The sequence below is a fragment of the Pantherophis guttatus genome, chromosome 1, assembly GCF_059756535.1.
Source record: "Pantherophis guttatus breed Tessera chromosome 1, ASM5975653v1, whole genome shotgun sequence".
Taxonomy (NCBI): Eukaryota; Metazoa; Chordata; class Lepidosauria; order Squamata; family Colubridae; genus Pantherophis; species Pantherophis guttatus.
In genome coordinates this window covers 168,452,249-168,596,427 of record NC_142063.1, presented here as the reverse complement: position 1 = coordinate 168,596,427, position 144,179 = coordinate 168,452,249, and the positions used below count along the sequence as shown (strand labels likewise).

Sequence of the window (144,179 nt, the reverse complement as noted above, 5' to 3'; positions counted from 1 at the left end):
AAGCGCACCCTGTTTATTTAATTCAGTGGTAGGTTGATGTGTGCTTGCGCAGCCGGCGCATGGACCAGAGTGGCTCATTCAAGAAGGAGAGCGAGCAACTCCGGTACCTTTCGGGTGCTTGCCTTCCCCGATAGTCAGCCGCGGGAGAAAGGTGGGCAGTAGGAGTCGGGGAATGCACCATTCCCCGACTCCTACTGCTCACCTGGGGTGGGTGGGTGAGTGGGCGGAGCCTCCAGCTTCCATTGCTACTGGTTCTCCGAACCACCGGCCATCATCGCTACCTATTCGCCCGAGCCGGTCCGAACCGGGAGTATTTCACCCCTGCTTCTATCCCATCATAACTATGTAACCTCACAGTGTGCCAAAAATGTAGATCACCTGAATTAGTTCTCCAGACTTGCCCATTTCCTGGCAGTCTTTGGGGAAAATTTGTTTTTCATCAAGATGCTTCACTTTATACAAGAATAATTTATCCACAGTCAGGAAAGGGGAAACATAATAGAACATTTCCCACAAGTAGCTCTTTTGTGTCCCTTATGGTTGCTATCTTCTATCTGTTCCTGCACAAGGGAAATCTCTGCAAATAATTTCTCTCATCTTTTTCTCTCTGTTGTAGGCTATCCAAAATAATACAATTCTTTCTTAAAAAGAATAACAAAGTTGTCCCAGAAGGACTGCTGAAGAAAAGGCCCTGCATTCTCCTCATCCTCCAGAAGAGCAACAGAATCCAACCTATGCAGACTCTTGGAAATTCCTCCAAGAAGTACCTTCTGGGTTTTGCCTGAAGGCTGGGATGCTTCTGACCTCAGTACAGAGAAAGTCCAAGAGGGGCAGGATCTCCTCCAAACTGAGACATCATCGCTATTAGAAATGGGACATCATTGCTGTGGTATCATCGCTATTGAAAATGGTGGTAAAAAGCCTAGAAGATGATAGAATGCAGGAGAGACCAAGGTTATAATGGGGAGGAGTTGTTAAAAAGGAGCAGAAATCTCTAATATATGATTCTAATCTTCAAGAGAAATGAATATTTTGTCACCTGAATAAGTATTTCAACCATCTAAGCAGGTCTCATTTTTCTGGATCCTGCAATGGGTGGACCATAAATTTCACCCTCTTTCTGCTTGATGTATTGTGAGGTGGGGGTTGTGATGCCCATAAGTTTACTGTCTTAATTTCAGATTCCCAGGCTTCCAATTCTGTTTTGAGGATGCAAGGGAAAATATGGCACTGCTTAAGATAAGCAACCATTCCCCCTTCCTTCTTACTTTTCCCAAAGAAAATCAAACTGTTGGCTCAGCCATCAAGCACTGAGATGCAAGAATGTACATCCCAGTTCACAAAACTTTGTAGAGAGGGGCTTAATTCCTCCCCACTTTTAGGGTCCCTTAATTTAAAAAAAAAATTTCTGAGAAGCAAAATTCTGATACATCCTGAGAGCACTAGTTTCTTTTCCTCTACCACATGAATAAAAAAAAAAAGGAGAAAAAAAGAGAGAAGTTTAAAAAAGTGTTTTCCCTGGACACAAAGTTGCCTACCCTTCCATGGGGCAAAATTGGCTATGTCTACAGGTGTCAAAGCAGGTTCTTTTCGAACTGAAATACTAATACACACCCATAAAACCATACCCTAAATAAGGGAAGGTGGCATAGAAACTATGAGGATAGCAGGATTTCCACTGTCATAGGGAAATTAATGATGGAATCTACTTTCTCTTCCATCAGATCATACAGTACTGGAGGATCTAAAAAATCTGGAGCTGTTGACCTCTGGAGAAGAAATGGCAAAGTGAAGATGGCTCCACTAAAAGTAGAGCTGATGACCATAGCAGAATGAAGAGCTGGCAAGTAGAGCAGCTTTGTCATTCCTCTCTGGACAAGGAAAAGACTTGAGATTGCCACAGTGCTTCATACAGTTGCTCCTTGCAAGAAGACCACAAGTCAGCAGTCTTCAGTGGGTTTAGAATTCTCAGTCACAAGGGAATAACTTATCTTTTTACTCAAATTGTAGTAGGTGCCTTCAAAAGGACACTGGGTTTACATATTTTCTTTTGTAATCAATTTTAGTATTTTGTAATCAATATTACTCTATTCTATATTATATTGAAGATTAAATATTTAAGAGCGTTTGAACAAAATCAGCATGTGTGAGTGTACTGAGATACAGCTAAGCCAATGCAGGCCTTCTCATACTTCTTATCTTTGTGAAATTCTTTCAAGAACTAACTAATCTCCAGTTTGAAAGGAATTTGGACAATAATATAGAATAGAGATGGACAAAGATGAAGATTTGTGGGTGACAAATCTAGTTTGGCTTTAAATACAAAGTCCCTAGCCTGCCAAGTAGAGTTATGTATTCAGGAATGTTTCAGGAATCACACACTGAAACTGTCTTTGAGCAGTTGCTGAGAATTGTTTGCTCTAAATCCAGGATCTCAGTCTCTTCACATAAACAGCCATTCCTCATTTTCCTCAAGATTTCCTTTTGCACAGACTCTGGTGCCTTTTATTTAGCTCTTCGCATCAAGATACCGACAACACATTGGAGACCCTGGAGGATAATACAGGACAACCTGTGTGAGCCAGATCTATTGAATCTTGGCTATTTGATCATTCAAGAAGTAATATATGTTTATGCATTTGGTCCATCCTTTTCTGACCTAAGGCATATAAGTTAGCACATCAAGAAAAACATGGGACAAGAAATTTTATATTCCCATGGTTGGAATGCTATTAATTGGAATTCTTTTGTGAGCACATTTTATAGCCATAGTAACATTTATGGCCATACTGGAGATATGCCAAGATTACAGTTCTCAAGTTATGATGGCAATTGGAATTGCCATTGATAAATGATGTAGTCATAAAGCATAACATTGTATGACTGCATTACTTAGTGACAGCAATTCCACCACTTGCTTGCTGTCACTAAGGGGAGGCATTCTGTGACTTCAGCTTCCAATTTCCTCTCATCTTTCCCATTGATGTTGCTTGTGGGAAAAGGGCAGGGAATTTCAAAAAACATAATGTGAGCACAAGGATGCTGTGATAGCCAGGATTCCAAGAACCAATCGTAAGTCCTCCTTGTTTGCAAGTCACTGAACAAGTGGTTGAATGATGCTGTCAGCGTTCCAAATTAGGCTCTCTTCCAGCGCTGACATAACAAGATGAAGCAGGAGCTTGATTTATTGCTGAGATGAACTTTTACCTAGTTTTGTGTGTGTACAGATAGGGTTTCCTGGGAGACGAGGAGGGGGGGCTACATTCCTGTGAAAAGAACGTGCCGGGATGTAGAGATGGATATGCATGTTGGCCAATGGGACATTGGGGTTGGAGAGCGGAAGAGGAGGGGGTTGGAAGGAGGGGCCAGTTTGGCTGCAATTAGATTCAGGAATGTCGGCTTATTTCTGTTCTTAATAAAAAATGATTCATTAGAGACTGCGCTTGAAAATGAAACTTATTTTAAGATAGAACCGAAACCTGACAGATGCATTGCTTAAATGGTTTAGGCAGAGAGGAAAGCTGCCAGGAAGATGAAAATCTCATGATTACACCAGCCTTATCTAGGGAAGAGAAGGAAGGCTGAGGTGACTGAATCTAGTTCCTTTTTCTTCTCAATACCTTCCTGAGACATTAGAACCTTTTCAGAAAGATTCTATGGGTTCCAGTGGATAATCAGAGCATGCTACCAAGAAACGGACACACTCCTGAGGAAAAGTACAGCTTTTCCAATCTTACTAGCAATTGCTGGAAGGTGCTGCTGCTAGTTGAATGTATAGCACTTTGCTAATCTACTGCTGAAAGCCTAGCAGAGAAGGAAAGAAATCCCACAAACAAAATGTCAGGGTTCCAAATAACACCCCCAACGACATCAAACTCTGAGACTTGAAGTTCCTCAAAGCTAACTTTTATTAGAGATGTCATATTGGCACATCTGGGAAAACCCAAATCTGAGAGCTTCCGGGTTTTCCTCACCCAAGAGAAAGTTCAAGTCCTTGCCCCTCACCCACTTGTCCATCACATGAACCAATCAGGTACCCTCCGGAACAGAAGATATCTCCTCATTCTTCTCAGCACAGCTGCAGGGCACAATGGCCTTGACTTCCTAAAAGAATTCTATTTTGACTACATATCTTATTCACTCTATACTATCCCCCCTCTCATTTTCCCACAGTAGAATTTGTGGCAGGCCTGAAGCCTGAAGGTACAAAAGTAGAAAGATGGCTTCCAGATCTGACACAAAAGCTGTTAAAAAATGGGGAGTCTAAGAAAATGTGGTAATGTCATGGACTGGCAGCTGAATTATCTGGACAACCCAAGTAGCCAGATGATGTGAATCTGCATCATCTGAGGTGAGAGTGAAGGGAAAGAAGACAAACCATTAGGAGGAAAAACAAGGAAAGGAAAGAAGATGAAGAAAGTGGACAGAAGAACAGAGTGCAAAGCAGTCTCAAAAAGGCACTGTGAGGAATTGCAACAGCCCTTCAAAGATCCAACCCAAGAGCCAGCTCTGGGAAGCGAGTCACCTGTCTGCTAACCAATGTGGGGATCCATAGTTTTCTCATTTCCTGATGCTGAATAACTTTTTCCCCAATTCATAATTCACATATCACATCCTGAATGGGGAAATTAAAAAAAAAAACACATTCAGGGTTTAAATCTATCTTGATACAACTGATTTCACATGAGGTATATGTGGTCTCATCTTACATGCTTTTCTTCGTTCTCCTGTCTTTGTTACTTAGAGTTTATAATTTATTCAGCATCATACAGTATGTCTATATGGAGGAAGTTGTCCAATATTGGCCACTGTTGTGCGTTAGTCTTTGCTTCCTTCAAGAACCAAACATGGGCAATTTTCAGCTGACCAGAAAAGTGTTCATGCTTATCTGTAAGTGACTTTGATTGCTTATAGAAATGAGCTATTTTATCTATCGCCATGACAGACATGGTTAGGTAAGGTTATGCAGGACACACCATAAGAAACAGTCACATGTAAATCTGGAATTACTGAAGGACTAAGTGATAGAAAATAACAAAAGAGTCAGAATGAAGAAGCAATCCAGAACTGGGGTACAAATTCAGAAACAGGATTAAAGAAGAATCAAGCACATCTGTGTTGAGGAAGGTGTAATATTCAAGCAATATGAAACAGGAATTCAAGACATTTTATTTATTATAACATAATCCAGGGTTAGTCTGCCTGTCCATGCACTGCCCATTTAAGGTGCACTGCATAGAATAAATGCATATGGATCTAGAATTTTTAACAATGTAAGAGTTTCGAATTACCTTCCATAGAGCATCAAAAATGGCAGTTCTCATTCAAAGCATACTGAAGGAAAATGCCTGTAAAATATCTCAAATCCAACATTATATGGACAATATGATGTGAAATCTATAATCAAATTGAAGTTAATTGAAGTTAAATATAACAACCCACCCATTAAGTTCTGCTGTGCAATTGATTTGATTTGCCCAATACTTGAAATTATAGCTTATGTATTTAAATAATGCAAATGTGAATCACATCAAGCAAGCAAGAAAAGTAGAAATAGAGCAGTTTTGGAACCGTGGGTTTAACAAAAGAACAAACTCATGGCCACTGGGGGAGATTTTACATTTTCAAAAGAAATACTGATACTATACTAGTAGTTTGCATAGGGTTTCACAGATGTCAAGTATCACTGAATTTCCCTTGAAAAATTAAAATATTGCAAGCATCCCTGTGAATTTGCTGTGGGATATTGGGGCATACAGATTGGGGGTTTGGGACTTATGGATCTATCTAAGCCATGAATGAGAGGTACATGCAGACTACTGTTACTGACATAAGCACCACTTTCCATAAAAATAGGTGGAGAAAATGAGAAATGTAACTTTGTAAAACATCACTAAGTCTTTGGCCATTGCTTAAGACATATCATGAAGGAGAAAGAGAAGAAGAATGCAAATTATATAAGTTTTATTTTTTTTTAGTTTTAATATTCTTATATCTTTAAAGATAAACTCAGGTCAAATTCATACATAATACATCTATTCAATGTAGTAGTCCTTAGCGCTACAGCAATGGGTGAGTCTTCTCAGGCTGCTGTCAATCACACCAGAGAATTCTATTGGGGGAGAGCAAAAGAGCTGGATTGCTGGCAGGTTCTCCTTCATTAACTCTTGTTAAGGGGCCAATTTACTCTTGGTTTCCTCTCCACTGCTCTTTAGAAGCATATGTTTCAAACTCCCAATTTAAAGTAGTGGAAATCATGCCATTAATTTTCAGCAATGATTTATACCAGAAAAAGTATGGAGCCATGAACATCTTTCGGCTTGCAAGTTGCCTATTCATAATTTATAAGATATTTGGTTGCAAAGGATCTCTTTTGTTATCAGGCAGAATGACAAAAATAAGCAGGAGTACACTTGAGGAACTGGGTGACTTCATTTTAATTTTATGCAACAGTGAAGATATAAATCAACTGTCTTCAATTAGTATGGTAATACATATATAGCTCCAGTTGTAATTTCATTTGAAACAATATCAGAGAAATGGCCTGCATTGTTCAGTTCAGCTCATCTATATACTAGTAGTTCCACATACTGGATTGTTCGAAGTGGAAAAAGTAACTGTGAACAACTTTTAGGCTAGTATTATAAAATGTGCCAGCAAGTAATCTGGTTTTATCCACCCTGCTATAGAATTACTTTCTTATGTAGTCCTTTCTCTTGCCTTTCTATTTCTTTCTTCTTCTTGCTGTCTTGGGAAGTAATTTCCTGCAGTGCTTCGGTGTAAGAGGAAAAAGTATCATATACCATTGTCCACAAAAGGCAGTTCTCAGAAGCATTTTTTTTGTTAGTTTTATGATTACAAGGAAGAACAGTTGTTTATTTGTACTATTCCAGTGAAGTAACTAAAGGAGTAATCCTTTAGGCTGCGATTCACAAAAGAATGTTTCACTTAAAGATGAACTGGAAATAAATGGAAAGGCTCTTTGGGATCGTATGTGAAACATACAAGGATGTTCAAGGGAAACAAATTACAACAAAAATAATTTGATATTTTATTGGCTGTTTACTTATCTAAATTTTTAAGTCCTAAGATTTATCATGTCTGTGAAAAAAAATGAAGGAACAGGTCAGGAAAAAAGGAATGAGAAACTATGGTAAGGATGAAGCTGGAATTCCTTTTTAAATGCATACTTGGTTTTATTGGAATTGGATAAACTAACCCTTAATATTTAAGAAAGTTTTTTAAAAATAAACTGTGAAATGGTGAGTTTGGAAAGAAGCACTGATAATCACTTCCATATGTTGATATATAAGAAAAATAGTATTTAAGTACAGCTTTCCTTTGAGGAAAAAAAAAGTCTCAACAGAGTTATACACTCCTTAATTGTTGCCTTTCAATTCTATCAGGTTTTTTTCCAGAGCTCTATTTACCTCCTAATTATCAAAGTAGATTGAACATATATCTCAATGTAAGAGCATTTCAAAGCAGTGTCTTTAAAAGAGGGAGAGAGCAAAAGAGCATATAGGTAGTCCTCGACATATGATTGTAATGCCCATTATGGTCGTATGTTTAAATGTCATAAAATGTCAGTTGTGTGACTGACCCAATTTTATAATACTTTTTGCAGTGGTCATTAAACAAACCAACAAACCAATGCTACAGGCATGGTTTTGTTAAAAATAAAAAATGCCAGTTTTCAGCAAAACGTGTAAAACACAGTAATATGATGGTGGGATGCTGTAAAAGGCCATATGTGTTGCCTGGTGCCCAAAGTTCAGTCATGTGACTGCAAAGGGGGGTCTGAGTGTCAGAACTTTGAATTTGGGTTATAAGCCACATTTTGGGGTTGGTGTAACTTTGTTGCTAAGCAACCAGTCATAAATCAAAGACTACCTGTACTGTGCTGCCATCTCTTTAAGGGATAAATATATACTGTATTAAGAACACTTCTACTTCTCCAGAGTAATCTAAGTGATTAGTCATTTCCACCGACATGCAGCAATTTAGATGGCTGAGCTTGGACACCAAAATTAATTTTCTTAAAACATTTTCATATTACAGCTCATTTTTTTTAAAAAAAAAATCTTAAAAGCAGCTTGCAATAAAATACTGGTCTGCTTTTGGTCATAGAAGCTCACTGTGATATCTGGGCTAATTTCTCTCTCTTAGCCCAATGTCTTTCAACATTGCTGCTACTGAGAAAAAAATAGAAGCAGAAACACTAGACTTTAACAAAAATTCTACCAGAAAAACTTACATAGAGTTTTAACAACGTTAAGGCAAGAGATCCTTCAATTGAAAGGTAGCTCATCTTGCAAACATGTTAAATGTTTGTTTAACCATACTCTGCATACAGCACAATGCCATAAAAGAACAATAAGCAACTTGCTATAAGCTTCATTTTGTTCTTCTCTGATATATATACATGTATAAATGCAGTGCATTTGTGCTCTGGTTTTCATGAATGTATGCTTTTGTAAAACTTTTTTTCAAATACATTTTTAAAAATATGTGATGAATTTCAGAGGATAACTATATTTGGTATACTCAAAACTGCCAAATCAGATAAATTCGTATTTAAATGTCAATTAAATAAAATTATCTTTCATCCCTATTCTATATCATAGGTTCATTGTAATTCTGAACAGATATAAGCTTCAACATGATTGACAATCATGTTCACTTGTATTTTGGGAATAAACTTGACAAATAACACATTCATTCACAGTATGAAAGAGGAAATGCTTGAAGATCTATGCCAATTAAATGTCATCTTGCAAAGCTGTTCATTTTAAAATGGCAAAATATGAATTGTGCCTTGATTTATCTCACAGACTTTTCTGTAGCTTTCTCAAAGCATTAAAATCCTTGCAAATCCTATTAGAAGGATGCTATTGACTTGGTGACATGGAGCCTTTAACAATGAGGATGTTATGTGACAAGACTCTAAAAAGCTGTTGTAATGATATATCTCTGTCTAACCTCAATCAGTGGCCAAGACAAGTAAATAGCAGAGAGAGAGTCAACTTAATGGCATGCAATGATTCTTGGGTTATGACACGTTGCAAAGTATCTTGGAATCAATTACATCTTCCAGATATGGTTTTACTGGAACTGAAGCAGTTTCAGTACAAACGCAAACAATGAGAGATGCATACATCCAAGTTATTGTAAATCCCTTCCCAATAACCTGGATTTTAAGATAGTTTATGGTATATGTGCTTAAAAGATGTGTAATATAGCTCTTTTACTTCAATATAGCAAAGAAGTAAAACGGACTAAAGATGGAAAAACTATTATATTGAGTGCTGGATGGAAAGCAAACAGGGAAATAAATTGCTGAAGCAGATGTCTGTTATGAATGAAGGAGGGGTTTTGAAAGAAGGAGGGGGTGGGATAATATTGGTAAAATATCACAATTTCTTGCTCAAATAATTTCTCAAGAGTCAGCACAATAGTTTATGAAATACCAAAACTGTCAGATGTAAATGCCTTATTCTCTAATGTGTAAATAATATATGAACGGGGTATCAGGGGTTAACTTATTCTTCACTTCTTAATGTATTCATAATTCACCACTCCCACTTATAGCTCCACCCATTGTATATATAAGGAGCCACCTACACCCTTTTCCTTGCTTCTATCTGTGAATATTCAGTGAATATAGAATGCCTATTGTAAATAAAAGGAAATATATTTAAACCTTTAACTCTTACTAATATTATTGAGTCTGATCCTGAAAATATTGCAACAAGCTGGTAGCAGAGGATGGTTAATTGACTCAATAAAAACTTAAAAATGTCTAAGAAAGATAGGCCCAACACCAGGGCCTACAGCAAAGAAATGGAAACAGAACAAGAAATAATCAACGAATCCACAAACGCAATTTCGAGAGAATCCGAAGAATACACCACTGAAGACGAAGAAATAATAGATGAAAATGATGACCAGGAGGAAATCGAAATAGAGAATAACGAACTCAGGTCAGAGATATTAAAACTATTAAAGAGCCAGAAGAATGATGAAAGCCTCATCGCGAAACTCCAAGATATGCTGAAGAACAGCGGAGCAGCGAGAGAGAAAAACATCACTAATGAAAAGTCTAAAGACCCAAAAATAGTGAGTGATATGACTGCAGAGAAAGTCATTACGAAGAAGAAAAACGGTGATCCCGCGCGAAATTTTGAATGGCAGCCATCTTGGTTTCAGCAGGCCTCCAGGGTGAGCGAAGCAGAGCCAATCAAAATGCTCAATTCAAAATTTCTGGCGCGAAAAACGTTATCAAACAACGAAAATGAAAAAGAAGATTCAAACTCCTCAGAAGAATCAGAATCAGAAAGTGAAGATGATTCAACAAACTCCCAAATAAAATCAGCAATGAAAACGCTTTTTGCTGCATTTGGGCCAAAACTAAAAATTAACAAACAGCTACCGAAGAAGCGAGCGAGCAAGCCGATGCCTCAAGACCTGCCCGCTCCCATCCTGACTACGAGAACGTCGACGCCCGAACCCAGAGAGCCCTGCCGGTACCGCCCTACGCCACAGACCGAAGCAAGCACCAATGCCCTCAGGGGAAGAGGAAGAGCAGCCGCCGTCGTCAGGACTCCCAAAATCGAACCAGAGACCGATTCATCTGAAGAGGAGCAGAACGAGCGAGCCGCAATGGGGAGAACCTTCCACGACGACTCCAAAGAAGAAATGGACAACGCGCATGCGCAAAACTACGCAGACGGTCCGGGAAGACATGAACTGGCGAGGAGACCATGCAGACTCGTTGCGAGCATCCCCATGCCGTTTTGCAATTTTCTACACTTGCGAGACCACGGACTACCTCAGGTTGTAAGTAATGGACACAATAATGTCGGAAATTTACCCAGTGACTTCCCAAAGCTAAGGGTTGATGGCGTTAATTTGCAAGAATGGTATCAACAGCTCCAGGTTGTCTTTATGAAGGAAAACTTACTATTTTTTATCACTAGTCCCCCAAAAAGACCTTGGACTCTAAAAATAGATTGTTTACACCATAGAGCATTTTTCTTAATAATATCTAGTGTGTCTCCTGCAATGTATCATAGCATTAAGCCAAATCTGACTGTTTCAGAAATCATTCAATGCATGTTTAATTTGTTTCACAGTAACAGTGTAGCTACCACCACAAGGATGTCTAAAGATTTCTTTTCATCTAGGGTAAAACCAGGGGTTTCCATAAGTGAGCATTTAATATCTTTAAACAAAATAAGAGCTGAGCTGCATTTGAGGGGGGAGGTGATTTCAGACCAAACAATGAAAAGTGTTATTATCAACTCACTTGATTCATCATGGGACAATTTTATGTCACATTTAGACACTATCAATCTAGGATATTTATCCATAGAAAGTCTATCCAATAAATTGATAGCAGAAGACAATTCAAGAAGGAATCGTTCTAGCAATCACACAGAACACAAACCATATAGGAAAGTAGCTTTCCAAGAAAAATATAATGAAACATTTAAATGCCACAATTGTGGATCCAGGGAACACAATAGAAGAGACTGTCCCAAAATTTCAAAAGAAAGGCATAGGTCAGAATATAGAAACAAATACAATTATAGACAGTCTTCCATAGATAGACATAGATATAGGAGCCCACCAAATTACAAAGAGAATAGAGGGGGCAGAGATAATTCAAAGGATAGAAAATCTGGCTCACTGAACGGGCTAAATAAACAAGACAACACTAACATACAGCAAAATGAGAACAATAATTGGCTTATTGATTCTGGAGCAACTAATCACACCACTAATAACAAAAATATATTGTCTTCATTTGCAGAAGATAAATTTGTAATAAAGGTAGCTAACCAAGAAAAGGTTCAAGTATTAGGTAGAGGGAATGTAACCTTGCCTGGTCTAGGAAAAATAGAGGGGGTATTGCTAATACCTGAAATACCTCATAACATACTAAGTGCTATAAAACTAAGTAGAGATTCTGACATTAACATTGTTTTTTCAAAAGGAAAAGCGACTTTGGAGAAGAATAAAATAAATATAGGCACAGTGATGATTAAAGGAGGCCTACCTTATCTGATAACAAAGGAAAAATGGTTGCATAACATTGACTCAAATATGGAAGATTGTATTGAAGTAGATGATGAAAATATTAGCAATAGTGACAATGATGAGTGTAAAACATCTCATGATCACAAAGATGCACACAATGAAAAAAAACCAAAAATAGGTAAGCCAATTCATGATGAGTGTGCTCACATCTTACATAGGAAGTTAGGACATGCCAGTTTTCCTGTAGTACAAAAAATGACTGAACACGCAGAAGGTGTTAAAATAAAAAATTGTGAAAACTATTTGGAATGCTCAGTATGTAAATCTACAAAACTAAAAACTAGCCCCAGGCCAAGAAAATCTACTAGATCAACTAACAAAATTTTTGATTTAGTACACATGGACTTAGTTGGTCCATTAACTCCATCAATCACTTATAGAAAACGTTACTTCCTGACAATAGTAGACGATTATAGCCGCTATGGGTTTGTTTATACATTAAAACACAAAGATGAAACATTTCAAAAATTTAAAGAATTTTACAAACGCATAGAAACACAACACAACATCAAAATAAAACAAATTATGACAGATAGGGGATGCGAATTCATGTCTAAAGAATTCTCCCAGTGGTTAAAAGACAAAGGAATGTTACATTACACATCTAGTCCATTTTCTGCGTTCCAGAACGGGATTGTAGAGAGGAAGAATTCCACATTACAAACCATGATTAGATGCACATTGGAAGATGTTGGCTTAAGCAAACAATTCTGGTCAGAAGCCTTACATTATTCAAATTACACACAAAATAGAACATGGTCCAGCATTGTAAATAAGACACCATATGAAGTGATGTATAATAGAAAACCAAAATTAGCACACATGCATATATTTGGAGTCACTGCAGACGTACACATACCTAAACAATTAAGAAGAAAGGGAGAAAACGTATCCAGAAGACTCAGATTTATGGGATATGAAACCGGTACTAAAGGGTACAGATTCATTGATAATAATAACAAATTTATAGTCTCCAGAACAGCTGTGTTCCATGAACAGGCCAACTGGTCTAAATTACATCTTAATGAAATATTTCCAAATAAATATAAAGGTACAAAATCTCATGAAGAAGGGATCATAGAAAAGCAAAATATCAACAAAAATAAGAACAAAACCAAAATTTGGACAAATAGCCAACACAAAATTAAGACAGACACATTAACAAAAAAGGAAGCAAGATATTTGCATGATAACGATAGTAAACCTGAAAAAACCATTAGAAACACCAGAAATCAAATGCCAAATAAATACAAGGATTATATAATGCATATGGATGGTGAGCCAACAACACCCAATACATATGAGGAAGTGTTAAAACTCCCTCGTGAAGAAAAAGAAAAATGGGAATTAGCGATGAAAAAAGAAATGGAAAGTTTACAAGGATTAAATGTATTTACACCTACAATTGCACCTAAGGATAAAACAATTATTGGTACCAGGTGGATATATAAAATTAAGAACTTAGAGGGAGGCAATACCCTATACAAAGCTAGACTAGTTGCACAAGGTTATGCACAGAAATATCCGGAGGACTATACTGACACGTATTCCCCCACAGTAAGAACAGAGAGTGTCAAAACAGCTCTAGTGGTAGCATCAGCACTCAACCTTGATGTATTTCAATATGACATACAGACTGCTTATCTACACGCTAAACTAGATAAGGAAATATACGTAAGAGCACCTCACAGTCAATACACAAACAAAAATGAAATTTGGTTGTTAAACAAGAGTTTATACGGGTTAAAACAATCTGGTAAACGATGGTATGATTGTTTAGTGAAAGTACTTAAAACCATGGACTTCAACGCTACTACTGCTGATAACTGCTTTTTTGTCAAAAAGGATGATGATTACATTGAATTTGTATTGATTTATGTGGATGACATTTTATACATAGGAAAACATAAAGAGAGAAGAGAAACTTTTGTAACTAAACTAAATGAACATTTCTCGTTAAAATCTCTAGGTAAAGTAAACAAATATCTTGGTGTCCAAATTAATAAGACTAGAAGGGGATTCAAACTTACTCAGAGAGATAAGATTGTAGAACTTTTAAATAAATGCAATTTAAACAATGCCAAACCTTGTGATACTCCTATGCAAACTGATTTTCTAAGAAATACTGATGAATCTTCCCCCGAATTCAAGGATAACACATTTTATAGGTCAATCATAGGTTCACTTCTTTATATATCTAATTGGACTAGACCAGATATCGCCTTACCACTCAATTTATTATCCAGACATGTCAGCAAACCAACAATGTATCACTAGGAAGCTGTTAAAAGAATTTTAAGATATCTGAAAAGTACACTAGACTTTTGCTTAATATTAGAACCTAAAGACAATAAAGAACCAAAGCTTACATGTTACGCAGATGCGGACTGGGCTGGAGACACCTCATGTAGAAAAAGTACATCTGGTTATATATTTCTCATAAATGACTGTCCAGTTTACTGGTACACTGGTAAACAAGAACTAGTGGCCACTTCAACGACAGAAGCGGAATATGTTTGTTTATCCAAAGCTGCAAATAATCTTGTATGGTTTAATGATTTAATTTCAGATGTTTGGAAAAAACCTGCTTTGCCTTTTGTTATGCATGAAGACAATAAAGCAGCCATTGAAATATCTAGATCTGATGCCATTGGACAAAGGTCCAGACATATAGATATAAAATTTAAACATGTGAGACAATTATCTCAGGATGGATTTATTAAAGCAGTGCATTGTGATACTTCAGAACAATTAGCTGACATATTGACAAAGCCTTTACCTTCTAAGCAACACAAATATTTAACTTCTAAGTTGTATGTATTGTATTGTCCTGAATCTGAGTGTAATTGGTGTTGTATAACGAATCGGCATTTAGAGGGGGATTTGTCAGATGTAAATGCCTTATTCTCTAATGTGTAAATAATATATGAACGGGGTATCAGGGGTTAACTTATTCTTCACTTCTTAATGTATTCATAATTCACCACTCCCACTTATAGCTCCACCCATTGTATATATAAGGAGCCACCTACACCCTTTTCCTTGCTTCTATCTGTGAATATTCAGTGAATATAGAATGCCTATTGTAAATAAAAGGAAATATATTTAAACCTTTAACTCTTACTAATATTATTGAGTCTGATCCTGAAAATATTGCAACAAAAACTACTGCAAATGCTCTTTAAAGCACAGCTAGACAACCATGTTAAAATATGTTTCTTCCAGTAACAGTCCCTGGGTCAGCTGAAGATTATGCTGGCCTAAACCAGGGGTCTGCAAACTTAAACACTCAAAGAGCCATTTGGACCCACAGAAAAGAAAACACCGGGAGCCACAAAATCCTTCCTGTGCCTGACTATTTCCTGAGTGGCTGCAAAACTAGCATATGTAATTGAATTAAACATTCTGTTTTCTTCTGAAACTTTTCTTTTCTTTGATTTATCCATGGTTGGCCTACCAGGGGTTGAAAAGCTCAATAAATTGTATGCCATCGGGTGTTACACATTGGTGGTTGTGACGCATATTTTGAGTGACAGGAAGCCGCAGCAGAGGGGTGAAAGAGCTACATGTGGCTCCAGAACCGCAGGTTGCTGACCCCTGGCTAACTCCATTGATAACTTTATTCAGTCTCAGTGATAAGGATGATGACTAATTGCAATCCTTATTGCTTTAGTGCAGGACAAATTAAGGAAAGTAATTGATGGATTCTGCCTTCATTTCCCCTCTGACCTGAGTATCAACTGTTTGTGAAAAAAACCAACCACTTCTTAAAATTTGGAGGAAAAGGATGAGTAATTGTGAAAGATCAGAATGGCTGGTTTAGCCACCTGTTAACATTTCTCAAGGTAGGATGATTTCAAAACATGGCTCTAGTGCTCTTTTGAAACAGTGCTAGGCCCATTAGCAATAGTAGTCCAACTGGCAGGACAGAGTCATGCAAGGACGGTTTGGGGAAAGCAATTGATAACAGCAACCAGAATTGGCCTGAGGAGAAACCACGCACTTATGTCCACATATCAAAAACAGTAAAAACATGAAAATCCTTGTTGGTAGATAGTAACAGAGCCAGCAATACACAGTTAGCATAACCTGGCTCATTCCTGATTTGAGTCAATTGTATCTGGAGCAGGGGTGAAATCCAGGAGGTTCTGACAGGTTCTGGAGAACCAGTAGCAGAAATTTTGAGTAGTTTGGAGAACCAGAAAATACCAGCTCTGGCTGGCCCCCGAGTGGGGTGGGAATGGAGATTTTGCAGTATCCTTCCCCTGCCATGCCCACCAAGCCACACTATGCCTGCCAAGCCATGCCCACAGAACCGGTAGTAAAAAATTTGGATTTCATCACTGATCTGCAGTATAACACTTAAGACCATATAGGATCTGACAAGTGCTTCAGAAAATTCCCTTCAGAATTAAAGTACATACAGTACTGTAATTGATTACACAAATATAACCAACAAAAATATATAAATGCTTTTATTTTCACACCCAAAGCCTAAATAAAGAGATACTACCTCCTGCCACTAGTGTTTCACTCTGGATTTCTCAGCCCTTCTCTTAATTGTCATGAAGTTGAAGGAACCAAATTCCATCCTACTGCACTACCCCATTTTAAAAATCCATTACTCAAAGGGCAACTGTTGAAATATATGAATGGCTGCATTCACACTAAATACTTTACTTGGTTACTGAATTAATACATTTTATGGGTTCATATACTGTATTGAATGATACCTACCAAATGGGTTGGATTTGCATAGCATTCAGTGTCAACAACAACAACAACAAATAGCCACAGGAATCTAGGATCTGTAGTGGAATCATGAAAAAAGCCAAGGAGTTAGTAGAGATCACCCCTTTCCCTAGGTGCATGTTTTTCCCCTGTGATCAATACTTATAGGCTCTAATGGATCAATGTGACTTTTATGACATGAAATCAGCATTCCATAGCTGTGTGTTTACTTTAGACCCTCCATTTAAATTTTCAGCATAACATGATCTCAGACCCTCAATCACAAGGTCAGCTGCTTTTGGAGATTGATTTGCGCAATCAGCATGATTGTTACCATGATATCTTTATCATGTATACCAGCCCCCCCCTTTTTTTTCAAAACAACAGAAAAGGAAGGGTTAGGGTTAGGAACCCTAACCTTAACTCTAAATCACTCCTAAGAAATGACCCTCAAGCCAAGAAAGGTGCTTTTTGCTTGCTGGAATAATCTGAGAAACATTCATAGTTGCTTTTATTTTTTATTTATTTTATTTATTTTTTATTAGATTTCTATACCGCCCTTCTCCCGAAGGACTCAGGGCGGTGAACAGCCAAAAGATAAAACACAGGAATACAAAATTTAAAATAGATTAAAACAGATTAAACAATTTGGCTCAATTTTAAAAATATCCCATAATTAAACAAATTAAAATTAGTGTTTAAAATTTAAATTTTAAAATTTTAAAAGGGAGAAGATTTAGGCCAGGCCAGCTTGATGAAATAAAAATGTTTTAAGCGCGCGGCGGAAGGTGCGCAGATCCGGGATCCTCCGTATCTCCAGAGGGTGCTCGTTCCAGATCGTAGGTGCCCCCACAGAGAAGGCTCTCCCCCTAGGGGCCGCCAGTCGACATTGTTTGGCCGACGGCACCCGGAGGAGCCCCTCTCTATGGGAGCGTACTGGCCGGTGGGAGGCTATTGGTGGTAGCAGGCGGTCCCGTAGATAACCAGGTCCTAAGCCATGGAGCGCTTTAAAGGTGGTAACCAGAACCTTGAAGCGCACTCGGAAGACCACCGGGAGCCAGTGCAGCTCGTTCAGGAGAGGTGTTACATGGGAGCTCCACGTTGCTCCCATAACCACCCGCGCGACCGCACTCTGCGCCAGTTGGAGCCTCCGAGTGCACCTCAAGGGGAGCCCCATGTAGAGAGCGTTACAATAGTCCAGACGAGAGGTGACGAGGGCATGAGTGACCGTGTGTAGGGAGTCCCGATCTAGAAAGGGACGCAACTGGCGAATCAGGCGAACCTGATGAAAAATCCTCCCGGTCACGGCCGTCAAGTGCTCTTCTAGAGACAGCCGTGAATCCAGGAGGACGCCCAAGTTGCGAGCCCTTTCCGTGGCGGCCAATGATTCGCCCCCAATAGTCAGCGATGGCGCCAGCTGACTATATCGGGACGTCAGAAACCACTCAGTCTTGGATGGGTTGAGCCTGAGCCTGTTCCTCCCCATCCAGATCCGTACGGCCTCCAGGCACCGGGACATCACTTCAAGGGCATCGTTGGGGTGGTCCGGGGTGGAGATGTACATTGGGTGTCGTCAGCGTACTGGTGGTACTTCACCCCGAAACCACGGATGATCTCGCCCAGCGGCTTTACATAAATGTTGAACAAAAGGGGCGAGAGGACTGACCCCTGCGGCACCCCACATATGAGGGGCCTCGGGGTCGATCTCTGCCCCCCGTCAACACAGACTGCGACCGGTCGGAGAGAAAGGAGGAGAACCACCGTAATACGGTGCCTCCCACCCCCAACTCTTCCATCTGGTGCAGCATGATACCATGGTCGATGGTATCAAAAGCCGCTGAGAGATCTAACAGGACCAAGACAGAGGAGCAACCCCTGTCCCGAGCCCTCCAGAGATCATCAACCAACGCGACCAATGCCATTTCCGTGCTGTACCCAGGCCTGAAACCCGACTGGAACGGATCTAGATACGACGTTTCATCCAGGTACTGGGGAAACTGTCGTGCAACCACACTCTCGACAACCTTCGCAACGAAGCGAAGGTTGGAGACTGGACGATAATTAGCCAATACTGCCGGGTCCAGGGAAGGCTTCTTGAGGAGAGGCCTCACCACCGCCTCCTTCAAGGCGGCGGGGAAGGCACCCTCACCCAATGAAGCATTTATAATCCTCTGGAGCCAGCCTCGCGTCACCTCCCGGGAAGCCAGTACTAACCAGGAGGGACACGGGTCCAACAAACATGTGGTTGCATTCAGTCTACCCAGAATCCTGTCCACGTCATCTGGGGTCACAGGATCAAACTCGTCCCAGATAACCTTCTCAAGACCTGCCCCCGTCACCCTCGCTGGACCTACCCAGTCGGAGTCCAGACCTTCCCGAATCTGAGTGATTTTGTCATGCAGATATTGTACAAAGTCCTCGGCCCTTCCCTCCAAGGGGTCCTCCCGCGCTTCCTGGTAGAGCAGGGAGCGGGTCACCCTAAACAGGGCGGCCGGGCGATTATCTGATGACGCAATAAGAGCAGCACAATGAGTACATTTTGCTGCTTTTATCGCCACTAGGTAATTCTTAATATGAGATCTTACCAGTGTCCGGTCCGATTCAGAAAGACTAGCCCTCCAACTACTCTCTAGGCGTCTTTTCCGGCGCTTCATCTCCCTTAGCTCCTCAGTAAACCAAGGAGCCAGGTGAGTATGGCACCGGGTCAGAGGCCGCAAAGGCACGACTCGATCCAGAGCTCCAGCGGCCGCTCTATCCCAAGCGGCCACTAGGTCTCCAGTCGAGGCGTGTGCAAGATCCTCAGGGATTGGCCCAAGCTCCCTTTGGAACCTATCAGGTTCCATCAGGCGCCTGGGGCGGTACCATCTTACCGGTTCCGCCTCCCTGCGGCGGGGTACCGCGGTTCGAAGGTCAAGGCGAAGGAGAGAGTGATCCGACCGTGACAAGGGCTCAGTGACTATGTCCCCTATCTCAAGATCACTCAACCACTGTCCAGAGACAAAAACCAGGTCCAGTGTGTTTCCCCCCCTGTGCGTAGGGCCAGAAATTAGCTGGGTCAGGTCCATGGCCGTCATGGAAGCCATGAACTCCCGAGCCACCTCAGATGCCTCACCCACGGACGGCAGGTTGAAATCCCCCATGACCATAAGTCTGGGGGTATCAACCGCCACCGCGGCGATAACATTGAGTAGCTCGGGCAGGCCCCTCCCCTGAGGCCTCAGCTGATGGAATGCGTGGAAGCCTGGTGGGCACATTTCTACCAGAGGGACCCCTCCCTCCGGGCCCAACCAGGTCTCCGTAATACCCGCCAGGTCCGCTCCCCCCTCCTGAATAAGATCACAAATGAGGGGGGCCTTATTTACTTTTTTTTTTTTTAAATATACTTTATTGAGTTTTTTAAAAAGGTTTTTTTTTAAAAAAAAGAAAATATCAAATCTCAGGTAACATCTGAGGTATCGTGCAATTACAAATATACAGTATATACACAGCAAGTATCTTCAAACCAATCATTGTTATTAATCGTTATTAGATATAAGTATATCCTTATAATCATATTCTATTATTCCACCATATGTACCACCTTTGCCATACTGCCTTGAATTTTGAATTTTCCTCATCTTTAAGCATACTGGTTAATTTCGCCATTTCTGCACATTCCAAAATTTTATTTATTATTATCACCTCTGGAGGAACTTGTTTATCCTTCCAATATTTTGCGAAGGTTAATCTGGCCGCTGTTATGATATGTATCATTAGTTGTGTCTTATCCTTAGAGAGCCCGTCTCCTGTCATTCCCAGTAGGAAAATTTCTGGAGAGAATTTTATATCTTCTTCCACTATTTCCTGCAGCCAAGTTCGTATTTTTGTCCAGAACTTCTTTGTCTCTGAGCAAGACCACCACATATGAAAGAAGGTGCCAATCTCCTTTCCACACTTCCAACAAATTCCTGAGGCATTAGGAAATATTTTTGCTAATCTAGCTGGGGCTAGATACCATCTGTGAAGTAGTTTGTAGTGGTTCTCCCTATAAGTAGCTGATTTAGTAAAATTATAATTTCTATTCCAAGCCTCCTCCCAATCATTAAAATTTAGTCTGTGGCCAATATTTTTTTCCCAAATGTTTAGTTGGTTTCTCGCTATCCCTTCTGCTCTGTCTTCGCCTAATAAGAGGTTATAGAATCTGGCTAACATTTTCTTTTCAATCCCCAGCATAATTTTATCTAAATTATTGTGCTTCGTCTCTATCCCAAATTGATCCCTATCTTTTTGATATCTAGAGCTTATCTGCATGTAACTCCACCAGTCCAAATTAAAGCCTTGATTGTTTAGTGTTTCTCGAGATCTAAGAGTACCATTTCCATCTAATATGTCTTTATACGTGCCACATTTTCCAATGTCTCTTTTATTAGCAGCAAGCAGCGCCTCCATAATTGAGAGCCAAATCGGAATTTTGGTATAAAATCTTTGTCTGATTTCTTCCCATGTTTGGATCAGAGTCTCCCTTAATTTGTGTCTGTGAAAATGAAGTTTCTTTTTGTTCTTTGGGCCCCATAGATAAGCATGCCAGCCTGCCTGTAGATCGTGGTCTTCTAATGTCAGAATTCTTTTATTTTGTAATGTGACCCAATCTTTAATCCATACTAATTTGGCCGCGTTCTGATATAATTGCCAATCCGGTAGTCCGAAACCGCCCATGTTTCTTTTCCCTTGCAGCGTTTTATATGCAATTCTTGCCTTCTTCCCTTCCCACAGAAAATCTCGCACCTTCCTTTCCAAATCTAAAAAATATTTTTTATCCAGGTTCACCGGAATGGTTTGAAACAGAAATATGATTTTGGGAAGAATATTCATTTTAATTGCTGAAATCTTACCTGTAAGGGATAGTTTTAGTTTCTTCCATTTATCTATATCCTGCTTTATTTTCTGTAGTAATGGACTGTAATTGTCCTCTTTTAAGGAGGAATACCTTACAGTGATCCAGATTCCTAAATATTTTATCTTCTTTGCTATTTGCAGTTCCAGGGACTTTTCTAACCGCTTCTTGTTCATCTCCTCCATATTTCTTACTAAGATTTTGGTTTTAGTTTTGTTAAGTTTAAAACCAGCTACTTCACCATATTGTTGTATTTCCTGGAGTACCTTGGGACCAGATTCTAAGGGATCTTCCATTATTAAGGCCACGTCGTCCGCGAAGGCTTGTATTTTAAAAATTTCTTTCTTAATTTGTAATCCTTTAATTTCTTTGTTGTCTCTAATCTTTCTTAATAGAATTTCCAGCGCCATTATAAAGAGTAAGGGGGACAGGGGGCATCCCTGTCTGACTCCCTTTTGTATCCGGAATGTCCGTGTCTTATCCCCGTTTATTAATATACTTGCTCTCTGTGTGTTATATATATTTTCAATCATCTTTCTAAAATTTGTGCCGAATCCCATCAAATCAATTTGGTTAATTATGAATTTCCAATTTAAATTGTCGAACGCCTTTTGGGCGTCCAAAAATGCTAGCGCCAGCTGTTTTTCCGGGTGCTGTTCATAGTATTCCATAACATCTATTATTGTCCTCACATTATCCCTCATTTGCCTCCCTGGGAGGAATCCTTTCTGATCACTATGAATCCAGCCATTTAAAATTTTTTTTAGTCTCTCCGCAATTATACTAGTAAATAATTTATAATCTGAATTTAACAGAGAAATCGGCCTGTAATTTGCTATCTGTTTTGGGTCAGCACCTTCTTTCAAAATGAGGGTAATATAGGTTTCCTTCCAGGAGTCTGGGATTCTTGTACCGACTAGTACCCCGTTGAATATGTCCAACAATTCTAATAGTAGTTCTTCCTCAAATTTTGTGTATATTTCCCCCGGGAGTCCGTCTGGACCTGGTGTTTTATTTTTCTTTATTTTAGCAAGCGCAGATTTAAGTTCTTCCATTGTGATTTTATTATTTAACATTTCTCTCTCTTCTTCTGCTATCTGTGGCAAGTTAGCTTCCATCAAATATTGTGCAATTTTGTCTGGGTCAATCACTTCCTCTTTATATAAGGCTTCATAGGATTTTCTCGCTCTTTCTAGCTTATCCATTTCTTTTGTCAGAATGTCCCCATTGATGTCTTCTAATATAAGAATCTGATTTTTTTCCTGTTCTTTTTTTAATCTATATGCTAGCCATCTTCCCGACTTATTGGCGTTTTCAAAGTGATAGTGTTTTATCCTCTTGATTTTTTGTGCCAACTCTTTCTGATCCAGAACATTCAGGTTATGTCTTGCCATCATCCATTTTTGTTTGGCCATCTCGTCTCCCGGGTTTTGTTGTAATTTGCTATCTGCTTCCTCTAAATTCTTATTATATTTGTCTCTAACTTTTCTTTCTTCCTTATTTTTAAATGCTGTATATGAAATCGCTACTCCTCTCAAATACGCCTTCATGGTATCCCATACAATTTCCTTCGCCGTATCTTGCCTGCCGTTCTCAATGAAAAAGCGCTTAATTTCTTCATTTAATTTTATTATGAAATCTTTTTCATTCAAGAGGTTAGATCTTAGACTCCATCTTTGTTGTCTCCTCTTGTTAACGTAATGCCAATGTATTTCCAGAAGTTTATGGTCTGTCCCAGAATTTATACTTATATCTGCTTTCTTAATTTCTAAACCTAATTTTCTAGTAGTCCATACCATGTCAATTCTAGACCAGGAATTCTGTGGGTTTGAGAAGAAGGTATATTGAGAGTCGTAAGGATGTAAAGTACGCCATATATCAATTAAATTGAGTTCATCAACAAGATCAAAGAAGCTTTTTGGCAGCGGTAATCTTTTATTCCTTTTTCTCTCACCACTTTTATAATCTTTCAATGGATTAACAATTCCGTTAAAATCGCCTAACATACATATTTCCAGATGGGCCCAGTTCCCTAATTGTTCGTGTAGTTTTTTATAAAATTGTCCCTGTTTCTCATTTGGAGCGTATACTCCCACTAACAGCATTTTTGCATTAGCTCTCCTAATTTCTACCATTAAGATTCTCCCTTTAGTATCTTTATGTTTTAATTCTGCCTCGATTCCCTTTTTCACATAAATCGCCACACCCCTTTTCCTTTTCTCCGCTAATGACACAAATAATTTACCAAATTTAGTAAATTCTAAGCAATTTGCCTCATCTTCTTTTATGTGGACCTCCTGTAGACAAATTATATCTGGATTCTGTTTTATCAATTTTGATAGAATTATCTTTCTTTTTTTATGGTCGTTTAAGCCGTTGACATTTAAGGATATAATTTTTAGGCCATCCATTTCTTATTTTGTGTCCGGGTTCTAGTTTTTATTTGTCTTTAGGGTTACCGCTCTTACTGGTCTGGTCTTTTTTCCTTGCCCTTCCGCTTCTTCTTTTTTCTTCTCCTCCTCTATATCTTCTTTTGTAGTTTGCTCTTGTGAGGTCTCTTCTTCCGTATTTGCTGTATCGAGCTCTTCTTTACTAATCTGTTCTTCTTCTCCTCCTCTTATTTGTTCTAGGAAGTCTTGTGCTTCAGATAGACTATCGATTTTAACTTTTCTTCCTTGCCATGACACAATCATTCCCTCTGGCAGAATCCATCGAAATGTGACATTCCTTCTATTTAAGTGGCTCGCCAGGAACCTATAGTTTTTCCTCACTTCCCTCACTCTTCTAGGTACCTGTTTTAGGATATTCACCTCCTTTCCTTGGAATTCAATCTTTTCTTCTCTCGCTATGCTAAGAAGAATATCCCTCACTTTCTTCCTGGCGAACTTCACATGGACCTCCCTGGGAAGTCTATTTCTTCTAACAAAGTTCGTTTGAACCCTGTAGACCTCATCAAGTTCTTTAATAATATCTTGTTTGTCCTGCTGAAGGACATCTGCTATCAACCCGGCTATTTTATCACTTAAGTCCTCCTCCTTCTCTTCGTAAATATTTTGGAGGCGAATGTAGTATGAGGCCTTATCCATTTCCAGCTGTAGCAGGGACTCTTCAATTCCTTTGTGTTGTATCGCATATGTTCGGTCCACCATGTCTAATTTTTTCTCACTTTGATCCATCCTCTGTTCTACATCTTGGATTCTCCTTTCGTTATTCACAATAGAGGCCTGAATCTCAGTCATTTTTGCGTCCAGAACATGAATATCTGTTTTAAGTTCGGAGTGACTATTTAGCAATTTCTCCTGCATTGCAAGCATGGTTTCTTGAATCATAAATAGAGAAGATTGTACTGTTTGAAGAGTTGGAGTTGGTGGTGGCTTATCTGACTTTTGCATACCTTCTAAGGGTTTCTGAATTACTGGGGACAGTGTTGTTAGCGTAGGGTTAGATGGAGCTTTTTTAACTGATTTCAAGATTGTCGAAGTCATTGTTGCCATTTCTTTCAACGTTACCTTTTGTTCTTTTATAATTTTCTCAATGTTTTTCCAGATAACCATTCAATGATTTGCCCTATTTACTTTATCGGTTCCTCTTCTTAAATCTATTAAGGAGTTTGCTATCTTAATTAGTTAGCATCGATTCCTCAGTTCAACAAGCTATCTTTCCTTAGATCAAGGCTTATAGATATTATAGTTGTTATGTAACTAAATTCAAATCTTTATATAGGGGTTAATATAAATCTTAAATATAAATATTCAAAGCTTAATATATGGAGTTAAGATGGATAGATTGATAAATATTGTAAATATTGTCTATAAAATAAGTACTCTATAATAAATAAATGTAGCTAAATATAACTAGATAGATGTTAATTTAAATAACTATGTATATAATATAAATATAATAAATGTGATTATATAATTAATTTGTTAATTTTAAATCCAAATCCTTATATATAAATATATGGACAAGTAAATATATTCAATAACAGCAAAATAAGATCAGTGTTTGAATTCTATACTCTATATTCCTTAGCTATTTATAATTAATTCTCATTCATACAATTATTCAGAAGATAATCAAAATTCCAATATTAGAGATCCAATTAATCAATTAATCAAAGGACGTAAAAAATGGAAATCAAAAAGTCACCAATTATGTATATCTTTAGTTGTACAAGAATGGTATCAGCCAAGTTATAAATCTTCTTCTCTCCTCTCTCCACCTGCTTCCAATACGTTCTGGCAGTTCTCTATGGTGGATCCTGTTGCTAGATCGTCCTCCTGTCAATCTTCTGCTAACTCCCTCCTCCGACTTCCTGTTTCTTTGCAATACTCACAGGGATAAAAATTCAGAGGATCAGAGTCTCAGTCTCTTGCTTGGTTTTCGCTCCGCTTCCAATCACAGCGCCAGCCACATCAGCACTCGCCCTCCTCTCCCTCTCGCCACGACCTCCAGAGCTCTTTATATAAATAAAAACTGCTCTCTGCGTATTCCTGGTCAGCTTGCCGGGTCTCCGCCAATATAATCTGCTCCCACTCTCCGTCGCCGCCTCACTCGATCGAGAACTCCTCACCCGACTCCACCAACCTCTCTCTCCACGCCAAACGCTTCAATGTATGGAAAGGTGGTAACCAATCTGGCACGGCACCTCAGATCTTCCTCTTAGCTCCCGTCTTTTTTGCTGGCTATTGCGGCTTCAGGCCAGCCATTAAAGGGCCGGCTCGCCGCGTTGGTTCGACAGAGCTGCCGGGTCCAGTGGGGGGTGGTTGCGCCCCACACTCTCGCTCGCCCGGCTCTCTCTCTTGTCCGCAGGTCTCTCCGGGACCTGCGCCCCTAAAGGGTCCCCAAAACGCGGTGTTAACGAGTGAAAGGGAGCGGCGATCGCCCACCTAACACCCTGTCGCCTCAAGTCGCCAACCGGAAGTCAGAAAAAGCCGGGGGGGCCTTATTTACTACAGACCTGGCGTTGCACAACATCAGTCGAAGGCCCGGGCCCTGAGGGTCTATGCAACCTGGAGAACGAGTGGAGCTGTGGGGGCCGGAGCGCCCTACCGCTTGAAGACAGCGGGTGCGTGCTCCCTTAACATGATATGGCCCGCTACTCCCACCATATCTACCCCTCCCACTCACAGTACCAATGATGGAAACACAGTCTGGACAAGCTTGACCCCCCCTGTTACCCCCGGATCCCCCCACCCCCCGCCACACATTCTGGCCCGGTCCAACCCTCCCCTAAGTGGGTTATCCCCCAAACCCACAACCCTAATCCCTGTCCAACCCCCCTCCCCCCTCCCCAAATCCCTTAAAAGTTTGGACAAAGACAGTTTTAAAAAATCCCGCAGCCCCCTCTTTGTGGCATGCCACCTCTCGGGGTTCCAAAGCCCGTCATCGAGGTAGGCCCTCGATAGAGTGGAGGGCCAAGTCTGCGAGAGGGGGGAGTCTCGCAGACCAAGAAGTTCCGCCGCTGAGTACATCTTAGCCAAACGGGTAGCACGACCATATCCTAAGGGTCTATGAAAGGACCGGGGGAGAAGACAAAGAAATGGGGGATCTAGGAACATATTTACAGGACCAAGTCCGCTGTCCCTTCACAACAGGGGACAAAGTCCAGAACCAAGACGACCACAATCCAAGGGGGGCAACAGATCCTACCACCCTCTCACGGTGGTTAGGTCAGCTGGTTGGCCCCTCTTGTGGTGAGATGGCAGCAATGGGCCAATGAAACAGGCAGCGTCTGGGGGTCAGGTCCAAAAACCGCCCTCTCACGGCGGTTGGTCCAGTGGTCAAGTCCCCTCCGCTGACAGAGTACATATATGTAAAATCATCCCGGTTCAGCCCCCAGGGGCCCCGACATCCAGGCCACCCTCTCACTGTGGTCAACTGATGTCCAGCCCCCTTAGCCGACGGGATGCAGTAATGTACCGTCCTTCCATTTCAGATGGAATAGCCCTCTCATAAACAGGGGGATTTAGATGGTATAAGCAAAGCCGGTGAGTCCTACGGGCTAACAGCTGATGTGATTGGGCCCAATCGTTAAAGGGGGCGCTGGAGACGAGGAGAGAGAAATGGGGCAAGAAGTGGGGCAGTTGTTTCAAGCCCCCAGCCCTCGCGCAATCACAGTTTAAGGGCCTCCTAGGCCTGGGAAAAGATCTCCCACCAGGTCCTGGCCCCAGCCCTGGTTGCAAGTCTCCCACTCTTGATGTTTCCAGTTCCAAAAGGGGGGGGGGTCGCCAGCATCCTCCTGTAGTTCATTGCCACCCCCGTCTCCAACTCCAGGGGGGGTTGCCAGCGCGATGAGGGTAAGGGGTAACTATCTACCCAAAGGATGCAAGATTCTGGCTTCTATTTGCACTCCTTTCCTGATTTTATTGCATTGCCTATGGGTATTTCCATTCTATATTACGTGTTGCAATTAACATTACTCTTTTGATATGCTTTGCTTATAAATCCCTTCAGCTTTTTATCTTGTCTGTTTTATTGCTTTTGAATCCAAAAAAACATTTACATTTTAATGAGGCAAAGCACCATGTTGAGTGAAGGCATCAATTAGCTCTCCGATAGACTTGCTCTTCCTCAAACAACTAGGGAGTTTTATTCTCTAATCCACATTTTCCACTCTGTCTGGCGTTGCTCAGGCAGGCTAGAAAGCTAGAGGACTTGCTGGCACAAGATAGTGCAAAAGAAACAGGAAGAAAAAGGTAAAGGCAAAGAGAAATGAGCAGGCTTGTATCAAACTGAATTGCAAAAATGGGCCCTGTCAAGAGAAGGGAAAGGCAAGAGATGGTGATGACTAATGAGATCATTCCTGGTCCTTCTCCTACAAAATGCCTGATTTAGTTAGCCATTCATCTACTTAGCTTTCATTAGCTGTGATTTTAGCCATATAAAAAGCTAGCTGTGTCACATGTCATCAGGTAAGAGTCTTTCCCTCTGGAGACAAGAAGGTCCTAGCATCCCATGAACTTTTCAGCAAAAGCTTTCAGGACATTACAGCTTCTTTCAGCTCAGCGGTGCCAGCAGCAAATGCAGAGGAATAGCTGGCAAATGAGAGACAAAATAGATGGAAGGGCGAAAAAATACAGTAACGCCCTAGGGGCAACAGAAATTCAAATGTTAATCCCGTTCACATTTTATCTTCTTCTGGAGTTGTGCTACAACCTAGGAATGACGGCTAGGTGGCAGCAAATACTCTTTTGAGTTGTACAGCTTTCTAGCCCCCTGCTCATTTCTTATCCTTTCAGGGGCCCCCATTCGAGCCCTCACCATTCCCATTCATATTCCTCAACTTTGCCCAACGCTATCCCTAGCTCAATTCCAATCAGGCCAGGGAAATAAAAACACACATAACTGCATGCTTTCAACAAAAAGCAAAGCAGGGAAGGTTGTGGGGAATGGCAGCTCAGAATACAATAACTGCAGCAAGTGGAAGGGAACCCAGCAGAATTTAAAAGTTGACTGAAAGGAGCACTGGCAAAAAACTCATGGCACAGGGAACCAGGAGCAGATATGAACCCACTTCCCTGGCCCATCTTTACCCAACATTCAGTAATACTCTTGAATGCATTCTTCCAGGCAAGGTGGATTTGCAATTACGCCTTGATGATTGGCACCATGACCTCAGTGATTCATGGGGCCAAAGTTCTACTGTACCACTCTTATTACACTTGCAGTATCATTTAGTATCACATTCCGGGCTTTCCATGGAGAAGATCACATCCAGAGTTAAATCGACCAATGCCAAAGAATACAGTTGTTCCACCTCTTGCTCAGTTTCTTAATCTTGGCCATTTTAAGATGTGTGGTCAGCAACTCCATACTGGAGGTGGCTGAGTAGCAGGGGTGGGTTCTACTTACCTTTACTACCGGTTTGCAGTGGGCTGCGCATGCGCCTTGCTTCGCTCTCATGTGCAGAAGCGTTTTGATGTCAGGGTCGGTGGGCGGAGCCTCCCGCCGGTTTTTCTATAGAACCGGTGCCAACCAGGGGCAATCCACCATTGCTGAGTAGCATATGCTGGCTGGGGAATTGAAGTCCACACATCTTAAAATGATTAAGGTTGGGAAACACTGCTCTTGCTCATTGAGATCATCTGGCATTTGTCCATAGCAGAAGATTCCTGTACTGTTCTTCTGCTTCCTCCCTCTCAAACCTGGATTCTCCAGTGGCAATCCATTGCCGAGCTCAAGGTGGCCATGGTTCAGTGGTGGGTTGCTCTGGGTTCTGTCCGGTTTTTTAGAATCGGTAGTAAAAGCAGGGGGAGGCTCCGCTCTCCTACGTGGATGTCATAATTGATGACCTGCGCATGCGCAGAAGCGCGTGCGCTCCCATTGTGAACTGGTAGTAAAGTTAAGGAGAATCCACCCGTCAATAGATAGGATAAGGATAAGTTGAGCCATTAAAGTAGGATCCCACTGCCAGCCATATATTCCTGAATAACATCTCTCATTCCAAAAAGATGGGATACCCTTTTGTTTATTACACAAGAATGATCTCTTTGAGCTGTTTCTTTACGACTTTCTTCTTGTCTATGCAATGTTGGCAGGTACAACAGATGCTTCTCTCATTATTTTTTTCTTCATCATTTTTTTTTATTTACCTCCTGCACTTGTTCACTGGTCAGGAGTTCTGACAGGATAGGCAGTATTTGTGCTTATTTGTCAATTTGATATGGCCGCCCATCTCACACAGAGAGACTCTGGATAGCATGTAGCAGAACTATCTGATTCTTTCCCAGTTTCTTTTATGTCATGGATAGTAAGGAGTCTTTGGTGGACACTGACTCTGAGGATTGGGTACCTACCCTGACCTGACATTGTGCATATTGGGACTGGAGGTCCTTTATAGCCAGTTGCTTTCTCCAAATAAGGCTAGTGTGTTTGTGTGCATTTGCATGTGTGTGTCTGTAGATCCTAGAGATAGGGGAGTTATATGCAAATGAATAATGCTGACTGATATTTTGATATTCCTACAACAAGAATTAGTCTAAAACTGAGTGGGTTTGAATTAGTATAATTTTTACCTCCTCCCTTCCAGGTTAGATCTCTGTGTCAATTAGCTCTCTTTTTTGTATACTCATGACACACTTGTATCTCTCCCCAATTAAGCATGCATGGGAAAATATCGGACATTTGCAACTAGGACGTACTATTGTTGGCAGAGCTTTGTGAGGCACAGACAAATTCTTGTATTTCTACAAGGAAAGAAACTAATTGTATAGATGCAAAGAGATGTGCAATTAGAACAGATAGACGCAGCTGTGAGATCTGATGTAACCCTGATATATTGACAGATCCTTTTAGAATATTGTTTCTGGATACCTGTCTACTGTATTCAGACAGATTCTTTGACAAGAGAATCTATGGTTAGCTATCAATCAGATTTTAGAAATAGCACCAGCTTCTGAGTATAACACAATCACCTATAATTTAATTCACACAATGTACTAAAGCTTAATGTGGCTTGTTTTTTTGCTCAGAGTGGCTGAGCAAAAGTATGGCTTATTTAACAAGTTAAAGTTAGATAAATCATGGATTAGGAAGATACTTAAATCTGGTCTATCTTCCAATTGCTTTTGCAGCAAATTAATAGGAAATGTGTAATATTAAGTGCTTTAACTGAAAAAAAAGCTATATACAAATAACCAAGATGGAAGCATTACTCTGCATTACTTCTCTCAAAAAACAGGTCCCCCCCTTCCTTTAAACAGATTGGGAAAGCATCCTATGAAGAAAATCAAATAATATTATATACATGAAAAAGAAATGGAAGATAGCAGTCTTATTTCTTTATGCCTCTTTACTCAATTAAAAAAACCCCACCTGAATATTCCTGCTGCAATGCTGAAACAGGAATGCTTGGAAACACTTACCAAAACCAATCATTTTAACTGCACCTGCCTATAGGCATGGAGATTCAGTGCCCAGATATCAGTGGAACTACATATACGACTGAAGATGTTCTTGAGAGCTGCAATCAGCTGTTGCAGTCAAGATGGGGCAAAGAATTGGTTTTCACTAGAAACGCAAACCTATCCTTTAGATGTGCATCAAGGTTTCATAACTGAATGCAAGGATGTTTTTATGTTCCTCTACAAAATTGCCCATGTATTTATTATATCTGTTGAAAAAGACAAAAATGCAGATGCTCAGCTGCAAACCACAAACCTCATGTCCATAACAAGGAAGCATCAAGGGAGGAACTGAAATTCTATCACAAAACAGAAGCAAGTAGCAAAAGGAAGTCAAGCCAACAAGATTTTAAAGAATGCTCCCCTTTTGCACCTCACTGAAAATTCACTGCAACATATAAATTTCCAGAATGGGGAGAAACAACTAATTTTGTCTTTATCATTTTACTTCCAGGAAAGATCGAACACTTTTGCATGAAGCTCCTGGAAAGATTTCTCTCTTAACCTATGGGTCAACTTAAAGAGAGTTTTAATTTTCTAATGTAATAAACACAGTTTCAGAGACTTCTCTTTCCTACATGGCATCCATGGTGCTGATGGCCGGATGCATCTGATACCATTTTAGAATTCCAAATGAATGGAAGGAATCTAATTCATCTTCTGTGATTGCACATCTGATGATCCACTACTTTTTCAATGGTTCATTGCTCAGTGCAAACTCTTACTATTGAAGTACCCCAAAGAGATCTTTGCCACACATATCATGCTATTAACCCTGCCTTTTCCCAAACCCTTAGAAAACTGCACATTCTTTCCACCTGCTTCCATCTTCCTTCTTTTATCCTGCTGGCTCCCTTTTCCATCTTTCTATGAATAACTGGAGGAATGGAGTTAAAGAACAGGAAAGCATTCCAAGAATGAGTTAACAAAATACAAATAATTCCTTGGCTGAAAATCACTTGTTTAGTGACCATTTGAAGTTACGGCATTGAAAAAAGGGCCATGACCATTTGTCACATGACCATTGCAGCATCCCCATGGTCATGATTCAGGCACTTGGCAACTGGAATGTATTTATGCCAGTTGCTCTGTCCCTGGGTCGTATGATTGCCATTTATAACCTTCCCAGCTGGCTTCTGATGAGCAAAGTCAATGGGGTGGTGGGGGATGGTGAGGTGGAAGCCAGATTCACTTAACAACTGCAGTGGTTCATTTAATAACGCTGCCATAGGTCATAAAATGGGACACAAGTCACTTAACTGCTGGGCTTAGCAATGAAACTTTTGGGTTCCATTGTCATAAGTTGAGGACTACCAGTAATCAATGGAACCTGAAGAAATATAGAGGTATGTTGGTTGTGGCTTTTGCTGCCGGGGCTCCAGGCTTTCCATTCTTTTTATTGCTTCCCCTTCCCACTGGCCTTAATCTTAATCTAGCCAAAATGTTCCCAGATTAGATTACAGACAGAAGTGGCAAGATAGCCTTTACCCTCAAGTTTACAATCTAGAAGTGACAATGGTGGAAATTGATGAGGGAAGCTCTTCTTCCAGTTGTCGTCTTCTAACAAATTAGTAGAGCAAATATTTCAGGTTAGCCTCATAAAGTGGCTGTTCTGTCAGAACAGACAATGATATTTATTAGCACACAAACTCATTTACACATTCATTTATTTGGCTGCATATGCCACTTCAATCCAGAGAATTTTGAGTACTGTATTTCACGTTTCTGTTTTTAGTAAGATTAAAAGAACTAGATGTCATTTCTAAAATACAATAGTGAAGAAAATTACAAATAAATTAAGGCTATAAAGGCCATAATAAAATATTATTATGAAACTAAATTTCTTCCTCCAACTCTCAACTAACATTCCTTGGTTATACTTTCATCTTCATTTCTTTAGCTTTAGATTGCAATCCTAAAATCACTTACCTGGGGAAAATTTCCATGGAACTCAGCGGGATTCACTTTTGAGCAGACAAGGACATGATAAGGACAAGTCTTTTCAGGCTTTTAACTGACTACAGTGGATTTTCCTTTTGTAGGGGAAAAATAAAATATTCTAATGGGGAACAAGTACACTATGAATCCAACAACTAAAAGCCCAAATCTGAATTGAAATGGGCAGTTCTGTCTTCACATTTTCCATTTATGCATGAGTTCTCTGCCTCATATATGTCAAACTCTAAAAAAACTACTGTGCTAGCTGAGTGTTTGCAGAATATTGCAGAACAAAAAGTCTCATGAAAGCTATTTGCCCTGGCAACAATTCATTTTTGCCAGCCTGAACCAATCCTGTGTGCCACTGTTGCAGTATCAGATTTTCTCAGATGTTAACAGTCTGAACAGTAGGGAGTAAATCTATGGAAATTCATCAGCTTGTGTTATTCCATTGAGACACAGCTTCAAAATCTATGCAAAAGTTGAAAACTCACACCTATGGATTTCTGAACTGTGCAATACTTTCTAATCTAGATCTTTTGCTAGTTTTGATTTTAATGCATTAAAAAGTTCAATTTGTAACTACATAATGATGAAGGATCTGACTTCAAGAACTGAGAGAAACACTAAGTACTGTATAACATTAAGTTGGGTGCAGTGAATGATCTTGCTCAGGGTTGAGCAACCAATTTTTAGCTTGGGGACATTTTTTCAAGGGAAGATTAACTAAGCAATTCACTAATCGTAAGAAAATCTATCAATTGTTAGAATCTCACTAACCCTTCCCACAAAATTTAAGTGAAATATATGATGGCAAACTAAAAAAATAGTTTTTGGAAAATATATATTAATTTGTAAAATTAGAGTAATAACAAAATTTTTACTTTAATTAATTCAAATGCTGTCTTATTATTGTATGATTGTATTAGACACGCTGCAGACAAAATATTTTAACAAACAATTGAGTAGTTAAACTTTTTTTCCATGCTCCAAGCATTATGCTGGATTCAACCAGAGAAATATTCCTGTCTATAAGAAGAAGTCATTATAGGTACTTACTGACATTACAGTGTATATATAGATATAACCCTTGACTAGAAGCAACAAAATGTTTTGGCTGTGATAAAATACTCCCACCTAATGTACACAGATGAGAAATGCAAGAAAAAGCTACTGAGTACTTCTCAGACATATGTGTTCATCTAATGTTATTTTTTCCCCATTCTGCCTGGGGAATAGCAATTTCTTCCCACGATCAACTCAGGTGTTCCTAGTATTTGTCAGCACAGAATGGAGTTCCCAAGATGATTTTAACTACTTTTACTTAAATGATCCTAGTCAATTTCTCCGAATAGTGTGTACAGGATTTCAGGAGAAATGAACTTTTTCTTCAAGTTGCAAGTAAATCCCATTACTATGGAGATTCATGCTAGCTCATTCTTTCAGGCTATTAATCAAAATTATACAACCACCAATCTGACAAGAAGTGTCTCTGGGAAGTTTACAACAAAGATCTAAAATAATAAAATATGTTAAAATAATCATTATTTTAAAAGTTTTAAAAGCATATGGCACACATGACGTTAGATTAGCAAGGGACCCACCTCAAGATCTCACTGGTCCTGAGCCCCCCAAGCTTGAATGACAAAGCTAGGTCTTGAGGGACTTCTGGAAAGTACGTAAGAATGGAGCTGATCTCACTTCGGGAGGGAGGGAGGGGAGGAGGAGAATATTCAATAAGTCAGGCACCATGACAGAAGGCCTCAAAACCCAAAGCTATTCAGTAATTTCCAGGGTTCAATTGAAATCTGTTGCTCCAATTCACACCCTTACAGCCTCCAGACATCAGGGGAAGATGTTCATAGCATTGCTTAAGTCATTAGGGAAAGATATATATAATTGATAAATATATATGATCAGCATGCTAAAGATACCTCATTCTATGGGAATGGATGAGCTTACCCAGCAGCTTCATATAGGTACTGAATACGAACGGAGAGCGCACCTAACCATGTGGCACTCAATATACAATAATAGGGGCTGTGGGTGGGATCTCCCTTCCCCAATCATCACCAACTGGAATTGACCTTGGAGAAACCAGTATGGTTTCTCCATGCTCAATCCTGCTCTTGATAGTGATCACCCAAAAGTGCAACCAATGTCATTTTCAATCCATACTCAGATTTGAATTCTGACTGAAAGGAATCCTGGTAATCCGCTTCAATAAGGTATTTGGAAGTTGTTGTGCAACCAACTTCTCAACCACTTTCATCAGAACATGGAAGTTATACTGGGTGAAAGTTGTCCAGTATTCTGGAGTCCAGCAATGGCTTCTTGAAGAGGGGATAAACCAAGCCCTCGTTTAGAATAGGACCCTCACACTCAAGGAAAAATTTTCCACAAGAATCCATTCATACGATGCCCCCCCCAAGCTTTTTCAACAAGCCAGGAGAGGCACTGATCTAAGGAGCAGGCGGTTGAGTTTACAATCCCAAGGATACTGTCCATTTCCTCAGACCCAAGAGGTTGAAACCATTTCCAGATAATCAGGCTAGTCTTCTCCCCAGGCCTCACCTCCAGACCTGCAACAAGGCTGGCATCCAACCCCAAGCAAATTCAAATGACTTTTGTCCAGATGCTGAAAAAAATTCCTTTGTATATCCTTGCAGGTGGTTCTCTGACCACCTGATACATAAGAAGGCACATGTCACCTGAAACAGGGCCAGCTAACCACAGATACAATAAGAGTGGTGGAGTAGATGCTGTAAGCTATGTTTGGTCAAGTTCACCTTTTGTGAGCACCAGCAATACTATAGATGTCTCTTCTTCAAATTCGTCAACTCTGTGAGTGGGAGAGATTACATGGATGTGATCCGGTCTAAAGCTCAGCTTCACCCCATTCTAGGCAGTGACCAAGGCTTCAGATGGACTGTGCAACAAGCCAACAGGAACAGCCCCCGATTCCCTCTGAAACTCATCCAGGTTCATCAGTCACTAGGGATGGATGAATCAAATGGGTCAAGCCTCCCTGCAATGGATAGTGGTGCTAGAGAAGCCCATGGTCATTAGGGGTTGATTTGATCATGACAAGGGAGACTCCAAGAACTCCCCCTATTTCAGAACACGTAACCACTGCTCAGATCCAGTATGAGAAGACCCTTATCCAATTCAGCTAATATTTTTCTTCCTGATATTTTCCGATCTACAACTTTAGACACTGGATCCTAACAACAAATAATTGTATACAATGTAAAGAATCAAAAGTATCACTGCATATGCTGAACTGTTTGAATTACCAATTAAATTAATTCAAATGGATTAATTAATAGTCAACAACCAACTGGTCAAGAAAAAAAACCCGAAGGCTGAGACTGACCACCACTTGTTAAAATTCATTTTAAAATTGACATTCTCTTGTATTTCTTTCATATGCCGAAACAACATAGCTACTGGAAAATGCATATTCAATCCAAGTTATCAATTTCAAGCCAGAATCAACCAGTCAATAAATCCCCAAATGCATAATTGTGGGCATGAGAGAATATAGTTGCTACTTGTCTCACATTCTTCATATGCATGAAGAATGCATCTTTCCACCCCTTCAACAGCTTTTCTGAGTTTGTACATATACCTGTACACAGAGATAAAATACTTTTTCTCAAGATTATACTCCAGGCATCTGATAAAGTGGGCTGTGATCCAGAAAAGGTTAGCAGTCATAGAAGTGTTAGCTTTTCAAGTGCCGCAAGTGTTATTTCTGTTGCATGAGATAAGTTATTCCATCAGAAACTGCATTATAAGTTTTCAAAAGTAATAGATGCATTAACATAATGCAGCAAACATAGGTGAACAAAGTCAGGGTCTTAAAGACAATTTCTGAGTCACTGCCACAAAATATAGGTGAAGTTCAATAATTGTTATACTAGAGTACTTCTCCAAGCTGTTCACCATTTGCTATTTTGACTCATAGCAGCTCTTCAGAGTTTCAGAGATCTTTCCCCTTATCCCTCCCCCCACTTTAGTTGAGAAGCCAGAGAATAAACTTGAGTTGTCTGCATGCAAATCAGGTATTCTATCCCTGAGTAAATTTAATAGCACCATTAAGGCTGTAAATGCAGACACCCTATAGCAGGGGTGTCAAACTCAAGAGCCATGGGGTGCTTAGATCTGGCCTGTGGGGCCGGCCAAACTAAAAAAACAAAAGAAGAAATCTTTTCCCTTTTGCATTTGAGCATGCAAGAAGGGACAGGAAAGGAGAAAGGGAAAGAGGAAAGACAAAGATAAAGAAGGAAAGGTGGGAAGAGAGCAAGGAAGGAAAGAGGGGAAGGAAGAAGAAAGGAGAATAAAGAGGGAAGGAAAAAGCAGAAAAGGAAGGAAGGAAGATTATAATGAGTGAGGGAGGGTCTCAGGGAAATCCTGCCTTAGCACTTGCCCAGCACAGGTGCCCCCAAAACAAGTCCCATGTCACACACCCCCAGCCATGGCCTCCCCACCCCTCCAAGGTCAAACACAATCCTGATGCGGCCCTCAATGAAATCGAGTATGACACGATTGAGTCGATCATGATTGATCGAGTATGGGCTATATTACTATATTTAGTAATATAGCCCAGATACCCTGCATCAGTATGCCTTCCAAAATAAATGGATTCAGACTGGCAGGCCTCTTATACTGTCACAACAGGAAAGTAAATGGTGGCATCCGCTTCAGATGATCATCTAGTGTGATCTGAATGATCAAGGGGATCAATAGTCTGACTCATAGAAAGGAGCTCCTAACATCCAGACACTGTGCCTGCTGTCTACTCATAACAAGTACAGTGATCCCTGTGGAAGTGGCTAACTGGATGGTCAGTTGGTTGTTCTGCTATTCTTTCATTAATGGAGACATTCCTAGATATATTTTCTCCAGTGTCCTGTTTTTCCAGTAAAATGCACAAACAGGAGAGTTTGAAGATTAAATTAAAATATCACAAAATCTTTTGCAATCTCAGAGAATCAATTCAAATCATCTTACGCTGTCAAGTTTCAATAAATCATTTTAAATGCATAAAAGGAGCAATACTCGAATTGGTGAATGTTTCTGAGAACATTCACCTTGGGATTTTAGCCACTTAGTAGATGTCAGTTTAGTCCTATATATTTTATATATATGAAGACCTACATTGAAGCTCTGGCAGTCACAAAGAAAATACAGAAAGCTGCCTCACATTGAAATTAAGTTCACCATACCATACCATACCATACCATACATCATACCATACCATACGACACACTACACCACACCACACACCATACTACACACCACATACCACACACACTACCGTATTTTGTTTCTCAGCTAAAAGTTGCACATGGCTATTATAGTTTTTACTTTCATTACCAAATATACAGAAAAAAGTACCAAAGTAAAAAAACAGTACAAAACTTAATTCTGTATAAATATGAAGTCTATTGAAACATCTTTACTTTCATTGTTGAATGATCCAGATAATATGTCCACTGAAAAGTAAATTATGCATTCTAGTGTACTTGATCCTAAAATCAAGACCTTGGCTGTTAAGTACTGTGTATCAATGGAGTCAGGTAAAGTCTGATATTTGGAAGATCACTTCTTTCTCTTTTTTTATTTTTTTGAGACCACCCATTTCACTTTCTGACGATGGTTGAAGAATAAAGATGCAATGTTCAATTATGAACTATGAATTATCTTCTTCCAGACCACATCAAGATGTTTATCATACCAACCTAACATGTTCCCCATTACACATTGGTCCAAACTGTGCTTTCAACTCTGATGGGAAAGACATTATTTATATTGTTCAGAGCATGATGGTATTCAGGCAGACACCACAAAATTAGTCCACTATGTATTGTGGCATACAAATCTTGAGATGTTTCTTGATATGCCAAAATATTACTAGTAAGTCTTTGTTCTAGGAACTTATTCCAATAGGTTTGGGTGTTCAATCCATGTAATCATCCAGTCTGGCTTCACACCCTGTGTGAATTCTCTTCGAAACCTTTAGGAAAAACAAAGTAAAATAATGAAGAGACAATTGCATAAGTCAAGCAACAAACCCTTTGTGAATGGCCTTAATATTACAAACACAAATGTAATATTAAAGTGGTGAACAAACATAATACTAAAAATAGATTTAAGACTTGGCTGCCAAATCTCTCAGATAAGAACTGAGGTAAATCAGATAAGTAATCTGATTTAAATTGACAAAGCAAGAAACATAGCAGAAGATTTCAAAAACATCTTAACAGTTGCATTCATGAACACTTTCATTAATAAATAAACATTAATGAAATCTGGAGGTTTATTCAAGTCATATCATTAGGTTGGAGGCAGAAGGCATGTTGAGCATACAAAGAAACTGGATGCCCATATGCTCTTCCAGTAATTAATGTTGGAATCTTTTATGATGTTGACATACAAAAAGGCTGTGCGAATGGAGCAACTGATTATCTAAAGTACTTGTTTTCACTGTCAACATTCATAACTGATACTTTTTATTTATTGCATCCCTTAAAATAATAATTAAAAAAAAGCAGAGATCACTAGATTAAATGCAAACATCCAGTTGGCGCCAGAGAAAAGCTATAGCTGTGATGGTGAACCTATGGCACACGTGCCACAGGTGGCATGCGTAGCCATATCAGTGGGCACGCCAGCTCAGCTCTGGTGCGCATGCGTGTGCCGGCCAGCTGATTTTCGGGCCTTCTGGGCCCACCAGAAGTAAGGAAACAGGCTGTTTCTTGCCTCCGGAGGGCCTGTGGTGGTGTAGGGAAGGCCCATTTTTCTTTCTCACCTGGTTCCAGATCCTCTCTGTGCATTTGGGGAGGGTGAAAACAGGCTTTCCCACTCCTACAGAGGCTCTGGAGGCTGGAGACAGCAAAAAACGTCACTTCCTGCCCACCAGGAGTTGGGAAATGGGCCGTTTCAGGCCTCCGGAGGGCCTCCGAGGAAGTGGGAAAGCCTGTTTTCGCCCTCCCCAGATGCACAGAGAGGATCTGGAGCCAGGTGAGAAAGAAAAACGGGCCTACTGGGCCATTGCGTGCCAGGAGCGGAGTGGTTGCGTGCGCATGCACAGGGTGGGGCACATAGAATTATGGGTGTGGGCATGCACACGAACCTCCCCTGCCCCCCCTCCTGGCACACGATGGCAAAAAGGTTAGCCATCACTGAGCTATAGGAATGAACCAAAATGTTCCTGTCATTCTGACATTTCTTTAGAATACATTTACTGTACATTGTTCTTCAAGAACTATTCTCTGCTGGAGTGTCTATTACTTATTAGAACCACCTGAGGGTTTATCTCATTGGCTTTGGTTATTATTCTATGCAAAGTCCCTCATATTTTCAAAAATGTCTCCAAAACCATAAGAAAACATAATAACCTGAAACCTTGATCTTAAAAGAAGGCAGATAAATCAATAAATCATTAATACAAAGAAAAATACCAATTGTGATCACTACAAAAAATTGCAAGAGAATATTTTTAAATGATACAAGATTCTGAAGTTTTCGTGTTTTAACTATACTCAATAGAAAATTGTTCGGGAAAAATGGAGAGATGAGAGACTCCTATTCATTTTCATTTTTCAGTTCTTAGAACTGGAAATATACACAATCTTCTGCTTAAGAACCATTCTCTCTAAACATCTGCTTCTCATTTACAGCTAAGGAGAAAGGTATTCTTAACTGCCTTGTTAAAAGCCATCCTCATATTTGGATTTATGTGTGTGAATGCTGCTCTGGCTTCCATCACTCTTGAATAGCCATCCCAACCACATGTTCTGCAGATGTGTTGGACATTAATTCTCATAAATTATACAAGAAAGAGAATGTAAGAGAATCCCACACAGTATAATAAAGCCAGTATAGAGCTACAGTCCTCCAATATACACATTCATTTTTTCTCTAATACATGAATGACAAAATGTGGAGAAAATGGTTTGCAGTTGGAAATCTTATGTGGAAAAACCAGATACAAAGTGATTCATTTTTTCTTGAAAAGCATCTCAAGGACAAATGTCTATATTTGATCCACCAAAATGGTTTTTAGCCACTCATTCACTCCCCAAATTTGCTCCAAAGAGTCTTTGCTCCAGACTTTTGCAAATAGCTTTAAGGAGGAAACAGAAATCCTGGCTGCACAACCTCTCTTCTGGTGGTGGATGAAAACAGTCACACAAAACTGATTCTTGCAAGACTAACTTCTATTACTTTTATAATAAAAGGGAAAAATATTTTTGGACATTATTTTAAAAGCAGTAAAAGTACTAGAAATGTGGCAATGTATTTATTAATTAAAATATTGTTATGCTGCTGGCCAATCAAATATTCTGGGTGAACTACAAACAATATAAAAGTGGTCTTCCATAATCATTCCAATCAAAATTCTTCATTATACATTATCTTGTTACAGTATTAACTCTTCATTGTTCATTTTATAAACCAATCCCATCTCTTTAGATACCTCTTTTAGGCTAAAATAAACTTATTAGACAGAAAAAATTGTCCTGTCCATTTTCTCCTTTATAAACTGATTATAAACCTTTGCTTTTTGAAAGATCAACTTAAGCTATTATTGACTTCCTAGGACATTTTGTTCATACTGTACTGCCTGTGATCTTTATTCTCTGCAACACTGGCCTTCCAATAAATTCATTTTTTCTCTTGATTAGTCAGGCATATTGCTCAAGATGCAGCATCACTTATATTCTACGGAGCTAACCTTGTTTAAAGTACACTGAAGTTTCGCCATACCCAAAGAACAAAACCACAATCAGGTAGAAAAATCAATGACTGACTTACTCATAGTTTGCTAATAAAAGATGTCTTCTTTTAGGTGTGTTTTCACCGCTAAGCGCAATCTGGAACACTTTGGCTCCATCTGGAGTCTTATCAGGGATGTCAGCACTGCTCAGATACCAGAACGACATCAGGATACTAACAAACTTCCTGCCTGTTTACAGCGCAAGATAGATTTGGAAACAGAGAAAGACATCTTATAATACATGAAGAAAACATCTCTCTTTTTTTCTCTCTCTCTCACACACACACACAGAGTGAAAAACTGAGCACAGCAATGCCCCCAAAGCCTCTTTCAGAGACAAAGCATGGATTGCCATATATTTGGTTCATGTATTAGGCTAATCCAAAATTTACTTGTCCAGAGTTTCCTAAATATGTAACAATTAACATACATAACAAACAGGCTGCAGACCAATAATATTATGGATTAACACAATGCACAAAACCAGCCAGAATTCTGGTGTAATTTTTTTTGGGGGGGGGGTATATGACTCTTCAACCATGACCCACTCATAGTTGCAGCCAACTTTCAGCTACCAGAGAACCTATTAACTGCTTCCACCTCTAACACAGGAGAGATGGTTCTCCTGTATTTTCCTTTCTCTTCCCAGCAAAAATCTAGGAAGTGGTATAGACACAAATCAATTGCTTTCTCCTACTAAGACTAACACAACATAATTCTATGTATGTTTGTAGATATCAAATGAGAAAATTCATGGCATGGGTATGAATTAGAGTTATTATTGTTTCTAATGTTTGCCATTCAAGTGATTAATTCAACTTAAAAATAAAATTATGAAAGTTGTTTTCCTGCTGGCCAACCTACAGGAGAAAATTAGCTCTGTGTACTTTTTTTTTTTTTTAAATACTGAGTCTGATTCATTGTACTACATCTCATACTGATTTTTTGGGAGTATAGTTGATGATCGAAGGTATAAAAGGCCTTTCTCACCAATCTCTGAGCATGTATTTAACTAGCAAACTGGATCTTCTTAAAGTGCCAAGCAAACTCATTGAGCTTCTCAATTGCATGTTGATATAAAGTTCATTCTATATATCAGGTTCCATTGTTTTAGAACAATATCTCAGGATCCCTTTACATTTTTAAAAATGATTGAGGACCCCAGGGAGTTTTGGTTTGTATGGGTTATGTCCATTATTAGTTACTAGTAGTAACTAAATAGTAGTAGAAATTAAAACTGAGAAATTAAAAAAGTTATTTGACTTCATGGGCCCTCTGAAAGGGTTTCAGGAATCTCCAGGGATTCCTAGATCACATTTTGAGAGCCATTAAAAAAATAATAACTATCCTTGATTTTACTTGGGTCCAAAAGATTGCTGGCAGAATGAAATAGACACAAAACCAGACACATGTCAAAGTAGCAAACAGGTGCTCAACATGAATACTGTAATTAAATGGATAGAAAAACAATTTTAAGCCCTATTTAAAAAGACTGAGGGATGCTTTTAAGGTGTGTGAAATAGAATGAAGGCATACCACTGTCATCATAGTAAATGCCCACATCTCCTGTTGCTGTGAACATAATTTCATCCATCTCCGCAGCCAAGGCTTTTCTGTGGTTTTCAGACAATGAAGAGAGCTTCTCTCTTAACACCTGAATCATCTGGATTGGAAATGGAATTGTTAATGTTAGTGTGTACTAATTCCCTTACACCAACTCACTTAATATATAAGATAGTTATTGAAAACTATGCTGCCATTTCTCTTTGCTGAATTCTATGCTGAATTTCTCTCTTCAAAAGTGAAGTACTTTTTTAAACATAAATTATTTAAACATGCTTTAAATAATTATTAGATGAATCTGGTTATGGTTGATCTCCTTTGTGTAGATTCTGAAGCTCCAATTTAATGTAGAAACTAGTAATTTGGGAAGGGAGCATACAAGGGAGAAAACCTCTTTCAATGAATGGCTGTTGTAGACATTATTTACTGATGAGGGGAATAGTCTTCTATACAAGTAATATTCCACTTACAACTATTTGTTTAGTGACCTTCTAAGTTACAATGGCACTGAAAAAAAATGAGTTATGACTGGTTTTCACACTTACACTGCAGCATCCCCATGAACATGTGATCAAAATTTGGACTCTTGGTAAGCAGCATGTATTTATGGCAGTTGCACTGCCCCCGGGATCATGCAATCACCTTTTAGCAAAGTCAATGGGGAAGCCACATTCACTTAACAACCATGCTACTAATTTAACAACTGCAGTGATTCATTTAACAACTGTGGCAAAAAAAGTGTGTAAAGTGGGACACAACTCACTTAAAAGCTGTCTTGCTTAGCAACAGAAACTCTAGGCACAACTGTAGTTGTAAATCAAGGATTACCTGTGTGCCCTTAAAGGCACCCTTATAAAACATTTAATAGTTCTATTAGACTTAGTCTTCCTTCTAAAAGCCGTTCAAAGCTGATGCGGTGGAAAACTGACTCCAGGTAAGCGTTCCACTACTGAAAGTCATGTCGACACCCTTTTGGAAGGTCTTGGATATTCATACCATCCCTTCTTTACTAAAAGTTATATTAAAACTATAGGCAGTTCTGTTTTGGGAAATGAAGTGGCATGAAAGTTGTAAAAGTAAATTAATTCAATCCTACTTCTAGAAATGACAGTGCAGCTGAAGTAGATAAACTATGAGAAAACCTAAATTAGAATAAAGAGAACAAGCAGTTATGGTGGTTAAATTACACTGAAGAGAAGACATAACTTGATTGTTGCCCTTTTAAGAAAATCAAACATAAATTGTCAGAGTTTCTAGGAATAAAAAGCTATCAGTTTAGATGCTATTTGCTTGTTCTTCTTTAGGAATAGAATATAAATTCAAATTGTTTCTTCCACTTTTAATTAACTTAAGGCAGTGGTCTCCCCTCTCACATGATCCAAAGACACAGAACTTTAATGCTTACAATTTTTAGCCAACATGGCCAAATTTATACTGCAAATATAGGAGCTGACACCTAACAAATCCACTATGTTGTGAAAAGCTTGCTGATGCTGTCCTCTGTAAAAAAAGAAATGTTCAGTTCAAGGAACAGTGAGGAGAATCTTGTTTTTCACATATGAGAAATATTAAATATTTTACCTCTTTTGATACAAGTTCTTCCAATACATCGTATTTACACTGAGAAATTAGCCTTGAAACAACAGTAAAGGCCTAGAAAACAGAGAAAAATGCTACTTTAATTAAGATTCCTACAATTAAGCAGAAGTTTGCAGCTCAACTATATTAACGGGCTTATAGTCAGGGTGGATTTGATTTAAATCAAGTCGATTTAAATTTAATAATGTAATATAAAAAGGCTTGATTTAAATCAACTCAATTTAAATAATTTTTAAAGAGCAACTGTCATCTCTGTCCTGCAGGGGCTCCTCCTCTGACCCACTGTTGAATCACCGACAGTCCCATTCACTTTAATGGGATGGCTGATGATGCGGCAGTGAGATAACAAGGTGAAGGATGTGGCAGACAGCAGGTAAGTGGATTCCCACTAACAGGCACTGCCATGATGGATCTGAAATGACAGGTGATCTTTAAATGTAAGGACTCATTCTTGCTGGTAGTTAGAATCTTTAATATTATTATTTGCAAACAAAATGAAGGTTTCCTATTATTTAGCTTGCAGAGCTTGGATTCACTGAATGAGTTTACCAAAAATGTAAATATTGCAGAATATTCAGCCTCATGCTACACAACTAAGCTCCATTTCATGCTGAATAAATTAAATTATTAATGTATCTTAAATAGAAAACTATCTTTAGATTTTTTTACTCCAAAGGCATTTTATTAAAATAAATTTGATAAAAATCAAAATAATCCAACTGAATTAAAAAAAATTCTGATTTAAATTTAAAAAATCCGATTTTTTTTAAAAAACCCGATTTTTATCCACCCTTATAGTGAAAACATTCCTTCTAGTCTTTCAACTGATGACATTCTCAATTTGAAATGCAGAATCCGATAAAGATGCAGGTTCTATAGACTAAGCATGCAATGCAGCGCTGTCTTAGTGCACATTTAAAAAGGTAAACAGTTTGGGTTCATTTAATGCAAAATACAGAAGGGCAGGACCTTGTGATTTTATTGAGCTTAAAAACTGATGCAGTAGAAAAAGACGACGACCCACAGGCAGAGCAGGAGGACAAGAGCCACCTCATTTAAGCAGCCATAAACGAACCCCAAAGCTTCCTCGGAGGGGTGTTAAAAAGAAAGGGTGTCCTTCTTTTTAAAATATAACACCCCGAAATGCGGCGGGGCGGCTCAACCAACGACTCACGTGCTTCGCCCCTTGCATGAACTCCTGGACGCTGAAGTCGCGGTCGAAGTAGGTGCGGATGAGGAAGAAGTAGAGGCGAGTGCGGAGCCATCTCAAGGGGTTGGGGAACCCCAAGAAAAACGTCCGCTCTTCCGACCTGGGGCCGCCGTGGCCGCTGCTATAAAAGCGCGCGGGGGGCAGCGGCAGAAACGGGCATCGGCCAGAGAGAGGCAGGAGGCGCCCGACCCCTCCGCGCTGGGCGGCTGAGCCTCTCGGGGAGGCGGGGAGCCCCCGCAGCTGCCAGCACCAGCAGCGCCTGCAGAGGACTCCGCGGGTCAGCCCCATAACTCCCCGCCTCGGCCCTCCCGTCATTCCGCGGCGACGGAAGAGAAGCCGGGGGATCGGCAGGCGGCGAACAGGTTTCCCTCGCGGCGAAGGAGCGGCCTTTGCGCAGCCTCTCGGGCCTGCAGGAGGGCGGCGCGGGGGAGGGCGCCTCGCTCCGCCCTTGAGTTGTATAGCAGGGGACAGACTCTCCTCGCGGGCCCACCTCCCACCGGTGGTGTGGGCGCCTTCAGGGCACGGGGAGTCTGGCGGGGGAGGTCTATTGGTTTTGCGAGGAGGCCTCGTTGCCCAGCGGAGGGAAATCACCGCCGGACCCAATGGAGGAAGTGACCGAGCTGGGCATGGAGAGGCAGCGAGTCCCGCAGTACACCGGGGTTACCCGGGAACGTTTTTTGCAGGACGTCTATCCTCTGGTTAGTGAAACCTGGAGGCTCAAACGCCTTTTTTCCGTTTCTAAGTAACGTGGCATGATAAAGAAAGGCATGATAAAGAGAGCCAGCGTGGTGTAGTGGTGGAGGTGCTGGCCTAAAAAAACGGAGGTTGTGAGTTCTAAGCCGGTCTCTCTTAGCGCAGTTACGGGGAAAATAGGCAGGAGTAATTGGTATAAGTAAAAATTAAAAGGTATGAAATTTATTAATAAAAACCGTTCTATATATATAGTACTCAGATGGGTCCTTTGTTTTTTGGACTTCAGGGAAAAGAATACATTTCTAATTAATCCTGCGTTTAATCTAGTACTTGCTATGCTCTGTGTGGTTAGTGTTTACATCCTAAACTAGTACCAGGTGCACATAAAGCAAGACATCTTTTCCTTCTCTAGATAAAATAGGAGATGGAGATAATTAATTAACCGTTTCTTTTTTAATTGGCATGTTTGGAATGTTGATTGTAGGCTAATTTTGGTAGCATGTTAAGTGCACTTTCAGAAAGTATCTGCCAAAGTGGATGTGTTCAGATGTGTTCACAACATGCCAATTTACCACAAATGAATAAATATTCCCCAGCAGTCTTTAGCCTCCTAGAATTCTCATTGTGTTTTTCTGAGGGGTTTTTTTTTCTGATCATATAAGCATACTCCCAACATTCAATTGCAGCCAACCACACTTTTATTTGTAAAAAAAAAAAAAAAAGCTGCTGTGTGTGGCACTCAAAACCATTGTTAGAAATTCTGATTATGTTTGATGTTGCTTTATTTTTCAACCTCGTACCTTCTAGAGATGTGCAGAATATTACAAATTTCAACCATGTTGAAGTGACCTGTTTTGAATTCAAAATATTCTGGTTCAAGCATGAAATAAGGTGGGTCAAGCATGAATGTGTTTTGAATGTGAAACACTTTCATACAATTTTCCAAAGTCTTGAAAAGCCCATTTTGCATTCAAAACAGCTTTTGACCCTCAAAGTGGGGTGTTTCAGATTTGAATCAGTTTGCATATCCCTAAAGTATTTCTATTTATTGTGTTTTTTAAAAAAAAATCCTTTTAAAAATCAAGGGGGCAGAGGGGGAGATATCCTTAGGCATATTGGCCCCAGTAATGCTTGTTGTATTCATTTCCTTAACGAATGCTTAGAAGATAATGTGTTGAATTTGAAAGATAGGCATGCAGCATTTTTTTGCAATTAGACCTACCATAGAAGGTGCTATTTAATTTTGGATTTAGCATACATTTCATTCCATCAACTTTGTCTCTTAATATACTAAAGTAATCTATATGCATTTTAAATAGTCAATTTGAGTTTTGCCTTTAATATTTAGATTTGCTGCTATGTTCTTCCGGTACAGTACTTTGTTTCCTGTCTCTTTCATAGATTTATTGAAAAACAATCTAATTAAAGTATTGACTTGAACCTGTAAGGTTCAGTGAACTTTGTCTAAATATATTATTTAGAAATCAGTTACAATTTGGGGGCCTTGCTTCAAAGTAGTTGTGCTAAGAATTAGGCTGCAAAACTCTGTAAAATGTAGATTAATCCAGTACTGTGTTGTAGGGTGTTCATTACTGCTTATCTTGCCATTAGAATAAAGATTAATATGATGTATTTCACTAAAGCATGCTCTGTTAGAAAAATCATAAATTAGAAATATAGATGTTCATTTTACTGATACACAATTTTCTAAGAAAATATATGCTTTTCTTAGGTTTGGGTAGTCGGGAGTAGAACATAAGTCATAGCCTTTTGTTCGTTTGTTTGTTTCTAATAGCAAAATGGTGGCATGAAATACAATAACTTTTTTTTTTCATTCTCAGAGAAAGCCTGCAGTACTGAAAGGAATAGATCTGGGCCCTTGTGTGACCAAATGGACAATAGATTACCTTTGTCAAGCATCAGGAAAAAAAGAAGTAAAGGTTCATGTTTCCACTGTGCCACAGATGAACTTCCTTAGTAAGAACTTTGTGTATAGGTATTCTGTTCCAAGCTTTACTCTGTTTCTGTAAGTGGGAACTGGTAGCAACTCAGATGTTGCTGTTCTAGTTAGATGTAGACTTGTCACATGCCATGGTTAGCTCAAAACAAACGAGATGTGCCATTTGGGAAGGAAAACAAGCAGCTATAGAATTATTTGCATTAGTAAATCTTATGGCTCACTTAGCTTTTCCCGACCTAGATAGTAGAGATTTTTGTACTGACTTTATGTTGTCAATCCAGCTACACATTTTCATGATGGCTACAGTTGGCAGGCTTTGTGTGTAAGTGTAAGACCAAATTTTCAGATTCTCCCACTTGTCTCTTATACAAACTTGTTCTCATTAAAAAATGAAAGCAATTCTGCATACTACCACAAATGTGAACGAAAATCATAAGGTGATATTGTATCAAGTAGTTCGATGGAGCTAATGTCTGTATGAGAACATCCTTGGAAATGAAGCCATTATTTTCAACATGAAATGTATTTTACTGAGGTTACTCTGATAGTTTTCTGTCATGTGGAAGAGGGGATCCAGCTGTCTCTTCATATTGTTAGGAATTCTTTATGCAGTTTCTTCCAGGAATTTCCAGATATTAAACTGGGGAAGGGAAATCCTTCCCTACGGTAGCTCCTGATGCCCTTAGCATCACCACCTGAATTTTTGGGAAGATCCACCAATCTTCTAGAAAGCATTTTGGGAGCAGAGTAGTAGACAGGACTAGGAATTGTTGAGGATTCTATTCCTAATTCTGCTAGTGGACATGCTTCACTAGATTAATTAATTGACTAGAAGAATTGAATCCATTTATATGACAACCAACATAAATTTACCAGTAACTGATCTGCAGAAAATTTCAAGCTGATCCTAAGTCTGTTTCAGGAAGTTCATTTCATTGATCTCAGTGGCATTTAAATTCTAGTAAGGATATTAGGTATTAATGTTAAACAGCTGTTCTTAATTGTATCATTTTTCTTTGATCAAAGAAGATGTTTTGAGATAGTTATTGTTAAAAGTCAGTTCCATCTGTTTAAAATATTTTGATAATTTTGTTTTGAATTTCAGAACATTGCCTTTTGATGTATTTGTAAAGAGAGCAGCTGAAATCAAACATTTGGATTATTTTCTTTCTGAGGTAATATATTATCTGTTTACTAATAGTTTAGTTCAGCTCATTTTTTTTTAGTGTAGGATTTTTAGAGTAGGTTCTTTTTCAGTTATCAAACTACATGGCACTTGATAAGTCAATTAAATATTAATGTGCCTGTTCATTGCAATTTATTTTCCATGTGTTTGTATTTTTAAGGATGAAAAGTATTATTTACGATCACTGGGAGATGATCCCCGAAAGGTGAGTACATTGTGTAAGATAAAAACTAATCCTAAAAATGTTAGTTTTCCTCTGAGCTATCCTAGATAATCCTTACATAAATTTTGTCCTTAGTTTGTGCTTTTTTTACTATGTTTAAATGGAGAGAATGGAGAATCATAAAGCTGATAGAGAAAAGGATTGACTAGTGTTATCACTGTTATTTCCTGGGACAGATGAGGAAATAGATATTTTTGCAAAAAGAGTTTTATCCTACTCTGCAACTCCCTGATTCATGATTTGGAAAAAAAATTGAAAAACAGTATTTCATTGGACTGTTCACCGAATTTCTGAACCAAATGTTATCTTGTTTACCCATGTTAACTTCAATAATTCAATATTAAAACTGCTCCTAACATATTCACATTTTTTCTATCCCTTTGTGAGATGTATGCCCCAATTTCTTCAGAATCTGGAAATGAATCTAGGATTTGAAGTGTTTCAAATCGAAGCCCAATTACCATGCTTATTGTGTATTATTTGAACTTGCTCAGTTGAAATACAGATAAACTTGATGAATGACCTGGAAACTTGGCTTGTTCTAAATGCCTTATTGGTAGCCCAAGCTAATCAAAATCTCTTGAATTGAAGAAATTTTGCAATTCATGGGGAAGGAAACTAGTAGACTTAACAGTTATTGACTAAGGTCCTTTTCTCTTTCTGTAACATCTTAATAATCATTTTCCTCTTCCAAGGGTTTCAGATGTAATTAGATTACTACATTGCACTAAGCCATAGGATGGTTTGCTTTTGGCTTCGTATGCTGTGTGAACCTTGCTATGATTTCTAAAAGCTGTTTTATAACTTAGCACAATATAGAACTCTAGTCAAGATAAATATTTTTATTTCAGGATATTGCAGATCTGAGAAAGCAGTTTCCTTTATTGGCAGATGACATTCAAATTCCAGAATACTTTGATAAGGAACAGTTTTTCTCTACTGTCTTCCGCATAAGTTCAGAAGGTCTACAACTTTGGACACACTATGATGTAAATAATATATTCCTAAACATTTATTAATGAAAAGTATGCTAAACTCATTTTGACCTGTATGTGAAGAGGATTTTGTGCTGTTTCCTTAAAAAATATTTAAAAGGAATGCTGTAGGTGTTAAACTAAGGACTTTCAGACTTCTTTTTCGAAATCAAGATTAAGGATTTATGCTCCATCAAACAATAATAAACTCTTAACACAATGAATCCAATTTGAATGTTAAAAAGACAGTGAAACATATTTTTAAAAAAGTTATAAAACATTCTTATCCTTACGAAGTTCTTCAGGAATCTCTCCAATAATATTTGTTCTTATCCGTGCTTGATACAACTTGTCCATTTAGATACAACTAGAAAAGCCTTAATTCTGGACTAAGCCATTTCTACTTTGTTCTTATAATTTCAGTTGGAGGAATGATTATTAATGGGATATAATGAATGAGCAATGACATATGTGAAAAAAGTTTGATGGCAGGGTTTGGGAGCCATGAGTTTGAGTATTGGATAACCGAGGAAGTATGAGGTAGTTTTTGATGAATGAAATAACTGTGACAAAGAATTTCTCTCATATCTGATTCAGGAATTTGGATTGATAGATAAAATGCCACTGTGTCTGCTCTTGAAACTCTACTAGTACTACAGTATCTACAAAACTACATACATTTAGGGCAACTTTCTAGTTTCTTAGCATCACCAAGGTTGTTGGTAGTATGTTTTGGATTGGATTATGAATATATTCTGACCTAGCTAACAGCTTTTTAAAAAAGATACTGTATAGTCCGTCAGCTGTTTTATGAGTATCCCTCAATGTATTAAGTCTATTCAGACATATTGTGCTCCTCCAAATGAGATACAGGTGGTCTTTGTTTCCTGACCATTCAGCAATAATTTGAAGTTATAATGGCCATGAAAGAGACTTACAATTGGTTTTTGAAGTTCTAGCTGTCCCAGCACTCCTGTTATTATGTGATTGCAATCAGATATTTGGCAATTGGCTCACACTTAGTGACAGTTGTAGCATTATGTGGTCTCATGATTATCATTTGCAACCTTCCCTGCTGGCTTCCCACAAGCAAACTCAATGGGGAAGCCAGCAGGAAAGGCCACAGATTTCTCCAGTGAGTCTCTTGCATCTTCCTCCACCTGGTAGCAGCCACCCCCAGCTGAATCTGTACTGTGCCTTGTAGATTACTTACCACCCTGTCCTCACCTGGCAACAGCTATCCCTGGCCTCATGGCAGATGTGTCATGCAACCTACCTTACCACCCTGGTGGCCTGATTGTGAGCTGCCTGGCACTTGCTTAATGACCTGAGGTTCTCACAGTGAACATTGCCAGGATTGCCATCCCTAAATCATTCAGTCAGTGACATTACACTTTACAACCACATCACTTAGTGATGGAAAGTCTGATCCCAATTTCAGTTGTTAACAGAGGACTATCCTTATCTCAGTGCTGCACATGGAATATATTAATTTGCTTCTGTTTTTTTTTTGTAAATATGTAAACATTGTTTCTCTCTTTTTTTAAAAAAAATAATTTTTATTGAGTATTTTGCATTTTTAAAACCAATACCAATAAAACCAAACACACAAACATGCAAAAGAAAACGAGGAAAAAAAAACAAAAACACATACATTTACATCAAACGTTAAAATACAATACTAACAAGAGATATATACAATTTTACAACTTTTTGCATCGACTTTTGTCTTTACTCTTAACTTTTATCTTCCCGCTCCTCTTTATTTTTAAATATTCATAATTAACCTTTTTGTAAGCAGGGTCATTATTTACATTTATATCCAGTATATTAATATCAAATTTTACTTTATATTATTTCTTAATTTGATTTCTGTTTTCTAACAGAAATCTAATTTGATTTCTGTTTTCTTTCTATAGAACCTGTTCCACACTTTGTAATAATCCGAGTCATCTCTTTCTTTGATCTCCATCATTAATTTGTCCATTTCGACGCATTTGAGGATTTTTTAAATTATTGTTTCTTCTGATGGTGTATTGGTAAACATTGTTCCTCATTTCTCTACTATGGATCCTGTTTCTCTGACTGGATCCTGTTTCTCAGCTGAAAGGAGCATGGTAATCTATTGGTTCTCCAGGGCAGATTTCTTTTAGTAATATATCCTCTTCAAAAGTCTTATTTTCACTCTACCTGTGCTATATAGTTAACAACTAGAAAAAGACTTTCTATATCTTTGGACATATGCCTAAAGATTTTGATTGAGTACCAGTATCTTTCAATCTATCTAAACAACAGCACGATCTGTACTTGGAGTATATTGGGACCAATGAGCAGGACATTAACTTTTTTTTTAATGTCCCCAGTGAAGCAAGGAGGACAGGAAATAATGCAATATTTTGCTGCTAATATTACAATCGTTGTGTATCTATATAATCTCTCTGTGTGTGTTTGTACCCAGAGATAACAATATAAAGAGAGACAACGAGAGATGGTTATTTTACTCTTATAATGTGAAAATTTGTCTTAATGCTAAGTGTTCTCTACATGTTTTTTCTTTTATTAACAGAGAATCTCCTATTTCTCCACATAAGAAAAGGGCAAGAGACCAAAGGTTCATGATCTGACATAGTTTTCAGAGTCACTGTAAATGATATAAATGATGTAAAGATGATAGCTCTAATTTAATATTGAAAGTCTTATCTGATCGCATACTCAGTTATGTTTACTGTTTTTATATTTGTAGATAATGGATAACTTCTTAATTCAGGTGACGGGAAAGAAACGAGTTGTACTGTTCAGTCCCCGTGATGCACCATATTTATATTTATCAGGTGTGTTTGTATGGGTTACCTAGTTTAAAAGGAGACACCATATAAGGGTTGAAGTACACTCCTGCTGCATCAGATCACATTTCCCTTATTTGTAATGTTCCAGTTTCCATTTTGGTTGCCCAGATATCTCTAGGGTCCCCTGGAATAAGTGTCTTGTGTTCTTTGATCCAGTGACAGGCAAACTATGTATTGCTTTTGAAACCTGGAACATATTTAGTAGCTGTCAGTAAACTACCTTTCAGATATCTGGCGTAATCCCTTTTTACAACTATTTAAGGTAGCTATCTTCTAGATCAGAGTTCCCCAATCTTTCCAGCTTTGTGGGCAGGTGGACGGGGAGCGAATGGTTCTGCCACTCACACAAATGGAGCGTGCACATGCTTGCCTGCTGATAGCGCACATTCTGAACTGGGTTCCACAGCCCGGTTCCGAATGGCTCAAGGCCTAGTAGTGGGTTGCGGCCCAGGTGGGACCCTGTTCTATACCATTTATCTTGCATTGTGTACAATGTTTTTTTTTAAATCTTTAACATAATTGTTAATAACATTGAATGATTCAAAATTCTGTTGAGTATTCTGTTGCTTTTATTTGTTGTGTATTTTTAATAATCTTTTATTGAGTCTCTTTCCCTGAATCTGTTGGCCTTTTTCTCATTTGTAAACTTTAAAGTGTTTCATAATTTTGGATATCCTTTTTTTTATCCTCCAGGATAACCTTGATTTTTGACCAGGATACACACACGATAACTTTGTAAACAGACATTAAATTACTGGAATTTTTACTATTACCAAGATCCAGGGTGGATTTGATTTAAATCAACTCGATTTAAATCATAAATTTTAAGGAGCAACTGTCATCTCAGTCCCGCAGCAGCTCCTCCTCTGACCTGCTGTTGACTCACCGACAGTCACAATATTGCAGAATATACAGCCTCATGCTACATAACAAAGCTCCATTTCATGCTGAATAAACTAAATTATTAATGTTTCTTAAATAGAAAAGTACCTTTAGGTAGATTTTTATTCCAAAAGCATTTTATTAAAATAAATTTGATAAAAATATAAAAAAATCTGATTTAAATTTTTTAAAAATCTGATTTTTAATTTTTTTTTAAAAAAATATAGATTTTTATCCACCCTGCCAAGATCTCTTCTACTCTGAGGCACCCCATGCTTCATTTAATGACCTGCACATTTGCATTGGGGAAAGCGGAGATGGAGGGTCAAAAAATTAGGTACTTCACTTAATGGCTGTCCTGACTTCCAACTGTAATGGGCAGGCTTCATTACAGTTGTAATTTAAGGCTTACTTGTATTTTTAAATAAAGCCATTCTATGATGTTGTCTATAAACTTTAAATAAACACAACAGGAAAAGGAAAAAAAGCATATAAAACAACACAGCCCCTTTCACTCACTAAAATAGCTAACTAGAGTAGGCAGTTGCTAATGAGATGCAAATAGCTAAAGATCAATTGACAGTTGCTTTGTACCATCTGCATTCTAGATGAGACTGAAGAAAAGATTTGATATTTGATATTTGCTTGAACCATATATATTTCCAAAGTTGGCATTCACTGAATATAGCTCCTCTGGAATGAAATAGTGTGATTAATATCTTTGATCAGTTAAACAGTACAGTAGTGTTCCTTCTGATTGCAGAGAAAGGATGTCCCATTTGGTCTAATAAAGACTTAGACTTAAACTGCGCCATACTGTAGTTAAAATTGGTTTAGTACCATTTGATAGCTTAAAAGAACTAGAGAAATGGAAAACCATCATTTTAGTAGCCCAGCAATCAACTTGAGGCACATAACATTCTATGTGTGTTTATAAACACACACACAAACAGTCTTTCTCTCCTGGATGTTTTATTCCCAAATGAGAGGTGTAAATATTATGCTGGTAGCATTAAGAATAATACAGTTTAATAGAAGCATTGTCATTGATTGTTCATTGAAATCTTCATTAGGCACAAAGTCTGAAGTACTAGATGTGGATAAACCAAATATGAAGAAATATCCTCTCTTTATCAAGGCTAGACGTTATGAATGTCAGCTGGAAGCAGGAGATGTCTTATTCATTCCTGGTAAGAAAACCAACAACAAATTCAGCTACTTTTTTTTTTAAAAGGACTGTAGAAGACTGTCTACTCTTTGGCCTTATTCAACTTAGAATTTAGTCAGTCAGTCCCAGACTGTTTTTTATGACTGTATGTTTATTTGCAGCAAATTGCATTTAAAACACAGTTAAAAGGCAATTCTATCTCAGCCATGAATTATAGTGATCTGACTCATATATCATGGTAAAACCATGGCTTTTGACATCGTTTTTGTCCTTACTATGTCTCCCTATTCACACATCATGCTAAGCCAGAGTCCAAAAAATAAGTAAACATACTTCCATTCTTATCTGTGAGAACCTATGAAACCAAATACTTAATACAAACTCTAATTAATAAAAACTCTAATTTTTAAATGGTATAAGTTGTATTTTTTTAATAAGTCACTGGTGAAATAAATGTGGCTTTTAAATTCTGAACAGCACAATATTTCATGGCCTTAATCTATATCAGATGTAAAATTCAATTATGGTATCTATAATAAGCAAGTTAATTCTTTTTCAATATACTTCAGGAGGGGGAAAGTGCAAGACAATAAGGAAAGAGGGGGGGAAAATAAGAAAACTATAGCTTCCAACTTTCCTTGATACAGTTACTAATATAAAAACATTAACCTTTTGATCTAAAATTTAATAATATACAGTGGAATTGTCTTAAACAATTATGTCAAATCATAAAATTAATATAACATTTTTTTTTCAGTTTCAAGCAAAAAGTCTGAGTGGTTTTCATATAGAAGCAAAGCTATAAAAATATTTTCTTTAATCAAAGTAGCTAATTTCCCCATCTCAACCATCTATTAATTTTACCATCCATTATTACATTGTGGTAATCTATACAGTAGTCCTCAACCAAAGAGCATAATTGAGGGCAAAATTTCCATTCCTAAGCAAGATAGGTGATTTTTGCCCCATTTTACATCCTTTTTTTTGCCATAGTTAAGTGAATTACTGCAGTTGTGTGGCTATCATTTCTTTTCTATGAAAACCTTGGGGTAGCAACCAAAAGTAGTTTTGGACATAAATCTTGAGTTATATTTATTATTCCAAACCTTCAATATGGCATACCTAACAAAGTGATTTTGAAAATTTCTATTAATCTTAAATTTGTCATTACATAGATATGCCACCCATATCTCAAATCATGATGTCCTTCTAACTCCAAGAACTCCCTCTTACAAGCAAGTTGATTCTAACATAAGAAAATGCAGTAGAAATTGGGGAAAAAACAAGCAATATTGAAATATTAGCAGATGCAAGATATGTAGGCCATGTATCTGATTACATTTACGAGACTGCATTAATATATTAAAAATGAATGCAGTAATATAGTCAAAGTTAATATACTCATTTATTTAGGAATAAGGTCCCCTGCTTTTAGCATTCTGTGCATAATGAGGGTGAGACTTGTGTCATAATCTAGTATAAGATTAAATGTCCAAGAGGCAACATTTCATCTTGTATACAACTGGAAGATCACTCAGATTGCAGGAAGTTTCCCTTTGGGCTTTCAATAGAGAATAATAGCAGTTTTTGTATGGATAGGTTGAACCATATGCTTCATCTTACAAGTTTTACTATTCTGCATACTGTAAGAGGAAAGATGTTTGATCTATAGTAGCCAAAATCATGAGGCAATAACTTATGCCTTTTAATAAATGTGTTAGTCTGAAGAAATGCTCCTCATTTTTACTCTGCATGTTTAAATTGATGTTGGACCCATTATATGATTGGGTTAGAGCCAAAAGAGAGAGCAACAATTTATTACGTCCATTTTATTTATTAAAATTTTGCGGATGTGAGAATTTGTGCTACTTCCAAGCCTATATGACTGTTCTTTCATCCGAAGCCTTTTTTAGCACACTGGCTTGGGTACCAGCTGGCTTGGTTGGTGGTCGTTTGGAGAGCAGATTTAACCTTTTTCTTATCAAATTTAGATTTAATCAGGGTGGAGTGATGATCATTATAATTTAGAGGAATGGCATAACCATCATTAACAGGTTGATTTTTAATTCTTTCAAAATTCAAGGAATCCGTATCTGAATAGTTTGAACACCAATGAGATTTGCACATCTAGTACAGCTAATAATGATTTTATAGTTACTAGATATGTATCCTTAGAAGAATAAATCTCTTTAGACCTCAAACTGGTAAGCATATACGAGGCAGGAAAGAAAAGGGAAGACAAAATCACAATGTTAGGAGTAGATTTTTGAAGCTGTACTCTGGATACCACTTAAATCTAAATTAGTTTGTTAGGTGAAATGGGAAGTGCCTTAGAGTCTTCAAAGATCCATTCTGAGGCTGTCATGATTGTGAATAGTAGTTAAATGACCGGTCATAAATCAAGGATTACAAGGGACTTTCCGAACAGTTTCGGATGTGTAGCTGAAGAATCAGCAAAAAATGGCTTCAACTTCATTCACTGGGATTTGTGGTTAGTAGTCTTCTCCCTGTACAGTTCACTACTACAAATTTCATTTCAGATTTAGTTGTCTAATTTAGCCTAAAGAATCTATAGTCCCGAATATATTTTCAGAACAATTTTCAAGTCTTCAGTTTATAGAAACATGGTGTTTAGAGTTAATATGTTTGCAAGATTGAAACATCTTCCTGTAAAGCTGTCATTGTAAAACAGTTACTGGTTGATAACTTGAAATTAAATATTTTTTCAATACATGTGTAAAATATATTTCACAATTCCCCCCCCTTTCCCCCAGCCTTGTGGTTCCATAATGTGACTTCTGAGGAATTTGGAGTTGGAGTCAATGTTTTCTGGAAGCAGCTTCCTTCTGAATACTATGATAAAACAGATACGTATGGAAACAAAGATCTCACTGCAGCCTCAAGAGCAATACAGATTTTGGATAGAGCACTAAAAACTCTGGAAGAACTTCCTGAGGAATACAGAGACTTCTATGGTAGGAGAATGGCATTACACATCCAAGAAAAAACTTACAGCAGTAATTATGAATAAAAACACCATTTTTGAATACTTGTTTTAGAAACATATATTAAACTCTCTCTTGTGAACCAGTTAATAGGATGGTCACTGGTGTAATTTGTGCAAAACATTTCATTTTTGTTAGTTGCCTTGTCCTTTGTGTCTGTGTAACAATTCCAGACTGATCCTGAATGATTCCAGATACTTGACCCTTCCTCCTGGCCAGGACAGCCTCTCTCTGACAGATATGTCCAGTAAAGTATCAGTACAATCTAAGCTACTGATTGGAAGCAAAATGTGTAACTGGAAAATTCATGCTTAGAAAACTAATTTAGTGTTTAAAAATAAATCTCTAAATTACATCTACTCAAAAGATTAGTACTGAACAATGTACTCTGCATTTTAGTAAACATCAAAACATTTTATTGAACTGAATGTATTTTTTAAAAAAGCTTATCTTTAATACGATACTACTTTCAATTTTCTTAACAAATGGTCTTCCAATTCTCTACATAAACAAAAGTATCTTAGCTCCATTCATGAAAATAAAAGTTCAATTTATGTCAGTATCTACTTTAAGAAAAACACAAAGCTTATTTATAAAATGAGCTTTCAAAGGTAAAGAAAGTATGTCACATTGAAAATATTTATTGGCACAGAAAATTCAATATATCTTTATACTGTGACGGAGTTAATGACCTGTAGTGAAGGCATGCAATTTACTATTTCCCTCTTACTGCAGCCCCAAATCTTTCCCAATCCTCAAGAGCAAATTTGGGAAACAGAACTCACTTGGCTGCTAGACATCATTTCAGTAAATAGATATAATATCCTAATTGTAGATGGAATTAATTTTCTCCAGAATACTGTAAGACTCACCTCTTCTGGCATCTTCTAACTTCTATTGTGAAGCAATATGTGAATAGTGTCTATTAAAAGCTGGATATTTTGGTTGTAGACTATTAATTTGGCTATGACTAAATTACCAGCATTTTATTATTTTTAAAACATGAACTAAGTAGTAAACTTTGCTTCAGAATATATTTCAAAGTGCAACAATAACAAAAAACTCTTTGGAAGGTATGAAAAGTAAAAATCCCTGCAGTTTGGCTGCACAAACAACATGAGATTTAACCTACTTAACATCCTGGCTTTCCCTCTTCCATGCGCATATCCCTTTGGAAATGCTGAAGTGAAGGGAATAAATAAAAAGGGATCAGTGTACAATATTTCAAGTGCCTACAGTGAATTATTGGATCAGGAGAAATAGCCATTTCACGTTTATACTGATGTGATAAACCTGCATCATCTTACATAGTATGAGATAGCATCAAAGTCTATGCTAAAGGTCTGCTGCTAACAAAACACAACTTTCTTATTCTCACAGTTCTCATGATATTCAAATCTGCAGAGGGTTTAGAGATCATTAAATTCCCATCATTATAACCAAGCAATAATTTTATAGCTTATTTGTGCTCAAAAGCTATGTGGCTTATACACTGGATAATAAGCAGGCAGAGCTTGCTTTCTTGCATATAAGCATCTCCATTTGTATCGATTCCTCTACCTTAACTTTCTATCCCATTTTATAAACTTACTCTTGAAAGGTGTTGTCCTTGCAAAACACAGAATGGAATAATATGGAGAAATGTAGTTAGTAGGATATTCTGTGAAAATTAGATAATCAAACCGTTTCTGCTATAACAAAAACAATTTAGACACAACCTTTGACTTTTAATGTAAGCTTTTTTAGCAATAATTTTAGATTATCTTTCAACAATATTTTGTTCATCAAAGTTTTAAGGCAGAGGTCCCCAACTTCTGGGCCACGGTCCATTATCGAGCCTTGAGAACTGGGTGTTCAGAACTAGGTGGCGGAAGTGATGGGCGAGTACGTGCACATCCCCACTTGCACAAGCAGTAGGCAAATGCGTGCGCATGCACCCCATCTGTGCAGAACCATCCCCTCTCCCTCCCCAGGTCCGCAAAGGTGGGAAGGTTGGGGAATTCTGTTTTAAGGGACCCTATTGTGTCACAAATCCTTTAAAATTCAGATGAATTCTATATTCTCCAAATTCCATTTTCAGATAGTGTTGTGGTTTTTCGTAATTAGCTTTCAAACAATGTATAAAAATATCAATTGCACTGATGGATTAATACTTTAATTTTTAACTAACAGAAACATCAAAATGTTTTACACTGTGGTGATCCTTCTCTCACATTGTTGCCATTTTATAGAGAATGCTGCTTGATGTTCCTGTGTTAAAATAATAACTCTATATGCTACTATCATTTTTCCAAAACTTACAGTATTAATATAATGTAATTACATGGCTTTATATTCAGCAAAGTAATAATTACAGTTGTTATAAAAGTTCTAACAGTCTCAAGTTACAAAAGCTCAAAATTGTATTGAGCATTAGTTAAGCTTCACCATTAATACGGAATGTTGAACTGTGTGAGAGTGAACATTTTTGGTCTCACACACACAAAGTTGTTCAATTCTCTTCCAATGCCCGCCCCCTGAAAGGAAAACAAAAAATACAACATCTGTAGATGCTTGCAATGGTTAGAAACTGCAGGGCATCTCTGGCACAACAGTACAGTAGTTATTCACCTTATTCCCAAGGTTAATATATACTTATTGCAATAAAGATAAATACTGTCAAAATAATCAATTTGCTGCATTGCTTGTGCTAAAGTACTAAATAATGTTTAGAGTAACTTTGATATTATTATCCCATCTAAATAACAAGATTTTATTCAAAAACAAAACTTCAATTTCATCAAATTAGAAGAATTTGAAGATGATCTTTTTATATCTAGGCTTGAAAGTTTTGCACATTATAATTCTAGACAATTACACAAACCTTTCCTATAACATTAATCTGAATTAAGGTTTTTTTTTCTTTTTGCTCTTAAATTGGTTTTCCTCATGGATAATATTGCCTTGTTCAGATCAAAAAGCTGTAACTTTCTCGTGACTTCAGTTACAAGCAGTAGACGAATTAACATTCATCTTAGAAAGCATATAATATTTCCTCTTCCAAGTGTTAAGAAAACACATTATTAAACTTGAAGTTTAAGATCTATTTTGCAGATAAAGGACACTGGCATTATTGACATATCAAAATACTTCATGCACTTTGAAGTGATTGTCCAAAGAAGGTGCTTCATCAGCAAAATGAAGTTGGCTATTTATATTTGCACCAAACTCCTCAAGAAGTTGTACAAATCTTTTGTGCTCTTTTCCAATCCATGTTCTCATTGTATCAAATACCTGATATGGTGTGACATGAGCATTAACTGAAATTCCAGTCTGTGAAAAGTCTTTCAGCACATGAGGGTACGTTACCCAAGTATTACTTCCTCCAGAATGACCGCCATCCAACCAGTACATAGCTTTTATATTTTGTATAAAAGCATCTATATCCTTGTCCTTTTTTGCTTCTTTCAGTTCATGAAGTAATTGATTCAAGACAACACAACCTTTACTGAATCCTATTAATGTGAATGAAGCTCTACCAATAGCAGAAGGCTCATTAAAGCTCATAGCAGAATTGCTAACATGTTCACAGTGTTTCTCTGCTGCTGGGCAACCATTACTAGTTGCAAAAGTAGGTAATTCACAAGAAACTGCCTTTGTATTGTCACTGAAATCGTACATGCTTTTTTCAGACACCAAAAAATTTTGAGCAAGTTTAAATGCATTAACTAAGAGGGCATGAAGGTGTCTGAAGGCTCCAAAGTCAGTACTATGTTCAGGTGCTCCAAATAAATTGCTTGCCACAAAATTATCATAGCAGCTGAACTTGTGCAAATGCATACGGGAACATTTTATAATCCAAATGTAACTGCCTGGAAAACGATGACCAAGAATAATTGCAACATTTTCTAAGCACCATTTTTTCCACTGGAAGTTCTCTGGATGGCAAGCCATAATTTCATGAAAGTTCTGAAATGAAATAGATAAAGAGGCACTATTTTAGAAGAAATTATTGGAAAAAAATGCAGGTCACATGCAGAGTAGAAATAACATACTTATTGTAATAAAATTTGAGGAATGCATGCATTTGAAATGAATACAGCTGTCCCTTTTAAGATATTCCAGCTGTACTGTAACTTACCTGATTTTTCTGAATGACTCTGGGTGGCTTACAAGTAAAAAATATGTTACAATTAAAACACTAAAGTATTTTAAAACAATGAAATGATTAAAAGTAATAAAAACATCCGAAATGAATATACATAGCAGCTGAGATACTTGGCCAGTGTAGTGTTAGCAGTAAAGCCAGGAAATGTGGCCCTTGACACTTTCAGTACTCCAGAATTCGAAACATAGCCAGATTTTTAAGGCCTTACAAAAGGCTAACAGGGTTGGGGTCATTCTAATATCCGAAGGGAGGAAGTTCCACAGAGCAGGGGCCACTGCAGAAGAAATCTATCATCTAGTCCTCACCAGCTGACACTCTGGTCGATGGGATCTGCAGCATGCCCATTCTGCTAGATTGAGTTGGATGGCTAGAGACTCTTGGAAAAAGATGATCCCTCAGATAATCTGGTCCCAAGCCATGTAGGTCTTTAAAAGTGACAACCAGGACTCTGAATTGCCCCCAGACACAAACTGGTAATCAATGCAGCTCATACAAAAGTGGGATTACCGGTGCTATATATCTAGCGCCATTTACTGCCTGCATTCTGAAGTTTCCAAATGCCCTTCAGGGGCAGCCCCAATAAAGCATGTTGCATTAGTCTAAATAAGAGATTACAAAGGTGTGAGTTACTGTGAGCAGGGCCTTCTGGTCCAAGAATGAGTGCACCTGGTATACCACCTGAAGGTGTGCAAAGGCTCTTTTAGCCATGACTGTTACTTGCTTTTTGAGCAGGAGCAGTAAATCTAGGACTCTAAAAGGGTTTCAGATGGCATAATGGGTCTGTCTGGGGTTGTATAACCCCATCCAGAACTAAAGATGGAAGAGCCTTGGTCTCTGGAAGGTCCAAATACACAAAACTGCTTCATCTTGCTAGGATTGAGTTATAGCCCATTGATGTTAAATGCCATCAAACCCTTTAAAGCTAAAATGACTTCCAACACTTCCATTTATTACAAAATACTCTGGAATTTGGGTAGATGCGGAGCAGCCTGCCTCAACACCAACATAAAAAAGGAGACAAGGGATGATGTCACGGTGACATGACGCATCTCCACAGGGCTCTGTGAGATTGCACTGAAACTCGAACTGCGAGGAGGTTCTCTTGGACCTAAATCACCTTGGAGGGGTGACAAAGTAAGAGAGCACACTCCGTTGATCTCAGGGAGTTCGCAAGCTCCCTGATTAATCCGGAGAAGGCTTTCAATCTGGCAGGAAGAAAAGGATGGCCATTGCATGTCTGACTGAAGCTGTGGCAGCCACTGATGAAACAAGCGTGAAAGACTGAGGAACAGTGCAAATGATCTGGGTGAGAGATTTCTAACTTCTATTGAGAAACAAGCCCCCTGGAAATTAGCCTGGGTGAAAGTGAAAGTAAAAGGAGGTGGAATTGTTTTCCTCCCACCTCCCAAGAAAAGTGGCGAGCAAGTCTGAGAGCCATTTTTAAAACGGAAGAAAGATAAGAGAACTTATTAAAAGAGTAAAAGAACTTGGAAACTAGGAAGCCGGACTGGGGATCTCAAATATAATATTGACTAATTTGGAAGCTTTTGGGGATTATAAAATTTGGATCTAGAGAACCTTTTTTGAAAAAACGTGGACAGGATTATTAATATAAAATTAGAGGAAGAAAAGGGAGAGAAACAGAGCAACAGTGACACCTACAGGCAGAAGGAAATGTTGAGAAGGAAGTGAGAAAGGAAAGAAAACATAACCTTGAGAGGCTGAAGAAAATAAAGACTGGCTGTTAAAACAAAGAACACCTGCATCAATATATTATTTTATGTTAGATAGCGGAGACAGAGAGTGAAATACTGAGACTTTTAAAAATAGTGTAGCTATTGGAAGTCAAGCAGAAGCTAAACAGATAAAGCAAACAGAAGCTGAGAACAGTAAAATATTTTCCTTCTCTTTTATTTTCTGCTCTGAACTTTCCCTCAGAAGATATAAAACAGTTGGTGGTTGAATTTTCAGGCTTGGTGGGCCTATGTGGATTATAAATCTAACAAGAGAAGAAGAGAATACTTTTTGAAGAACAAAGGGGTCAACAGTTTAACAAGTCTTGGATTACAATTTATATCTTTGCTCTCCTCTTGGATTACAATTAACAGCTTTACTTCTTTTTTGTGGATTATAATTGTGCTCCTCTGGGATTACAATAAAAAAAACAGTGACATTATTTGGAGATTGAAAATAAGAAGAAAGAAGGAAAAAGGGATACAGTAATATTGAATATTTGGACTCCTGAATAGCTTTGTAAAAAGGGAAATTGGAAGGAGATAGTGAAGTGGGCGGTCAACACTGGGGCTGTTGGGGTATTGTAATTATTACCTTTAATAATTGGTTTAAATTTATTAAAACATCTCAAAATGAAGAAAACTATATCTGCACCATCCTCAGCATCTAGTCCAGCAGGCCAAAGGTCATTGGATGCTATGTTGCAGCAAGAGAAAATGAATACGATGCAATTAGAGATGAAAGCTATGATTCAGGCCATGCATGAAGACATTAAGGAAAGAATAGGAAAAGTAGAGGATAAAAGCACTGATTCAACCAAATGTTATTAACATGGAAAATATTGTTAGGTACAAATATATTTTGAATGAAAAGGGGAAACTCAAAACTAAACAAGAATTGAGCGATCAAGGGATTGATATGGCATGGTACTCACAGGTTGCAGATACATTGTAGATATGAGAAAGTTGTTAAACTATACGGATTTTATAAAGAACTAACAGAATTAGACAAGATATTAACAGGGACAGAAGAAAAATTGATAAAGAAAACGTACAGCTACTTATTGGGTGTTAAATTGGAAGATGAACAATTGAAGGAGACAATGACAGTATGGGCAAAAAACTTTGGTTTTACAATAATTAAGACAAATGGCAGAAACTGTGGGACAGGAACTATAAATTAACAATGTCAACTGCATACAAAGAAAATTAGTACAAGATGTTTTATAGATGGCATTTTGCGCCAGCGAGGTTGGCAAAGATGTTTAAAGATAAGTCGGCTAAATGCTGAAAGTGCCACCAGATACCTGGGTCATATGTGGTGGACATGCTCAAAGGCAAAAAAATATTGGACAAAAATACATATGTGGATGGAAAAAATGATAAAGCAGCATATTGATTTAAAGCCAGAAATATTCTTGTTGGGGATTTTACCTGAAAAATACAGTAAAAGGAATGCATATCTAATTATCCATATACTAACTGCAGCTAGAATTGTATTTGCACAAAATTGGAAATGTGAAGAAATCCCCACAGATGAGAATGTGATCAGGAAAATATTAGAATGTGCAGAAATGAATAGACTAATGCTAGCAATTAAGGAAAAAGAACAAAGTGAATATTATATGACATGGAACTTATTTTATCAATGGTTAGATAATAAAAATGGAAATTGGAAACAGAGAAACAAAAGGAAAAGATTAGTAAAATAAAGAAGATATGTTAAGAGAGAATCAAATATTATGATTATTCTGTTTAATATTATTTTACCATATAATCAATGTTAATGTAATGAATATTGTTGTAAATCTCAATTATTATTTTATAAAGATATCTGTATCCTGATGACACTGTTTAATTGAAGATGGAATTATTATATTTTTTAAAAAAGGGACAAATATCTTCTATTTCAATTTGCATCTTAGACAGCTGAAACTCTTTGATTTCTCTACAATGATAGATATCAAGATCCTTAGATCTTCCATTTATGTCTTAACCTTTTCTTATAGGTATACAATATAGGTATTGTATATTTTTTTATTTCAGCTGGCTTAATCCTGATTCATTCTGCTGGGCTGTAATTATAATAACTGTATGGTATAATGGCCACCACGCGAAAACCTTTTTGGTTTGAAAATGATACAAACAACCTACAGCAACTCAAAGGTCAGTCAAGATCCCTGATGCAAGTCAAGATTTGTGCAAGGTATCTATAGACTCCCATTAGAAAACAAACAAACCTCTGACATATATCCAGCATATTTCTTGATTTTCACTTTCGGGAGCATCTACAACGGCATACCCATAAAGCTGTGAAATGGCTTATTTTTAAGTGCCAATCGTGGCCTACAAAAGAGGCCACGGTTTCTTCTAATGACCCCCCCCCTCGATTTAACACCGGCCAACTTATCCATAAATTCCCCTCCCTTTCCGTTGAATTCCGAGACCTGAATTTCGCCAGGAAAGCACAAGTCACGTTAGAACAGAAGTCCTAGGGAGAAACCCCCAACTCCCTGCACCCCAAAAGCAACTCCCATTGGCCATTGGCCATTTCTTGGGTTGCCTTACTCCTCCGCATCGTTGCTCAGCGCCAGCAGCCGCCGCCACCGAACCTATCGGGGACTGCGGCGTCCACTCGCGCTTCACCGAGCCCGCGGTCTGCGTTCGCACGTGCGGCTGAGCCGCAAACGAGTCCCACCGGGGACAACCCATGAAACACGCGGTGCCCTCTTTCCCCCCTCCCCCCCCAGCTCCACGCGTTGCGTGCAAGGCGGCGTGTTTCCTTCCTGGCGGGCTTCGCGGATCGGGGGGATCTCCGGCGCCCGCCTCCTACCTGCACATCCCCCGGGAAGTAGACGACGTGATGCTGAGCCTGCCCCGTTGCTGGGGCGGAAAGGGGCAGGTGCAGCAGCGCGTCGTTGGCTTTGAAGGGCTCGTCGCCCGGGACCTCCGACAGCCGCAGCAGCCTCGGCCGCTGCGAGGAGGTCGAGGGCAGGAAGAAGGCGCTCCCTCCGCTGCCTCCTTCGTCACAGCCCGCCCTGCTGCTGCTGCTGCTCGCGGCCCCCGACAGGTAGGCAGCCGGATTTCCTCGGAGGCTCATAGTCCGTGTCAGGCAGAAAAAAACGGAGCCGAGGAGTCCCCTCACGACCGAGGCTACAGGTGGACAACACCTGCTCATGGAGGCTCTAACGTTCTGGCCCCGCGCGACCGGCCAGGCCTCCAAGGTCTCCCAAACAAACGCGCCAACCAATCCACGGGCCCGGCCTGCCCACACCTCCGAAGCGGCGTAGAGACGACTGCGCAGGCGCCTATGGCAGGCAAGAGGAGGCGCGTGCCCTGTCGGAGGGGCGAAAGAGAGCTTTGATTGGTCGTCCCGAGTCGCTTCCGCTGGTTGGCTTCAAAAAGGAGAGCGGGGGAAATTGAAAGAGAAGAGGCGGGACCGGTCGTAGGAACAGAGGACCGCGAATAAAAATGTTTCAGTAGGTCAATTGTACAGTCTCGATGTGGTTGATTAATGCCTTCTCTATAAAAAAAAGTTTTCCAAAATGATCAGTATTAACCTTCAAAGGTGGATGTTATCATTTGTACTACTATTAAAGTAGGATTTTTTTCATATAATATTTGCGGATTCGGGAAGAATCTAAAATTTCATGAATGAATTGATGAACTAAAGAGTTTGCCCCCCCCCCCCAATGTATAAGAACCATATTTGCTACACAGTTTGTAATTGTCGCTTGCTTTATAAATGATTATTTTTCATTTTGCCATTCAGATCCTTCAAATGCTAACCTGGTTTATACATTTTATCAATCCATGATAAGTAAAACCTAAACTGCCATTACAGAATTCTATGAGCAAGAATGATCTTTAATAAGAATAGACTCTTTCCTCTGATATTTAACTGAAGAAATAATTGTCAACAGCTAAATACTTAAAACAGACTATTGGGAAAGAGAAAGCTGCCTACTCCAACCCATGCACATAAGATATCAAAAAAATCTGAAGGGCATAAATTATTGCATCAAAATAATGCATTGGAAAATAACACAGGCACCAAAGCCACAAAAAGTTCAAGGTTAATTTTATAAATTGGGAATGGAAGGAAAGGCTATATCCTAGAAGGAATAGCTATCTGAAATGCAGATAATTCTTACTTATGGCCACAATTGTGATGGGAATTTCTGTTGACTGTGAGGCAGTTGTTGGATGAGTTGCATATAATCGTATGACCCTTTTTGTTAACAGAATCACTGCAGTTGTTAAGTGAGTCACATGGTCATTAAGTAAATCTAGCTTTCCCCATTGGCTTTGCTTGTTAAAAGCTGGCTGAGGAGGTCCCAAATGGCGATCACATGACCCTGGGACACTACAGCCATCATAAATATATGCTAGCTGCCAAGCATCTGAATTTTGATCATGTAACCGTGGGGGCGTTCACATGGTCATAAGTGTGAAGACCAGTTGTAAGTCATTATTTTTTTCATTGTTACTGTAACTTCCAATTGAATGATTGTAAATTGAGGACTACTTGTACAGAATGGGAGCACTTTAACTAATGTGAAAATAGAGTGTAACATTTGTTGCAGGTTTTATTTCTCTATTCCAGAACAACTTCAATCCCACCATTTTTCCCTTTGTGATATTTACTTACTCACTCACTCACTCATTCACCCACTCACTCATTCATTCATTTCCTACCTTTATTATTTTTATAAACTCAAGGAGGTGAACATCCTTCCTCCTATTTTCCCCACAACAATAGCAATATTATGTTGAAATCAGCATGCTATTTCTTTTGCTGGTGCAATGAAGCTTAAATAGAATCCTTACTTAACTGACAAAAAGTATTAATTCTTATTATGAAAAGGTAATACAGTATATTTTACTGGAATTTCTAATTCTATAATAAACTGATCACCACAAGATGGTGCTGTAGTTCTAGCTTGATGACAAATTTGCTACTTATCATTTGGTTATTTTATATTTAAACTTCATAATTAGAGGGGTAGTGTAAATCAGCAAACTCTTTTTTGATATTGACTATAAGATTGATTTACAAAATGAAACTGGAAAAAATTAAATATTTTTTTGGGTAACATTTATTTCTGTGCTGGCTCTGTTTTAAGATTTCAAATTTAGTTTCTTTAAAAAGTTTCACAATAAATATACATATGAGCTGCAGAAGAGGTTCATGGAGAAAGAAGGGTTGATTCTCCTAGGACAAAATGCACTGAGATCTGTTTGATATATAAAATAGCACAAATATATTTTCCAATGTAGGAATGCAGACATATTGCAGATATCTATCCAAGAGAAAGCTAATAGCCCCAGAATTCATTTTCAGCTCCAAGTTTAAGACTATACTCATATTTATCTGAGAAAGAAGAATAGCTTTTGTTTGTGTTTATAATATCTATATTTTATCAGTCTTGGAATACATAGAATGAATACTTGTACTCCCTGACGTTTGACTAGAAAGAGTCCAGAAAATCAGCTTTTTTCAGGGCCCTTTGAAGTTGTGAAACAACCACTCTAAAAAGAGAAGGATGGAGATTGGAAAGAAATCATTCTGAACAGTTGGATCCAAGGACAACTTCTTAGGAAGGGGACAGACAGCTCCCTCTTTAAATGCAAATATCTTCTCCTGCAAAGAGGAGTTCACCATATCTCGTATCCAAGCATGCATCACTTCCCAAGAGGCCTTCACCAGCTAGGAGAGATATGGATCTAAAGCACAGGTGGCAGAAATCACAGTCCCAATCATGCTGCCCACTTCCTCAGGATCAATCAGGTGAAACTCTTATCAATAACCGAACAAGACCATGCCTCAAATCAGTTACTAAGACTCACACAGCCAGCCCAGTTTTAACTGATCAGCCAGTCTGGATCTGATTAACTTGCTTACAGTAGTCCAGCTAGTATTCCTGCAAGGGTTTCCTCGGTCTCTCTCTACCAAGAAGAGACATAGCCACCCAATACAGAGTTGCTGGATGCCAGCTATGAGAATGATAAAATGAAGAAATAGCCTGTTTTGCCATTCTTATTGACACGTGGTAAGGTTTAATAAAGGCTTTTACCTGTCCTTGATTAGATTTGCTTTTTGTCTTCCTTCTGTGGTGCTGTGGGCATCTTCAGTGTCATTTCATCTTGCAGAATTCCTCTGAAAGCTAGAGGGCCCTCTAGGATCACAGAGAGGCTGCACAGGAACCATTCCACTATTCTTGAAGACCTTCTCTATGTTATTTTTTATTCACGTTATTAGGAGCATAATTATTCTGTTAGAAAAATACTAATTGGAACCTTAATGATTTATGCCCATCATTGATCAAATCATGCATGGGAATTTTTGTATATAAGTCAGCAAAGACATACAATTTATATATCCTTTTATGCTTCATGTTACCTTAAAGCAAACATGAGTAGCTTTAATCGTTGTAAGTAATAGTACATGTATAATGATAATATTACTGACAAAATGGAAGGCTAGCTTTGTTTTAGAGGTTAAGGAAGGGAATAATTTTTGTATCCTTGAGAGTTGCTATCAATTTATGAACAGTGTGAAAATCATCATTTTGCCCTTGAAACACAACTTTATTAAGTTAACATTTTCAAGTAAAGGCTGTAGTTAATTTGATCAGGAACTACATCCTAAACATTCTTGGTAGTACAGTATTTGCATGATTTGTATTCCACCATTGTGCTGGAAATCAATTATGGAGAGCCATCATGAAATTACTGATTACTATCATAACCTGAGGTTTACCTATATTCTACTTTTTGTGGCTATCTGCCATTCCTTAAACTGAATGCATTTTGTTCCATGTTTATGTTATAGCCCTATGATCCCAGACAAAGATGGAAATGCTTTAAGTAGATGCAGAGAGATGCTACATTCAAACTAGCAATAGCACTTAGAATCATATACCGCTTCACAGTGCTTTAAGCGATTTACAGAATCAGCATATTGCCCCCAACAGTCTGGGTTCTCATTTTACTGACCTCGGAAGGATGGAAGGCTGAATCAACCTTGAGCCGGTGAGAATAGAACTGCTGGCAGTCAGCAGAATTAGCCTGCAGTACTTGCACTCTAACCACTGGGCCACCACAACTCTTTTCCATGATACTTTCCCCTCCAAAATATTATACATCCCCAATTATGAGCATTTGATCTCTGAGGAGGACCATAAAGAGAGGAGAGCAATCACTTCCTGCCTTAGAACCTCCAGATAGGTTCTCTGTTCACATCATAGAGTCCTTGTCCTTATGAGAAGGACAATCATTAGTTACTCTTTCTCTCTGTGTGTATTTTGCTATGGTTTTATTGACAAGTGTTGATACTACCTATTCCAAATAATTGTAATCAACACATATTGTACACTGAATGATTTCTCGGCCTATAAGAAGTGTAGGATCTGGCTTACCAGATGTTTCTGAATTAGAACTCTTGGCAGCTCCAGCTAACATGACTAATAGTGAGGGTATCTAGGAGTTGCATTTCAACAGCATCTGGAGGGCCTCAGATTCCCCACCCTTGAAATAAATGATACCCTGCATCCCTATCCAGCTTTCTGATTTTATGTTAGCTATATTTTTGTCAGCAGTTTTGTGCTATGCGCTTGTGAAGTTGCACCAAATTGCAGCCTTTCAGTTTGGGGAGGATTTTTGAATGTGGTTTGAATGATCTGCTACACAAGTGAAAGCCATTAATCTGTGAGTCACTAACTAGCATGTTTTAATACTTCAAGGCAGTGGTGGTGTCTATATATTTTTTCTAGTATTTTTGTGAGGTTGGATCTGAAGTTCAGTATGTAAGGAAATATGTTTTTTTTGGGGGGGGGGTGTTGTAAAAGGGAAGTCCTGAAGCCTTTTAACTTTATGAGTTGCCCTCTGGGCCCCTTTATGTTGGTGTGAATTTAAATGAAAGACCAGCAATACTTTTATTAGTTTCTTAGATAGAAGCTATACATCATAAAACAATGGCATTCTCTTAAAGACTGATGCTGCAAAATTCCAGTTCTTGGTATAATAGTTCTTTTTGCTGGATTTTCAATAAATAAAATCTATTTTATCCTTGTACTCACAGAGAACTATAGTATCTATATGTCCAAGTAAGAAGAGCATCAATATCTTGCCTGCCAGGCTAAGAGTCACAAAGAGTACACGGACTTGTGTAAGTCTGCTGAATAAGGGAGACAGCTATGTATTGTTGAAAGTCCTCCATTACATGTCTTCTTAAAAGATGTCAAAATTTCCATGTCCATGATTCTGCACTCCAGTACTGAATTTCTGACCACCTTCTTATTTAAGAAAATATCTTTTAAAAGACTGTCATGACAAAGGTCCTCTCAGTTGAGCCATAAATGTGTTTATATCTCTCTCTTTCAAAACCAGGTGACTTTATTTTGTGGTTTGCATTAGAATTAACTCCATTAAAAAATCATTTTGGTAAACTTGACAATAGCTTTTGTTTTAAGTTATGTAATATATTAATTATTTTATGAAGTGCATTAATATCTGGCCATCCTTCCACCATGGAACTCACAATGGTATTTATGTGGGGTTTACCATTCAGTTTCTACTCCTGATTAGATTCAAGCCTGCTAACCTTCAACCAGATGTCCTCGGACCATGCCCTTCAAAGCTCATCCGCAAACGAGTAGCATCCACAAACAGAATTTATTCAAAGTTGTGCAGAAACCTGAACTACCTAGAAAATCTCAGGATCATCTGCACTCCTACAAAGTTTATTTCATACATTTAACTGAAATAACAGAATAACAGAGTTGAAAGGGACCTTGGAGGTCTCCTAGTCCAACTCCCTCCTCAAACAGAAAGGTATTTACAAAACCTTTATATATCCTAAAATACACCTGTTTTATGTTGCTTAACTTGTCCTTTTGGTTTTCTATAATGAATTGTGAAAATTATGTTTTCACAAATTGTGGAAAACTCAGCAAGAGTTTTACCTAACATCTTTCTTTCCCTGTGAACTATAATTCTGCATTTTTTGGCAGCTGTAGCATACTGCTAACTCATACTTAAGTGGTTATCCACTAGGACTCCGAGATCCCTTTCACAATTACTGCTTTTGAGACAGGCACCACCTATTCTATATCTGTGCATTTGGTTTTTCTTGTCTAAGTGTAAAACCTTATTTTTCTTGCCACTCAGTTGCATTTTGGTGGACACGGCCCAGTGTTCAAATCTGTCAAAATCTTTCTAAAGTGTTGCCTATTCTCCCTACCTTGGTGTGGTCTGCAATTTTAATGTGTTCTCCGCCTGCTCCCTCATCTAAATGGTTATGAAGATGTTGAAGAATACTGGGACTAATACAGAATCTTGGGGTACCCCACTGCTTACTTCCCTCCATGTAGCTGTAGTACCATTAAGGACTACTTGTTGAGTATCGTTTGTCAGTCAGTTACAAATCCATCTGGTGGTGATGCTGTCCACCCCACATTTTTCTATCTTGCCAAGATTGTGGTTTACTTTGTAAAATGCCTTACTGAAGTCCAAGTAGTATACTATGTCCGCAGCGTTTCACTAGTCCACTAATCTAGTCAGACAAAACCAAGTTGGCTTCTAGTAATAGGTTTACTTACTCTAGGTCAGTGATGGCTAACCTTTTTGCCGTTGTGTGCCAAAAGTGGGGGGGAGCACAGGGGGTCACGTGCACGTGTGCCCACACTCAATGCCCCCCTGCGCCCTGCCCCCCCCACGCATGCGCGCACGCTCCCTCCGCTTTTGGCACACAATGGCCCAGTGGGCCTGGTAGGCCCGTTGTTCGCCCTCCCCAGGCTCCAGAGGCTTTCTTGGAGCTTGGGGAGGGTGAAAACGGCCTTCCCCACCACTACTCCTGGAGGCCTTCTGGAGGTCAGAAACAGCCCGTTTCTCGACTTCCGGTGGGCCCGGAAGGCCCAAAAATCAGCTGGCTGGCATGGAGCTGAGCTAGGGGAACACTTGCGTGCCTACAGATATGGCTCAGCGTGCCACCTGTGGCACGCATGCCATAGGTTCGCCATCATGGCTCTAGGTGTTTGCAAATCTGTTGCTTGATTATCTCTTTCAGGATCATCCCAGGTATCGATGTCAGGCTAATTGGCGTGTAATTTCCTGGATCCATTTTTTTTTCCTTTTTTGAAGATGGGAACCATGTCAACTGTTTTCCAGTCCCCGTGCTCCAGGATCTTTAAAAGATATGGTTCAGTGGTTCCGAGATCACATCTGCCAGCTCCTTCAAAATTCTGAGATGTAATCCATCTGATACTGGTGATTTGAACTCAATTGGGTAGACAGGTATTGTTTTATTTGTTTGTTTGTTTGTAAAATTTATTAGCCTCCCATATTACCACACAGTAACACAGAGAGGTTTACAATATTAAAAGATAAAACTGTATAAAATCTAATGATATAAATATAATACTATAAAAATCAATCTAGCTAAAAAGATGGAAAGGGAGGCATTATGATGAGAAGGGGAGAGGTGGGTTCTGTTGTTAATCTATTGACCAATCCCAATGTAAAAACCCTCTGTTGGAGCCCTAAGCCAACTGGCAGAACCAGGTCTTTAAGCTCTTATGGAAGGTTAGGAGGAATAGAACCAATCTCACTCGGAAGGTGGGGGGGAATGTAAGATGTTCCCAAGGCAGACACAATGAGAGGGCTTTTTCTGTACCCAACCAGACAGGATACCCTGGCCGATGGGGCCCATAGAATGCCTTCTCTGGATCCCTGGATTGGGATCTTACCATTTTCTTGCCTATTTTGACTTGTATTCCTAGTCAGTCATTTATGGTTCTGCATTTGGTAGATTGGGCTATTTTGTCCTTTTGCGTGAAGACAGATGCAAAGAATGAATTAAGCAGTTCCACTTTCTCCCTGCTGTCCATCACTTCCTTGCCATCTTCTCTCATTAGTGGATCAATCATTCACTTGGTTTTTTTCTTACTTTTTACATGTTGAAAGAAACATTTATTATTATTTTTGACATTTGTTGCAGGTCTTAATTCATTCTGAGCCTTAGCTTTCCTGACTTCATCTTTACAGTTTCGTGCTATATGCTGGTATTCTGCCTTAGCTATGTAACCCTCTTTCCATTTTTTATACACATCCTTTTGTCTTTCAATTTTAGACAGTCCTTTATACAACCATGCTGGTTTCTTGGATCTCTTATTTTTCTTTTTCAGTGGTATTGTGCTGGACTGGGCTTTTATAATCTCATTTTTCAGAGTCTCCCAAGCTTCGTGAGTTGTTTTCCCCCTTAAGATTTTCATCCATAAAATCCTCCCCAACCTCCTTCTAAGTTTATTGAAGCCAGCTCTCTTAAAGTCTAAGACACTAGTTTGATTTTATTCTATTGCTTATGTCTGCCTTATATTGAATTTCAATATGACACAGTCCCTCTCCTTCAAAGTTCCCACAACTGCTTCTATCATGTCATCTGTTAGTAAGAATTAAATCCAGTATAGCTGACCCTTTAGTTCCCTTCCAAACCTTTTTTAGTCTTTTTCACCCTCTAGAACAGGAGTGTCAAACTTGCGGCATCAAGTTGTCGTCATGTTACGTATCGTGAGTTTTCCCCCTTTCACTAAAATGGGGATGGGCGTGGCCAGCGCATGATGCATCTAGCCCGTGGGCCATGAGTTTGACACCCCTGCTCTAGAAGATCTCGACTAATCCCAAACAGCAGCATTTAACATAGTTTTTGAATGTAAGTATAACAGATCCATCAGAGTAATATCTATTCCATTTGACTGCCCAGAAACAAAAAATATGAAATGTTTTGAAATATTTTTAATTCCTTTGTAGGGGGTGTTTTAAGAAATTCTGGCTGCAATCTTATGTATGTTTTTCTGAGAGTAAAGATCTTCCCCAATTCTGAGTTAAAATGCTTCACACTCGTATTTGAATAAGCAGAAAGCTCTATTGGTGTGAAATTTGCTGTCCCCATTGGCAATCCTCTCCAACTTCTATTCTATTCAGAGCCACATAGTGGTGCCCTGATTGTGTAGCTGCAGTATGTAATAAGCAAAGTGAATGGTTAAATCCTCCAGCCTGGCTACCTATCACGAGCCAGCAGGGGAAACATTCCCCAAATGTAACCCAGCAGAAGGAATTGGGTGGGGGGTGGAAGGGCTGTCTGAACAAAGAGCTCTCTCATTCCTAATTTCTATGTTCCTCTTCTTACCCTTCATTCTCTCATAGCTTGACTTGAATAAACATTAACAAATTAAACCAAAAATATGAAGGAAACTAAGCAGTACAGTAACGCAGTGCGGTGTTTTTGATTTTTCAATTTCTCTTTCTTTTAAATAGGCAACAAATGATAACTTTGTATTTGGATTTGAAGGAAAAGTGTATATGATGGTGTCATTTGACAATTTTGTTATTTTAGCTCTGTGCTAAACTTGCAGGGGGCATACAGTTGAAGAACTTAAGAGTTATGGCTGAGCAGTCTTAGGCTACTACATAGTATTACTGCACCATGTCTTTAAGGAGGCAAAAGCAAAATGGTGGTAAGACAAGGTGGCTAGTCTGAACAGCCAAGAAGTCTTTGATTCCAGCTACGGTACTATCTATGGTACTATCTGTAGTACTATGCAGCTACTATCTGTAGTAGTCACTGACCAGTGCCAACCTACTTGGGGGAATTAACGTAACAAATGTTACACATCAGGAGAGGATTCTTGTAGGCTGTCACCTTAACAGAAACTAACCTCATCTGAAATTAAGCAGGGTTGGGACTGGTGAGTGCTTGATTGAGAGACCACTACTATTAATGAACACTCTCAAAGAAGGCAGTTCTTTTGTACTGTTATCAAGAAAACTAAATAGATGTATACATGAGATGTGTATATGTTTTCATGAGATGAATTCAACTAAAATGAGAGTTTTATATCTTTTTAATACATTGTGAAAATTATTTATGAAGATCTGTGTTTTCCTTTCAGATTTATATGATGAAGCTTATTATCCCCTTTGTTTTTGTTAGAAAACTATAATATATTATTGCTATTCTGTAAGGATGTTTTGCCTCTATGAATATGCCTGCATATGTCAGAATCCATCCATGCTTGGGTGTGGTGCTCATTCTCCCGCTGATTGATGTTGATTTGGAAGAATATGGAGCAACTTCCTACAGTACGTGGACTTTGAACATCCCAATTTTCACCCATCACATGAGTCTGTTAACCTATGGCCATTTAAATGTTGTTTGTTTATTAGATATTTTAATCCTGCCTTTATTATTTGTCATAAATAACAAGGCAGTGAATATACCTAAATATACCTTCCTCCTTGTATTTTCCCCAAAACAACAACCCTGCGAGGTAGGCGGGTTGGGCTGAGAGAAAGTTGGGCTGGCCCAGTCAGCCAGCCCGCTTTCATGCTTGCTGAGTTGCAGCTCCAGGAAACATGGCCAGTGGAGAAGAGAACATCTGAAGCGTCAACACACTCTCTACTCTTGTAGAGTATTATTAACTGTAATGTAAACTATTAATGTAGTTCCTACTATGATGTCCCTGATGAGGAGAAGATGGCAGGGGCTGGGGGACCAAGGAGTGGAGGCAGCAGTATCTTTTCACCCCAAAGCATAAGATACCAAGAGGGGTCAATGAAGACTCTGTGCTCACTCTTTTTTTTTTGCTTAATCCAGGCTTGCCTATTTCATGCTGTAAAGCTGCTCCAGGAATATGTGAATCCTGACCTTTTAGCTTGAATGATATTTTTGTTTCATTGCATGCTGGCATCACATGTTCAGGACACTTGGGTTGCAATACCTACTGTATTTTTCAGAGTGTAAGACGCACCTTTTCCCCCCAAAAAAGAGGGTGAAAATCTGGGCGCGTTTTATACTTCCCGCCCAGCCTCCCAAACGGATATTTCAGAGACTGAAAGAAACCTCTGAAAGAAGCTTCAGAAAAAAAGCCTCAGAAAGTCTTTTATCTAAAATAATATGGCAAGCAACAAAAGAAGAATCAGTAAAGATTCTAACCAAACTATGCTAACAAATCTGGAGAATGACACAATAACCAACAGAAGAGGTTACTCTACATACCAATACCAAAGAATGGAGATTGAACAGAGTACAGATAGTCCTTTAGAATAAAAGCCTCTGAAAGAAGCTTCAGAAAAAAAAGCCTCCAAGCAGAGCTTCAGAAAAAAAGCCTTTTTTTCTGAAGCTCTGTTTCGGAGGCTTTCAGAAGCAGAAAAAAAGTTTTTTCTGAAATAGAGTTTCAGAAGTTTCAGAGGCAGAAATAAAAGCAAAAAAAAAAGCAAGGCACAGAGCTCACAACCAACGAACCTGTTGCTAAAATTCACCTCTGGGCACAGCTGATTGGGGGTATTCTGGGAGGCCGAGCCACCCACCAATCAGCTTTTTTCTTATTTTCCTCCCCAAAAATTAAGGTGCGTCTTATACTCCGGTGCATCTTATACTCCAAAAAATATGGTATTTCCTTGAGAGTAGACTCAGATTTGTTTATTTGTGCCTAGTCAGCAGACCATCACAAAGCAAAGGTTTAACAAAGGAAATTATTTATCTATATAAAAGTAGCATAAACAGAATTAACACAAACTGAATTATATAACCTTAAAATTCTGAATATTTTTTGACAAAACACAGCATTATTCTTAGAAAAAATAACTTGAGCGTAAATCCTGTTTCATTTCTAAACAGTAATGGATAGACCCCTATTATTTGTCACAAAGCTAAGTATGCAGATTCTGCATTGTAGATCTAGATCAAGATTGAATCTGATAAGATCACTGATCTTTCTTTTCAATAATATAATGCAGATTTTAATCATTATTTGTTATGTGATGGATTTGCATGTCATCCTTGGTAACCAGTTGCTTATCTGCCACTTACAATCTTCCAACTGCTACTGCACCTGCTCTGATTATGAGTATGTGTCATCAAGGTGTTGATTCTTAGTGATCACATAGGTAGATTATCTCCAAGATGATCAGTCTCCAACCTGGTCTTTCAGATCTTCCGACAAGGGAAACCATTACCATTATAATTGAATCCATCCACTATACTGCTGGTCATCCTCTTTTTCTCCTTCCTTCTACCTTTCTCAGCATATATCTATCTACAGCAACAAATGTAGACTTTCCACCTCAGTAGATATCTGAACATTTTCACAGATGTCTCTTAGATCCTATGCAACTATTTCAGATTTCCCTCTTAATCGTGGAAGGATAACAAATGGAAGACAAACCCTGTATAATTTTTGAATGAGAGAATAATTAGAGAATAAAGGAAGCCAAAATTAAATATTTATTGCCAGGACAGTTGTCTTGATAACATCAGAGAATCTGCTCTACTTATACAAAGCTGAGAGGATTCTTTGGTTTACTGATGATAATAATAATAATAATAATAATAATAATAATAATAATAATAATAATAATAATAATAATAATAATAATAATAATAATTATTTTATTTCTATACCGCCCTTCTCCCGAAGGACTCAGGGCAGTGTACAGCCCATTTAAAAACACAAGACACAACAATAATTAAAAATTAAAATAATTAAATAGATTTGGCCGATTTAAAACCCCAAAAATTTAAAATACCCCAATTTAAAATTATCATGTCGATAGCCCGGCCTGGCGGAACAACAGGGTCTTCAATGCGCAACGAAACACCCGGAGGTCGGAGATCTTGCGTATTTCCGGGGGCAGTTCATTCCACAGGGCTGGGGCTCCCACAGAGAAGGCCCTCCCCCTGGGTGTCGCCAGCCAACATAACTTGGCTGATGGCACCCTGAGGAGACCCTCTCTGTGGGAGCGGACTGGTCGGTGGGAGGCTATTGGTGGCAGAAGACGGTCTCGAAGGTACCCGGGTCCTATGCCATGGAGCGCTTTAAAGGTGGTAACCAACACCTTGAATCGCACCCGGAAGACCACTGGGAGCCAGTGCAGCTCGCGCAGGAGGGGTGTCACGCGGGCACAACGAGTTGCACCCATAACCACCCGCGCGGCCGCATTCTGGACCAGTTGGAGCCTCCGAGTGCTCTTCAAGGGGAGCCCCATGTAGAGAGCATTACAATAATCCAGCCGGGAGGTGATGAGCATAAAATGAATGAAACAGATGGTAGAGATGATGTGCACATTTGAGCATAGGTAAAAACACAATATAAGTCTACCCTGTGCAAGAAAGGAGGCAAAAACCATATTCTTTTGTCTCCTGTACTATACCCAGTGAATTGCTGAGGAGAGCTTTGTTGGAAAGATCTGGCTGATGTTATTCCTTCTGTTGGTTGGGTCCCTGGTCAGAGAAGCAGTGCACTGAGATTGTTCTGCACTTCATGGGCAAAATGATATGGATGTCAAAACTGAAATAAATCGGGTAAAGGTTTTGAGCACAGTAGGATCAATGTCAACCACTGTAGTCAAGAGATGAATGTTCTTATTCATTGCCTTTCTTTGCTCTAAAAAACAGGCTGTAGTTGGGATGAGTTGAAAGAGTTGAAAGAATCCATTAAGGAAGGGGCGTAAAGTTGACAGATGTGAAGGTGTCAGTGACTCAACCCTTCTTAAAGAAGACCTCTCTGCATCACAGATACTATTAAACGGCTGCTCTGACACCTTCACCCCCTTTAGAGACAAACATTTTGAGTGGGTAGGGACTGGATAACTATGGTAACTTTTGAATTTCTGGATTTACCTAGTTTTGGAGATTTGTCACAAGCTGGTTTTGAGGTTTCGGTACCAAGCTTCCTTGGTTACCATGGGATTCAATGCCTGCTTGTGCTGTTTATTATAAAGTATGAAGCTGCTGTGAGTGGCACCTATATGCAGCGTCACTCACCTCTAACTCTCAACCAAACAGTGGAAATGCTGGATCTGAGCTGATAGTCTGAAGCTATCAGCTAATAGACTGAAGCTGAATTCCAGGAAAATTCTCTGGCTAGTTGGCTGTCAAATTCTGGAATTATCCTCTACCCTGTTTTCTCCTACAAGATAAAATACAGGGTACTTTCCTGATTTACTAGAGTTTTTATTTAAATACTTCTGATTAAAACTTTAATTAATTGTATAGACCTACTTAGATGTTAATGCAACATCTATCTACATAAACTGCTAATGGCAATTCAGTTTCCATCCTAAGTGTCCAAGTGCTTTGCCCAATATCCTCTCATCGTGTACAACTCATATGTCTGTCTTGCATTTCATCCAATTGTATTACTTATTTTCTATGTTAGTGTGATTTCAGTAGTGCATGTGCTGAAAATCTTTCAGGCATATTATAATCTGTAACTACAAAATAATATAATAATAAAAACAAATGCCAGTTACATTAACAGAATAATGATAGAGTGATAGTCTGTAGTAGTAATTGTTGTGTTCCAATCTGCATTACTGAAACTATACTAAAATACTGTCTTCAGTTCTTAGTACTGCCTATAGTTGTGATGGCGAACCTATGGCATGCATGCGAGAAGTGGCACGCAGAGCCCTCTCTATGGGCATGCGCGCCATTGCCAGCTGCTCTTCTGGTTTCTGGCACATGTGCACCAGGGGTGGGTTCTACTTACCTACCGGTTTGCAGCAGGGCCGCGCGCATGCGCGAGCAAAGCAAGCGCACATGCGCGGTCTTCTGCGCAAGCGCAGAAGCATTTTGATGACGTCGAGGTTGATGGAGGGAGCCTCCTGCCGGCCAACTGGAACCGGTGAGAACTGGGGGCAACTCATCACTGATGTGCACACTGGCCAACTGGTCTTCAGGCTTCCAGCGCACCGGCACGCGCGGACCAGCTGGTTAGCATGCGCACCAGCCAGCTGGTCTTCGAGTTTCCGGGGCTGCAGCACGTGCGTTCTGATTTGGGCACTCGGTGCTGAAAAGGTTCGCCATCACTGGCCTATAGGAAAAAAATAGATTAATGTGAACATATTCAGCAGAGAGCAATCAATATGATAAAAGAGTTTTGGAAGGAAAAGCCTTTGAAGAATGATTGGGTATCTTTAACCCGATGATGAACAGACTAGTGTGATATAATAACTGTCTTTAAGGATTTTGAATTCTGGTCTATAGAAAGTGGGGCAAAATTATTCAGATATGTTTCAGAAAAAAGAGCAAGAAACAATGGATTTAAATTAAAAGAAGCAGGTTTAGCTTGGACCACAGAGAAAAACATTTTTAAAAACAGGAATTACCAGTCAACAATAGATCAGACACCCTTGGGAGATGGTAGACTCTCACTGCACACCAAAACAATTAGACACAAGAACAGTTTTTTCCCGAATGCCATCACTCTGCTTAACAACTAATTCCCACAACACTGTCAAATAATTTACTAAGACTATTACTGTAATTCTTCTCTTCCTTACTAGTATCTATCTCTTCCCACTTACCCTGTTTCCCCTAAAATAAGACATCCCTTGATGATAAACCCAATCTGGTTTTTGAGCCCATGCACTAAAATAAGCCCCCCCTGAAAATAAGCCCTCCCTGAAAATAGTTAACCGCATGTGCAGCCAGTCCCTGCCATTTCCTCTGGTTTCCTACATGCGACCCAAAATAATAAGACCTCCCCAAAAATAAGGCCAAGCATTTATTTCGGGGTTCAAAAAAATATAAGACAGGGTCTTATTTTCGAGGAAACACGGTATTACTATAACCCCATGTTGCTTGTATCTTTCAATTATATTGTTTTTATTTGTTTCCTAGTATGATTTGATAGCTTATTAGTAACATTGACTATCACTAAGTGTTGAATCTTTTTATTCTTGATGAATGTATTTTATTCTCCTTATGTACACTGAGAGCATGTATACCTAAGACAAATTCTTTGTGTGTCCAATCACACTTGGCCAATAAAGAATTCTATTCTGGAGGTGCTTAAATTTTAGGCCATCTGTCAGGAAAGTAGGAATGGAATCCTGCCCTGGACAAGGGCATGAATTTGGTAATCTCTAAGGTTCCTTCCAACTGTAATATACTGTGATTCTTCCTTCAGCTACAGCAGAGAGCTTGTTTCTTTCTGCCTCTGGATTTAGGAAGTTTCTTTGGGGTCAAGCTCTGACCTACCAGGGAAAGAAAGTCTTGTTCAAAGAAGCAACAGAACTGGAATGTCTGCATATTTCTGTTTAATAAAAATACTTGTTTAAATCCATTTTTAAATTCCTCTTGCTTTAGGCACAAACCTGCCACAAAAATTCTTTAACCAGAGCTTAACAATACAGTTCATAGTAATTTATTGAAGCAATGTCACACATATTCTGCATTTGCATTTGCAAAAAATGGAATAAATGCCAGATGTTAATTAATATGTTTGTTTTACTTTGCTTCTACCTTAGTAACCTGGCTTTAAGAGCTCCAATTATTTTCTCTTCACTCTCTTTGTTTCTCTCCAAGGTCTGGGTCATAAACTATGAAGATAATGAATCAGAATTTCAAGGATGAGGGAATAAAACCTTGAAGCCATAGAATGGTATTAAATGTTTGCGACTTAACTTTGAGTGAGCTGGCTGTACTCAGTTTTCTACATCGATAGGAACACAGCTGTATTTTCCATCTTACCTCCATGATTTTGGAAATTACAAAATAAATATGAACATAAAGTTGTCTGGAAGCTGAGTTCAAGTCTTATTGAATCCATAGACACATCTGTATTATTTCTGCAGATGTTTGCCACTTGCCTTGTGGGATAGTTTTTGATTTCTCAATTTAGCCTTGGATTTCCTGTGATTTCCATCATCAAGCATCAGGACTACAATTTGAACTAACTTATCAAAACATCAACATTATTATAAGCAGATAATATTGGAACAATAATGTGAATTATAAAGAACAGAAGGGAACTGTTGGTTGTTATTAAAAAGCTGGTTATTACCTATTGGACTCTATATGTCACAGCATCAGGTTTTTTGTAGGATCAGTCTGTCCAAATGTATCTTCCTGTCCTACTCATTCCAACAGGGACAGCATCTGATGGGACCTAGGGAACATGGGGTCTAGAGGACTTCCTTTCTCCACTGTGATATTTGTCCTCTGGAATGATCTCTCCCGACTTCCAACATATCCTGCTGGCCTTTAGAAAGGAATTCCACTTTTTTTGTCAGGAATTGGGGCTAGAATAGTGGGTGTCCCTATATGGAGGAGGATAATAATTGCAAGTTTCTGATCACCTGTTTTGTATATTTTCATGGAAGTGATTCATTTTAATTTATTTGGAGGGGTTTTTTTTTTGTAAGCTATCCAGAGTTGCAGTGCGCAATTTCAGCAGCCATATACCGTATTTTCCGGCGTATAAGACGACTTTTTAACACATGAAAATCTTCTCAAAAGTTGGGGGTTGTCTTATACGCTGGGTGTCGTTCTCCTGTAACCAGGCAGACCAGCCCGAAAGGCTCTGACGAGCCTTAAATGGCTCTGGCGATCCAAGCTCTGACGATCCCAGCTTTGCCTGCTAATCAGGCAACTCAGCTGGGATCGCCAGAGCTATGTAAAAGGAAAAAACTTTTTTCCTTTGCTCTGGCGATCCAAACTCTGATGATCCCAGCTGAGTTGCCTACTAATCAGGCAACACAGCTGGGATTGCCAGAGCCATGTAAAAGGAAAAAAGTTTCCCCCCTCCACCTTGCTTACCTTAGCTGCTAGTCACAACGCTTGCCTTGCTTCGCTTGCCTGAATCCATTCCATCAGCAAGCCACTCCCTGCCTGCAATCAAGCAGGCAGGGAGTTGTGGACTTCAACTCCCAGAATTCCTCAGCCAGCAAAACAAAGCTGGCTGAGGAATTCTGGGAGTTGAAGTCTACAAGTCTTAAAGTTGCCAAGGTTGGAGACCCCTGTTCTATTGGGTAAGTTTTTTTCCCCTTTGGGAGCTTTAAAAAAAATAGTTAATTGGGGTTTTTTTTAGTTGTTCTTTTTTAGACCTAGCCATTTAAAGTTTAGGAAGTTTTAAATTTAGTTTTCATATAAAAATAAAAATAAAATGAACTTGATAACAGCAGCAAGATTGTTGATAGCACAACATTGGAAGAAGGACTTTTTGCCTACTATTGATGACTGGATATTGAAAGTAACTAATTTAGCTGAAATGGCTAAAATTTCAGCATATTTGAAGGATCACACACAAGAAAGGTATATACAGGACTGGAGAAGATGGATTGATTATATTCAAAATAAGTATCAGACTAAAAAATATCAAATAGCTTATGAATGATCTTTTTCTAATTGTATAAGCGCTATATAAGTGATATTAGAAGTATTATGTCTAAGAAGTAGGATTTTATCTATGGAGGGTTAAGAATTTTTTTTTTAGGGGGTGTTAGTTTAATGGTTGGTTAAGCAATTTAGTTTATTGTTAAAAGTTAATAGAAATACCTTGTGTTCTGCTCTGGGAAGTCGGGGAGGGGGGGTTGGGTGGGAGGGTTGTGGGGAAATTGTGTTTGTTTCACCAATAAAACTTTTTCAATAAAAATAAAATAAAATAAAATAAAATAATATTTGTGCAGCTTTCTGAGATTTAGTGTGTTTCTGTAGTGTTTCATTCTAACTACACAAACATACAAAATCTCACAAAGCTGTATGTGGAATTTTGTGTGTGTAAAGTGTGAAAGTTGTTTTTTTGGGCTTTTTGTGGCTGTGTGAGGTTCCTGCTTGCTGCAGGGGCCATTTTGGGTCTAGCACAGCTGCTTTTACATTGTAGGTGAGCCAGTTGATGTTTTTTAATTTTTATTTGGTGTGCGTTGGAAGAGGGGTAGTCTTATACGGCGAGTATAGCCCAAACCCTATATTTTAACAGGAAAAGTCGGGGGTCGTCTTATACGCCCAGTCATCTTATACGCCGGAAAATACGGTACATTTAATAAAGAAATAAAAACCTAAATTTTATTTGGGGGAATGAATAAAATAGGGGAGGGTTTGATTCTATAAAGCAGTTGGAAAGGCTTTGTACCCTAAAGTGTGATGTAAATAATTATTCACCTTTTTTTGGAAAACTTTTTGAAAGAGAAAAAAAAAATAAAGCTGACATATGCTTTCATTTTCAACTGGTTTGTTTGTTTGGGTTATCAGCAAGCAGAGAATGCCCGGAACCCATTAACTTCCATCTTTCAATGCCTCTTATACCACCAAATTCAACATTATATATACTGTATATGTATGTAGAAGAAACATTTATCATCTCTCTGCATCATTACTTGTAGAAATTGTGATTGCAGTGCTAGCAATAACCACTGGCTTGCAGGATTAGAAATTTCACAAGATTTAACAACAGCTGCAAGCTAGAGAGGCAAACTCTATGGGTAGGTTTTTAAGTGACATGGTCCAGGTTACAGGACCCAAACATGACAAAGGTTAGTCTCCTAGCTTGCTAGTGGAGGACATAGTACAATTGCCTGGATCAGTCTTCCTCCATCTAGGCCCTCCAGATATGTTGGTTCATAATCCTCATTTTAGAGGGTTCTTAGGGATATTCTAAGAAAAGCAATGTTGAAAGCTTTTTGTTCATAGTTGATTGTGAAACACATACATGGGGAAATCCTACTGCCAATGAAAATGAATCTAAGGTTAGGGTTAAGTCTACTTGAAATCATGCCCAAAAAGTAATGCTAGGGATGGATTGTTAGAGATTTTCTAAGGAAAGCAACAGTTACACCCAGGGTGGATAAAAATCAATGATTTTTTTAAAAAAATCAAAAAAATCAGATTTTTTTATTTAAATCAGATTTTTTTGATTTAAATCGGATTTTTTTGATTTGAATCAAATTTATTTTAATAAAAAACTTTTGGGGTAAAAATCTATCGTAAGATAGTTTTCTATTTAAGATACATAAATAATTTAGTTTATTCAGCATGAAATGGAGCTTAGTTATGTAGCATGAAGCTGTATATTCTGCAACACTGGGACTATCGGTGAGTCAACAGTGGGTCAAAGGAGTAGCAGAGATGACAGTTGCTCTTTAAAAATTATGATTTAAATCGAGTTGATTTAAATCAAGCCTTTTTACTAGTGATTTAAATCATGATTTAAATTGTGATTTAAATCAACTCGATTTAAATCAAATCCATCCTGGTTACACCTTTTCATTCGAAGTTGATTATGACCCACAGTAAATTACATGGGAAAATCCCATTACCAATCAAAATAAATCTAGGATTAGGTTTAGGGTTAAGTTTTGGATTAGGGTTAGGTTTACTAGGAATGAGAGCCAAGAAGGAATGCTTGGGATATATTCTTATAGGTATTCTAAGGAAAGTAAACTTGATAGCTTTTCTTTCATAGTTGATTATGAACCACAGTGAAATACAGTGGAAAATCCCATTGTCAATGAAAATGAATCTAGGGTTAAGGTTAGATCTACTTGGAATCATGGCCAAATTGATCAAATCCACAGACCTCTGGTGTCATACTATAAATCCTTGATGAGTGGTTGAAAGATAATGGCAGAAAAAAACAAAAGGATCTGAATCAGGATATTAAATAATTCATAGGATGCCATTGATCATCTAAGCAAGCCTTTCTTTTGGCTTTGGAGAGGTTTCACTGGTTGTACACAATGTTTATACATTTACAGATACAGATACAGATACAGATACAGATACAGATACAGATACAGATATAGATACAAACACACAGTGCTAACCTGATTGGAAATTTTACTGAACACCACTGTGAATTTTGCATCTTTAATACTTTTGGCATCTTTACTGTGACGAATAAATGACATGCTTTTATGCGACAAACAAATGACATTGATTTATGTCCATCTGGCATTTCATAATTTTCTGCCTAGTCATAAGAATGCAGAGCAATGAGTTTGTCTCTTCTAAACATGCCTCTTTTAGAACACATATGTAAAAGGCTTGGCATCATGTGCATATTATGATACTGTTTTTTGGAGATAATACATCAAAATTAAATGTGCATAGCAGAATATAGGTAAAAGGTTGCCTAATATGGAGTTTGTAATCTTTTGCATCCTGGAGGGACTGTATACTTTCTGCTATAACTGAGGGTTGCAGTAGTTGTGATTGGTGATTTTACGGTAATTGAGGTAGCTTCCAAACAGTTCCCCACCTCTGGAAATATATTTGAGTTTTTAGGATTTTCAAGGTTTTTTAGAACACTTTCATGGTTTAAAAACACCCCCATGAAAGAAAGAAAAAAAAATCAAGAAAGTTGTATCTAACATAACCAAATGGAGAACTGGTGTGTCAAATGCAGTCCACTTCCTCACTCTTTAAGATATCCTAATTTAAAGATACCCTGTTTAAATTGCTGCATATCTAGCAGCTGTGTACTGTATCCAACTGCAAATTAAGTGTTCTAGAGAAGTCGACTGATTGATCGATTAAAACTAGTTTAGAGAGTAATATGCTGCTAAAAATAGAAGAGGCAGTGCCCTTCCTTTTCTTCTAGGAAAAGAGTCTTGCAATACTTTAGGATAACATGAGAAGCATTCTATTACTAGCCCTCTGTGACCCTAAGTCACAGGGTCATGGATGCGTCATGTACTGGCCAAGCCCATGCCTGGTTTAGTGAAGGGGGAAAAAGTCCCAATATGTCACGTGACGCCGTGAGTCTGACACCCCTGCCCTAAGTAATGCTTTCCTTGCAATGTCTTTGAATATGGTCCGTACTGCTGAGTTGATCTTCACTTCATTTTCTCCTTCCAGTTTAGGAAGGAATGAAAGAGTATATCAAGCAAGAGGGAAGGGAAAGAACTAACCATAAAGGCATGTGCTATTGACTAAAATCACATAGTGCACTTCATTTGTTGATCATTTGTTCATCCACCTTAATTTCTGGTTTTACAGAGCAAATGAAACCATAAATGAACTAAATTAGCTGAGTTTGCTAAACCACCCAAACCAAGATTAATCCAACCAAATTTATCAGACTTTCAAAATTTTGTTATTAAGCCCTGCAACAATAAAGTAGGATGTTATAGTCCCATGATGCCACAGGTGGCACGCAGAGCCATATTAGTGGGCACGCCAGCTCAGCTCTGGGGCGCATGCGCATGCTGGCCGGCTGATTTCCGGGCCTTCTGGGCCCACCAGAAGTAGGGAAACAGGCTGTTTCCTGCCTCTGGAGGGCCTGGGGGGTGGGGGGTGGGGAAGGCCCGTTTTTCTTTCTTACCTGCCCTTCCCAGATAAATAGAGAGGATCTGGAACCAGGTAAGAAAGAAAAACGGGCCTACCAGGCGATCATGTGTCAGGAGCGGGGTGGTGGTGGTGGTTGCGCATGCATGCGTGTGGGCACATGCGCATGCGACCCTCCCCCGCCCTCCTCTCTCCTGGCACATGATGGCAAAAAAGTTAGCCATCACTGTTATAGTCCATCTGGAGTCTGTTTTCTGACCTGGCCTGTCTTGAAGAGCTGACATCAATCTTGAAAGCCTCAAGATTGATTCTTTCTTCCCTTTTCTATACCCACTCTTATACAAGGTGGGGCAATCATGAATTGCTTTCATGCCCCCTCTTTAAGGACTGGCTGATGTTTATACAACTGGCCATGAATTTTTTCTTCAAGGCTATCTTGAAGAAAAGATAGCCTTGAAGAAGATAGCCTTCGCATGTAGCGAAGAGGGGGTTGAGGGGTTTTTAATCTAATTTTTTTTTTATTGAAAAAGTTTTCAAATACAAATTTCCCCCCCTTTTTTTTCCCCTCTTCCTCCCCCTCCCTAACCCCCCCTCCCCACCCATCCCCCCCTGTGACTTCTTCATAACAAAAAAAACCCTAATTCATAACAGATTACTTACTCCCTCCTCTAGATATTGACCTTTACTTACTAAAAATATTATTAATATTATAACATCCCCCTTTATCCATACATATCAAAAAAGAGAAAAGAAAGGAAAAAAAAAAGACATTATACTATGACATTATAGAATAACTTCTCCACTTTAAAACTATACGATAAGTCCTACTTTAACATTTAATCTTCTATATATATTACTATAACATTTCAAAGCGGCCTTCCCCATAAAATCTAGTTTAACATTTATTCCACTCTATCCATTTCCTCCACTCCCCTAAATATAACACTTAAAAATCCCTTTTCTTAGACTAATCAATCTACTAACTAGCTTATTCACCCACTATCATGCAAAATTGCCATACACAACATTTCTTAACATCTTTGATTCACTGCCCACACTACTTAAAAATATATGTCTATATTTTCCATTATATCTAAATAAAAAAAAAGAAAAGACAATGACTTTAAATTTATAATCCATATAGTATCTTCTTTGAGGTCTTTCCACTGGATTGGTAGAACCAACATCCATAATCGGGTAACATAGCTTACTGGTGCAACAGTTTATTCAGGATCTTCAATCATATCTGCCCCCATCAGTAGTAAATATCTTCTTATATGTATAAAAGTAAAAACAACCACCCGAGTGACATTATAATTATATTCCATATAGTAATAATTATGGGTTTCATCAGGATTATTAATTCCCATCATCGTAGTGGGTAACAACCCGATCTTCTGCATGCCCCAGCATAATTCTCTTGCCTTGTGATTCAAGATAATATAATATGTTTATCAACACAAAAAGAAATTCCAAAATGGATAATTCAAATCCATCAGTTTAAGGCTCGTTTCACGTCCCCAGATTACGGCCATGCAGAGATCTGCCACAAACCTCAGGATGATATTAACCAATATGTCGCCTCTTCTGTGTTTACACATAATCGTTCATATTTTAAAATCACTGGCTTCACTGTTGCCTGATTTAGAAATTTCTATTTTTATACCACCTATTTCTTTTTTTCTTTTCTTTTTGTGGGTTTGGTTTCCATCCTGGTTCCCTTTCTACAAAATGTGTATCATCTGGTCGGTTTTTATTCTGCTTTGTAGATTGGTCTTGTTGGTTTTGCTTTTGTATCTCATATTTCTTTTTTATCCCTTGTATATCCCCTAATTGATTTCCATGTTTATCCTTGCCTTGATAAGTCATCACATTAAGATTAGATGCCTCTTCTCTCAAATTTGTAGATAGTCCAGCTGGGGTATCCAATAAATCCAAAGGCAATTCATCTGGTACAGTCTCTGTAATTCGATATTTTACCTTTATTTCCGGCTCCTTCTGCTTATCCTGTATTATACCTGGAGATGTTAAGTTCATTTTCAACCTATTTTGATAAAATTCTTCCGCTCTTTCAACAGTATTTAGCTGATATCTTTCTCCTTGGTATCTAAATATAATACCAACTGGGGCGTCCCACCTGTAGGAGATATTTCTCTTTTTTAACTCATTCACCAGAAAACCAAATTTCTTCCTTTCCATCAATATCTTAGGTGGGAGTTCCTTGTAAATCCAAATCTTTCTTCCATACAATTGCAAATTAGAATTGAAGGAATTTTGAACGATATTATTCCTAATTTCCTTATCTGTAAAATAAATCACCACATCTCTAGGCAATTGCCTTTGCTTAGCAATCCAGGAGTTGATTCGATAAACTCTGTCGATCCTACAAAACACTTCGTCAGGTTGAACCTTTAGAATCCCAGCTAGAAATTCAGAAGATATTTTCCTTAAATCATCTCTATTATTTTCCTGCAAACCTCTTAATCTTATCGCATATTCTGTGAAATTATATTGTACCATTAAAATCTCTTTTTCAATCTTCTGTTGCAGATTTTCTGCATTACCATACTTTTGATCAGCATCCATTTTAGGTTTTTCTTCTAAGCTATTATCCTGAGTGTTTGTCAAATCATTTTCAATTTTTTGAATTCTATTGTCCAATTTATCTTGAATTTCTTCCATTTTAGACTCTAGTACATTAGTATTTGTGTCCAACTGTATCATAAATCCTGTAAAACCATTAACCACTTTTGAGAATTTTTTCTCCAAAAAATCAAACTTAGATTTCACCAATTCTTTAATTTCCTGCTTAAATTTTTCAAATTGCTGATTCACAATCTCCTCCCTTCTTTCAATCTCCTCTATAAAAAATTCTATTATATTAAAATCAGGTTTCTGAGACTGAAGAATTAAGACTTGTTCCTTTAAGTTGTTGGTGGGGGGATCCCCCCCCTTCTTGTTTATCTGACTTTATGAGTCTCAGTGCCATGTTTCCGCCCAGGCAGGCTTTGTTAAAAAAAAAGCAAGAAAAAAAAAAAAGGACTTCTTTCCAATCAACAACAATATCAGGTCTCCAAGGGAAAAAAAAGAGAAAAAGACACAGGAGCGAAGTTTTGTCTACAAATGTAGCCAGTGGTATTTATTCCGCTACATTGTAGTAATAGAAAATGGAAGGACTTTCCCTTTCAGCCTCTCCTCCAGCCAACGCCATTTTAAAAGGCTTTTTTTCCCCCCCTTTCTTTTCCTCCTCTCTCTTAAGTAATTTTTTTTAAAAAAAATCAGTAAAATACTTGCGGTTCAATATTACAGGTCCAGCTCACATTTTCTTTGAGTAGTCTGTTAAATTTGCAGGCTTGCTTTTGACGCCTGGCTCTGCATCAGCAGAGGTCTCCCAAAGCCCGGAGCGGCAGCTGGGGATACGGGGCATCTCATCCGCTCCGTCCCAAAAGTAAAAAAAAAACTTTTGGGACTCCGCAGAGAGTTCTACCCACCCCTGCCGGCTCTATCTCCGTTTCCTCATGGAAACGGAGTTTTTTCGAGCCGCCATTCCGTTGTGAAGGCGGCTCTAACAGGCGATGGAAGCTGACGATCCCAAAGGAACGTCTGGCAGCGACAAACAGCAACCCGGAAGTCCTTTAATCTAAATTTTTAATGAAAATTTTAAGGGGACCCGGGAGGAAGGGAGGGGGTTGTAAAGGTGGACCTGGGGGGTCCAGATAGCCACTGAGCGGGGTGATGGGTTGATTGACTGCAGCAGAGGGGTCGTGGAAGGAAATTTAACCGGGGAGCAGGGGGGCGACAGGAAGGGCAGTGTAATTGAAATAATGAGTGGGAGGGGCAGGTATGATGGGTGCAGGGGGCCATATGTGTCGGGGGTGTGCACACGCTGTTTACGAGCAATTGCGCATTCTGGCCCCCAATGCGCGACTCGTGTCCTGGGTTGCGCAGAGTCTCAGGCCCAGGGTCCACGGCTGATGTTGTGTAATGCCAGGTCGGTTGTTAATAAAGCCCCCCTCATTTGTGATCTTATTATGGAGGGGGGTGCGGACCTGGCAGGTATTATGGAGACCTGGTTGAGCCAAGGGGGGGTCCCCCTCGTTGAAATGTGCCCACCAGGTTTCCATGCATTTCATCAGCCAAGGGCCCAGGGGAGGGGTGCGGGAGTGGCAGCAACTATTAGGGAAAGTCTTGGTCCGAGGGAGACCACTGTTCCTCAGATAGCTGGATGTGAGTCCCTTTTTGTGAAGTGGGGCTGTGGGGTGCAGATGGGTCTGCTGACTACATACCTGGCTCCCTGCCACGTGGTGACGACCCTGCCCGAGCTGCTCGACATTGCTGGGGTGGCGGTTGATACCCCCAGACTTATTGTCATGGGGGATTTCAACCTACCATCCTCAGGTGAGGTGTCAGAGGTGGCTCGGGAGTTCATGGCTTCCATGGAGGCCATGGACCTGACCCAGTTAGTTCAAGGCCCCACTCACATAGGGGGATGCACTCTGGACTTGATTTTTGTCTCTGGTCAGTGGTTGAATGATCTTGGTAGAGGGGACCTAGATATCAAACCCTTGTCATGGACAGTTCATTTGCTCCTTCACTTGGACTTTCCAGCCGCTTCCCCCCGCCGCAGGGAGACGGAACTGAGCAGATGGTTCCATCCCAGGACCCTGATGGATCCCGAGAGGTTCCTGACGGAGCTTGGGCCATTTCCTGAGACCCTGGCACACGACTCAACTGAAGAGCTGGTGGCCGCCTGGGAGAGTGTGGCCGCTGGAGCTTTGGATCGCGTCATGCCTTTGCGGCCTCTGACCCGATGCCGATCTCAATTGGCTCCTTGGTTCTCTGAGGAGCTGAGAGAGATGAAGCGTCAGAAAAGACGCCTAGAGAGCATTTGGAGGACTAGTCAATCCGATTCTGACCGGACACTGGTGAGGTCTTATATCAAGACCTACCTAGTGATGATAAAAGCGGCGAAATCTAACCATTTTTCCGCTCTTATCGCATCTGCAGAGAACCGCTCAGCCGCTCTGGTAGGGTGACCCACTCCCTTCTTCAGGGGGGAGTGCGGGAAGACCCCTTACAGGGTCGAACTGAGGATTTTGTGCAATTACTGCACGATAAAGTCGCTCGGATTTGGGAAGGCTTGGACTCCGATTGGATGAGTCCAGGGGAGGAGACGAGGGTAGGTCATGAGAATATTATCTGGGAGGAGTTTGATCCTGTGGCTCCCGAGGATGTGGACAGGGTTCTGGGTAAGATTAGTGCTGCCATGTGTTTATTGGACCCGTGTCCCTCCTGGTTGGTACTGGCCTCCCGGGAGGTTACACAAGGCTGGCTCCAGGGGAGTGAGTGAGTGAGGGTGTCTTTCCCGCCGCCTTGAAAGAGGCAGTGGTGAGGCCCCTCCTCAAGAAGCCTTCCCTGGACCCGGCTGAATTAGCTAACTACCGTCCAGTCTCCAACCTTCTTTTTGTGGTGAAGGTTGTTGAGAGCGTGGTGGCACGACAGCTTCCCCGGCACCTGGATGAAGCTATCTATCTGGATCCTTACCAGTCGGGCTTCAGGCAGGGGTACAGCACAGAAACGGCATTGGTCGCGTTGGTGGATGATCTCTGGAGGGCTCAGGACAGGGGTTGCTCCTCTGTCCTGGTCCTATTAGATCTCTCAGCGGCTTTTGATACCATCGACCATGGTATCATGCTGCAGCGGTTGAGGGGGTTAGGAATAGGGGGCACCGTTTTGCGGTGGTTCTCCTCTTTCCTCTCCGACTGCTCGCAGTTTGTGTTGGCGGGGGCAGAGGTCGACCTCGAGGCGCCTTGCATGCGGAGTGCCGCAGAGGTCGGTCCTCTCGCCCCTTCTGTTCAACATTTATGTGAAGCCGCTGGGTGAGATCATCCGTGGTTTTGGGGTGAGAGTTCATCAGTACGCTGATGACACTCAGCTGTACATCTCCACCCCAGACCACCCCAACGATGCCCTTGATGTGATGTCTCGCTGCCTGGAGGCCGTGCGGGTCTGGATGGGGAGAAATAGGCTCAGACTCAACCCTTCCAAGACCGAGCGGCTGTGGCTTCTGGCGTCCCGATATAGTCAGCTGGTGCCATCGCTGACTATTGGGGGTGAATCGCTGCCCCCCACAGAGAGGGCTCGCAATCTGGGTGTCCTCCTGGACGCACGGCTGTCTTTTGAAGAGCATATGACGGCCGTGGCCAGGGGGGCTTTTTATCAGGTTCTCCTGATTCGCCAGTTGCAGCCCTTTCTGGACCGGGACGCCTTATGCACGGTCACTCATGCCCTTGTCACCTCCCGGCTGGACTATTGTAATGCTCTCTACATGGGGCTCCCCTTGGAGAGCACTCGGAGTCTCTAACTGGTCCAGAATGCGGCCGTGCGGGTAGTTATGGGCGCAACTCGTTGTGCCCACGTGACACCCCTCCTGCGTGAGCTGCACTGGCTCCCAGTGGTCTTCCGGGTGCGATTCAAGGTGTTGGTTACCACCTTTAAAGCGCTCCATGGCATAGGACCCAGGTACCTTCGAGATCGACTTCTGCCACCAGTAGCCTCCCACCGGTCAGTTCGCTCCCACAGAGAGGGTCTCCTCAGGGTGCCATTGGCCAAGTTATGTCGGCTGGCAACACCCAGGGGGAGGGCCTTCTCTGTGGGAGCCCCAGCCCTGTGGAATGAACTGCCCCGGAAATGCGTAAGATCTCCGACCTCAGGGTATTTCGCTGTGCCCTTAAGACCCTGCTGTTCCGCCAGGCCGGGCTATCAATGTAATGATTTTAAATTGGATGTTTTAAATTTTGGGGGGTTTTAATATTGAGCCGAAATTATTTAATAATTTTAAATAATTTTAATTGTTGTTTGTCTTTGTGCTTTTAATAGGCTGTACACCGCCCTGAGTCCTTCGGGAGAAGGGCGGTATAGAAATAAAATTATTATTATTATCATCTCTTACTCTACAGTGTGCAAAATTAGTTTACTACATTATTTTTATTATTCTTCCTTATCTCAACACTCAATCTCTTAACCCCCAACAAAACAAAACATTGGTAATTGGGATAGTAGCAAATGCTTGTCTCAAAGATAAAACTATACTTGTATAAGTACACACAGAGAACCTGAAAGTCTCATTAAATGTGTAACAGCTCCTTTGTCTATGGAGATTCTCAGTCATCCAGGTCATGGGTGTCCCAAAAGTTATTTTTTCCAAAAGGCAACTGGACTTTCTTTTTTCCTTCAGAGCTGAAGAAGCTTCTTGGATGAGAAGCGAAACATCTTCAAGGAAAAAACAAAGTCCAGTTGCCTTTTGGAAAAAATAACTTTTGGAACAACATCTCCTTTGGCTGCACCCATCAAGATGAAAAGGCCCCAAAAACAATATTTACCCCTGTAGGAACAATCTAAGCTAAACCAAAACATCCCATCCAATTAATGAATAAGTTAACTGGATATGCAGTAGTATTTCAAAATCAGAATTCTGTGCCATTTAAACCAATGTTTTGTTTTGAAATGTCAAGTGTCTGCCACTTAAAACAGTTGCTATGAAATCAAACTACACATCCATTTCTATAGCATAAAACCATCTAAATCCATCCAGACCATAACATCTTTTTCAGACAGCATCAGTGAGGTGCCTTTTCCAGATACTACAACTGGGGATCACTGTTCTCTTCCTTGTAACAACATTGTTTACCGTACCAATTTCCGGGTGACGTTGCGGTGGGAACAGCTGGAAAATAGCGGAGCTCTGCTGGGCTCCGTGAAATGCAGCCAGCAACTGCTTTGCTGGGAGACCCTATGGGGTTAAGCCTCCCTGGAGGGGAGGTGAAGAAAGGAGAGCACTTCGTCAATTGCGAGGAAAACACAATTTCCTTGCTGATCCGAAGAAAGCTCTCCTGAACAGTAGCAGGGACGATGACCATTTTTGGTCAGTCATAAGCTGGGACAACTGGGACACTAAGATCTTGTGCTGGAGCGCTGTATGGACAGACAGTGAAACTGGGTGAAAAAATTTCCAACTGTTACCTTAGAGACTTAACTTAAACTTAAAGTTCCAAAAATGATCTCCAAACACTAAAAAGGGAGAAAGGTAATAAAACTAAGAGGGAGAAGGTAATAAAAGCTTATGAAGCAATTCAAGGAAAATACATACTAAAAGACCAAAAAATGATACTAGATATACAGAAAGATATATTTGAAAAGAAAATGGAGAGTTGGGCAGATCCTCTGGAGGTTTGGCAGTAAAAGATAGTAGAGATGGAAGAAACACTTAAACAGAGATGTAGATAGAGAAGACCCAAGGGAGGAATTTGGGAGGCAAGTTAAACAACAAATAAGAATTGAAATATTAAAACAGGCAAGAGATGACGGATAGAGGAAATTTTTTGTAACAAGATTGGCTTTACTAGGAACTAGAATAGAAGCAGACACAAGAAATAGGGGGAATATTATTATGCATATTTTTATATAATATATTAAAAGTAATAGCTAGATATAAAAATTAGATGGTGAAAGATGGTGACACTGTATGTTCTAATGATACTATTATTGTTAGAATGGGGAATAAAATGTTGAACAATTAAATAATGAAAGCTTATATTTTAATACAAATATGTATAAGAATATTATTAGTTACATAAGTATGGTTTAAATAACAAATATTAATACTATAATTACTACTTGTATTCAAATGAATGATACCCAGATGCCTCACTGTTCATGTATTGATATTGATGTATATTAAAAAAAAAGTTAGAAGTTGGAAAATACAATTGTATTATTACTATGAACACTGTGTGAAAAATATGTTACTCCAGTCAATACGTTGTCCACCAAAAAATATCAGTTGTTAAAGAAAATCTGCAAATAAAACTTATACAAAAAACAACAACATTGTATACTGTACCTTTATGACTGTTCTGCAAATCCTGATTGAAAGTCACTATGATGCACACAGAGTCTGTCCAGGAAAAGCCTGCCACGTGGTAATCCTAGCTTAACTGCAAAACCAAATGGAGCTTTTGATGCATTAAATTAAACATTTCACATCCAATTTAGAAAAGCATTTTTATAAATATTGGTGGGATACCTTCCTTTAGATATTAAATATCTACTGTTGCATCTTACAATTTAGGCAGTTACAGCTAATATTCTCTGGCTGCTGCATTTGCGATGTATTTTTCAGTTGGTAGGTACTGTAACCTTTTGAAGCATTCTTATGGAAAGATATTTGTATCAGTAGAACAAACAAAGCAGGATGGTACACAAATAAGGAATACAAATATGTTTGAACTCTTATGGTTGATGGATTCCCAATTGATCGGGTTTTGGCACTGGGATATGTGGGACGTGTGCCAATTAATTATGTTAAGAGTGTGACTGAAAATTATCAATTGATTGACTGGGTCATTGGCTGAAAATGATGTGTGTGTCAGTATGTAGTTGAAAGCCAGAACTGGAGGTCATTTTTTTTTGTCAAAGACTTGTGCTGTAAGTCATCTATTGTATAAATGAGGAAAGTCAGAGATAAGGTCAGTATGTGTACAAATGAAACAATTTTTGATGTCTAAGATTAGTGCAGCCCTGCTGTTGTATTTTAATTCCACTAATAGTATGTCACAGCTGATGCTGGGTCATTTTTTTCTTCATGACTTAAGCCCTACTCGAGTTTGGGAATCATGAAGCTCATGTTACATATGAAATGCTCAATAGTGCTGTTGTTTGTAGTTGAGCGAGCGGGCGAGGGGGGTGGGGCCACCAGAAGTGGTATTTGCTGGTTTTCCAAAATACTCAAAATTTCTGCTACCAGTTGTCTGAACCGGTCCATACCACCTGAATACCACCTCTGTTAAGAAGCCTCTTTTGTAGACCCAATAACAAAGTATTTTCCAGGTCATTCTCTTAGTTTATCATTTGTATTCCCCTTTTAATTTTTATTTCTTTTGTATATCCAGTAAAGCTTTGAGGAAGATGGGCAATACAGAAATGTGATCAAACAAACAAACAAACAAACAAACAAACACAAAATCTGTTTCCAAATTGTTTTCTTGGCCTGTCATTTGTAGTTCTACTTTCAGTACTTTATCAATCTTGTCTAACAAAATTTGCTCCACTTCTGTTATCACCTCATTGACATTTTAGACATAATCTATGCATAGAAGCAGACATCATTACTGACAGTGTTGACACTCTAGGTACTATTTATGTCTCCATTCTTCAGAAATCGTCTTTTCCAGTGTTATAATGTTTTGTGTCATTTTATGTCATTTTGTTGTTTATTTAAAATTCTTTAAGTTCTTAAGCTTCTAATGATTTTTTTTGTTCAGAGTTGAAGGTAAATTCACCTGATGAAGGCTTTTCAAACTTGTTATGCCAAAGGCCTCTAAGAGCTTTAAGACAGTTAATAGGCGATTTCCAAAATTGATTAGAAAGTGAGGTTTGTAAACTTAAGTGTCCTTTAAAAGTCTCTCCATGGTTGTGAACAAGACTGCTAATCTTGTCATCTCCTGGCTTTCAGACTTGTGAAAAATTGTTGTCCTACAATCTCCTCACGAGGAGTAGCTGTCCAGAACACATGTAGGTGATCTCTATCCTATCCTTATGTTTTTAATGTATCCTTCTGTAGGAAGTTAGCATTCATTCCTGGAGGAATGAAACATTTTGGGAAGTATTAAAAAGGCAGAAGATTGTGTTTCCCTGGTTGAGAAATGGAGAGACATGTTTTAAAGACAAAGCAACTCCCACCTTCCTGCCTCCCCCACTTTGTTAATGGGCCAGAGGCAGAAACTCAATCTTTGACAATAGGACCCATCTGCAATACAATAGCAATAGAAACTCACCACATGGCACCTGGGAGGATTGCATCAGCCAGCAAGGCTGGCTGGGACCCCCACCCCCTGGGAGTCTGACAACCAATCAGGATACTCTATCTGGGCCCCAGGAAGTTCAAAGCCAGAGAAAGCATAAAACCCGGGGACTTGCTGTGTCTCGCCCCTTTTCTGTTCAGGAACTCAAGCCATGTGATCCTGTCCACCATTAAACCATCTTTCCAAGCAGTCTCCATGTTTCCAGTGTCTTTTTCCCCACTTGGAGCTGAACCCAGAAGGATATTTCTTCCTACACTTCTGCCACAGAATAACTGTGAGATTCCCTTTCAGGGTCTTTGAAAAATGCCCATGGAGTGCTTTAATTTTCCAATTTTCCAATTTTCTTTCAACTAGATGCTTTTTATAGTCATGTTTTAGATTCCATTTTTGCAAATGGCCCTTCTTTCTGAAATCACTTTCAATAAAAAGTCTTTATTTGTCTTATTGCAAACGATTTTTCCTCTACAGTTTATTTTAACTGTAAAAGTCTTCTCCCACCAGTTTTTCTTGGAAGATATAATTTATTAACATCACTATGGGGTTGTATGGCATTCTTCATAGGCACCAGTTTTCTGGTTTGCTGGTCAAAGTTATCAAAGTATATCTGTCCAGCTGATTATTTTTGCAGTACACCAAATTATTACTATTGTCTATGAATTGATGGTTGTGATTGTATTTTTACGAGTAGGCTGCATTTTAGCATATTCCTTAATCACTTGTACTATTCTGAGCTATGTGCCAAGTGGTAGAAATACACCAGAGTCATCAACTAATAGGCAATATTATGTTATTGTTATTACTATTATTTCATCAGTACATATAGCATTCTACGAGAGTAAGAGAACAGGGCTGTGGCCTGGGAAATTTTTAGTATAAATTCGTATATAAGAGATAAGATTTGCTTTCAATAGCACAAAGGAAAGAGGCTACTTACAATACTTTTCATTCTACAACAATACCCACTTAGACATTGTCAACATAGCAGATTGTCAACAGCTTGGAAAGCTTAGTTTGTAGAGCCAGTGTAGAGTATTGGTTAAGGTATGGGATTAGGAGTGGGGAAAACCAAGTTGTAGTCCCTCTTCAGCCATGGAGGTTTGGGAGTGTGTGAGTGACTTTGGATTCTCTCTGTTCCTAACCTAACCTGCTTTTGTGGGGAAAAACAGCAGGGAGCCTTATGCATGTCTCTGATCTCCTACAAAAAAAAAAAAAAAAGGCAGGATACAAATATAATCAATAAATAAGCAGCCAGGAAGCTCACATGTGAAAAGCTGTGCTTACTTGCACTCTGAAATATTTCAAGATGAGAGCATTTTTTGTAGGTGCTGAGGATCATAGCATTTCCTTGTTTAGAGCAATAGCAATAGCACTTAGACTTATAAAGAGAAAGGGGAGGGGCCCTATTACTTAACTAAAAAAAGTTTCAGAGTCCAAAGGGCTAGCAGAAGCTTTTGCCCCTTTTCCTTTATTGTTCTTTGCTTTTTGAAGTATAAGCTATTCAGAGTCATCTGAAGTCTGGTGGCCTCTAAATTTGATTAGATGGAGAAAATTTATCAATGTGGTTGCTAAGAGTTGACAGTGACTTAATGGCACATAAGCAATCAGTCATTAATTAATTATTTAATAGCAGAATGCTTTTTACTGTATCAGCATAATCTTATATTGGTCTACTCAGATATCAGCAGGTACTAAGTTTCATGTGAGAGTGTGTAGAACGATTGCCTGCTTGTTTAAAAGGAGTGGACTAAAGATGTGTCTTCCTGGGAAGAAAAACCCACAATCTTGGCTTCAATGGTGATCTGCTTGACTTCAACAGAACTACAACAAGGCTTCTAATGCTAAGGTCAGGAACAAAGTGACTCAGAGGCCCATTTTAGGGGAATGGAAATCATTTAAGAGAAGACATTCATGAAATAGAATCAAGGTCTAGGTATCCCTGAAAAAAACAACTGATTTCTTTGAGAGTAACATTTCTTTGTGATAACACGAAACAATTCGTTAATATTAAAGTATCAGCTACAAGCTCTTCCAAATGCCTTGAGTATAATTAGAAAATTTCTACCATTCCCTATCATTCTTCTCACCATGTGAGTGGAAGAATGCAATGAGATTTGCTTTGATGCTTTTTGTCATTGAAAAGATTTCCAATTGAGTTGTATACTGGAGTGTGCAGGATTTGAACTCAAAGTACCATTGTCATTTTGGAACTGCCTATTGCACTCCTCTTCTGTGCCTGCTTTCAAAGTAGTTCAGTAAAGGACCTTGCATGAATGTAGTTTTGGTCATGAAGCAGCTCTTTCTCTCTTTGAGTCCCTTCCTGAGCCCAGAAAAATGGTATGGCTGCTTTAAGGAAGAGCAGAGAGGTTCTATGTTTGTGCAAGGTAGGATCACAGAATTGTGGATCTGGAAGGAACCCAGGGATCATCTAGAGTAGCTTTGAATTGTGAGATAGGTATCAAATAAATTTGATAACAACAACAACAATAATCTACAACTCTGCAAAGTGCAAGGAAACCAGTTAGGTCCAGGACAGATGGCAGCCCAAACTTTTCTTAAAATACTCCAGAAATAGAAAGCCCTCTATTAGATTACCATGAGGATTTTTTTTCCTTAATCAACATCTAGTTTTGTTGCAATTTATGCCCCTTATTTCTAACTCCTTATTTCTGTGGCCATGAACAATGTTTTTTAACTACCTTTTCTTTAAAATACTTGAATGTGGTTGTCATGTCTCCCTTTAATTTTCTTTTCTCCGGGCTGGTCTGAAGCACTTACTCCAAATCATTTTGCAAGTATATACAGCCCTCATTTTCTTCTGTTTCCTCAGACTTTATGATTGGGTTGACCTATCAACAGGAGTGGTTTTCCCTCTCTTAGATATCAGGATTTCTTGAATTATTTAGCCAAATTTTTAAAAAGACTAAAAAGTGCAAAAATAAATAAATCTGTAATCCCCTAGTATAGAGTAACAGGTGTAGTTCAAAACCAGTGAGAAATTTACTTCCAGTTCAGCTTGATGTGAAAAGATCTTTTTGTGCCTTTCATCTGAAGTGGAAGTGACCTTAATCCACAAGTCAGTATCCTTTAAATTTTGATAAAAATAAATACAAGCAAAGGTTTACAATGCCTAATGATGTAATTGAGGCCTTTAAACTATGGTGCTGGAGAAGATTCCTGCGAGTCCCTTGGACTGCAAGGTGATCAAACTGGTCAGTCCTAGAGGAGATCAACCCTGACTGCTCTTTAGAAGGCCAGATCCTGAAGATGTAACTCAAATACTTTGGCCACCTAAATGAGAAGGAATGACTCACTGGAGAAGAGCCTAATGCTGGGAAAGATTGAGGGCAAAAGAAGAAGGGGATGACAGAAAACGAGGTGGCTGGATGGAGTCACTGAAGCAGTCGGCATGAGCTTAAATGGACTCCAGAGGATGGTAGAGGACAGGAAAGCCTGGAGGAACTTTGTCCATGGGATCACGATGGGTCGGACACGACTTTGTAACTAACAACAGCAATGATATAAGCGTGTATGATATTGGATCTGAGCACCAACTAGGAATACCATAGCAATGTTTTTGCAAAGAACTTAAAACTAGCTTTTCTAGCCATTTCAAGGGCTTACGTTATGAACAAACTTATCTGTAACATGTGTCTTGGTAGGTCCAATCTGTTTTCCCAGGCTTTTTCTGGGAGTGGATTAGCCACGATGGGATTCTGGAGCTGATAGCATAGAAGAATCTTTTTCTGGAAGAGAATCAGTTATAAATGTTTTCATTTGATCTTTTTACAAAATGTGAAACATGTGCAAAAAGATTAGTGATTAATGCTGCTTAAAATATATTTAATTGTACATGCTGATCTAGAAATCTGGCACCAATTATCTATTTAATGAGAAAGCAGTATAACATCGACTAATTGGCCAGCATCTTTGGTTCAAAACAATGCAATATTAATTATGCAGCATTGTGTTCAAAATCATGGTCATGAGATGTTCCTGCCAAAGATGTTTCACGCACAGAATTATGATCTTTCCAATAGCCAAAGCACTAGTTACCTTTCCAAGTCATCTTGGAAATAAAAGAGAAATCAACAGTATGCCTGAGGGCTGTATTTGAGAGGAGGGAAAGGAGTTAATCAAGGTTTATCTGGTATAAAGGAGAGCCTGCACATAAGATGGCCATGGCTGCCATCAATGACAGCATGAAGATGCGACCACCTCTATCACTCTTGATGGACCCTATACATATACCATGTAGAACTTCATTTGAAATGAGCATTGTTCTTAGGAGGATATTTGTTCAAATTCACAGGGAGATATTGTTCAAGTCCTTTCAGAACTTCCTAGAAAATACAGACTTAGGGTTCACATTTCAGAAAAGATGAAATTGTTCCACAATCATGGAGCAAATCTCAGGAATGTGCTCAATGTGCAGAGAAGGAAAGAGAACAAGGACAAATCCCATTATGTGGTTGTGTCATGGGTCAGGAAACAGATGCAGTTTTGAAGAAGAGACTCCAGCAGACCCTGTGGAATGTCAACCAAAACCAAAAGTCATCTATGGTTGATAAAAAACATAGGCACCACCTGAATGGTGGTGGATGATGATGTAAGGCCTTCAAGCCCCTGCACCCAGCGATTAGAGCAGAAAGCAGAGCAAAGATATTCTATGAGGCTTCTTGCCAACTGAGGGAGTAAATTCTTGAATAAAGACAACTAGCTACAGCCTGATTTAAGAGGCAGTCTGGAACTATGATTCTTCATTGGTATCAACAGTCTAATCTCTTGCTCTTGTCTTAGACTCCCCAAAAAATGGGGAGAGAATCTTTACATAGCTGAAAATCTGTGAAAATCTCTTTTAGTTCTTATCCCAAAGTCATGGGCCACCCAGTCAAGGTCAGGTCTTGCAATTTTATGACATAGCAGGGCCATAAGTCATAGTACCAAGTTTTGATAAAAACCGTGGAGTTGTTATTTCTTGGAAGCTTCTGCACAGAACCTAGCACTGGGTACTGTGAAAACTGGCCACCCTTTGCATATACTATTGTTATTAAGGAGTTCCTGACAGCTTGTAAGTGATTTGGGTATTGTCTTGCTTCCTATGTATGCTTTTTATGCTATGCTTTTAGCTGTTTGGTTGCTTTCATAATAAAGCTTAAAATCTCTTCATTTGTTGGAGTGCTTACTGTCTCTGGATCCAAAAGAACCAGTTGTCTGGGCACCTAATCACTGCCCTCACACTTGATAAAACAGTGTTTAAGTGTATAATTGAAACCAGTGGCAAGGCAGGTTAGATGTATCCTTAGGCTGGAATGCTGAATGAAGCCCTATGACATGTAATCAAGTATATTTATGCTGTTAGAGAGTGTGAAGTCTGGGTACTTCTCAGTTCTTAGGATTGAAATAAAATGAAGCATGGAATTCAATGGAAGATATTATGGGTGATTTGTAGCAAGCATGTTAAATTTGTAAGTCAACAGAAAATATACCTGGCTATTTGTATTGAATAATGACACATTGTCAGTATCAGAACTGCGCAGTGGAAATATATCTTGCACTGGTTAGTAAATCTGATTAGTCTATAACTTTTACTGTGCCTGTTGGTTGATTATCCAAATGAAGCTATACCTTTTTCAATTAATATTTGCCAAGGTAGATCCATATACAAAATGTTATGCATATTTCTGCATGTAGAGCTACTGTGCTTAAAAGTGTAGATGGATCAGAAATGAACAGCAACGATATGACTGCTGTTTGATTCTTCAGCAGAGACTATTAAAGGGAAGATAACTGGAGACACCATTGAAAACCAGGGGGCTGGAGGGCAAAAGGATTGAAATATTCTAACACTAGACATAATTGGCTGAACATTCTAAATAGGATGTTCAGCATTGCTCGTTCTGTACATTTAAAAGTGCATATCAAATCGTAGTAATGCTACTTGGGCAACTTCTAGTTGTACCTGGAAAGTGCAAAGCGCACCTCAGGTGGAGGGAAATGCTAAAGAGCCAAAGTTTGGGATAGACAATTGAAGGTGGTTTGGCTGCTCCTAAGCTGTCAAAGTCAAGTATCTGTAAACAAGACAGACAAATGTGCTCCTAAGCCATTTTGACATAGGATTATTCACTTTTGACATGTTTTGAACATTATAGGAAATTTAATGTCCATCTGGACAGCTGGCTTTTGCCAAATGCCACAACTACCAGCTGCAAAATATACAAGCTAGAAGCCATCCAGCTGCCACATGCTTAGCTGGTGCCAAGAAGGAGCAATCTGCCAACACTTCCTTGCTTAGTGTGCAGCCAGCACTGAGAGAGCTCTTCCGTAAAAAGAAATTGGCAAGAGCCTGGGATGCCCCAAAAGGTCCTTAGGTTCATCCTGCTCCTTCGTATCTTGAGCCTTTTTAATGACATGGACCGGATGGACAAAAGGGAGAGAAGCATGACTTTAGGGAGAAAGAACATCATGAGGCAACCACTAATAGGAAACTGGGAGTGTGATGGGAATGACAGGGAGCATCTTAAATATCTTCAGAAGTGTGACAGGATCTTATTTGGATTGACTTTCATTAGTCAGCTGCATTGCGGATAGACTGATGTGTGTGTGTGCATGTATGTATGTATATGTGTACATGTAGATATAGATGCAGGTGTGTGTACACACAGACTCAGAAACATATAGATATAAATGTGGTCATATATGAAATTGTTCGCCATGTTCTTTCTGGGACTGCACAACCGTTCAGATTCCGATTCCAGAAAGTGCTTCAAAACATGTTGGAACAGAAAGTAGCACCTGTCTGTAACACCTTGAAGCAGCTGTGTTTTTTCTGAGAAGTGCAGCTGCTTGAATGTGTTGCAGACAGGTGCTGCGTTCACACTGCTGCACATTCCAAAGCAGTTTTTGGCGATTGGTCCAAACACTGCACTCTCCTAATTCTTTAAAGGGAGACTAAGCTATGCCCTCCAAGGTTGATTTCTTTAAAGCCCCTGACCACTTTTTATGGCTATCAGAGTTCACTAAAACTGCATTGCCAAAATTCAGAGGTTAACTGTAAACAATCTTTTTTGAAACAAAAAAGTAAACCTGAAAGTTAAGTAAGTAAGTAGGGGAGGGAGGGAGGGAGGGAGGGGACTTCATGACCATCATTGGTAAATTAAGGGGAAAAGGTGCCATTCTCAAGATATAAAAGTATTGTCCATTCCTATTTTAAATGCATGCTATGGAAGGAAGAGAGTTTTTATAAATGTATTGTGTAAACATTACTCTAGCATTTGGGGTAGTGTCCTAGGAAAAACTGCATTGGTAAGAGACTCATAGAAGATCAGGGTCCTGATGATCGTATGCTAGCTGATTGCTTTAATGGAAAGTAAAGTTCATTACCTTTTCTAAAAATAAATCGGAAAAATCTTAAAGAACAATAAGATGTCTATAAAGGAGAATATTTTAAGTTTAGGATTGAAATGAGGGGTCCTTTGTGCTCTCTGAGCTTGGCTGTTTTCTTGCAGATGTTTCACTATCCAGACTAGGTAACCTCATCAGTGCTGACGAAGTTATGATATTCAGATCCCTAATAGTTGCAAGAGTGTTTCTAACCTCTAAGTTACCATACCAAGACCATACCAGTTTAAAATCTTTACGAGAAATAATCTTGAAACCACCTCACCTCAAGGTAACCAGTAGGCTGAAACATTGCTGGGATCTTTTTGGTTTAAGAACCTGTTTGTCCCATGGAGTCCAGCTTTGTAATTTGGATCAGCTACAGACCAACTTCCAACAAACAATCAAGAACCATTGGAAATCATTATTCTACTGAACCTAACTGAGCCTAACTGAGCCTAATCCTTTGGTTACCTACCAACCCATTACCTTATTTTCCAAACCATTGTCCCCTATCATGAATTATGAACCTGCTCATTATCCTTCACTTGCAAGTTACTCCCACTTACTCCCATTTTTTATGATGATAGGCCAGACCCAGAACTAAGATTGCTCTGGAACAGAAACTAGCACTTGGTGAAGAGGTTGTCCTTTTTAATGTGACTGTAAGGGCATTTAACCTGATCAAAAAAAACAAAAACAAACAAACAAAAAAACAGCAACATCCAAGCTTAGACAGAGATTGCTCAGTCGACGCCTCATCCCCTTTAGTTCAATTGCCAGAGCAATGCGAGATGAATGGGAGCCCATTTTGTCCTTAAGTGGCTGTTCAGGTTTCTCAGTCACACTTTTCTTTGCTGCTGGTAGGGGGTAAAAGAGTCATATGGAAGGGGTAGCACACACCAAAACTGAGAAAGAGAGGAACTGACAGGAAATAGGTGCAAGATGCTGACAGAAGGAGTGGGACTAAGGAGGGTTTTTTTTTCCTTGTGGTTTTCCTTTCCTTTCATAGCTATGTAAGAAAAACATCTGGTTTTTTTTAAAAAAATACTTATTAATATTTTTTTACAGAGAATGCAGTAAAAGGTTAATCAAAACAAAGAAGGAAAGAAAGAATGAGAGAAAAGAAGAACATACAAGACATGAAAAAAGGAGAAAAAACCCCTAAAATATTAAAGTTTTGATCTTTTTTCAACAGATATTACAATCTTATTTGCCCTTCTCCCTCTTCAACAGTATACAAATCCCTTCAGTTCTTTATTTAATCTGCATCTTTCTTAGTCTTTCAATCCAGAAATCACTGTTTCATTTGTTTCATCTTTCAGTAAAAAGTCCATATAAGGTTCCCAGTCTTTCAGAAAAGTTTTTGTTGTCTTTTCTCTGACCAGATAAATCAGTTTTTCTACTTCTGCAAATTCTGACATGTTTACAATCCATTCCCATACTGCAAGATTTTCATTACGGAAAATTGGTAAAGAATCTCTTGAAGGTAGAGTAGAGCCATGCTGGCAGGGAAATCATGAGTTGTGGTCCAATGGTTGAAAGGGGAAAGTGAAGATGCATTAAATACACAGGCTCCCTGTATGAGTGGTAGGCTTTTTACTCTCAGCACAACATTGGGGGTGTGGGAGTCAGGAAACTCAATGGCCCAGCGGCCCTCATTTGACAAAGAGCCCTGGATCCTGAACGTATTCAGTTAATGCTTCTGCTAATACAGCCACTTGTCTTGCAGCGAAAAGAGATATTGGGTGGTTGAGCAAGGAATTCTCTAGAGCCTCTTTATGTTGCTTGCAATATGCTTGAGCCTCTGAAACAGATTAAACTCTGGATATTGCTTTGCACGTCTCACTTCCCCAGTGGCAGAAATACTAGAACAGGTTTACAAGCCAGTTTCCTTAGAAGAAGAACTCAGCGGAGATACGAGATGTGCTGGTGGTTTTCTTCTTAACATTTGCAATTATATGGAACGAGTGGGGAAGACGTCTGAGGTCAAGGATGATGAATTCTCAAGCAACCTCAGTAACCTACAAAACACCATCCCCTCCATTACTTATTACCACCCAATTCTCCAAACTGAACTTTCCATTTCTATCACTCTTATCACTTATCACTAGCACAATGAAGGACAGGGTGGAAAAGGACAATGGATAGAAATAGCCATAAAAGAACAGAGGACAGAAATTAGACTGAAAATAAATACCTTGATTATTATCCAAGTTCTTCTATTTTCTGTAAATATTGATTAGTGCCCCTTCCCCCTCAAAATTAGAGAACCTTAGCCCGAGTGTTCATCTTTTCACAGGGAAAATACACCATTAATATATTATGATCAAAAGTTAGACTAATGGAGAAATCCCAGGGCATATATATACCATCCTGGAAGTAGGGTGGAGGCTTGAAGAAGGGCTCTTTGGCCAGTGAGGGGACTGAAAATGCTGTTGCCCCACAGGCCTTAAGAGGTTTGTCATGGGAACCATCTTGCTTATAAACAGATTTGTTTCATTTTTGAGGCTTTCATCAGAGAAGGGCCAGGATTTCCTGAGGCCTTGGGATGGGAAGCAAGATTCCATTTTGCCTGGAATCCCAGTGGGAGATTTGCCAGAAGACCTGCTCTTGTCCATCAGCTGGATTGGCTATGCTATGTGATCAGGACTTTGGAGGATGTGATATTAAGGTGATGCGCAGCTACCATTCAAATTGCATTAGTAGTAGGGGGCTGGGCAGCCATACACCAATTGCAAAGAAAGGGCTGAGCCACCTGCAGAGAACCTCCAGCTCTAGTTCAAAATATCTGTAGTGGAACAATAGACAGTTTGGAAGGAAAGCCTATGAACTAGACAGCTGCTGTTGGCAGAGGCAGCAATTCTAGAGTGCATTTGGGGGTGGGGCTCTGAGGTTCAGTAAAAGTGGCAAGAAATGTCCGAAACTGGCAAAACAGCAGCAGCAACAACAACAAATCCTGGCCATGTGACTAATGGGATGCTGCAACCAGTTATAAAGGTGAACCGGTTGCCATGCGCCCAAAATGTGATCATGTCACTACAGTGTGTGTGTGTATGTGTGTGTGCATGTGTGTGCGTGGCACAATGTTTATGTTGACCAGAAGTATACCTGTGCTCATCATAATTTTGAATGGTTGTTAAATGACCAGTTGTTAAATGGAAGGCTACCTGTACTAGAAACATCTATTAACTAATGGGCTGCTGAGCTGCAGGTGAAAGCTGACCAGCCTTGGTTAAATAAAACTGTAAGCCAGCACTGCTTACATTTACTAGCTTTCGTCTTCCCTCCCAATTCATTTTTTCCTTTAATACCATGTTGATTAGAAGCCTGCTCTATTTTCGGTCTGATTATTTGCAGAACTTAAGTAACTTTCTATAATGCTCGGATATATTGAACTGTTTAGAAGATTATGAGAACTGAAATGCAACACAGTCTGTAGTAGTCTGCTTTAGAGAACATTTAGAGATGATGATGATGATCATCATCATCATCACCATCACCATTGTTGCCATTGCTTGCTTGATTTTTTTTTTCTTGATTTTTTTTTCTCTAGCCCAACTGTTTGGCCTGCAAACCACATAGAATTGCAACATCATTTATGGTTCTAATGCCCTGAGAATTACTTTGTCTTGTAATCTGAACTATCCAGCATTAGTGCTGGCATTACAACGTCTCATTTGGGCTCCAAACCATATCCAACAGTCACAAACACAGCCTAGTCTTCAATAGAGCCCTCAACCAGATATGACAGAATCTCTTCCTTGTGGAGGGCCTTTGGTTCATTAATCACTGCAAAACAATTATTGTGTTGAGTGGTTCTTTTTATGTCTCCATGGGTGGCTGTGCACCCTGATCTTGGGGGAGATGTCAACAGCAAGTTACCCTTGTTCTAAGTGGTACTCTAATAACCAGACAGCCAAACACATTTCTTATCTTGTGGATATCCTCTTCTCTTTAGAAAGCAGCTTCTTGGCAAGGTTCTTCCTCAATCAATGTTTCAGGATTTTAATATTAAGTGCTTTCATCCAGACAGGTCCCCCTTTCTCCTGCCTCTGCTTGCTTGCTCTCTCTCTCTCTCTCTCTCTCTTGCCTTCAGCCAGCACCTTCATCCCTCTGCAGCATGACTGCTGCGCTCTGATTAAGTGCCCATTAGCATCACGGTGGGCTTTCCAAGACTGTGTCAATTAGAATGATAGACACCATGATTAATTTGCATCCTGGAGGAAGTAGATAATGCCTTTTTAAAAGTGACTTTTAATTAGGGAAAAATAAATACCAAAATGGGCTGTAATGGCTTATTTTGAAAATAAGGAGCTGTAACTTGGCCGTCTATAAGACTTTGTTCTTGTAAGACAGAGAGGAAGTCTGATGGATTACAAGTGGAGGGCAAAGGAATCTGATCCTGGTGGGCTTCAGAGCCCTGACCGCCTTCAGAGCCCTGACTCCAAAGAAAGTTTTTAATCACGTTTCCTCCTGGAAACGGGAGGAGCCCAGAGAATTAAGATAATTTGCAGTGGTTTCGCTATTCTTTTATCCATGACCCTGTCCCCATGTTATTCAATCATGTTTCATCTTTTAATGCATTGTTACAATCTTCCTTGGAAGGGCTAACTCTGTAAGGCAGGTCATAACAAAATGAAAATTGGAATTGTAAGAGGAAAAATAAATTCTGTTTCCCCTCCCAATCCCTGACCAAATTATAAGTACACTGGTCCCCCTCCAAACAAACAAACAAACCACTAATAATGTTTCACAATTAAGGTATAAGTCATAATTACCTGGGAGGAGGGAAAACTCCCTTGAATTTTTAGTTCTTACATCTGATGGCATCATTTCAATTTGTAAACACACTGAGTTTAACCAAAATTCTTCAGCTCAATGAAATGCTGTGTTTCACTTTTAATTAAAAATGAAAAGAAGCTTGTAATAGGCTATCATTTAATTTTGGTGGTGCAAAGCACAGTTCCTCAAAGTAAAAGAAGCCCCAGCTTGGTTCTTTGTCCTATTTTTTGATCTATTCATTTATGTATACAGACATCCTACTTGACACACAAGTACACAAGTCACATGATCTCCATTATAGTCAACTGTCACAGGCAACAATATTAGTGGACAGTCTTGTTTTTGCCACATTCTGTTGCTGGACCAGAGCTTGTCGATTACATAGTATTTTATCATGGGAAAATAATTCCACATTGAGAGAGAACAACAAAACTTTTGAAGATGCCCTGTCCTCCTCCTTCTCAACACTTAAACCAATGAAAATGTTTACAAAAGCCTCCCGAAGAATAGTCTGGTCCAGGTCTATTGTCCAGGTCAAGTTCATCGTCAGGAAAATGGAGTCTTTTTTCCACTCCATGTCAACACACATTTATCTTAATCACAAGGCTGCCACAAAGAAGATAGAGTCAAACTATTCTCCAAAGCACCTGAGGGCAGGACAAGAAGCAATGGGTGGAAATTAATCAAGGAGAGAAGCAATTTAGAACTAAGGAGAAATTTCCTGACACTTGGAAAAAATAATCAGTGGAACGACTTGCCTCCAGAAGTTGCGAATGCTCCAACACGGGAAGTTTTTAAGAAGATGTTGGATAACCATTTGTCTGAAGTGGTGTAGGGTTTCCTCCTGCCTAGGAAAGGGGGTTGGACTAGAAGACCTCCAAGGTTCCTTCCAATTCTGTTATTCTATTTCTATTCTATTTATAAAGCAGTGGCAGAGGTCTGCTCAGTGAGGCTATTTGCCTTATGGATGCAAAGGTACCTTCTGTATCTAATAGTAAATTGTTAGGAGGTATCTTTGGGTACGTGATTTGGGAGGGATTATGTTGTTATGTGGTATTAAGATTGTTGCAGTTCCTTCAACTAAGAAATATCTAATATGGGACTACAATACCTAGAATGTTCAGAAGGGGGCAGCATTACACCTCAAATTAAATGTGTGTCCCTTTCTATTAGGCTGATAAGAGTAGAAAGGATAGTCTTCCATCCAGGCAGGAAAAACTCCAAAGCGCTTTGCTAAATAACATTTCCTGAACACAAATCCTATGGTTTGGGGATGTTAAAACCAGAATTTATACTCAATCTTGACATAGTAAATCCATAATCCGGAATTACAGCCGTTTTCATGGTGTCGTGTAATATTATCTTCAGCCCACGCACGGCAAGCTTCAACTGGGCTCCATATTCCAAATTGGTGAGGCTGGTGAATTCAGGACTACAGTAACATCAACCTTAATGGGCTGAGATTAAACAGAGTGCTTTGTTTAAAAGCAACACGGAAATCATATTGAACTAAAGCTAAAGGTAAAAAATTAATTAGGTCCAAACCTGACTTTTCTTAGCCAGTGTTCTAGTTTCCACCTCTAAAACCTGACTGCACTTCTGCCATCAGAGGAAATCTCTGTTGCTTGTCAGCCACAAGGCGAGCTCAATGAGTTTTCTTGCACCTTGCCACACTTACCCTGTTGGATCAGTGAGGGCAGGGCATAAACAGAGCTGCTCGTTGCTCCAGGTAGCAGGAGAACTGCCAAACTTAGTTGAGGCCATTGTTTCAATTGTTTTGTTCGAGGGGAGTGGGTAAGAGAAATTTGTGACCACCCACCTTTAATTAAAACTTGCTTCTCTTGGTGTTTATCAACGACCCACACATATCCCAGAATTGGCCCAGACATAGCTCATATTTGTCTAATTAGTAAAAGGAGAGCCAGCCAAATGGCTGGATTTAGTCAAGAGGCTGTGTAACTCCCCCCCCCAATCACTTTGGGATGCTATGTTATATATCTCATGGCTGCCAAAATGTTTGTTTTTACTTTTATCCATATTGAGCTCCATCATGTCACAGGCTGGAATGTTAGGCAGAATTTAGCTATTTGAGGAAGAGTTTCTAGTCCTTATGACTGGGATGCTCAACATTTCGTGGCTAAGAAATGTATGTGTTTTTTGATTGGCTGCCAGAAGCTGTATTCCCAAAGGCGGTGGGTAATTGGACTTCAAATTATACGTAATCTGATTGGTAGAGGGGTGCAGCATTTGAGATTCGAGCACAAAAGGCTTCTTCAGAGCAAGGGGGCTTGCGTGGCTGCCCCTTGCAGTTGCCTCAGGATCCCAAGAACAAATGCAGTTGCTTAAAAATCCAAAATGAGGCATGCCATGTTCATGCTGTTCAATGTTCAATCTCAAAACACTTTTTTTTTTGCCCTTGAATCCAAAGTGCTGCAAAACGTAAGGATTGCTCCTTTGTGGACGTAATGACTTCTCCTGTCTGTCATATTCACTACTTCAAATACTTCAAGTACACAGACTCATAGGAGTCTGAATTGTGCACTGCTCTTCTGTGAACAAAAAGTGTGCCAGAGCCTTAGGATCCTGCATTTACCAGCTTTCCCAGGATGTATTTAGGCACACAAGGAGGCAACAGGCGATTTGCATTGCTCTCTGAGTGCAGCTTCCATTACAGACTACCTCTAGGATAGGGGTTCCCAAGCTTTTCTATACCCTGCACTCCTAGAACGCTTCTGATATATTCTGGCACCTCTTAAAAAATAAATAATTATATGCATATACCATATTTTTCGGAGTATAAGACACACCGGAGTATAAGATGCACCTTTAGTTTTTGAGGAGGAAAATAGGGGAAAAAAATCTGCCTACCAGGTATTCATCTGGCTAATCCTTAGCCTGGTCAGTTTCAGCACATTAGTTCGCTCGCTGGTTTTGAGGTTGGGGCTAAAAAACAGCTTCTAAAGCACAGCTGATTGTCAGAGGTAGCAGCACTTAGAAAAGCAGGCAAAGCATGGAAGATCGCGTTGGGGCTGAAAAACAGCTTCAAAAGCACAGCTGATCTTCAGAGGGAGCTCCAGTGACTAAAGCAGGCGAAGCATGAAGGGGTAAGAGAAGGCAGCAGCTGTTCCAGGTAGCCATTTTGGGCACCACGCACTCAAGGTTACTTTCGGAGTATAAGACGCATCCAAATTTTAAGCGTCTTTTAGCCTCCAAAAAATATGGTAATTATACATATACACTATAATTTTGAAACTTCTAAACCAAAGTTTTCATACCCCCGGTTGGGAACCCCTGTTAGGAAAACCATGGTATCCTTCAACTGCAGTGGCGGTTCTGCTGTTGTCTGAGGTGGACTTCAAGTTGTGCTCTTCCAACTTGCTCTTTAAAAATCCCAAGTGCCCCTCAAACTATTTCTTAACAGGAAATCCTGTCCCCAACAGTCCTTGAAGAAATGGAATCTTTTTTCCTTGTTGTTTCTCTGTCACAAAAAGAAGTGAACGCTTCTAAAGCAAGCAGAAATTTCCCTGCATGTGTTTCCCCCCGCCTCCCTTCTGATCCTTACTTACACTTACACTCCAGGAAAAGTTTCTTCTTCATCTAGGCATCTTGTGGCGAAACACAGAATGTGCCAGAAGGTGGACTTTTATTTCAGTGCATTTCAATGTGAAAGATATGAGGGAACTGAATGGGAATAACAAGGAACCAACTGGATTTACAAGAAAGGTGATAAAGTGCAAATGCCAGTGGGGTTTGTGGGATGTCACTGTGTGGTATCTGAAGGTGAGGTCTCAGAGCTTAGCCTGATGCTCCTCAGCTTCATTCAGAAGCTTTCAGCAACATATCCATTTAAATCTCTGCCTACAACAATCTGTTCCTGATCTTACCAGCCCACAAGTAAAAGCAGCAGAGCCTTTTATTCCACTCATAGATTCATGCTAACTTAAACAATTTGCTCTTATAGAACTGAAGCCTCAACCACACACAAAAGGGCATCCCTAAAGAAAAGGGATAGTTTCATTTGCTCACAACTATGCAAATTAAGGGAAATGTACATTAATCCGTATGATATTCAGAGGGGCGTCATTTTAGAAATGTGTACTGTATACCAGGAAAATTATGAATGAAAACAACGCAACTTTGAAATGCCTGCAGAAATGTGATAGGAGAGAATGTGTTGTAAACCAACGTGGAAATGGTTTGAAATGAATTTTAAGAACCTGACCAAACTGAGGTTGAAGTGTAGGGAAGATGAAATGGGGAATGGGAGAGATCCAGGGGTCTGGATCTGGCACCACCATCCCTCTTCAGTCCCCTGAACTGCTGGCAGAGGCCCTTGGCTGCCAGAACCTCCATTTCTAGATAGAGAGAAAGAACACTCCATTTCAGAGACCACCCCCCCCGCCAATAAGCCCAGTTTTAAGTAAATGCATTATGATCATAAACATTTTAAAAGAAAGGAAAAGCTTCCATGTCAAAAGGATGGGGTTTTTTTCCCCCTACCACTTGCAAAATATTACAGATCTTTTGGCCTCTTTATCAGAGGCTTCCAGGGATCCTCCATAACTGCTTTCTGCCCATGAAAAAACATTTCTGAAGTGACTTATGGCTCCGAGGCCAGGCTACAGGCTCTTCCTTGAGTTTTACCAATCTTTTCAACCAGGAACATCAGTTTGCATGCACGGCCAAAGGCAGCCAAGATGCCTAGTTTTGCAGTTTGCTTTTATAACATCTTAATATAAATGTGTATTATCTTGTACCATATCCTTAAATAATACGAAACAATATCTCTTTAAAGGAAGCTATTTCTGCTTATTTCTTATCATGCTTTCCCCCCCTCTCAGATTGTGCAACATTCAATTATCCCCTCCCCCACAAATGTCCATCCACTGGATAAAATATATTACTACACTTAAGAACGGCTAATCTTGTACTGTAAGGGAACTGGTTTGATTATATATTTAAAATAATAGCAATCTGATTGGTATTTATTTTCTAGAATAAAATCAGATATCAACAATTAACAAGAAAAATATTAATATTTCAAGTGAAGAAAGAGGAAAATATACCAAATTCTGCAATAGAAGTTAATCCCTAAGTGTACGTGTGTATCTACAGACACTTTACATACTTACTAACAGACAAGAGCTCACATGGCTATGTAAGATCAGTTCCAGACACACATCTGGGCCACTCTCAATATTGTATAATGACCTTGTGACCTTCATTGGCATCATGAATGCTTTCACTTGACGAAAAATGTTGCTTTCTCTGGATGAGCCCAGTCTGCATGCCTGGACTTGTATACAGATGAGTATTCTCACATGCATTAGCAGGCAAGATTTCACTGTCTGCTATTCCTGAATTAAAAAAAAAAAGATTTCAATACTGATTCAGTCAGCAATTATAGATAGAAAAGACACTGACAGACTTCTAAAATGTTAATGAGAAACTATTTCAAATTGGCAATCTTGGATCCCCCTGCAACATGCCACTGATACATCCACCTGGCAGTTCCATCAGTCTTGGAAAACCGAGCCGATTAATCCCCTAAATCAATCAGTTTGGCTCCTGCCAAGGACCTCCTGCATTTGGTACTCACTGACTGGGTGGAGCATTGGTTAGAGCAAAAAGGGGAAGGTTGGCATGGCCAGTGAACATAACTTGCAGTGCAAAAGAGTTTATTGGGAGAAACAGGGCACCCTCCAAAAAAAGTTTTGAAATAAAAATAACTTATTATATCAGGCTAACAAAATCTTGAATCCTCCCAGCCCAAGAGTTGCTGATCATAATCCAGTTCCTTAATTATAAAAACTCAGGAGTTCTTATTCTATTTATTGTTTTATTTATCTTGCTGATAGGATTTTTACTTGGAAGTAAACCAGCTCGAAGCACTTTGTAGATGAAAGAAAATAAATATACACATGGGACAAAAATAAGAGAACCAATTTGGTGTAATGGTTTACGGCAACCAAGCTAGCAACTGGGAGACTGTGAATTCTAGACCTGCCTTAGGCACGAAGCCAATTTAGGGCTAGTACCTCTCTCTCAGCCCTAGAAAACAAGCAATGGCAAGCCATTTCTGAAAAATTTTGCCAAGAAAACTGCTGGTGGTCCAGGCAATCACCAGGGGTCAATATTGATTGAAGGGATGGAGGAGGAGGAAGAGGAGGAAATAGAAGAAACAGTGGAAATTCTTGCTCTTGAACAGGTGGTAAAAGGGAGGCTTGCAGATTTTGTAAATGCTGAGCAAGTGAGGCCCGAGGGAGTGTGACACTCCGTAGGGAGTGTCACCAGTGCTTAGGAGTAATGCAGGAGAAGGCCCTTTTGGTGCATCAGAGAAGCCTATGAGTGTTATTGCATTATAGAAGAGCAGCTCTTGCAAATGTTAGCAGTGGGACTGGATTAAAACTGGAGAGGCAGCCCCTCCTGCTGTTTAGGGCTTTAAAGGTTAATATCAGCACCTTAATTTATGCTTGGAAAGCAATCAGCAATTTTAGGGTTACATATTGTATATTTTCTTGCATTTATTTGATTATATGATGCAATGCTGCATGTGGTAGGTCATGGCCTTTGGCTTTTATCATAAAAGTAACCCACAGAATAAAACACAGCTTATTCTAGTTAGGTGCCATTCTATCGTCAGTTTCTATCTGATAGTTCTAAAGTCACTTTTCAAGCCTTCAAATCCTCTAACGATTTTGTTCAGGGATGATTTCACCCGTTAAGTCAGTGCTTTATTGCTCCGGTATTATGAGTTGTGTACAATTAAGGAAAGAAAGAAATGCCTATATGCCACCCCCACCCCCCAATTCTGAGTTCACTGTGAATATGGCTTAATTTGACAGATGGTTCTTATTATACCGATCGAGGGGGGAAAGCAGTTGAGGAAGAGGTCGGCTCAAGGGGTTAATCTAATGGGGTGGTTAAAAGACCGGCCTTGGAAGAACCAGAAAGTTGTCCCTGCTTTAAATCACACCTAAGTCATGAAACCACACACACACCAGAGTGGGGGGGATGCTATTTGCTCAAGGAACAAGGGCTGCTTCTCCCTGTGATGTATAGCCTCATCCATAGGATATTTTTTTCTTGGGACATTAGCTTGCTGGGAAAATGTTCTCCTCTTGTCCCCATATTATTTTCATTTCTTTTAAAAAGCAAAGCCAGGCAAATGCATTTGTGCCACTGCTAATAGCAAGACAGCACCATATTTGAATAGACCTTAGGATGAGGTTTACACAGTTTATGAATATTTGGAATGGTCAAATATTTGCAATGGTAGTACTATATACTTATTGCAAAGTATGAAAGGAATGTGCTATAATCCCAATCACCAAAATGCTACTAACTCCCATGATAATATTGCTCTTTCTGTACAATCTGAGGTGAATCTACCTCTAAATGTTGCATATCTGAGTCTCCCCTTTGGGGTCATTTTTGGATCATCAGGTAGTGTATAGTGAGGATGAGCATATTAAGAATCCAATCCATCCATTGCTTAGAGCCCTACTGGTACTTGCTCAATCCAAGTAAGATGATGTTTCAGTTATAATATTATCCTAGAAGAATTGGGATGAGGCCTAACTGTTTTTAAGGCCTAAAGTCCCTGTAAAAGATTGTAACATGTACGGCAAGTTTTCACTGAAATCAAGCAGTACTGTACAGTTTTTTAAAATGCTGTGAGATTCTTGGCTTGACAATCCTCTCCTTCATAGCACAGTAAAAAGTATTCTTTAGTGTTTCAGAAATATTTAATACAGTTGTCTATTCCTCCTCACCCCCATTCAATAATATTTCACAAAAGGACCCAGCATTTCAAAACTGACATTGAGTAAAAGGAGGTAGAGCGCTAAAATATTTGATTTGCAGATCTCAAGGTGGATAATTTCACCTTGAATTATATATCAAAATCCCCTGTTTCAGCATAAAAGCTGCCTATGTGCACATTTAATGAATGAGGCCCTTTATGCCTGCAGTTGGATTTATACATTCCATTAAACATGATCTTCACAGGCCAATTAGTGAGTAATTTCACCCTGGCTTGTAATATAGCTCAGTTTATAGTCAATGATAGTAACATGTATGTAAACCATGCTTTTAAGTAATAAACATTATGTGCTTCTGGATTTTCAGTAATGCGGTGGATGGCTCTTCCCCGACTGGCAGATTAAAAACTGAACAAAATTGGGGATGCCAATGAAATGTTTTGATGTGAAACTGAGCACAATCTGCTTGTTTTTGCATATTCTTTTAATATTTTATATGGCTACTGCTTTCAAAAAGGCAGCCTGGCTGGTCTTATGTTTTGTTTCTCTGAGTAAGAAACTGCCCCATCTCTGCATCAACTGGCCTTTTGTCCTACTGGTGAAGAAGTAGATTAACATCCATGCCTCCTAATCAGCATGTGACAAATTGAGTTCCAGCAACATTTGTTCCTCTCCAAATTTCTTATGAATACCTTGTCCCTCTTGACCAAAAAAAACCCATCTCCATGGAGTTATTAGGAACTAAACATGACTCAAGGGAGATTTTACTTTCCTTTGGCAGGAAATTGGGTCAGAATTTATTACACTCTGGAAATTGTAAGATTTAATTAAATCATTTTATATGATTATATAATAAATCATACATTATATATGATTACTTAGTAAACTTAGTTCTGTGCTAGAAATCAACAGTGTAAAACATATCACTTATGGTGATTTGCAAGGATTTTTGTTTTGTTGTCATATAGGACAGAGCTATGTCCACAATTATTGCTTTAAAAAGAAAAAGTAAAAAAAAGCAAATTGCATGGAAGCTGAATTGTTTTATAATGGCGTATATTTAAATGTAAACCATTAAGAAGTTTCTCTCTTAAGAGATGACAGCAGGTAAAAGGAACACATCTGAAACTATGCAAGAAAGTCCTGAATAAATGCTGTCTTTTTTCATTCTTTCTGACTTGGAAGCCAAAAGCTTTCCTACCTTCATATGCAGTTGCCTTTTTATTTAAGAAGGAAATGGCACCATTATGCCGCATACAAGGGTTCTCTGATTTCTTTTAGGTTTCTAGGAAAACATGACCCAAAGAAAGAAATTTGATTATCTACCAGGTTGAAACAAGGCATTGCTTTTACCACAGCTGTATAACTAACTTATGTCTAATTGTTTGAGTCTTCAGAAGAGTCGGAGTTTTTATTGTCTTGCTCGCCACACAATGGGCTGGGCCAGTGAAAGAGTTCTAAGTTTTCAAAGGCGAGAGTTTTTGAGTGTCTGCCAGCACAGATCTATTTTAACAAACAAGCTGCAGGGTACTTATTAGTTGGCTGTGGTTTGCAAGCCATGAAGCCTCTGGAGTCAGGTCCCCTGATCAAATAGCGGATTTCTGTATATCACTGAGGGCATTAGATGAAAAGTGAAGCATAACTGCATATAAATATGGGTTTTGGTTACGCTGTTGTAAATGACTTTCTGCTTGGAACTCTAGCAGACAAAATATTAAACATTAGTCAAACCAATGCTTGCTTCAGATTGCTTCATTTCAGATTTCCTGGTGGGGTATAGAGTGCCTAACAACTTCATGATCAAGTGCAAAATAGCTGAAGTGTTACAGTATAATATAGGCTCTGATTCTTAACTTGGAATAATTACACAATATTTCTTCTGTAAATAACGAAGACACTCTTGATACACATACATCAATGCATGCAGCTGTAAACATTTCAGAGTGGTTCCAGAACATGTAGGGAGTATAGGGACCTGCCAAGTACTACCTGACCAGTCTGATCCATATGTTTCTGCTTTCTCTTGCAATGACAGCCTACCAGAACATGTGAAAGGGAGTGGCAACTCTGTTGTGATCCAGGATCTGCTCTGCTTGTGATTCTAAATGCTCCGACTGGATCCGAGTAATCTTCAACAATCCATCACTGTCCTCTTTAACATTCAGGTTTGTAGAAAGGTTTGGGATTTTCTAGAAGGCCTGTGAATTGCTCTATTCTCAATCCAATTCCTTCTTATAGATGAATTTTCAAATCTTACCTGTCTATTCCAAATTCCAGATTGGTGAGAATTCCTACCCACATAGTCCCTCAAAGTATCAGCCAAGTTTGGTTTAGAAAACTAATGAAATCTTAGAGTGCTGAAGCATTAAGAACCATCAAGACCAGTTCTAATATTAGAGAGAAAGAGGAAGCTACTTCAAAAGTGACCCATGGCGAGGAAGAGGGGTTGGGAATAGTTTGGGATGGGCCAAAGTATTAATTATTTATTGTGGTGATACCCTCTCCAGATGGTTAATGCAAATCCATTCCCAGTGTTCAAATAAGATTGAAATCTGATTTATGTCAGACAGAAGAGTGTGTTGGGCAAGCTCTAGACCCATAATGTGTTTCAAAACCATATCATAAAGTAGCCATGCAGAAACGTAGCATAACTGGATCCTTTTAACAATAGGGAATATTACCATGTAATTCTACATCTGCTGCTCTGAGCTGCACAGTGGAGGAAAAGTGTGGTATAAATACCACATTTAAAAGATCTGGGCATGTTTTCAAAATGATTTGGTAGAAATGGCTAGGATCTTGTGGAACTATGAGTTTAGCACCTTCCTGCTATTTATTAAAGCAGCTACCGTACATGCTTTTTCGGTCTCATAATGAACCCTGAATAAAGATAATCATAATCATAAGTTTATTTGTCAAGCATATATAAGATAACAGGTAAAAGTATAAACATAATTTGAATACATGAAAAGAGTAAGTAAAAAGGAATATTAGGACAGGGACGGTAGACACGCTGGTACACTTATGCACGCCCCTTACAGACCTTTTAGGTACGGGGTGAGGTCAACAGTAGACAGTTTAAGGTTAAAGTTTTGGGGATTTGGGGAAGAAACTACAGAGTCAGGTAGTGCATTCCAGGCATTGACCACTCTGTTACTGAAGTCATATTTTCTGCAATTGAGTTTAGAATGGTTTACTTTGAGTTTGTATCTATTATTTGCTCGTGTATTGTTGTGGTTGAAGCTGAAGTAGTCATTGACAGGAAGGACATTGTGGCAGATAATTTTATGTACTATGCTTAGGTCAGACTGAAGTCGGTGTAGTTCTAAGTTGTTTAAACCCAAAATTTGGAGTCTTGTGGCATAAGGTATTTTATTGTGGGTAGATGAATGGAGGACTCTTCTCGTAAAATATCTCTGGACTCTCTCGATTATATTTATGTCCGATTTGGAGTGCAGGTTCCAGACAGATGAGCTGTATTCAAGAATTGGTCTACCAAATGTTTTGTATGCCCTAGTTAGTAGTACAATATTACCAGAGAAGAAGCTACGCAAGATTAGGTTAACAACTCTTAATATGGCTACTTTAAAAAGTAGCAGAGAAGTGATGGGTTCATATGAGGTCTGAAGCATTCCTTCCAAATCATTTTGTAGTATTGAATAATTTAATTTAATTTAATATAGGTACCATCCAATTCCAAAATTAGCGACTCACTAATATGAGAAAGAGAATAAAATAACAATTCAAAAAAGCAACACCAAAAGGAAGAAATAGGAAAAGGACAAGATAAAGGACATGGTGGTCTTCCGGGTGCGCTTCAAGGTGTTGGTGACCACCTTTAAAGTGCTCCATGGCTTAGGGCCGAGGTATCTACGAGACCGCCTTCTGCCGCCAATAGCCTCCCACCGGCCAGTACACTCGCACAGAGAGGGCCTCCTCAGGGTGCCGTTGGCCAGACAATGTCGGCTGGCGACCCCCAGGGGGAGAGCCTTCTCTGTGGTGGCACCTGGCCTCTGGAACGACCTACTCCCAGAGATACGCACAATACCAGACCTCCGGACTTTTTGTCGGGCCCTGAAAACTCATTTATTTCATCTAGCCGGGCTGGCTTGATCCCATCCTTTCGGTTTTAATTTGGAATTAAACTGGGTTGTTTTAAATTGTGGGCTGAAATTATTTAATATCTTTTAAACTGTTTTTAAATTTTATATGCTATGTTTTATCTTGGCTGTTCACCGCCCTGAGTCCTGTTGGAGAAGGGCGGTATAAAAATCAAATAAATACTTGTAAATGAATGAATGAATGAATGAATGAATAAATAAATAAATAATAACAAGATTCAGCCGATATCCCCTCACCCCCATATATTTATCAACAAAACTCACAGGGGTCACCAACCGCCTTAATTCAGAGGCTGGGGGAGCTGCCATAATTTCTCTTACCTGTCTTTGCCAGTTGATATAGATGACTTTTCCTTTAACTATAAGTCAGTGGCTAGGCTGACTGGTGGAACATAGGAACTGTCGTTCAATACATTTAGAAAGCATAAGACTGGGAAACAGATTATATAGATTTCCATATTATGCCAGGGCCAATTCTAGAGCTTGTGCTTTTACCCATCTACTTACTTATCTACTTACCTTCTGCATCAAAATGGGTTCAAGAGTTTAAAAGCAAGTATCAGTTTTAGCCTTTGGCTGCAAAGCGAAGCTCTTAGCCTAGATACTCACATAGTGTATGGTTGCTAGAGCTGTAAAAATAATTAAATAGGAAGATATCACTTCACGGCTGTTAAAGCAGCATTTTCAGGTTTCTTAAGTGCTTGAAGGAATCCACTCATTAAAATGACTGTAACTGTTAAAACCATAGCTTTATTTTACAAGGCTGGTGCAAAAGCCTGGGGAAAAAAATCAGACTACTTTACTCAATTGCTGGGAGCTGCTGTACTAGCTCCTGTGGTCCAAAAAAGTTGTCTAAATAATTTCAGAAGTATGCATAAGGTTAATAGTTACTATAACACTGCATTATTTAATCACTCACTTTATTAATGCAAATCTAGCTTTTGCAACACAGTCATCCTCTAAAGGGTTTAAGGTAGCACACAATGGCAGGGAGAAGAATGGGTTGGAGTTCATTCCCATCCTTAGCACATAAACTGACCATTAGAACAGAGTTACTGGATATCCAGAGGGATTTCTCCATGCAGCCAGAATTCACCCTCTTTTTTTTACAGCATTCAAAGATATGGAATGGACATCTGGAGCCTTCTCTTCACCCTGATATCCATTCCATTGCCATGTTTGGTAGATATCTTGAATATCTGTAAATGGTTCAGTGTCGTTACCCTTATCTCGAGAACTATCCACAAAGGTCTGCAAACAGTTCTCCTCAAATAAATTTGATGTATCCTAGCGTGCATTTAATTCAATATGCTTTTAGCTGATTTCTCTTCCTAGGTTATCCGTTCATTCTCAGACATCAGTTGTTACTAATTAGCTCATGACTCAAAAATCCTTTGACAAATTGTTTATAGGACTGAATTTCATGCTTTGAGTTGCTCACAGATAACTCACTGTGACTACTGCTACAAGTGTTTGTTATTTGTGGTAAGTGGCTGGCTTCAAAAAAGAGAAAAAAAGAGAAAAAAAACCCTCCTATGGTCCCCCCACCACAACTGTAGATTCAATATATATATCAGTTGATAGGATTTTGGAGATGCTTGAATAGTTTGTATGTGCTCCAAAGAATTGATGAACAAAGTTATCCTCATAATTTATTAATTACAGGATATGAAAATGTTTGAAGGTCAACTGCTACTGATTTTCAGTGTGGCCTTCCTTATTTCAGCTTTTTAGACTGCAAAAGACGGACTCCAAACATTTTCAGAATAAGGAAAATGCAAATGGCTGCTTTCACTATTGTTATAAATATTGGAAATAATTTCTTGAGCCCAAGGAAAAACTCTTGGGATTGGATTTCTAACTTTTTGTGTTCCCATTTTATTCTATTATTTAGTTTTTAAAAGCAAATTCATGAAAAAAGAAGGGAACAAAGATTTCAACATATATTATTTTTCAGTGTGTGTGAATTGAAAATTTGCACACATAAGAAAGATGCATTAAATAGTTCTATTTAGAAGACAAGGGGAAGTGATAGAATTTATGTATAAAAGAACAGCATTTTAATGGAACACTTCCAGAGGGAATCCTGAAAAGGAATGTTATTAATGTTAATCCCAGCAACTTCAGAGTGATTCCAGAGCTTTATTAGGAGCACAATGATCTGCCAGATGCTACGCTGAGTTTTTACTTTGGGGCTAGAGGTAAGTAATCTGTGCCTCCTGGTATACCCTGTCAGGTGGCATTGTGTGGCAAGGTTGCCTATCATTTTTAGGTGGGAAGAAATAAACCTATTAACTTTGTTAAAAAATGAAATGGAAAAAATATCCTCCTCCTAATTTCTTCATCTTATGCATCTTTGTTCCCCAAGTCATGATTCCACTACAGGTTTACTTCAAGTAACACAGTATGTAGATTTCCTTTCTCAGAAATTACATCTCCTTTTCAGTTAGGTATTTAAGCATCTTCCTGGGAGAGAGAGGAAATTTTCCTGAGGAAATTAAATGCTACGACTCCATTGCTATTATGGAAGCAAGGTTCACTCCCAACGTGACTCAGTTTCTCAGGTGATCTCATAAAAGCATAATTAACCTTCTGGTGCTGAAGAATGGAGATTTAAATGTAGACTGTTCTCTATGAACCACTGGAGGAATCTTTCGACCCATGACCAGGGTAATAGGAGAGGCCACATTAAAGCAGTTTCAAGTCAGCTTCCCAGTGGCAGTTATGCTTTTATGATCCAAAGACAGCAGAACACAATGTAGTAAAAAGTTGAAGCAACTTAATAAAAATACCCTTCCTACATCTTCCCAGACCTTTAGTGTATTTTCTAATTCATATTCTATAAGTAGAAAATATAGGATTTTAGACTACTGGAAAAATGAGTTAATACTAATATGAAACAGCACATAATTTTCTTCAGGTTCAGGAAGTGGGTCTTGGAAACTACCCTCTGTGGATCTCTTCCAAAATCAGTAGCACTGATAGGTAGTTGTGAGCCATCATTTCACATTCCCCACAACCTCATGGGCTGAAAATGGTTGCTTAGCGGTCTCTAGCATAGGCGGTCCAGGGCATGGCAGCAGCCCAGGAGGAAATTAGGGGTAAAATGCTGAATCACCACCTGAAGACTTTTATGACTAACCTTGAGAAAGACAAATCTTTAGGCTAGTGTTTGGCCTAAAATGAAATTAAAATTGCAAAAAGATCTGTGATTTTTGCTTTGGATATGACTTCTGTACTAAATTTGCATTTTAAAAAAAAGTTGATCATGCTTTCCTCTAAAGCAGGGCTCTCCAAACTTTCATATTGTTTATCTAGCCCCCCCATATTTATTATCTGAAAATAATGTAATAAATTCAGCTTTAATTAATAATATTACTGATAATACTACTGCTACCACTAATAACAACAATGATGGATAATTCCATGGCATCTTGGGAGTCAATATTGACCACTAAAGAATATTTTTACCTGACGTTAGAAAAGGTTTATTTATTTAGGCCACTTCTTTTAAAAAATAAATAAACAAAATATTATTTTAAACTTACAATTGCATTTGATTTCTCCTTCCTTCCTTCCTTCCTTCCTTCCTTCCTTCCTTCCTTCCTTCCTTCCTTCCTTCCTTCCTTCCTTCTTCCTTCCTTCCTTTCTCCCAGATACCCCTGTGAGGGTCCTGACAAAACTATCGCCATCTTAGACTTCATAATCTCCACTTTAGAGGCCACTGTCCACCTTAACCTTGTTGATGAAATGCCTTTGTTTCCCCACATGCAGATCTCTTTGTTATTAAACTGCAATAATATGCTGCAATAAAAATGCTATCTTAATTTTGAAAGAAACATGTAAAATAATTTACTTATTATTACATAGGAGATCATCCTGCGGGAGCACAGAAAAACCAGATGTTGTTTCAGTAGTTGCCAGATTCCACCTAGAGAATTTTATGATTGAGGTTGTTGAAGGTTTCCTCTGATCATGTTTCCCATTATAATGTGTCTTAGAACCAATTTTTCCTCAACACTAGGACACTTTCAGAAAGAAGCAACAATGTAAATGCACTCATTGTAGGAGATGCCCCAGCCCATCCTGAGTTCCCTTCCTCATACATCGAGGATTGAGTGTGATGTCAGCTGCACAAACTAAAATTCCATACTGGGGTAGGGGTGGTGAAATTAACTTGATCCCTAACCTGTGCTTTATTATCCAAAACTTAGATAATGTTCTTTTTGTGAAAGAAAAATCTATTTTATTTTGAGTCATCAGGGAAATCACATGGAATAAAATAATTGTTTAGTGCAGTGTGGTTGGAACTCAAAACATATTTCACCTTAGAGGATTCACATGTGGGTGGGGTGAGGAGATGGCATTTCAATGCTCTGTTTATGGGAGAAATTTCATCCACAGCTCTATTAAATCAGAGAAATCATTGGTGCCCCAGGAGTCAGAAGAGCTTCTACTTAAATAAAGAGTGTATTGTCAGGGAATAATACTATATCATATTAAATATTTATTGCATGGTGGATATTCAAAACATCCCAGAGAGATGGTTTCCCTGGGATATTCACCAAGAGATATTTCTAAATTCCTTCCATTAACAGAAAAACATTCATTTCCTTGGAGGTAGGGAACATGTTTTTATATTTTAAAACCCCATTTGCTGTTATGATTCTTCTTGGATTCCCTTGTTTCTTATGATGAATATTTTAATTTGTTTCGTGAGTTCCACACATTGCTTCTTACACCTTTATTCAGGTCCCTTGATCATTTTGCAAGAAACTTCAATCATTAGGTCTCGGTGTCCTGGTACTATCTCAGACAGACCTGGTTCACAACTTGGGGGTTCTCCTGGACTCACAACTCCTGCTGGGAGCAGGTGGCAGTTGTGGGTAGGAGAGGAGTCTTTGCACAACTTTGGGTTGTGCGCCAGTTGCTCTGGATCAGGAGTCCCTGCACTCAGTCATTTAAGCCCTGTGCATCTCACAATTGGACTACAGCAATGCACGCTACATGGAGTTACCCTTGGCAAATGAGGCATGTTGCAGGTCCCGTCAGGCAAGGAATTCTGCCTAGTGGGGTCAAGGAGAAGAACCTTCTCTGACAGGTCCCTGGCCCTTTGGAACATTTTTCCCCCTGTGGTGAGATTATTCCCACCCCCCTGACTTTCCACAAGAGCCTTGCCAGTTAGGCTGGGATCCCAATGGGGAAGTACACATTGGAGGTGGTTGAGTAACTAATATCAGCTCCCTCCTCCCCCATATGTACATTCTGATCCTTTCTTTCTTTTAGTTATATTTTGTATTTTATTATGATTTTATTATGATTTTTTTACATTTGTGTACACACACACACACACACACACACATTGTGTTTCCCTGACAATAAGATCCTGTCTTATATTTTTTTGAACCCTGAAATAAGCACTTGGCCTTATTTAGGGGATGTCTTATTTTGGGGAAAACAGTGTGTGTGTGTGTGTGTGTGTGTGTGTGTGTGTGTGTGTGTGTGTATTTTTCTTCAACCGGGTATTTTCCTATGTAACCAAATATACTTAGCCTCTACGGGGAGGGAATATATGGTAAGGGTGTGGCTAACTGATGAGGACCAATCAGTCTGAAATAGATCTATATTAGTCTCCCAATAGGCAGCAAAATGCTTGCTTTCTGCCTGAAGAAGCCTAGGATAGTGGATGTGATTTCACTGAGCTATGGCTGCAAACTTGGTTACATAGGAAAATACCCGGTTGAAGAAAAATACACACAAAAACCTACGATAAAAGAAGAAAGCATATATGTGTGTGTGTGTGTGTGTGTGTGTGTGTGTATTTGTGGTTTTGTTTTGATGTTGTAAGCTTATCTTGCAGTAAAATGGGAAGCAAACAAATTTAATAAATGATTTAATAAATAGAATAAAATCAAGAAATTGATTTTGGAGAAAAGTTATGTGGTCATACTTATTTATTTAATTGACAGTATTTTTAATCCACTCCAACCTGTGGTTAGCTAACAAACCATGTTAATGTAGTGGAAAATTATATATATCCAAGAAAAAGGAACAAACAAAAAATATATAAGCCAAAACCATTCTGACAGCAAACCATAATCAATCAGAACCAAAGGTCTGCTGGAACAGTATCAATTTCACTGGTTTTCTAAACAGAAGTGGTGCAGGGATTGGGTGGGCATCGACAGGGAGAGTATCTAGAGGGTGGGGCTGCCACTGAGAAATGCTATCATCACTCAGTCCCCTCTTCAAAAAGGCTTCCTATAGGCACTTGTTGGTCACAGATTCTACATTCGTGTTACTTATTTTAAACAACAGCAACCGTCAGATGTTGTGATGCTGCCATGCTCCTCAGCTAAAAAAATTGCAGTTTAATAATAAAGAGATCTGCATGTTGGGAAACAAAGGCATTTCATTAATAAGATTAAGCTTGACAGTGGCCTCTATAGTGGAGATTTTGAAGTCTAAGATGGTGCTAGTCTTGTCCGCATCCTCACAGGGGTATCCGGGTGAGCTGATGCTAGCTGAGTACAGAAGAAACCTCATAGCCCAAATTAAGAACAGTGCTGTAAACTTTTAAAAAGCTAATTGAAGTAAATATGTTGAAATGATTAAAAGGCACACACCATTTTTCAAGATAAAAGTTTATTATAGTTTTAAAAGGAAGCTCTTTAATTTGAAATGGAAAGTTTATGAAGCTACAGGATAAACCTCAGCTAGAAAAAAAAAATAACAGTTTTCAGATGTTGCAAATAGCAGTTGTTAACCCCAAATGATCCTGCCACAACACTATTTTTCCTCTGCCCGTGACATGGGAAAGTTGAACACCCGCTGTGCTTTATGGAAGTGGCAGGGATGGCCCTGCCTATCAGTGTCATCTGTTAAATAATCCTTTGCCTGATCTGTCATTCTGAAGGAGAAGGTTTAATCAAAGGAAATCTTGTCTGCACTGTGATATGTGTGACGACCTTGAAGCAGATCATCTACGTCAGCCCTTTTTTTTTTTTTTTGAAAGGGCTGTTCTGAGAAGAGATTCAAAAATTTAGGATTGATGTAAATTAAGATTGAAGCAAGAGAACGGAGCATAGGCACCCCCACCGTTTGTAAGTGGGGAAAGGGTTAACAGTAAGTTAACAAAAGTGCAGGTATCATTGAGTTGGGAGGAGGGATTTCTCTTCTTTGTGTCCATGCCATTTTCCCCAATTAAAATTGCCCAAAGCTGCTGTTTACCACAGAAAAGAAAACATATCAAGTTAATGCATCTTTCTGTATGGTTTACCAATAAGCAGAGACATCTTTGAGGCTGGGATGAGTACTAAGGTACTTAGTGACTGATATTGTAGCTATTCTAGACTGAATCTGTTCATAAATGTATCTCAGTTCAACTGCACCAATTCTTAGAACAACAGTCAAGAAGTCCTACTTATTCAACATTTCTTCTCAAAAGAGTTAATTATGGATGCTTGAATTCCTTGAGATTGGGATAGAATGCTGATGAGTTACGATTCCCCATTTTGCTAACTGATCAAAACAAGAGCATAAACTTGGAATTCACCATGTCAGAGGTTATTCCTGTCCCGCTTATTCAAAAGTTTACCGAAAACATGATACAGATTTCAAAGGATTGTACAATGGTACCACATATCACACAGGTGGAAGGGGGTCTCTTATTTCAACATAGTCCCACATAAACATCTTTCTATATGTGCTAACACAATGGGTTTCAGACATTTTAGTTCTAGGACCATTTTATATCCTTAAAAATTATTAAGGACCCCAAAGAGTTTTGGTTTATGCGGGCTGTATCTATTGGTATGTACTGTTTTAGAAATTAACTCTGAGGAATGCTAAAATATTTAGTTTATATTTTTATATTTATTAAAGTTTGTGGATCCTTTGAAAGGGCCTCAGGGACTCCCAGACCACACTCGAGATCTGCTATAAGACGTTCAAGACAACATTTCTAGACATTTTACAAAATATAAAGATTGCTGGCATTGCTAGAACTATCCATGGTAAGAATGATGTTTCTCTTTTGACTGAAGGTAAGGGAGTTATATGTTTACATATTTCCCCACCCTCGAAAAAATATATGAAAATTTCCCAAACATAAAAAACTGTAGGGAAGGTAGTAGGTTTAGGACAGATGGGGAGAAAAACTTGTGTGGCTGGGGTGTGGAACGAGGGATTAGCTTGTTTGTTTTCAAATGCTCAGTCTCCCGGTTGCAATCTGAAATGTTTATTCCACTTTCTGTATATGCTGGTCCCCTGTTCGTGTATATTGTATGGTATACACATGTGAATTTTCATCTGTTTAACAAACTGGAAGCTTATCTCCATTGTTGGTGCACTCTTCTGTTAAAATATCAATAGAAAAAAGTCTGCATATTCCCAGAGGAACGAATGGGTCCCTCATGGAATGAATGGCTGAACCATAGAAAAGTGTTTCCGGTGATAGGTAATGCTGGAGTTGTTGTGCGCAAATTGAAGTCTGGCTTCCCAAGCCCAACTGGATTGGCAGAGACTTTACAAACAAACACACTTATGTGAACAAATGGGGCCATGCATCATGTTTTCTCTTCATTTAACATATGAACTAGTTGCATTTGGATGAATTGCCACTGAATTGTAATGATACTGAGTGGTTCTGCCTGCTTGTGTGGCCAAGGCTATCAATGAAAATTTAGGGAAGCCTAGAAGAATGTTCTTTTGTTCACAATCACAACCGCAATAAGCAGGATGGCAATCCTTCATGTTTACTCCCATCAGCGCAATCTGATAGCATTGAATCAAAATGGTCTAAACAAAGAGCCATTGAACCCTTTACAATAGAGTCAACGTGGCTCTGATAAAGCCCAACATGGATTCCTCAGTGCAGACAACATGTCGCGACCCTTAATTTGTTTGTCAGATCCCAAATGTGAAATTTTCAACAATGGCAATTTTCCCTCATGGCAGAATAAAAGCAAAAGTACTGTAGTCTTACGTTAACATTTAATCTCGAAATTGTGTTTGGTTCCCTCTCCAATTAAAGCAGTGATTTGAGGTATTTTGGCTGAGCCACACATTAGTCAGGACTTTCAGAAGCTGAGGGATCAGCCTGGCCAGGAGAGGCCAGCTTTAGTTATCCTCCAACAGAACACCCACTGGCTGCTCCTTGCACCACTTCCCTGGCTTTTGAGGAAGTCTGCAAAACTCGAGAGATTTGGGGTTTGCTGGCTGGTCTGATGAGCAAACTCTCCCTCCCTCCCTCCCTCCCCCCCTTTCTCTCTGGCACGGTTTCATCTTGCAAATAATAGCCAGTCTTTACAAAGTATTATTAATGTTTTATCAGGAATGTTAACATTTCAAACATGTCCAAGTTTTAACAAAGGAGAAACAGTGGTTTTTTACCAGCAGGATGGAGTCTTGCCTCCCAAGTTCAAAAGATCTAAAATGTCTAGGGAAGTTGCTTGTTTAGGACAGTCTCGCACCAGTTCTTAAGAACCCTTAACATAAAACCGAGGCAGTGGATTTGTTTTCTGTACTGAAGAAAACAGCAGCATTCTGGTGATATCATTGTAAGACATGATTTCAAATCCTAGCACAGCCAAAAAACTCCTAGAATAACCTACCTGATTAGTTGTGATAACTTCTACAGGGATAATTTTCCCAAGATACTTTCTCCTTGGTGGTGCCTCTTCTGTGATCTACATAATAGCACCACCTCCTCCTTACTGAGTTTCCTAAAAGAGAAAGTCTTCCAGCTTTGGAAGAGATTGCTTGGAGAATATTAGGTGTTTAAACATTGACTATTACAGTTGATTGCACAGTCAGCCATATCTTGAGATTGGATTTAGTATTTTTGTCCACCTGTCGAGTTCTTCTCAAAGACCTGGGATTGTTCTTGTTTGATGGTATTAAAGGTATCATGCGGAATGTAAAGCTGGTTCAAGTAAAGCTGCCTTTTGCAATTGACTGAGGGAAACTTTGTTAATGCCGATGGTATTTGAGTGCGCTCCAGTTGTTTTGGGATTGCACCCAAGACATCTATCACTATTGGTCCTACCTTTGCTTTCTTTTGCCACAGTCATTCTATATTTATTTGCAGGTCTTTGTACTTTGTGATTTTCTTCAGTTCCTTCTCTTCTAGTTTGTTTGCGGGATGTAAAGCTGGTTCAAGTACTGCCACCCGTACCATCCAGACTTTTCTGTCTTTCTTATTGACAATTGTTAAGTCTGGGATGTGAAGTGGCAGGTACTTGTCTGTTTGAATTCTAAAGTTCCAGAACACTTTAACTTCATTTTCTATTATTTGGTCTATTTTGTGGTCCAAACAGTTCTTGCTTGCAGGCAAATGGTATTTCTTGCAGATATTCCAGTGCACCATTGTTGCTACTTTGTTATGCTATTGTTTATAGTCCATCTGTGTGATCTTCTTGCAACAACTAACTAGGTGGTCCACAGTTTCTTCATTTTCTTTGCAAAGGCAGCATTTGTTGTCTTCTCAATTTTGGCTTTAAATGCATTTGTTCTTAAGGCTTGGTGTTATGCAGAATTAACCTCTCTGTTTCTTTCTTCAACTTTCTGCTTTTAACCATTGCCAGTTCTTTTTATCTGTTTTACCTGCTATTTTTTTTAATGTACTGGCCATGTAATACTTTGTCTTGACATGTCTCTTTTATATTCTTCATTTTTCTTACTTTTATGCCAGTTTGGCATGTCCAGTACTCATTAAGTCTTTTTGGTATATTAGCTTCAGTGCATCTTCACTGCCCTTCAGATATTCTTCCAATGCCCCTTTTTTCTTCTTCAAATGTCTGATGTACTTGCAATATTCCACATCCACTTATTTTCCTTGGTAAATAGAGTCTGTCAGTATTGTTGCATAGATGAAGGGCATGATTCATTGTAATTATTTTTCTGGTCTTTCTATCTAGGACGTTTAGTTCTGTTTGAGTCCAATCTATTCCAGCTGTGTAGCTAATGAATGGACTTGCCCAGGTATTTTCTCCACTGAGTTTGGACTTTAAGATGTTCTTTACTCTCACGATGTATTCACCTCTAACCTTCTTCCCAACTTAATTTGCTTGATGTTATTAGCTTGCAGAATACCCAGGTATTTGTAGTGATCGTCTTTATCCAAACTCTTGATGTTATTTCCACGCAGCATCTTGATTCCTTCAGTTTTCACTATATTTCCCCTGTTGGTTTTATGTCACTCCGTGCTGTTTTGGAGCAGAGTGACATAGAAATATTATTAATAAACAAATAAATGCTTGGGTCCAGGTTATTTGAGGGGGGGGGAGGCTTTCCCCAGTTACATCTACCCAACCCAGCAGGGCAGGGAGGTAATGCATGTTGGGGGTTCCATCTATAAATCTGGTGGGGCCAGGAAAAAGGCCCTACTCAGTAGTAGCTACTGACCTATGGAATATCATTCCCCTTATTACTTTTCCAGAAGGCTCTGAAGACATGGTTCTGTCTGCAGGCCTGGGAACTCCAGGTTTCATTTCATTTCATTTTCATTTTATGGAATTTGTATACCGCCCTACTCCCGAAGGACTCAGGGTGGTGAACAGCCATAAAATAAAACATATAAATACAAAATTTAAAATAGAATAAAACAAATTAAATAATTTGGCTGAACAAATTTAAAACCCCAATAATTTAAAACCAAATTTAAAATTTCCATTTAAAAAGGGAAAAAAAAAAACTTAGGTCAGGCCAGCCTGATGAAATAAGAACGTCTTGAGTGCGCGACGGAAGGTACGCAGATCCGGGATCCTCCGTATCTCAGGGGGGAGCTCGTTCCAGATAGTAGGTGCCCCCACAGAGAAGGCTCTCCCCCTGGGGGCCACCAGTTGACATTGTTTGGCCGACGGCACCCGGAGGAGTTCCTCTCTATGGGAGCGTACTGGTCGGTGGGAGGCTATTGGTGGTAGCAGGCGGTCCCGTAAATAACCAGGTCCTAAGCCATGGAGCGCTCTAAAGGTGATAACCAAAACCTTGAAGTGCACTCGGAAGACCACCGGGAGCCAATGCAGCTCGCGCAGGAGAGGCGTTACATGGGAGCGCCACGTCGCTCCCATCACCATCCGCGCGGCCGCACTCTGCGCCAGTTGGAGCCTCCGAGTGCTCCTCAAGGGGAGCCCCATGTAGAGAGTGTTACAATAGTCCAGACAGGAGGTGACGAGGGCATGAGTGACCGTGTGTAAGGAGTCCCGATCTAGAAAGGGACGCAACTGGCGGATCAGGCGAACCTGATGAAAAATCCTCCCGGTCACGGCCGTCAAGTGCTCTTCTAAAGACAGCCGTGAATCCAGGAGGACACCCAAGTTGTGAGCCCTTTCCGTGGGGGCCAATGATTCACCCCCAATAGTCAGCGATGGCACCAGCTGACTATATCAGGACGTCGAAAACCACAGCCACTTGGTCTGTGTTAATACGGAACCAATCAAGAGTTTGGCTGATACGATTTTATGTGTTGCTGTTGTTGGGGGGAAGGAGATGGGATTGCATAGGTTTTATGACTTGGATTTTTTTCAATGTTGTGAACAAACTGGAGTGTGCTAGGAGGACAAATAAAGTGGTTTAATAAATAAAATATATCTGATCAATAGTATATTAGTATCTGTAGAGTTGTTTCTTGTACTCTATAGAGAATCTGTGTCCTTGGTACTTTACTGGACTCTTCCAAATCAGCTTTAGCCCATAGTTCAGAATGGAGGGGTGCTATATTTCAACTGTATCTCAAGAAGTATAGGGCTACCCTTCATAGAGAGCCAATGTAGTCTAGTGGTTCCAATGCTGGACAAAAGTGGGGAGACCATAACTTCTAGTCCTTAAGACCAGAAGTCTTGAGCCAGTCACTCTCTCAAACCAAAACTGCCTTGAAGCGCTATGACAAGTAGACTGAAGCACAAACTCCTTGTTGAGTAATTCTTTGATCATTTTGCCATGTGAACTAAACAAATGCAAAGCAAATGAGTAGACTCTGCAATCAAATGTGATAAATGGAAGGGGGAAAAAAACCCTCCTCTCTCTGCTTGTTATTCTCTGGTAGAACCCTGATATGCTCTTGATGGATAAATACACTTTCCTTTAAGGCAGTGATGGCTAACCTTTTTGCCATCACGTGCCAGGAAGGGGGGTGGAGGGGGGTTCGCATGTGCATGTGCCCACACTCATAATTCTATACGCCCCGCCCTGCGCATGCATGTGCAACCCCCCCTCCACCCCCCCCTCCTGGCACACGATGGCCCAGTAGGCCCAGTTTTTTTCCTCATCTGGCTCCAGATCCTCTCTATGCATCTGGGGAGGGTGAAAACAGCCTTCCCCACCCCCTTGGAGGCCCTCTGGAGGCAGGAAACAGCCTGTTTCCCTACTTCTGGTGGGCCCAGAAGGCCCGAAAATCAGCTGGCCAGAGCTGAGCTGGCGTGCTAGGCGACATGGCTCCACGTGCCACCTGTGGCACGCGTGCCATAGGTTCGCTATCATGGCCCTAAGGCAACACAGGAAGATTGTATTGCTATTATATGGGCACCTAAGCAGACCACGAGAAGGTCTCTGGTGAAGGCTACATGCAGACAAAGATGCTTGAATGGATGAATCTGTGCCCTGCCCAACAATGTTACAATCTGAAGGATGGAGTTGTATTAGCTGATCTTGCTCCTTTCATCACTTCTACGGCAGGGCAAATAAATAAGGCACAGCCTTGTTTTCCCAACAAACTTGTGAATAAATTTCAAAACAGATCAAGACTAAGAGGTCTTGGCAAGTACATACATGTGTGTGTGCATATGCTCTCTCTCTCTCTCTCTCTCTCTCTCTCTCTCTCTCTCTCTCTCTCTCTCTCTCACACACACACACACACACACACACACACACACACACACACACACACAGAGATCCTTGGCAGAAAGCATGTAGATTTTCTACCTACCATACATGATTAGAACCATAATCTCATTAAGAAATCATTGGCTACATAGATGGGGAAATTTGAGACATAAAGAAACATTGGATGTGAAAAGACTTCAGGCTTTTGTGTTGGAAGCCTTTTGTGTTTCTAGCTTACATGATGAGCATGAATGATTTTGATTAACTGTACAAGAGAGAAGGGGGAAAAATCACAGCCTGGTTAACATATTCTCAGTCTGAGCAGCTTTGCCTGAGTTGCCTAATGCAGTTTTCTGTGCATGTAATTTTATATAATCTGATCACTCTACATGCTTTTCAGAAACACCGCTGACATGGAGGTTGCCGCGTTAATGTTGGAAGAAAGTCCTGGTCTGCTACAGATTAGAGCATGTGACTGAAACAATGCTACTGACGGTGTAGTGAAGAAGATGGCAAAGCAATGGATCTCCCCATCCCACTCTGCAAATTACCTTCCTTCCATTAACCAGTAATGCTAATGATCACCTTACGGTTATTTTGCAACAGGCTCCCTTTCCAAACAATTAATCCCTAGCCGTAAATTGAAGACACAGTAAAGAAACATGTCAGTTAAAAGGTTTGGGATGGGTAGGGTAAGATATTTTTTATTTGAAAGGAGAACCATAGCATTCCAGATATAGTTTTGTTAGCAATTAGGGTAAAGTATAGTTTATTAAAAAAAAATGGGGAGGAGGGTTTGGAAGAAGCTGTTAGTTTCCTTTGTTGAATTCCCTCCTCCCGTTCTACACTAAGTTTCAAACCATGTTGGTGTGGTGACATCATCTCATGCATTATTGCCTGACCCTGCCAGTGGAAGACAGCCAAGAATGTTGAACGGAGAGTAAATGGGGAGTGTAGAATACAACCAGCTGGTTCAGTAATGCTCTCCAGGGCTTGCTTCATAAGTTCTGCCTCCATCATCCACACCTTGCTGGCTGTGGCCTCCTATCTCTACACAAAACCAAAGCACCCAGGGAAGCTATTCAATCCAAATAAGTTATTTACTCCTAAGTACGAAGTGCATGCCACCTCTTCCTCTAGGCATCCTGGGGAGCCTGACTGAAATGAAACTTTCAAAAATGTCGATTGCACAACCTCCTTTAGTTAGAACCACAATATGTAAACACTCTGGCAAAGCAGAATGCCAGATACACCAATGATCTAAACTAATCCCCACAGTTCAAACCCCAAATCCTTTGTTCAAAGGAGGATATGCAGCTCTTGGTTTCAGCTTTACAATCTGTCTGCCCAAGTTTTCTTCTAATTCCTCAAGATGCTAGATAGTTCCATGACTCCTCTGCGGCCAACTCCATTCCAAGCAATGGGACAATAACAGCAATTGCTAAACTGGAACACACATACATTTCTTCTAAATATTATCTTCTAAATATTCTACAACTTAGTAACCTTCAGCTTTCCAGGACATATTTGTTTTCACCTCAGATTTTTTCTTGGATGGAGACTCTATCCTTATAGAGCTAAGCCAAGCAGTCCATATGTGACACAGTAACTTTATCCCTTTAGTACCTAATTTGTAATGTTGAGTGGCAAAGTCTGGAGTAGAACACTATGGCAGTAGCCATAGGTTGGGGAGAACTTCCAAGTCATACTAACACCCTAACTGTTTATCTAAACTTTATTTTGAAAAAAAGTTGGATAGAGCGGGGACCTGAAGGTATCAAGAGAGATATCTGTAGATACAGGGATGCACATTCCAAAAGCTTCAGTTGAAGGGAAATGATGAATGATAACTCTATAATTTTTGCCCAGTGTTTGACATAGGTACTTGGAGACGTCACACTTGCTTAATACACTTGTAAATGTGTTTGTAGGGTATGGGGTAGATGGGAATGTCTTATACCTGATAGTAAAACTCTGAATCAACTGTAAATTCTTTTGAAGTAACAACAACCCACCCACCCCCATGTTGAAATCTGGTATGGACAACGGGAAATAGTTTTCTTCACTGCTTAATGAAAAGAGGGATGTCTTTGTTGAATCATTCTTTACTATTGAGTTAAAGTGCTCTCCATCCATCACTGAACCTTTAAAAAATCAAAATGGCATGACATTTGACATCCCATTTGTCTGTCCCAATCCTGCCTCTACTGCTTCATTTTCAGTTGTTGCATTCACTAAATAAAAGTCAAATGGGTTTTATATGCTTGACTCTGCCCTTGGATCATGTTGGAATAAGGACAGAATTGCTCCATTAATGCAGATAAAGCCAAGGAAGGCAAGTGGGGACAAGAGGAAGACAACTTCATGAGGTCAACTTGTGGGCCATAATGAGGCTTAAGGAAAAGGAGCTATTCAAAGACACTGAAAAGAAGCTCTCACTTCTTTGCATAACAGGTAAAAACTAATTCTCCATATATTCATTTTTATGCTACAAATGCCAGTTGTATTCATAAAACCCAGTAGCTCAGATTAGAGCAGAAATAAATCTGTTAACTGTAAATCCTCACATTTTAATATATGTGCTGCTTTTTTCAATACCTGATAATAAATGGCATATAACTTTGAATTAAAAAAAATATGCAAGGTTTAGTATTTGTGCAATACTTTCAAGTGCTCAAAATGCTTAAAGGCACATTACCTCACTGTTGCAATATTTTCAGGATCAGACTCAACAAAGATAATAGGAGTCAGAGATTTAAATATATTTCTCTTTAATCATAGTAGGCATTCTATATTCGCTGAATATTCAAGATAGAAGCAAAAAAGAATGGTGAGGGTGGCTCCTTATATATACAAGGGGTGGAGCCAGGAATGGGAGTGGTAAATTATGAATACATTAAAGTCCAAAGAATAAGTTAACCCCTGATGTTCCATATATACATTATTTACACATTAGAGAATAAGGCATTTACATCTGACAAATCCCCCTCTAAATGCCGGTTCGTTATACAACACCAATTACATTCAGATTCAGGACAATATAATACATATAATTTAGAAGTTAAATATTTGTGTTGTTTAGAAGGTAAGGGCTTTGTTAATATGTCAGCTAATTGTTCAGAAGTATCACAATGTATTGCTTTGATGAATCCGTCTTGAGACAGTTGTCTCACGTGCTTAAACTTTATATCAATATGTCTGGACCTTTGTCCAATTGCATCGGATCTGGATATTTCAATGGCCGCTTTATTGTCTTCATGCATAATAAATGGTAAAGTAGGTTTCTTCCAAACATCAGTGATCAAATCATTGAACCATACAAGGTTATTTGCAGCCTTGGACAAGCAAACATATTCCGCTTCTGTGGTAGAAGTGGCTACCAGTTCTTGTTTACCAGTATACCAGTAAACTGGACAATCATTCAATAGAAAAACATAACCAGAGGTACTCTTTCTGCATGATGTATCACCAGCCCAATCTGCATCAGCATAACAAGTAATTTTTGGTTCTTTGTCATTATTGGGTTCCAATATTAAACAAAAATCTAATGTACTTTTCAGATATCTTAGAATTCTTTTGACAGCTTCCCAATGATACAAGGTTGGTTTGCTAACATATCTTGACAATAAATTGAGAGGTAATGCAATATCTGGCCTAGTCCAATTAGATATGTAAAGGAGTGAACCTATAACTGATCTGTAAAATGTGTTGTCTTTAAACTCAGGGGAAGATTCATCAGTGTTTCTAAGAAAATCAGTTTGCATAGGGGTGTCACAGGTTTTGGCATTATTTAAGTTACATTTGTTTAGGAGTTCAATGATTTTATCTTTCTGTGTGAGTTTGAATCCCCTTTTTGTTTTGTTAATTTGTACACCAAGGTATTTATTCACTTTACCTAGAGATTTCAACGAGAAGTGCTCGTTTAACTTATTTACAAAGATTTCCCTGCTCTCTTTATGCTTTCCAATATATAAAATATCATCCACATAAATTAATACAAATTCAATATGATCATTACTCCTTTTTACAAAGAAACAGTTATCAGCAGTGGTGGCGTTGAAATCCATGGTCTTAAGTACTTTTACCAAGCAATCGTACCATCTTTTGCCAGATTGCTTTAATCCGTACAGACTCTTATTTAATAACCAAATTTCGTTCTTATTAGTGTATTGACTGTGTGGTGCTCTTACATATATTTCCTTATCTAATTTTGCGTGTAAGTACGCAGTCTGTATGTCATATTGAAATACGTCCAGGTTGAGTGCGGATGCTACTACAAGAGCTGTTTTGACACTCTCTGTTCTCACTGTGGGTGAATATGTGTCAGTGTAGTCTTCTGGATATTTTTGTGCATAACCTTGTGCAACTAGTCTAGCCTTGTATAAGGTATTGCCTCCTTCTAAGTTCTTAATTTTATAAATCCACCTGGTACCTATAATTGTTTTATCCTTAGGTGCGATCGCAGGTGTGAATACATTTAATCCTTGTAAACTTTCCATCTCTTTTTCCATAGCTAGTTCCCATTTTTCTCTTTCTTCACGGGGAAGTTTCAATACTTCCTCATATGTATTAGGTGTTATTTGTTCTCCATCCATATGCATTATGTAATCTTTGTATTTATTTGGTATTTGGTTTCTATTGTTTCTAATAGTTCTTTCAGGCTTGCTATGGTTGTCATGCAAATATCTAGCTTCCTTTTTTGTTAATGTGTCTGTCTTTATTTTATGCTGACTATTTGTCCAAGTTTTGGTTTTGTTCTTACTTTTGTTAATATTTTGATTTTCTATTGTTCCTTCCTCGCAAGATATCGTATCTTTGCATTTATTAGGAAATATTTCATTAAGGTGCAATTTAGACC

The 144,179-nt window shown here is 39.2% G+C and overlaps 3 protein-coding genes and 2 long non-coding RNA genes across 7 annotated transcripts in view; 3 read left to right on the top strand and 2 right to left on the bottom strand.

Moving 5' to 3' along the window:
* Positions 1 to 2,137, top strand: part of LOC117674994 (uncharacterized) — a 3,749-nt gene extending 1,612 nt beyond the window's left edge. Inside the window, exon 2 of the long non-coding RNA XR_004594082.2 lies at positions 617 to 2,137. This is a non-coding gene — a long non-coding RNA (uncharacterized LOC117674994). The remainder of the gene's footprint in view (positions 1 to 616) is intronic.
* Positions 2,138 to 38,899: 36,762 nt separating this feature from the next.
* On the bottom strand, positions 38,900 to 47,024 carry MAIP1 (matrix AAA peptidase interacting protein 1). Its single transcript, XM_034430232.3, has 5 exons — positions 46,674 to 47,024; positions 45,482 to 45,553; positions 43,874 to 44,000; positions 42,376 to 42,526; positions 38,900 to 39,571 (listed from the first exon to the last, which is right to left on the bottom strand). The coding sequence occupies exons 1-5, from the start codon at positions 47,022 to 47,024 to the stop codon at positions 39,493 to 39,495; spliced, it is 780 nt and encodes a 259-aa protein (XP_034286123.1). The 3' UTR covers positions 38,900 to 39,492.
* Positions 47,025 to 47,272: 248 nt separating this feature from the next.
* TYW5 (tRNA-yW synthesizing protein 5) lies at positions 47,273 to 59,736 on the top strand. 2 transcript variants are annotated; one of them, XM_034430214.2, is made up of 8 exons: positions 47,273 to 47,407; positions 49,244 to 49,398; positions 50,468 to 50,537; positions 50,709 to 50,753; positions 51,623 to 51,760; positions 54,513 to 54,576; positions 56,547 to 56,663; positions 59,416 to 59,736. In XM_034430214.2, exons 1-8 carry the CDS (start codon positions 47,312 to 47,314, stop codon positions 59,670 to 59,672), a joined length of 942 nt encoding a protein of 313 aa, XP_034286105.2. In that variant the 5' UTR covers positions 47,273 to 47,311; the 3' UTR covers positions 59,673 to 59,736. The 2 variants fall into 2 exon arrangements, with proteins under 2 accessions (XP_034286105.2, XP_034286097.2); XM_034430206.2 differs by having other exon boundaries at positions 54,489 to 54,576.
* A 2,051-nt stretch (positions 59,737 to 61,787) lies between these two features.
* C1H2orf69 (chromosome 1 C2orf69 homolog) lies at positions 61,788 to 68,832 on the bottom strand. The gene is made up of 2 exons (XM_034430194.2): positions 68,360 to 68,832; positions 61,788 to 63,594 (listed from the first exon to the last, which is right to left on the bottom strand). Exons 1-2 carry the CDS (start codon positions 68,702 to 68,704, stop codon positions 62,767 to 62,769), a joined length of 1,173 nt encoding a protein of 390 aa, XP_034286085.2. The 5' UTR covers positions 68,705 to 68,832; the 3' UTR covers positions 61,788 to 62,766.
* Positions 68,381 to 141,580, top strand: LOC117673092 (uncharacterized). 2 transcript variants are annotated; one of them, XR_004593444.2, is made up of 4 exons: positions 68,381 to 69,005; positions 123,415 to 123,544; positions 133,385 to 133,545; positions 139,722 to 141,580. It is a non-coding gene; the product is annotated as an uncharacterized LOC117673092 (long non-coding RNA). The 2 variants fall into 2 exon arrangements; XR_015731845.1 differs by lacking the exon at positions 133,385 to 133,545.
* The last annotated feature ends 2,599 nt before the right edge of the window (positions 141,581 to 144,179 follow it).

Excerpts from the sequence above, each read along its gene's own strand:
- TYW5 (XM_034430206.2), top strand. The coding sequence starts at position 47,312 with ATGGAGGAAGTGACCGAGCTGGGCATGGAGAGGCAGCGAGTCCCGCAG. Across the intron at positions 47,408-49,243 it reads TGCAGGACGTCTATCCTCTG|AGAAAGCCTGCAGTACTGAA; the intron begins GTTAGTGAAACC and ends TTTCATTCTCAG. Across the intron at positions 50,754-51,622 it reads TGGGAGATGATCCCCGAAAG|GATATTGCAGATCTGAGAAA; the intron begins GTGAGTACATTG and ends TTTTTATTTCAG.
- MAIP1 (XM_034430232.3), bottom strand. The coding sequence starts at position 47,024 with ATGACGGGAGGGCCGAGGCGGGGAGTTATGGGGCTGACCCGCGGAGTC. Across the intron at positions 45,554-46,673 it reads TCATGCAAGGGGCGAAGCAC|GCCTTTACTGTTGTTTCAAG; the intron begins GTGAGTCGTTGG and ends TCTGTTTTCTAG. Across the intron at positions 42,527-43,873 it reads CATTTACTATGATGACAGTG|GCAGGAAGTTTGTTAGTATC; the intron begins GTATGCCTTCAT and ends CGCTGTAAACAG.
- C1H2orf69 (XM_034430194.2), bottom strand. The coding sequence starts at position 68,704 with ATGAGCAGGTGTTGTCCACCTGTAGCCTCGGTCGTGAGGGGACTCCTC. Across the intron at positions 63,595-68,359 it reads ACTTCCCGGGGGATGTGCAG|AACTTTCATGAAATTATGGC; the intron begins GTAGGAGGCGGG and ends ATTTCATTTCAG.